The sequence below is a fragment of the Quercus robur genome, chromosome 11 (genome assembly GCF_932294415.1).
Source record: "Quercus robur chromosome 11, dhQueRobu3.1, whole genome shotgun sequence".
NCBI classification, from domain to species: domain Eukaryota; kingdom Viridiplantae; phylum Streptophyta; class Magnoliopsida; order Fagales; family Fagaceae; genus Quercus; species Quercus robur.
In genome coordinates, this window is record NC_065544.1 from 46,379,021 (window position 1) to 46,522,027 (window position 143,007).

At 34.6% G+C, this 143,007-nt stretch overlaps 12 protein-coding genes and 1 long non-coding RNA gene across 17 annotated transcripts in view; 3 read left to right on the forward strand and 10 right to left on the reverse strand.

The window, feature by feature from the left end:
* LOC126707477 (cysteine protease RD19A-like) overlaps window positions 1-1,382 on the forward strand; it is a 3,273-nt gene extending 1,891 nt beyond the window's left edge. The window contains exons 3-4 of the mRNA XM_050407133.1: window positions 552-798; window positions 909-1,382. Of these exons, the coding sequence (XP_050263090.1) occupies window positions 552-798; window positions 909-1,186 (525 nt within the window). The 3' untranslated portion in view covers window positions 1,187-1,382. The remainder of the gene's footprint in view (window positions 1-551; window positions 799-908) is intronic.
* A 9,119-nt stretch (window positions 1,383-10,501) lies between these two features.
* LOC126707475 (V-type proton ATPase subunit a3-like) lies at window positions 10,502-24,066 on the reverse strand. Its single transcript, XM_050407131.1, has 18 exons — window positions 23,766-24,066; window positions 22,761-22,805; window positions 22,093-22,212; window positions 21,907-22,014; window positions 20,116-20,226; window positions 19,851-20,024; window positions 17,941-18,078; window positions 16,405-16,512; window positions 16,172-16,279; window positions 15,915-16,063; window positions 14,693-14,846; window positions 13,602-13,762; window positions 13,296-13,502; window positions 12,892-13,075; window positions 12,715-12,798; window positions 12,412-12,605; window positions 11,305-11,364; window positions 10,502-11,047 (listed from the first exon to the last, which is right to left on the reverse strand). The coding sequence occupies exons 1-18, from the start codon at window positions 23,913-23,915 to the stop codon at window positions 10,834-10,836; spliced, it is 2,469 nt and encodes an 822-aa protein (XP_050263088.1). The 5' UTR covers window positions 23,916-24,066; the 3' UTR covers window positions 10,502-10,833.
* Window positions 24,067-25,654: 1,588 nt separating this feature from the next.
* LOC126705909 (DNA replication licensing factor MCM4) lies at window positions 25,655-31,767 on the reverse strand. Its single transcript, XM_050405130.1, has 18 exons — window positions 31,636-31,767; window positions 30,847-31,545; window positions 30,625-30,753; window positions 30,437-30,518; window positions 29,494-29,626; window positions 29,335-29,406; window positions 29,123-29,248; window positions 28,922-29,035; window positions 28,591-28,803; window positions 28,403-28,501; window positions 28,018-28,178; window positions 27,580-27,676; window positions 27,328-27,489; window positions 26,815-26,895; window positions 26,654-26,732; window positions 26,410-26,546; window positions 26,267-26,320; window positions 25,655-26,143 (listed from the first exon to the last, which is right to left on the reverse strand). The coding sequence occupies exons 1-18, from the start codon at window positions 31,667-31,669 to the stop codon at window positions 26,069-26,071; spliced, it is 2,547 nt and encodes an 848-aa protein (XP_050261087.1). The 5' UTR covers window positions 31,670-31,767; the 3' UTR covers window positions 25,655-26,068.
* A 7,736-nt stretch (window positions 31,768-39,503) lies between these two features.
* On the reverse strand, window positions 39,504-41,692 carry LOC126707268 (protein SHI RELATED SEQUENCE 3). The gene is made up of 3 exons (XM_050406858.1): window positions 41,551-41,692; window positions 40,392-40,947; window positions 39,504-40,137 (listed from the first exon to the last, which is right to left on the reverse strand). Exons 2-3 carry the CDS (start codon window positions 40,663-40,665, stop codon window positions 39,776-39,778), a joined length of 636 nt encoding a protein of 211 aa, XP_050262815.1. The 5' UTR covers window positions 40,666-40,947; window positions 41,551-41,692; the 3' UTR covers window positions 39,504-39,775.
* A 13,034-nt stretch (window positions 41,693-54,726) lies between these two features.
* On the reverse strand, window positions 54,727-55,789 carry LOC126705406 (uncharacterized). Its single transcript, XM_050404402.1, has one exon. It carries the CDS (start codon window positions 55,667-55,669, stop codon window positions 55,043-55,045), a length of 627 nt encoding a protein of 208 aa, XP_050260359.1. The 5' UTR covers window positions 55,670-55,789; the 3' UTR covers window positions 54,727-55,042.
* Window positions 55,790-59,495: 3,706 nt separating this feature from the next.
* On the reverse strand, window positions 59,496-68,034 carry LOC126705407 (coatomer subunit alpha-1). Of its 2 annotated transcripts, none has more exons than XM_050404404.1 (5): window positions 67,786-68,034; window positions 67,205-67,444; window positions 64,548-65,042; window positions 61,010-64,060; window positions 59,496-59,737 (listed from the first exon to the last, which is right to left on the reverse strand). In XM_050404404.1, exons 2-4 carry the CDS (start codon window positions 67,410-67,412, stop codon window positions 61,107-61,109), a joined length of 3,657 nt encoding a protein of 1,218 aa, XP_050260361.1. In that variant the 5' UTR covers window positions 67,413-67,444; window positions 67,786-68,034; the 3' UTR covers window positions 59,496-59,737; window positions 61,010-61,106. The 2 variants fall into 2 exon arrangements, with proteins under 2 accessions (XP_050260361.1, XP_050260360.1); XM_050404403.1 differs by having other exon boundaries at window positions 67,205-67,476.
* A 4,523-nt stretch (window positions 68,035-72,557) lies between these two features.
* LOC126706653 (putative FBD-associated F-box protein At5g56820) lies at window positions 72,558-73,864 on the reverse strand. The gene is made up of 2 exons (XM_050406188.1): window positions 73,357-73,864; window positions 72,558-73,249 (listed from the first exon to the last, which is right to left on the reverse strand). The coding sequence occupies exons 1-2, from the start codon at window positions 73,783-73,785 to the stop codon at window positions 72,812-72,814; spliced, it is 867 nt and encodes a 288-aa protein (XP_050262145.1). The 5' UTR covers window positions 73,786-73,864; the 3' UTR covers window positions 72,558-72,811.
* Window positions 73,865-75,466: 1,602 nt separating this feature from the next.
* On the reverse strand, window positions 75,467-97,919 carry LOC126706468 (uncharacterized). Of its 3 annotated transcripts, none has more exons than XM_050405952.1 (11): window positions 97,757-97,919; window positions 97,415-97,506; window positions 96,113-96,218; window positions 95,498-95,596; window positions 95,317-95,382; window positions 95,037-95,153; window positions 94,589-94,663; window positions 94,014-94,116; window positions 93,446-93,493; window positions 93,192-93,313; window positions 75,467-75,938 (listed from the first exon to the last, which is right to left on the reverse strand). In XM_050405952.1, exons 1-11 carry the CDS (start codon window positions 97,826-97,828, stop codon window positions 75,840-75,842), a joined length of 999 nt encoding a protein of 332 aa, XP_050261909.1. In that variant the 5' UTR covers window positions 97,829-97,919; the 3' UTR covers window positions 75,467-75,839. The 3 variants fall into 3 exon arrangements, with proteins under 3 accessions (XP_050261909.1, XP_050261908.1, XP_050261910.1); XM_050405951.1 differs by lacking the exon at window positions 75,467-75,938 and adding an exon at window positions 92,472-93,070; XM_050405953.1 differs by lacking the exons at window positions 75,467-75,938; window positions 95,498-95,596 and adding an exon at window positions 92,472-93,070.
* On the reverse strand, window positions 77,409-86,623 carry LOC126706469 (uncharacterized). Of its 2 annotated transcripts, none has more exons than XM_050405955.1 (11): window positions 86,457-86,623; window positions 86,243-86,365; window positions 85,402-85,581; window positions 84,962-85,047; window positions 84,351-84,444; window positions 84,166-84,231; window positions 83,882-83,998; window positions 83,276-83,350; window positions 82,679-82,781; window positions 80,927-81,051; window positions 77,409-77,938 (listed from the first exon to the last, which is right to left on the reverse strand). In XM_050405955.1, exons 4-10 carry the CDS (start codon window positions 84,976-84,978, stop codon window positions 80,930-80,932), a joined length of 594 nt encoding a protein of 197 aa, XP_050261912.1. In that variant the 5' UTR covers window positions 84,979-85,047; window positions 85,402-85,581; window positions 86,243-86,365; window positions 86,457-86,623; the 3' UTR covers window positions 77,409-77,938; window positions 80,927-80,929. The 2 variants fall into 2 exon arrangements, with proteins under 2 accessions (XP_050261912.1, XP_050261911.1); XM_050405954.1 differs by having other exon boundaries at window positions 85,402-85,587.
* Window positions 81,672-82,672, reverse strand: LOC126706470 (uncharacterized). Its single transcript, XR_007648603.1, has 2 exons — window positions 82,031-82,672; window positions 81,672-81,832 (listed from the first exon to the last, which is right to left on the reverse strand). It is a non-coding gene; the product is annotated as an uncharacterized LOC126706470 (long non-coding RNA).
* On the forward strand, window positions 86,675-92,042 carry LOC126706467 (exportin-2-like). Its single transcript, XM_050405950.1, has 2 exons — window positions 86,675-89,720; window positions 91,669-92,042. Exon 1 carries the CDS (start codon window positions 86,802-86,804, stop codon window positions 89,718-89,720), a length of 2,919 nt encoding a protein of 972 aa, XP_050261907.1. The 5' UTR covers window positions 86,675-86,801; the 3' UTR covers window positions 91,669-92,042.
* Window positions 97,920-117,870: 19,951 nt separating the features above from the next.
* LOC126706404 (B-box zinc finger protein 20-like) lies at window positions 117,871-119,583 on the forward strand. The gene is made up of 3 exons (XM_050405825.1): window positions 117,871-118,304; window positions 118,570-119,001; window positions 119,123-119,583. The coding sequence occupies exons 1-3, from the start codon at window positions 118,119-118,121 to the stop codon at window positions 119,393-119,395; spliced, it is 891 nt and encodes a 296-aa protein (XP_050261782.1). The 5' UTR covers window positions 117,871-118,118; the 3' UTR covers window positions 119,396-119,583.
* Window positions 119,584-123,241: 3,658 nt separating this feature from the next.
* LOC126707697 (kinesin-like protein KIN-7D, mitochondrial) lies at window positions 123,242-134,887 on the reverse strand. The gene is made up of 25 exons (XM_050407554.1): window positions 134,222-134,887; window positions 133,989-134,086; window positions 133,725-133,814; window positions 133,503-133,555; window positions 132,726-132,791; window positions 132,169-132,222; window positions 131,791-131,850; window positions 131,617-131,695; window positions 131,416-131,483; window positions 130,648-130,704; window positions 130,450-130,554; window positions 129,910-130,014; window positions 129,553-129,660; window positions 129,319-129,450; window positions 129,026-129,208; window positions 128,519-128,722; window positions 127,460-127,600; window positions 126,883-127,002; window positions 126,699-126,749; window positions 126,459-126,506; window positions 126,119-126,259; window positions 124,888-125,628; window positions 123,967-124,096; window positions 123,765-123,879; window positions 123,242-123,561 (listed from the first exon to the last, which is right to left on the reverse strand). The coding sequence occupies exons 1-24, from the start codon at window positions 134,575-134,577 to the stop codon at window positions 123,794-123,796; spliced, it is 3,276 nt and encodes a 1,091-aa protein (XP_050263511.1). The 5' UTR covers window positions 134,578-134,887; the 3' UTR covers window positions 123,242-123,561; window positions 123,765-123,793.
* Window positions 134,888-143,007: the final 8,120 nt, after the last annotated feature.

The window sequence follows — 143,007 nt, forward strand, 5'->3', positions numbered from 1 at the left end:
AGTTTTTTCTGTTTTGCCCAATATATGATTTCTGGTTCTACCTTTTGACTAATCTTGTCATTATTGATAATGGTTTTTACTAGTTTTGCCCAATATGTATCTCTAAAAAAGTGTGGGTATGATATTTATGCGTTTTACGCTAGAACTTAATGTTTGTTGTATTAAACTTATTATCCTTTTTATCTATCTGTATCTTTATCCTCTGGCATTACCTATTTCTGTGAGTGGTTCAATAGAATTTGGCACTGAGGATGGAATTTATTACTGACAGCAAGTTATTGCCTAAAGCTACTGGTTATTTTGCTATGGTTTCTTAATTCCTATGTGCAGTATCATTGGTTCACATGTTGTGTTTGATTTTTTAATTGGGAACACCTTATGGAAGATTATTACTTGAATTCTATTAGCTAAGCTTTCAGTTCCTATTCTATCTTATGGTTAAACCTGTGCCATGAATTATAGATGCTGATTCTTTTGCACCTGTGGTGAAAAGGGTGGTTCTTGTGCTCTTTCTTACTCAGTTACTAAATTAAGCTTGTATTATTCTGCAGTGTGATCCAGAAGAGGCAGGCGCATGTGACTCTGGTTGCAATGGCGGGTTAATGAACAGTGCCTTTGAGTACACACTCAAAGCCGGTGGACTCATGAAAGAGAAAGATTATCCATACACTGGTACTGACCGTGGAACCTGCAAATTTGACAAGAGCAAGATTGCAGCAGCAGTGTCTAACTTCAGTGTTGTCTCACTTGATGAAGATCAAATTGCTGCTAACCTTGTTAAAAATGGCCCCCTTGCAGGTGAGCAACTTTGTTGCAGCATTGACATTTTACCACAAGAACACATCCTACTAGTATCATTTGCTATATTTGACTACAATTAACAAACTCTTCTCTTTGCTTAAATGTAGTGGCTATCAACGCGGTGTTCATGCAGACATATGTGGGTGGAGTTTCTTGCCCATACATATGCTCAAAGAGGCTTGATCATGGTGTGTTACTGGTTGGCTATGGCTCATCTGGTTATGCTCCTGTCCGAATGAAGGAGAAGCCATACTGGATTATCAAGAACTCATGGGGTGAGAGCTGGGGAGAGAGTGGTTTCTATAAAATCTGCAGGGGCCGCAATATCTGTGGAGTCGACTCCATGGTCTCCACTGTTGCTGCAGTCCAAACCACCTCACAGTAGGGGGCATGAATTTTAGTGAATATTCATCACACTAAAATTTCTGTATATATAAGAAATGTGGCATGTAATTTATATTGCAACCTGATGTCACAGACATTATAGCCCGCAAATTATCCCAGAACATTGAAGATTGAAATATCTCACTGGGATTAATCTCTGTATTTACGTTTTTTAGTGCATGTTCTTCCTTTTTAAATCCCCGAGTGTCCTTTCCTGTACTATGTTTCTGCTGACTGCGAAGTTCTTTTTTTTACTTGCATTTAAACACATGTTTCAGTTTTTAAATAATATTATACGGTTTTTAAATAATATTATACGTATTTTTATATATTTTTTATTTACACATTTTTAAAATATATAAATAACATTATTAGAACAATATTACCAAATGGGTCCTAAAGCTCACAAGTCACATTGATTGGTTGTTTATATTCTCACTTTTGAAGAAATTGATTTTTGGACTCAAAACCGTGAGTCATCGCTAGGGTGGTATAGTGTAAGGTTGAATTTAATCAACAATTTTATTGACTTTATTCCGTGTCAAATTTGCTTGTATTTCAGCATTTAGTAACCCTGTATTTAGGTGGGTTTGATGTAAGGGTAGTGAGTGAGATAGAGTGTTGATTGCTCAAGAGTGTGCAAGAAAACAGAGACTCGTGACTTGCTCTCGCGGGTAGCTCGTGGCTTCAAGCCGCCAGACGCAGCACACGTGCCAAGCGTACCAGAAGGTGAACAGTCATGCTAGCTGGAGCACTACAGGACAAAACAGGACAACTGGCCATATGGTTATCTCGTGACTGGATCTCGCGACTCAGTCAAGTCGCGAGGTCAAGCCACGAGCCACCCCTGTTTTGTAAAACCTAACGTTTCACATTCCTCTCACTCCAGTATAAATACCCCTTATACCCACAAATGTATGAGAGCTTCCAGAGAGAATTTTGAGAGAGAAACCCTAAAGAAAAACAAGATTGATTCATCCACAATCTATACATTAGAGTCTCTTCAAATTCCTCAACTCTCTTCCTCTCCATTGTCAAATCCTTGAGATGCATTTTACCAAACCTTGTTCTCACCATATTCATCACTGTGAGAGGGTTGTTTGGATTTCCGGGAAGCAGTTAGGAAGGAACCAATCTACATTGGTTGATGCTACGGTCTAGTAGCGGAATCCGGGAAGCTAGAAAAGAAAAAGGTTCGACGCAACCTCGTTGGAGCAAGAAGCTTGGAGGGTTTAGGTGCACTGGGTAGAATAGGCTTGGAGGGTCTATTGCTGTTCTTGTATCCCAACTACATTTTCTAGTGGATTGTTTACTGCTTGGAGGGCGGAGGAAAGGTTTTACGCCGAGGGTTTCAGTTTCCTCTTCGATAACACATCGCGTGTTATCTTTGTGTTTGCATCTTCCTTCCCTTTTATCTTTGCCTTTTATTATCTGCTGTGGATTGTGATTTTAGTTTGGCTTAGATAGTTTATCCAATTCCATATTATAGCTTATATTCATTTTCCGCACGCTAGTTGTTTGACATAAAGATTGAATTGGTTAATTTGTAAATTGAGGGTCTAAACGTTCAAGGGTGTTTATACACATATTTGAACTTTCATATAGTATTTAACTAATTATAATGTTTATTTTTAACAGTGGACTGTGATCTTCGTCGGTAATATTCATGGCATGTCAGTTTAGTACTCGTATGTTTCTATCGTTCAACATATGAAAACTAATTTTTTATAGTTAAAAAGTATTTGAAATTGAATTTTGTAACTATATTCAAAGAATAAAAAATAAAAATAAAATTCGTGATATTTGTTGGGTGCAAAGTATGACCAGACCTGATACTACAAACCGGAAAGCATGACTTGTGTCGTGTACCATATTCATATGTAGACCATTACCAAGTAGAGTATCTATATAAATGAATCGAGCTCTTTATAAACAGTTTGGGTTGCACTCTGGAAAAAAGTCTCTTTATGTTCATTTATTGACTAAACAAATCTAGGTTTAAACTCAACTTAAATAAATCAAACTCAATAATCAATATATATATATATATATATATATAAAAGTTTGAGATTGAATGGTGTAAGTTTGTAAATAAGTTTATAAGATATCAAATCATTATTATTGTTAACATGTATTACGGTATGTGGACTTTAGGCTCACTTTGTTTACTTGTATAGTACACTTACTTGTACTGCACACTCTGCCTCCTATATAAAGGCATTTATGTATATTCTATTATTCATGAAATACAATACAATTATTCTGTATTTCTAACATGGTATCAGAGCCACTGCTCTAATCCTTTGGTGTGCCGCTCTTAAGCAGTCTTGTCTTCTTGGGTGTCCTCCGCAGCCGTTTTTGTGAGAAGCACCGCTGCCTTCACCGCGACTCCAGTACATCAAAGACCACTGCCTTGCCACCACCACCGCTTCCGCTTCTCCGATCAGACCACAGATAGCATCATTGGAAAGCAGTCTCTCCGATCTGCCGTTCTGTAAAATTTCGTCTTCATCGGACCTTCCACGCGCCTCCACGCACAACCAGAATTCTCGGCATCACCTGCACGCGCCGCCACACGCCACCAAAACGCGTCACGCGCCGTCACGCGCCTCCTGTATCAGTCACGCGCCTCCACGCGCCAGACTTTTTCGCTGACGTCATCATTTGCTTGCTTACGTCAGCCCTAGCTAATGTCATCTACTTACGTCAGCGCCACATCATCTGCTGACGTCATCCGTTGACTTTGACCAGGTTGACCGTTGACTTTTGACCAGAGTTGACTTTTTGCAGTCCGAGTCCTCCTTACCCAATTTTTCGCGTAGATTTCATTTTTGCACTCCATTTTTGCATATTTTGCTTCTAAATGAGAAATAAGGACAGGTCTTCTTCTTGCAATAATCGTCGCCAACAATCCAGCAAACGTCTTTGCAGTTTTTGCAAACGTTTTGGCCACAATATTGAGACTTGCTATCGTCGCAACAGACCAGTTGTGTCTGTATCCGCTGCTACTGTTGCTAACACTGAAAGTGTCCAACCAATGGCTCCCATCTCTGCACAGTCTAAGTCTTCAGGACGCACTTTCACCATGTCCACAGATGACCTTAAAAACATCATCGCCAATGTCATTCGTATTGTTGGTAATGCATCTTATTCCTCTTCTCTCTCAGCTTTATCTGGTATGTCTCCTTCCTCTTGGCTTATGGATTCTGCTTGTTGCAATCACATGACTCCTCACTCGTCCTTATTTTCTGAACTTAAACTTGCACCACACCCTCTTAATATTCACACAGCAAATGGTTCCACTTTGTCTGGTCATAATATAGGTTCTGTTTCAACCGCCAATCTCTCGGTTCCTAGTGTCTTTAATGTTCCTGACCTTTCTTACAATTTATTTTCTGTGGGCCAATTAGCTGAGTTAGGTTATCGCGTTATCTTTGATTATTCTGGGTGTATTGTGCAGGATCCAAGGACGGGACAGGAGCTTGGGACCGGTCCTAGAGTTGGGCGTATGTTTCCCGTGGACAACCTTCGTCTTCCACTTGTTGCTCCTGTTTCTGTTGTTGCAGCTGCTACAGTTTCTTCTACTCCTTCCCTTGCACTTTGGCATGCTCGACTTGGTCACGCATCTTCCTCTCGTGTACAACAATTGGCTTCTAGAGGTTTGTTAGGTTCAGTGTCTACAGAAAATTTTGATTGTGTTTCATGTCAGTTAGGAAAACAACCAACTTTGCCTTTCAATACTAGTGAATCAATATCTACTGATATCTTTGACCTTATTCATTCTGATGTTTGGGGGCCTTCCTCTGTCTCTAGTATTGGTGGGTCTCGATATTTTGTTGTCTTTGTTGATGATTACTCTCGTTATAGCTGGATTTTTAATATGAAACATCATTCTGAGTTATTGCAAGTATATTCTAATTTTGCAAAAATGATTGAAACTTAATTTTCAAAACATATCAAAATTTTTCGATCTGATAATGCTCTTGAGTACACTCAATATGCCTTCCAAGCTGTTTTGCATTCCTATGGCACTGTTCATCAGCTAACTTGTCCAGGTACCTCTCAGCAAAATGGTAGAGCTGAACGAAAACTTCGTCATATTCTTAACACTGTTCGTGCTCTTCTTCTCTCTGCCAAAGTTCCTGCTCCTTTTTGGGGTGAAGCTGCCCTTCATGCTGTTCATGCTATTAATTGCATTCCAAGTCCTGTTATTCAAAATCAAACTCCATATGAGCGCCTTTTTGGGTCACCTCCAGACTATCACCACCTTCGCTCCTTCGGTTCTGCTTGTTTTGTTCTTCTTCAGCCACATGAGCATAACAAACTTGAGCCTCGATCAAGGCTTTGTTGTTTTCTTGGCTATGGCGAAACTCAAAAGGGGTATCGGTGTTATGATCCTGTCTCTCATCGTCTTCGTATCTCTCGCAATGTTGTCTTTTGGGAACATCGCTCCTTTGTCGAGCTCTCTCACTTTCGTGCCTCCCTATCTTCCTCCTCTGTTTTAGATCTTTTTCCAGATGAGGCACATATTCCTTCTGTAACTGTTCCTGATCCGCCTATAGACTTCTCTGTCCAACCACCAGATACCTTTGATCCCTTTCCTAGTTCACCCTTTAATGAACAGGTGGAAGATGCACAGGTTGAAGACGAGCTACCCAACCCTGAGCTTGGGTCCCCTGCTCCAGCTCCGCCTGAAGATCTTGCACAAGACATTCCACCTCGTCACTCAACTCGGGTAAGATCCATTCCTACACATTTACTTGATTATCATTGTTACACTGCCCTTGCTACACTGCATGAGCCTCACACCTATCGTGAGGCTTCCACTGACCCTTTATGGCAGATTGCAATGAAAGAGGAACTTGATGCATTATCTAAAAACCATACTTGGGATTTGGTGAATCTCCCCCCTGGGAAATCTGTGGTTGGTTATAAGTGGATCTACAAGATTAAGACTCGCTCTGATGGGTCCATTGAGCGCTACAAAGCTCGTCTTGTTGCAAAAGGTTTTACACAGGAGTATGGGATTGATTATGAGGAGACCTTTGCTCCAGTTGCTCGTATCTCATCTGTTCGAGTTCTCTTAACTGTTGCTGCTGCCAGAAAATGGGACCTTTTTCAGATGGATGTCAAAAATGCATTCCTTAATGGAGATTTAAGTGAAGAAGTTTATATGTAACCTCCTCCTGGTCTCTCTGTTGAATCAAATAAGGTTTGTTACTTTTGGCGTGCTCTTTATGGCCTTAAACAAGCTCCACGAGCTTGGTTTGCCAAATTCAGTTCTACCATCTCTCGCTTAGGTTACATGGCCAGTCATTATGATTCTGCCTTATTTCTTCGTCGCACTGATAAAGGCACTATTTTACTTCTCCTGTATGTGGATGATATGATCATAACTGGTGATGACCTCAGTGACATTCAAGAACTTAAGGATTTTCTCAGTCAGCAGTTTGAGATGAAAGATCTTGGCCATCTCAGCTACTTCTTGGGTCTTGAAATCACTCATTCTACAGATGGACTTTATGTTACTCAAGCCAAGTATGCCTCTGAACTCTTGTCTCGAGCTGGACTCACTGATAGCAAGACTGTTGACACTCCAATTGAGCTTAATGCGCATCTGACTCCGTCAGGGGGGAAACCGTTGTCTAATCCCTCTCTTTACAGACGCTTGGTTGGCAGCCTAGTTTATCTCACTGTCACTCGTCCAGACATTTCCTATGCTGTTCATCAAGTGAGTCAGTATCTATCTGCTCCACGATCGACTCACTATGCTGCTGTTCTGCGTATTCTTCGATACCTAAAGGGCACTCTCTTCCATGGTCTTTTCTACTCTGCTCAGTCTCCTCTTGTTCTCTGTGCATTTTCTGATGCTGATTGGGCAGGAGATCCCACTGATCGCAGGTCCACCACTGGTTATTGCTTTCTTCTTGGTTCTTCTCTGATTTCTTGGTGAAGCAAGAAACAAACTCATGTGGCCCGCTCCAATACTGAAGCAGAATATCGTGCCCTTACTGATACCACATCTGAGCTCCTTTGGCTACGGTGGCTTCTCAAAGACTTAGGTGTATCCACATCCTCTGCTACTCCTCTTTATTATGACAACCAGAGTGCCATTCATATTGCTCACAATGATGTTTTCCATGAATGGACTAAACACATCGATATCGATTGTCATTTTATCCGTTATCATCTTGTCCATGGTGCTCTCAAGCTGATCTCAATTTCTTCTAAAGATCAACTTGCAGATATTTTCACCAAGTCACATCCTAAGGGACGTCTTCGCACTTTGGTTGACAACCTCAAGTTGGTCTCACATCCACCTTGAGTTTGAGGGGGGCTGTTAACATGCATTAGGGTATGTGGGCTTTAGGCCCACCTTGTTTACTTGTATAGCACATTTACTTGTACTGCACACTCTGCCTCCTATATAAAGGCACTTATGTATATTCTATTATTCATGAAATACAATACAATTATTCTGTATTTCTAACAATTATAAATGATTAATAATATAAATTTTCTATTATACAAGATTAACTGATATTATTCTTATAAATTTATAAACGAAAATTATTCTATCTAATTAACTCAAATAATATAATTTTAATAATTAATTATTAGTATAAATTTGTAGTGGGTAAAAAAAACACCCATGTTTATTATTCACAAGAAAAGAAAAGTTAATCAAGTAACTTATGAACAAATTTGAGTTTTATGAAAAGAAAATAAACCAAACTTAAATATGCAGTTTAGCTTGGTAAAGCTTGATTTTGACTTGTGTTAGAAATACTTTTAAACGAACCAATTTTAAACTTTTAATACCTAATGACTAATTTATAATCCTATCCTAGAGATCCATTTTCATAAATGTAAACAGTTGTGTTGGCATTGATATTAACTTTTATGTTATATTGTAATCCTATGATGCCGTGACAATCATCCCAAATGTTTGTTTATTTGTTTTGTTTTCTTAAATCTTAATCTCTATATTTGGCCATTTTCTCCTTGTATATGTGATATTTAGAGTAAAGTATACTTTTGGTCCTTAAAGTTTGAGGTTATTTTTATTTTGAGCATTTACATTTGAAAATTTTCATTTGAACCTTTCATGTTTGATCTTATTTACATATTGGCAATTTCGTTCGTTTAAGTTAGGAATATGTTTTTTTGTTTACAACAATGAGATTCCGACATTGTATAACATTTTGATTCATGAAATAATTAAATATGAAGGACACTTAACAGTTAGATTACTAATAGAAAAAAAAAATGACTAATATAAAAAAACCAAACTAATCGTGAATGACTAAAATATTTGCCCCAAACATCAAGGAGGTAAAAGTGTACTATCATCGCTTACAAGAATTTGGTGGGAGACATTATTAGGCAGTAGGGAGTAGGGACAATTTCATATATCGGCATGAAGGACAATTTCATTTATTTGACTTACAGAATGGGAAGACTCCGTCCTCTGATATAGCAGCTAGAATAGAAATTTGACTCTTGTTCGTCTTGCTATCGTTTGAGTATCTTATACCTGCACTCTTTCTTGTTTGCTTAGAGATTCTTTTTTGTTATATAATGAATGGTCCCCAATTTAATGGACTAGGCTACATTACAACTACAAGGGTCTCCACTCTCCAAGACCACAAATGTTTTATTAGGCTCTTTACGTAGTTTGATGATCCTCGCATAAAACAAGTAGTATATTCAAGTGGTCCAAGGGCATTACAGTTAAAACTCAAGTAAGAGTGGGTAACGTTTGACATGCAGTGAGAGCGTGGGACGATCCATTTGGACCTGTGAGGCTGTGACTGTGAACCTCATATCCCTTCACTTTCTCACTATCCGATCTCTAAATCCATCACCAATACAATGATTTCTTAATCCTTCCAACAATGGGACGAAAAAGGGATCAGTCATGAACCAATTACCAAATGCTGCCATGCAAGAACATTGCTAATAAATCTAGCTAAACCAAAACTTCACACTTATCAAAGTAGTAACAACAGAAGTTCAATAATTACATCATTTTTCATTTCTATAATGGTCAGAGTAATGACTCTGATACCATGTTAGAAAATACTGAATGAATTGTATTGTATTTCTCACTTAATAAAATATACAAGAGTGCCTTATATAAGAGGCATAGAAACATAGTACAAGAGTACCATATGTATAGTACAAGTATATATGTTAAGCAAGACAAGTAAAATGGATCTAAAGCCGTTTATACACTTTAACCGAAAAAACTAATGACGTACTTCCAGTAAAAGACAAGTAACATACTTCTAGTAAACAAGACAAGTAAAGTGGATCTAAAACCCAAATTTGTATGCTTAAAAAAAAAAAAAAAAAACTAATAACATACTTCTAGTAAAAGAAATGATAGATCAACCTAACTTGTATTGGTATACACCACCAATTCCCTCCCCTTCTGTAACTCACTTTCCTCCATTCTTTAATTAAACTCATTAACTTTCCTTTAACATCAATCTAAGTATTCAAGTTTATATAGTTTCACTAAAAATGTTTACATTAGTTTGCTTAACTCTTTCACTTGATCATATTGGACACTTCTTATTTGATATCATTATTGACCGAATTAGTTAAACTTGCTATACTCTTACTTTTGCTTTACAAAGCTTATCCTACGGCTTACCTAGATAGATACTTCTACTTTTGATAATAACCTAGACGGATACTTCTAAGTTCAACTATCCCTACAAATCCGGTTCCATCCATCAATTTCATGTACCAAAGCACGTCACACGTTTCAAGTTTCAACAACCAAAATCAGTGCTTTTTTCTTTGTTGCCAATGAGTCCAAGCAAATTGTTCCAAGCTTCAACAACCGATATCAGTGCGTTTTTCTTTGTTGCCAATGAGTCTATAGTTTCAACAACCAAAATCAGTATTTTTCTTTGTTGCCAGTGAGAAAGTCTAAACAAATTGTTCGGCAGATGGGAGTATGTGTTAAAAAGATAGTTGTAAAACTAAAACAGTCCAACTTGTCATGAGGGCATGTAATTGGTCTTCTAACACGATTCACAAAAAAATCACATTAACTAATTAGCGCATCATGTTTGTCATGTGTAAATCAAAATCACCTAAACTAATGACCACTTATTTTGACATATGATTCAATATCCTTGAAACTGTCTACTCATCATCACTATCACGTTCACTTAAATCACGTGTATCAATTGGTTCCATTATCAATGAACCATGCTAAAGAAAGATATTATGTCAACAGATTTAGTATTAATTTCTCATTCAAATTCAAACGCACACAAGCTTAACATAGAAACCACCCTGACCAGCAACATCACGCACTACGTTTTTTTTTTTTTCTTTTTATAAATAATAATAGCTATAAATAAAAAGATGTTTAAATATTCTTATTATTACACATGCCCGCAACAGCTATTACATACCAAGCCTCTGGCCTAACAATGAACTGCTTATTCCTTCCAGTAACAAATAAACAACAACCAGATTGGGTGCTGCTCACCACAAAAAAAACTTCTACGAAACCCCGTTCAAGGTGCAGCTCACCTTGTCATGTCCAAATGAAAGAATCAACATAACCCATAATTATGCACACTCGACTACATTGTTTTTGGCCTGCAGTGCCTAAGATTCGATTCAAAGACTCAATTCATCTTCATCACCAGTCCATGCAAATGAGAATGGATAGAACTTGTAACCATCTCCTTCATAAAACTTGTTTTGGAACTCCACCCAGTGAAGTCGCAAAGCATGTAGAAAAGCACTGAGAGTTTCCATCACTAGCAACACCCCAACAGTGGCGCAAACGAAGACGATGATGCCCACTATAAGGATAATTACATTGTTGTACCTGTGACATATATGGAAGCATTATTATTTTGTTCACTTCCTCAATTACTTATGCAGTAAGAATGCTAACTCAGGCCTGATTCCTTGGCAGTCCTAATGCTGAATGTAGGGAATAATCCACTGGGTGATCAAAATGAAGGAAATGAAAAATGAACCCTGATAGGGTGTGTTTAACATTAGTACCCAGTGGTCAATTCTCTACATTCCAAAAATAAACTGTTTCTAAGGGCCTTTTAATTATGAAAGTAATTGACATACCCCCAAGCAAGCATTAGAAGTTTATCATAGAACACGCTCGACAACTCCGAGTGCGCAAGACTGTACAAATTGAAGAAACAAGACCAAATGCATGATTAGATCCCCTTACAAATATGAAGCATGTCACATGCATAATTAGTCTCTACTTATAAATATGAAACAAACATGCAAATATAATTTATTGGCTACTGACAGTTATACCTTTTGTGTGAATAACATACCACGGGAAAGGTTCAATTGGTTCCCATGATTTCAAATTTGAACAAGACATATGCAACAAGGGTTTGGTGTTTTTTTTTTTTTAAGTAGATGGTGCGGGATGGGGAGGTGGAGTTTGAAACATAGACATGAGAATGAGATATCGCAAAGGATACCATTACCACGATGCTATCACTTGAACCCCGTGCACAACAGGGTTTAAGAACCAAACAATTGTGCAATTATCACTTTTGTTTTAATTATTTTTATGTATACAGCCAGTATTGAACCCATGATTTCACCCCAACCCATTCACACGGAGAGAGGAAGTGCAATTTGTGATAGAGCCCATTGGCAGTAAACACTGGAAAAAGCTACCACAGCACCTCTTGGTAGATGTCATGTGCTCTTCTAAATATAAGGAGATACAGCACACACCAAGAGTTGTGCATTGTGCCCCACCATTCGATAGAGTAAGGCCCCTTGTACAAAAAAGGGAAGGAGCCCATCCTTGACTTAAATGGATGAATCAGGAAGTTTCACAGCTTGAGTGGGTCAAGAAGCTGGATCTTCTACAAGGATCACATGCTAGCCATTTTTTAATTAGATTTTGCCAGGAGGATCACCATGGTGTAGAAGACAAGGTTTTATTTGCATGTTATAAACAAGAGTCTTGAATTGGGCCAAAAAGGAGGAACTCATGATAGGGACAATCAGGTCGCTGCCATAATAACCTGACTTTGTATAGAAATACACAAAAAGTCTTAAACTGATCAAAAAGAAGAAAGCTCATGATAAGGACAATAAGGTTTGTTTTCACAACCTAACAATATATAGTAATGCAAAATCACAGATGCATTTGAACGAGAGCTGAGATTGGAATATAAATTCAAGTTTGTAGCAGCATACCTTAGTGCCCATAGACGAAGATAAGAAGCTGTATTTGAGACTGATCCAAGCACAAATTCTATGGTATGTATGAGTTGGTGTACAAAAACTTCACTGAACTCAAACTCCTCGTGATCATGGGAATCATGATTTGCCCCCAATTGAAAGTTGTCCTCTGAGCTCTCAAGCGGTGTGTAGGAGTGGCCTTGATGCCTCTGAAGCAACTCAAAAATCAGAACCATAGGAAATATAGACAAAAATAATACTATGATCATATTGGGCAAGAGAAACGGTAACAGGAATATAAGAAAACTAAAAGCATACGTCTTGGTGTTGCTTCTTCAAAATAAAAGGCTTTGGAATTAGCATCCAGGGTACAGCAACAAAGGCCAGTAATAGTAGCACAAGCTGGTAATGGAAAAAATCAAAGTACAATAAGGAACAACCACATGTGGTTTTCAAAGAAAATGAATTTAAACATAGAATAAAATGAGAGGCAACCTGCAGTGTCTTCTGGCCAGCAAAAAGCTGGTTTTCGCCCAGATCATCAGTGGGACTTAGGAACATGTATATCATTACATGGTATAGGTCAGCTTTAGAACCAGTGGACCACTTCACAAGGATAAGAAGGGACAGGTAGCCAAACAAACTGTTTAAGAAAATCAGCTGGGGAATAAATTGGAACCTGGAATAATGCAGCTGTGTAAGTTAAAATTAACAGCAAGCTGAAAGAATTGAAAATAATATGTTATGTACAATTAAGTTATAATTCAATAATCAGATATTGCATATGTTAGTTAAGAATTGAAAATAATATGTGATGTACACACATTAATGAATCTGATAGCTCTTGAAAAGCTTGAAAATGCTCAAGCATGCAAAAAACCAGAATGGCAGAATATTACCAGACATTCACGCCATTCCGAAAGAATTTGGCATTGCAATAGCTTAGTATGATTCCAAGGTTCATCTGGGCTACCCCAAGAAGGATTGACATTTTCATCTTCAATGAGTTCAGGAATGGCAGCTCACTGCGGGACCCATGCCATACAGGATCTACACCAAATGGGTAAGTGGGACGCACCTTAATCAAGCCCATGGTAGTAGAATCTCTGCCAAAAAGAAAGGGGCAAAGCCGATTAGACTATCAAATATAATTTAAAAGATACAAAATCACACAGTACAATGTGCCCAAGAGTTTAGCCACTTGCCTACAAGAAAGATCACGACATGCATACGCGGAGGGAGCAAACAGCTCAAATGGGACCGAGAAGAATTCATTATAGATCAAACCTGTGTAGATTGAGAAGAGTGCCATCATCAAAATACAATAACGACCACCAAACATCATTTCCATGATGTCTCCAAGCTTCTGCAAATGAGCAGAACAATGATTTAATTAGATTATACCACAAAGAAATTTTAACATATAATAAAAGAACTGCATACTCAACTTTTAGTTTGCAGAAGTTTGTACACCAGAAAAATATCCAAATAAAAATCTTGCAGGATGAATGCTTTTTAACAAGCGCAAAATAAATCCTTCACCATCTACAGATATTTTTATTTTCATTCACTGCATATACATACTTGACTTCACAGGTTTTCATTAACAAGACATTGCCATTACAATTTTTCTTAGTTGTTACCTTGCTGGAGGTATAAAACTCATTTTAGCATAGTTCTATTAATTAATACTCGCTTAATCCCACTAAACCATGCTAAAACGTTCATTAGCAATAGCGTATGTTTATTCAGCAAGTTCCAGATATAATCAAGGAAACTTGATACAAGTATAAATATGAATAGAAACAAAAGTCTAGCAAGCATGAAATGAGAAGGATTTTTTTTCCAGAAACCAGGGCATTCCTGTGTAAATCAATATGTACAGGTAAGGGGAGAGGATGTGGTTGTTGATAAAAGCAATATCAGCAAAGTCCATAATATAATTAAGACATTAAAATTCCGCTTATTGCCAAAATTTCTGTCCAAGTGTGATGACCCTATACGTAAAGAGTGTAACTGCAATTAACAGACCCAGGGCAAAAAAATGATTATCAAATTGGTTTGTGCAGGTTCCTGGGTGTAAGCATATTATCTACAAAATAACAGAAGGATGGGCATAATACTGAGCCATTATTACAGAAAGAAGAATATATATTTACTTGATATAGAAAAGGCATAGAGTAATGCAACTATGAAGGTAGGGGAAATAAAATGCTGGAATGGTACAATCTTATAATACTGTTTTGCATTTTAATATATAAATATTAAAGTATCACAACACAATTCTAAAGATTACCTGACTGGAAAATTTCTTCTCCCTGATTATTAGAAATAAGGTTGCAAGTAATAAGCATATTCCGTGCCCCCAATCACCAAACATGACAGCAAAAAGAAACGGGAATGTAACAATAGTGTATACAGTAGGATTTGCTTCTTGATATTTAGCCACCCTGCATTTACATCAAATAACATATTTTATCATTATATGTAAATCTAGAACTCCTACGTTAATTGTTCCATTTATGTGTATATTAGATTTATTAAGTCTACAAATGTGTCCCTCATAAATAGTTACCATGTGAATAAGTGCAATACTATATACCACGCCAAAAAAAAGGACAAATTACAGATATATGTTTTTTCCTATTATTAGAGCTATCATCTCATTTAAATTACTTTAGTAGAGAGAAGTGGCTATGGTGGATAAAAAATGAAATCAAAACATGTAAAAGTTTCCCAAAATTTGACCCGAATGATAATTGCTTCTGCCAGGGATTTTTTTTTTTTGGGGGCTGGTGTGGCAATTTACATACACCCAGGTCTTGAACACACAACTTCACCCTCCACCATGCTCTTACAAGAGGAAGAGGTGCCATTTGAGCTAGAGTTCATAGGCACTTCTGCTAGCAGAATAAAGAAAAATTGTTGAGGAAGCAATTAATAGTTTTTAATATACTCTGCCCCCTTCAAGTTTGACCAAAATTTCAATTTGATCCCTTCAACTCTAATTTCATTTATTCTCCCAATTTACAAATTCATCTCCCAAAGAACCAATTTGTGGCTGAAGTTTCAACCAAAATATATGGAATACAAATATCAGAAGTAAATTTGATGATAAGCTTGTGAAAATATGCATAAGATCATCAGATGATAGTCAAAGCACAAAATTTGTCCAGTTTAACTTGTGGATGCTACATTGAAGCACTTACAAATTTATAAGGGCCTAATTGTTTTATTGGAACTAGAATGGCTTAATTGAAATACTTTGGTCTAACTACTTGGAGGAAAGCTGTGTCTACACTAACTAATCTATTACATGTTAAATTTTGTCCACCACATATGGACGTTCTAAAAAGGTGTAGTCAAAGTTCAGATTATGTTTAACTTCATAGTAGCATGTGGCTAGAGGCATTTATGCAAGCAGGCACTTAGCATTCACTCCACATCTTTCAATCATCAACAACAATTTTCAACCATTGATATAGTAGAAGTGAACACAATGTTAGAGAGATACCCACCCATATGCATCAACAATTTCTTGGAAAGGAGAAGTGAATTTGTTTGTCCGAAAATAGGTAGGTGGTAATTCCTTTGTTTGCAAAACCTGGAAAATTGCTCCAACTTGGGAGTTAGAGTCAAATGATGCCCTCTGCAATGCATCCTGGATCTGCAAAAGTCAAGCCAGCCATGTTTGAGTATCTAGATAAAAGATGTAACCTGTATATCATAGCTGAAAAGTTTGTTTGATGCTGATGTAACAGAAGGAGAAGAATACCAGTTTTGTTCCAAAAACAGGACTCCAACCCTCAGCAACAAGACACTTTCTTGTCACATCAAGGCTAAGCATGTTCAGGGTGTGATATATAGATTTCTCCTTTCTCACCTTCACGAATTTTAAGAAACATTGTTAAATAACCAAAAGTATTGCAATGTAGCAAACACCAAATTATTTAATTATCTACACAGTGCATAAACTTCACTGAGTATAACAATATGATTCAGATATACCAAAAACTCCCACTGCTCAAATTGATCTCCAATAGTCTGTAACAAATTGTCCCGTTGCAGCAGTCCAACATCTATAGTAGTCTTCAGCTCTGAGAGTCTCCCTGAAACCTGAACTTAAAATGGTTACAAAGTTGAGCCCATATCAATGTATGAAATATGACAGATCAAGCCTTGAAGACCCAATGTGTTATATGCACATACAAATTTTCATTTCCATTAATTAAAAAAGCATATCAAAAGCCAGGACTAGTTCAGAGATTGAGTAACAAGAAACAGGAAACCTCTAATGGCAGGTACAATACACAGACAAAGAAAAAGGTTTCCAGATTTATAGGCAAGCATGCCAATACAATGATACATGACACCTGGGGAAACATGTCATGTTCTTAGAAATCAAGCAAGCTGGTAAGCGTAGAAAATTATACAACCTGCTCATGTCCAATCATTATAGTGCTCGAGAACCCACTACAGCGTTTACTACTCGTCCACTATACTGTTCTAGGCATAAAAAAACCTGGACCAAGCCAACTGCCAAGACAAGGATGGTCCACAATCTTGGATAGGTGATTACTAAACGGGGGACCAACAGCTATGACAAGGACCATCTAAAATTTTTGGGTGTGTGATGATCAAAGGATGAGCACATTGATCCAAATGGCAAGGACAAAGTCATGTCATGACTCCATCAAGAGAACCACACAAACAAGCCTAGTCAGATGTTAGACCTATTTATCAGCTCCAATTTTCTAAACAAACAATTGAACACTACTAAATTCAGTCACTACTTTTTGTTTACCAATTTTATCTTTTCTTATTTCTCATTCCCAAGTACTTGTGACTAAAGTAGAAAGGCTTTATCAGTGAAGGTGAACACAAGCCTACAGCAAAAATGGTGGAAATTCAGGTATACCAGATTATCTATCCAACCTCCACAACTTTCATATACGCCAAAAACTTTTCCAACTAAGATCTAAGAACTTGGGTCTGCTACTCAGAAAGTCAAGAAAAAACCACAATTTCAAGATTCATGCCTTAATCCATGCTACCATACAGTTGATCAGCACTAGGGTAACTTACATGTTACAACACAGATTCCCATATAAGTCTAACCAAATTACCAAACCCACTAAATCTATCACATGTTTAGCCCTTACTATTTACACATCAAAAGAAGTCTATCACATGTCAGAAAAGACTTTTGTTAATTAGATTCATTTGGCAAGATAATTGGTGCAGCTGGGATACAGAGTTCATCATGCAGTGTCTGATTGATTAACAAATTATATCAGAGAATCAAATTATCATTCATCTGATAATGAAGGACTATCACATTTCACCCACTGATATTAATCTGTCTCAAATTCCAAGTTGATTCTCATTCCATGCATGAAGACAAGACAAACCAGGAAACAAATCATACAAAAAATAAATCAATAGAAACCATGAATTAATTGGCTGGAGAGAAATTTTCGACGTGAAAGGACAGCAATCTACCACATTATGATATCAACTAACCCAATAAAAATAAAGACATACCTCAGTGACCAAGTGATCTTGTTTGTTCAAGTCCTCACTGAAAGGATAGCGATTTGCTCCAAAAGCTTCACATATTTTTAGAATTTTGTTCTTTGCTCTTTCTCCAGAGTAGAAAACTACAAATACATTTTTCTCAACCTGAATAAAGACATATACAAGTTAGAGAGGGAAATCTAAGTGTATAGAAAACTAAATTAATAGGCAAAATTAACAGCAAGGTTAAATAATGATTTCAGGTAAAATGCTCATAGATTGCATGACAACTTATGAAAAAGCTAATAGACTATATGACATGTATACACAAGCTGAAATTCCAAAAAAAAAAGAGAGGGAGAGAGAATAAACAAGCTGAAACAGTAACCATCACATTTGTAAAGTTTGTGTTTACACATGCTTGTGAACGAGTGAGATAGGCTATTGCATCAGTGAGCATCTGAATTTTCCTTAGGCCTTAGAAACACATATTCATGTACAAATAACTAGTGTAAACATTGCATTCAAACAAAAAAGGAAAGGGCATTGCATTCATCCTGAGCACCATTAGTCTCTCACTATCTTTTCCCTTTCCTTTCATCTCTCTTCTAGAGCAAGATAGAAGGAAATTTGCTACACAATCAGATTGTGATAAACAACAGAGTATGAAACTAAAGGAATCACTTTTGCTTTGATATTCCAAAGCTCTCATTGACATTCATTCTAGGATCATGTTCATAAACACCGATTATAGCCCTCACCAATACTAGCCTTTCCCTCTTGTAATGAGCATAGCTCAGAACGGCCAGCCTGAAGTTCAAGATTGAGAAAATCATCCACCCAACATACACCACGGGTGACCATGGTTATGTCCTTATATATCTGCATGCATTCATGATGATACAAAGAATATACAAAGTTGAAAACTGAAACAAATGGACCCATAGATGAGACCAATACATCTGGTCTGGAAGTATGTTTTTATATAAATGGGATAAAAGATCATTTATCTAAAACTGCAATATGTAGCTGGAACTAGCATCTGCCTCTACAACTTACTACTTAACCAATATCATACAAACGAGCATTGTCTAGAAATGCCCTATGTAGCTGGAACTAGCAACTGCCCCTACAACTTACAACTTAACCAGTATGACTAGTCAAAACTACCAACCAATACTCCAACAGTTGCACAAGAATGCAGCTGGTACAAAGAAATCATATCATATATTATATAATAAAAGTTAGGTCCTATGGCCAAGGTTGTGCCAAGTGACTATTTTATCTTTGTGCCAAGTTGCTAACCTTTATTAAAGACTTTGGTAAATTGCATTTTTCCTTATAGTTTGGGGTATTTCAAATTAAACCCTAAATTTATTAAGTCTTAATTAAAACCAGAAACATTTTAAATCATCCTCAATTCACGCCCTTAATGAGTCACTATTAACTAAAACCATGCTGTTGGAGGAAATTAGTTTTATTACGCTCACTTAGCCACAAAGCTTTCAACTTCAGTCTCCAACTATTTTCATCCAACAACATGGTTTTTATAAGATCCCCCCTCAATAAATTTAAAAGGAGTTTCATAATTATACTAAATTATTTAATAAACAATTATAAAATAATTTTTAGGCACAATACCAATATATAAGAAAAACTTGATCTTACATGCATTAAACTGATCATGCAATGCAAGGGCATAATATTATAGCAACAACCAAGCCTTAGTCCCAAAATTTTGGAATCGACTATGGATCCTCAACAGACTTGTCAGGGTTAGGCACAATACCAATATATAAGAAAAGCTTAGATAATAATTTTTAGGTGCATCCAAGATAACAAGCTTCAAGAGATTGTTATCCTTACAAACAATAATAATTACTTGCCTCCCATCTTTACTAGAATTGGACATTTCGAGGGAAATTTTTTTTACTCACCTTCTCACCAGAAATAGGATCAGTCACAGGGTCCTCAACTACAGCCTGCCTAAGAAAAACATTACCCCTAGTAGCACGGAAAAGAATCCTCTCAAATGCCATATACTTTTGCCTAGGAACAAGGCCTGTGATGAACCCCAACTTAACTTGCTTTGATGAATCAGTTGACATTTCCTTCACAATAGCCAATCAAAAATTAATTACACTGAGGTAAAACAAGCTGCAGCTAGTGCTAAGAAGATAAACCAGCAATTTAAGCTTGTACCTGCTCCAATAATAAAGGTGTATCCAAGGATTCTTCACCAATTTGACGTGATGCATACTCACTCTGTTGTTCCGCGGCGCTGCTACGAGCTGAGTGAAAAAACTCACTAGCCTGAAACAAAATAATATTTCATTTATTTGATTGTCATGTTATAGCTTTACATCACAAGGATAAACATCCTATGAAAGAAACAAAATAAAGTGAGAAATAACTGAATTCTGAATTCTGCCTAATCACTAATTGCTAATCGGCATATTTAATGAAAGTTGTTAATTGACTAAAACATGGAGCGTTTAATACTTAGGACATCTAAAAATTTAAGACTCAAGAGCTTCATGCACCTCAGTCAGTGTATGCATGCCAAAGTGGGCAGTCACAAGACCTACATGATTACAATAATTTATGGTACAAGGAATATCTGTGTGCGTCTTTGTTTGTACTTTTATGAATTGCAGCCCATGAAGTCAGGGAATGTACACAATGCATGTCTTATGCCATTGGAAAATCAATAACAATTACAAGCCTCAACCGTGTTGCTTGAATAGATTTACTTTTTTTCTTTTTGAGGCAAGGTATACATAACTCTCATAAACCAGCAATGTGACCCTAAGGTCAGCAGCTAATGCTACTTCAATAAGTGACTCAACAATTATCTAACGAAACTTTTCACAGATCAGCAGGCACATCAACTCATTTCAATTATTGATTCAGAAGCCCTTTACCGATTTTTATCTTTTTTTTTTCCTTGCTTTAGTGACTAACTTCATCATACCAGGTTGCATCCATCCTTATAACTAACCTTTTTGTTCTATGATAGACCAACAGTTTTTGAAAGCGTTTTCTGTGTTGAAAAAAAAACAATTTAAAACAGTTTGCAACTTTGTTGGGTGTTTTCTATTTTCAGTTTTTAAAAACTGGCAATTAAAAATCACTGTGCAGAATAGTTTCACCTGTTGTCAAGAACAAAATGAAAACAAGGTGGCAAACTTGTAAATAAGACAAACCAACATTGGAATCCGGATTAACCCCTTCATCAATTTTTTGGGTTTCTTTAGATTGTAGTTGTTGGCTGTTTTGACTAAGGGATTGGTCTGGCTGGTGTGGCCACAACAGGAGGCGGCATGTGGTTGAAGTCTACCTAAGGTGGGGAGGATGTCAGGAGAGGTTGGATTGTGGAATTGGTAGAGGTTTTGCTAGGTTCCATAGGACGCCGTGATTCCCAAAGTTCCAACCCCCTCCTGACATACTTTAACCAATGCTGGTTCTCTCTCACTCACTCCCACCCTCACCTGATCCTATATGGTGATTTTTGGCCACCACTTGAAAATTGTTTGATGGTGGTTGATTGGTCACCCAAAACCCATAAACCCATGATGGCAAAACCACCTACAATGCTCATGGTTGCCACCAAATCTGCCACCGTCCAACCTAATCAAAGAAACACACAACTCCAAACACCCATATCGCCTCCAATAGCTGCCCACACTGAAATTGATCAAATCCATGCCACTACAAACCCATGCCCCGCCACCAAGCATCCCCCCACAGGTCAAATCACTGCCACTTTGCAGTGGCATCAAAGGAAGGAAACCAACAAGGTCAAAGTGAGAACTTAATTTTTTTTTCCAAACAGATTTTTTATTTTAAGAATAACAAATAACAACCTTTTGTTTTCAATCTCACAAACAAAAACACAGCCAATCAAGCCTTAATTCTTGGATAAAACATTAGGAAATCGAATTTCCATCTTAAGCCTTAACAAACCGATTTATACAGAAAAATAAACTGTACCTTCTGAAGAACAAGCTTATATTCTACTAGTTCATTATAAGCACGTTGCAACTTCTCACCATTTGCATTTATTTCGACCAGCTCTGCCTCAATTTCAGCAAGTTTTACCTGGCACATGGCCAAATAAAAAAATTAAAGTACAATACCAAAACCATTTTAAGCCAAGTAGTGGAAATATCAATATACCTCTAAATCATCAATATTGATATCAGCTTGTGTTGCAGACTTTTTTGGAGAAAAACCTGTCTTCAGCATTTGGTCCTTGAAAAAACGTAATCTGCGCGCCATCTCCCCAGATTTTTTTATCTTCATATGCAAAAAGAATTAGCAAACATAATGACCGTACGTTCACATTTGAAAAAAAAGGGAGGCTAACATCTTTAAAATACAGGAGTTTTATTTATTTGATAATCATAAAGATTTTGTATTAGCTCAAGAATGGGATGTTAGTGCTTCTTAAAGACATCAATTTCACAATTTGACAAAAGAGGAGACTTTTAGAAGTATCTTATTAAACTTCCATTATAACCTATCAAGCCACAGATTTTTACAAACAAAGAACTGATAATCATGACCAATCCCAACAGCGAAGATGAGCTGAAGCTTTCCACTCTCTATTAGTTTCAGCTAGAGGAATCACTGAAAACACCCACATGTATGGGGTTCACTAGGAAGCAAATAGTATCATACTCCATAATAATTTTAAATATATAAGAATCCACAGCATAAACATATTCAATTTTTGCTATGCATTATAACTTCAATTCCAGTGTATATAGAAATTTACAGGGGCAAGCAATACAATGAGTGCAAGTAGATAATGTGATTGCCTACATGGAACAAAAATCCATTACCTGAGCAGCATAAGTCCGCTGAAATGGGCTCTTATCGGCATTGAGCTGAAAGAATCAAAGCATCAGAATTATTAAGTGTGGGGAATATAACATAAAGAAAAGTTTCTCAAAGCAATATATCATAATTTTAAGTATCTATAGTACATAAATATACAAAGGATATCATGTTTATACTTCAACAGAACTTCCTTATGTCATCCTTCATAAGCTTAACAGTATCGAGCCTCTATTTCTACTCGGATCCTATATCTCAAGCCTCAAAAGGCTCCCAACTCAAAATGTGTAACATAGTGATTACCAAGGACCTGATATAATGGATATTCCTGAAGCTAATTACACCAATAACCACTTTCTTGCGCTGCTAAATGTATTATAAAACCTAGAAATAGCATCATTGTCATTTTTGAAGTTAAAGCATTAATTAGATTGTCCTCAGCAATTAAAACAAACAACGATTTCCGATTCATTCGCACAGAATTAAAATCAAACTATTAAGCTGAATTTCACTTCATACTAGACTCCGATAACTATTTTCACAACCAAACACTCGCTCCTCAATCAATCAAAAATTTTAAAAAGTTCAGCAAAAAATCTATCATAACGGCAAAGCATCATCACTAATCGGAATTCAATTGTAGATATTTTCATATGCATAACCAAAAAATTAAATAAATAAATAAATAAATCAGCAACTAAAACAAACAATGATTTCCAACACATTCGCACAAAATTAAAATCAAACTATTTTTTGAACCGAATGCCACTTCAAACTGCGCTAAATTAACTCGTACCAAAATTCCGATAACATTAACGCAAACCAAACTCACTCCTCGATCAATCGATCACAATCACGTCGATTCAAAAATCTAACAGCAAAATATCACCGCTAATCGGAGCTCAATTATAGCTATTCACATATGCAAAAATCAAGCTAGGGTTCATCCAAACCGAAAATCACCACGCAAAATTGAAAAATAAGCCATTAGAGAGAGAGAGAGTACGCACATCTTTGAATTGAAGGAGGCCAAGGTCGCCGAGATAGGAGACGGTGACGTGAGCGGACTCCATGGGAATGATGAGCTGAACCAATTGCATCGGCTCCGACCTGAACAGATTCATCGGCGGGCAACATCCTCCTCCTCGAACCTCGCCCATTTTTCTCTCTCTCGCTCTCGCTCGCAGTGAGAGTCACAGAGAAACACACACACTGATTTCCGTAGTCTGATTGAAATGATAAATTAATATTTAGATCGATCTCCGTCACGAGAGAAATGAGATTGTTTTTTGGCTTTCTTGATCTTTAGCGCCACAAGCATCCACATCCCTTTCTAATATTTTATATATATTTTTTTTGGGCCTTTTTCTTTTCTGGATTTTATTTTTCCTTATATTATTATATTTGATTATATTTATTAAGCATCTCTATTTTTTTTTTCCTTAAAATTCTATTTATACTAATTTAAGTGTTTTTTTTTTTTTTTTGAAGTGTTTCTAGTTTGTATTTTTTCTTTCGGCAAAAGGCAGTAAGGAAAGTATTCTTTCCCTAAAGTAGTTGAACTGTTATTTCCTTTTAAATCCATTTGTTTTTTTTTAATATAATATGATTACCGATCACCATAGAAAGACATAATTAAAAGTTTAGTTAAATTAGTGAAGTCTATTGTCATCGAATAAAAGATTTGACGTTTGGAGTTTAATTTCTACCTAAACCAAAAACCAATTGATATCTTGGTAGAATTAACCTCGCATAGATTGAAACTACCTCCACACACACACAAAAAAAGGGAAAAGAAGTGAGCCCAAAGCCAAAAATGGGCATGTATCTCACTGTAGTTTTTCTTTTAATGGAAGGAAAGTGTTTAAAATAGGGTGTTAGTTGTAATTCAAAATTTATTTAATTAATTTTCATTAGTTTCAAAATTTTCTAATTAATTTGACAAATACAAGTATATGCAGAGGAGCAAAAATTTGATCCCTAAACAATTCAGTTGAAAGCAGAAGGAGGTGTCTATACACTTATGTCTTTTCCATCCCAAAAATAAAAATAAAAAAGGCTTTGTCGGGAGCCCGTGACAAAGTCACTGCATCTGTTATAGGAACGTGTTGGCTCGAAATTGGACATAGTTGCACCCAGATGTGTAGCCTCGAAAATGACTGAATGAGATTCTCGTAGTAATTTTTGGTTCAACAGTTTGGTGCTCCTTATTAAGGCAAATATCGAACTTGGTTAATTATAACATCCACATATAAACAATTTGGCTGTCTTTTTTGTATTGGCTGTGTGAAAGCATGAAAGTTCGCCGAAGTTGAGCCTTACCACAAAGAGTCCAAAACAAGAAGTTAGATGCCGACATATTGTTAACCGAAACTTCGTTATTCTAGGCATTTTAACTTTGTTCAGTTCTCAATTCAATTTTTACAAAAAGCAAATTCTCTTTTCCTTAACTTTTTCAATGACACTTTAGTCAAGGGGATTTATTATATGCCGTGTGCTGCATCTTACATATTGGTCTCTTGACAAGAAAAGGAATATTGTGCCCAATTGCACAGGTTGAGACATTATTCAATATAGCCAGTATATACTACACTTTTCTATCGCATTAAGGTGAGCCCCAGTGTAAATCCTGTGCCCTCATATAAAACCACATTCCCACTTGTGTTGAAAGTGAAATATGATTTGGGTTCAGCAAGGACCTGCTGGGATTGTAAAATACCATCCATAATCCCTATCAAAGTAATTCACAACTTTGCCACAAATTATCCATGTGGTGATTTGTGAGGGGTGGAATTATGGCCCCACCATTTTTTTCCACCACTTACAACTCGCCACGTAGACAGATTGTGGTTAAAGTTGTGGAAATTATTGCGGTAATAGACTTGGTGTATGCAATGGATGCACAGAATTTTGTTCGAGAGTTCATTACAGATCTCATTCCCCGTTCTCATCTACAAAGACATTAGGTTGCACACCATACATTCCTCCATGCAAGTGTCACAATAGCACAGAATTTACCTATTTCTAGTGAAATTAAAACACCAAAGTTTAAATGCTTGGTGGAGACATATAGAGTAATACTTATGGTAAGTTAATATCAATGGAAAGATTAGTACACTCAACTAAAAGGTAGGAACTACAAAAAGCATATACAAGCATCACACCAGACCTTGAAACTTCATTTTAGCATACTCCTCGTGTAGCCAAATTGGGGTCTACGGATTTGAATGTAGTTACAGAAAGCGGGTCAGCCTGGACATTGTAGCTCTGGCATATCAATCTCAACAACCAACACCAGTTCTTCCCCTCCCCCTCATACTCTTTTCACAGTGTCACCATGGAGAGATACAAATCCCTCACTTGCGAGAGTTGAAACTGCATTCCTAAGCTGAAGATTTACACGGAAAAAAATGTAACCATCAGCATGATCATTCGCTGAAACTGTTTTGAGTGTGTGTATGCCTGCACGCAAATGCACGTGACAGAGAGAGATAGAGAGCTATAAACTTACATCATGGAGGTGAACTTCAGGGCCAGGGCTCTGCTTCTTCAACTCTTCCAGCAACTACAGGTCAAATTAAGCACATTTAGGCATTGGTTGTGATATAGCATATAAAAATAAATTAATTAATTAAATATGATGATTTTGCACACCTCCAACAAGCGCATTGAGGGCCCCCCAAGCTGCATCTTCTCCATAATAATGCTGCGAATTGCTGATAATACATTCTCTCGTCTCATCCTTTCACTCGCCGAAACTCCCGTAGTGATAAGATCCATGTCAATGGTTCCTTGAAAGAAAAAATTTGGAGAAACACATCATTAAGATTTATTTGACTGAGTGTAACATAATCAGGTAGGGGGATTTTTGTATTCTTAAGTGCTACTGAATAGCTACCAGTAGAGTGATCTGTTGCTGACTGTTGCATTGCAACTTCCAGAAGCCGAAATGCCTCCATTACATCACTCTTTTCAACCTGCATGCATCATGATATATATGAATTTTAATCTCAATGAACATACTGTACACAGCCAATACACAAAGCAAGCACTACTAACCCATTCTGAGAATCGAATTCGAGCAAGGGCTTCACTAAGGCGTATCAAACTCTCAATCTGCCTAGGTGTTGCTGTTATCACCTGTTGAATTTGTCCAATCCAGGAACATATGACAAATATAAAACAAGTTTTAAAATAAGTACATTTCTGATGTCAGACGCAAGAGTTTATGTGGAAATGCATGATAGAAAGACATACAAAGCTAAAATCATTATAAATTTTGTAGTAAGTAAATTAGGGGAAAAAATCAGTAAGGAAATTCATATTTAGAGAAAAGGCATCATATGATGGGAAAAAGAATGCATATAAATGTCCATCAATACTTTGCTTTATCATATGTTAATTATTCATACTACCGGCTATGTGCTGTTAAATATAGAATCTTGTACAGGTTTAAGAAATTGTCTGGATAGGGAGAACATGGTCATATTATACAAGAAAGCTTAATTTATCAATTTTATTTGAGCAAGTAAACATGAGATTCCCATTAGGAACCATGTCAGAACTGTTTACCTTTTTGCTACTTCCTGGGAAATTTCCTCTCCTCCTCAGCTCAACATACCCTTGAGTCAACTCTTCGGCGGCTTCATCAGATAACTGCGGGTGAATATGTTTCCGGGCATAGCTCACATATGTAGTTAACGTAGAAAGGTCCAAGACATCCTGTTCTAAACTCTGCAAATAGAGAAAGGAAATTTTACAGATGAACAAGAAACAATTGAAAATTGATTCCTAAACAAGGAAGATGGCATGGGTTCTTCAAACCTCAGGATTCTCAAAGTGCAATGCAACAATATGCTTGGCAAGGCGCCTATCTGTCTGCTCATCAGCCTTATCAAGAAGTAAGTAAATCAAATCGAACCTGAGAAAGCATTACAAATAGTGTAGTTCTAGTCAACAATAGCCACACCAATTGATCACACCAAATGTAAAGCTATCTTGATGGCATTATAATGCGATTCTTTTCCTTTCAAACTGGAGATTTGGGGTCCAACCCATCATGGGTGTGGTATTTATGGGATTACAGTTTATTCCGCGTAAAAACACAACCAATTCAACAATTTTAGTTACAGCAACGACAAATTTACTCAGACTAGACACACAAAGACAATCCCATAGCAACAAAATATTTAGGGCCACTTAGTATGCCTCATACCTATGATGTTATTCTAGTTTCTTAGCATGACGACGGTATCTTCTCACCTGGATAATAAGGTAGGAGGAAGGTGTATATTGTCAATCACAGACAAGCGAGGATTATAGCGGGAACCACTTGGATTTGCACAAGCCAATACTGAAGTCCTAGCATTAAGGGATGCAATAATTCCTGCCTTAGCTATTGACACGGTTTGTTGTTCCATAACCTGGGAGAATTGAAGTAGAATTAAAGACAGAATGTAAAAAGTACAGTGCATGGATGACAAACAGAAGAGTCATGGAGTGCATTAATCAGGTCAAAATATAAAGTAATAACTACCAATGCTGCTTAGCATCCCATTCTTGTGGAATGCCATATTCTGCCAAAAGTAAAATACAATCCTATAACCAACCTCATGCAATTGAGTGGAAAAAGGCTAATATAACCAACCTCGTGTAACATGCTCCTTGCATTGTCAGACATTTTGTCAAATTCATCAATGCAGCAAATGCCCCTGTCACTTAAAACTAAGGCTCCACTCTCCAGAACCTAAAGAGTGATTAAAAAAAAAATCAAAATCCTATGGTTTCACATATTTCTACAAAATAGCTTAAGAATCGCATAACATAGGATCATACAGTTTCCCCTGTTTCAGGATCTTTGGCAACATAAGCAGTCAACCCAACAGCAGAGCTTCCCCTCCCACTGGTGTAAATGCCACGGGGTGATAGCTTGTGTATGTACTGCAGCAGCTGGGACTTGCTGGTTCCAGGATCACCAACAAGAAGGATATTGATGTCTCCACGGAAGCTAGCACCAGATGCCAACTTCAAAGCATTTCCACCAAAAAGCTGCACAAAAATAGCTCATATAGGATCACAAACATTACCAAGAAAAAGGAAAAAATTACAAAATTAGCTTATCTATCAACAAGAAATTGTGAATCAGTGAGTCAATCTATGTAATTACCTGACAGAGAAGGCCTTTCTTCACGTCATCTAGCTCCCAGATGTTTGGTGCCAACGACCTGGTTAGTCTATCATATATATCAGGCAGTTTTGACAGTTCTTTCAATTGCTCCACCTTCAACATGAACAAGGATGTCAGTGAAAAAGGCAATAGATACTAAACCTATGCCAGAGGAGAATAAAAAAGCACAAAATGATATACCTTCTCTTCGTCAAAAGAGATATCTTCCACATTTCTGCCTGTTGGATTGTCAACATCCATGGTGGGATCCTCTGCCAGCATTCTTGACTTGTCAGTTTTCTTTATATGAAGACAATCAATATAAGTCTGTAATCAAAAGAAAAATATTGTTACATTCAAACAAAATAATTCACAACCATTATATTTAACGGAGGGCAAAGTGGTACGCATGCCTTAAATAATGACTTTACAGTCCTCTGTGCTGGTCCAACTCTAACAGTCATAGCCCTGTAAATCCCAGTAACCTAATGCAAAGAGAGGAACTCATTAATCGGATATACAAAAAAAGTGAGGATTCTTCTTGAGATCAACATGTTACGATGTAGTATTACCTCAACTCTGTCACCTGGCTTTCCAGTGTCTACCAACTTGTCATGCATCAACAAGCTCACTGTATGTGGTGTTCCTCCTTCAGGGATCTCATCAGGGGTTTCCTGAAGCCTCACAATCTGCTTATCTGTAAACCTGAAATTGGAAGCAGAACCAGTTGATCATGATTTCATATGTTTGAAACAATACAGAATTCAATAACCAAGTCCATGAAAGCCATTTGTGGAAGAACTTGAATCAATTTATCCTAATAAAGTTTATCTAACTCTCCATACGGATAGTTGGGCGCTTTGACTTGATTGATAAGACTAGAATATGGCTTAAGTTGTTTCCCAACTACTGACCTGACATGAGCTTCCTGAAACTAGAATGAGGGAATTCAAATGTGGACTCTATTCAGCCGCTATTAAAACTTATACAAGGATTTGAACTTCATCTTCAGTTGGGCTACACGCACTTCCAATTGATTAATTGTAAGTGATTCAATGCCAGCTTAAAACCACGCACACAAAAGTCTATAAAACTCAATGGTTTATATAAGAAACCACAACCATATAGAGCATTCTAGCAAAAAGCTAATTTATAAAAGGGGTTTGGAGAAATTGATATCAGAATTCAGAGCCAAAGAAGGAGACCTATACTGTTTGGAAAGTTGAGTTCCCAAGAGATGGACAGACTAATTAAACACCTCAAATAATATCAGATTCTGTACAGTATCCTTTCATATATGTTAGCTATATTAACAGCAAGCAACAATAAAAATGGAGACTTCAATGAACATCAAATATCCCTTCCCAGCAGAAATTAAAATGCATAAAAATAATAACTTTGTTGATAAAGAATCTTCTATGAACTACAGACATCAGCAAAAGATAAAATAAGTGAAAATTTGTTACAAGCAGGAGTTGATTACAATATTCATACAGTGTACAAGCTATGATTTACCTGCATCGGTTGTGAACCAGTGTCATGGAGTCCCTAGCTTGACACTCCTCCTTCAAGCATATCTTGGGTTCAGTTATTTGTCCTGATAAAACTCACTAGTCAACAACTACTAAATACATTCATTTCAATAAAAACAATTAGTATGACACAAATTTAACCAACAATCACAGCATCCCAATTGAAATTACCTCTATTTATAACAACGGGGTCTGAGTAGTAACCACACACAAGGCACCTAAATATAGCTTCCCGAATCTCGGGAATTATCGAGCTACTTCGAATAATCATACCCTTTAGAGATACCATCCTCTCAACATCTAATCAAAACACAACCCGAATCAGTACAAATATCCTAAAAGTCAAATATGGATTTTTAAAAAATGTATAAGAAGCAAAAAGAGAGAACTAACCAGATGGGTTAAGATTTCTCATTGAAGTGGAGCTCTTGAGATTGAAAATCCTAGTTTGAATGTGCTTTTCAAACAAGGGGTTAATTCGCCCCACCATGTTCATCAAAACAATGTCGAAAATCGCGAGCACTTCGAGTGGGTACCTAACCATCTTGGTGTACAAGTCAGGATCATAATCAAACACGTCGCGTGCATTGACATCGAGCGATTCTCCCTCAATTTCAATGACCCTTTTGATCGCAATCTCATACTTCCCTTCCCTGAGCAACCCATCTTCCGACTGAGACGCCGTGGAACTGTCCCGGAAATGCTTCAGAAACCGATAAATCGCCTCGTTCACATCCTCCACGCTTATATTCGTGCCCCAAACAAACGTCGGCCGAGCATCGTCGGCGTCGTAGCCCTCACCGCCCTCGGAGGAGGCCGGCGCGTCGTCGGTGGAAGTGGGAGTGGCGGCGGCATTAACAGGAGTGGTTGAAGTAGCTCTTCTCCCTCCACGCCGGCCACCGCGGCGAGAAGAAGGGGTTGGAGTTAGGGCTGGGTTTGCATCCGAGGTGGCGAATCGGGATTGGTTCGGCGGCGGCGTTGCAAATGCCGAAGGAGTGGTAGATCGGCGACGGCTCCGCCGCCTGGCGTCGCCGGGGGATGAGAAGGTGTTGCCGATTGGGCTAGAGTAGGAGTCATCGGGAGAGGTCGGTCCTGTGAAAATTGGGGCAAAATTGACATCAAATGAGATTCAATGAAATATATGTACAAACTACAAAACACAAATTTTGAGAGAGAGCTTACCGTTGAAATTGGCGGGAGAGGAATCAGAAGCCATTGCTAGAGAGAGAGACAGAGAAATGAGAGAGTGAGTGAAAGATTGGAAGGTGAGAACGGAAAGTGATTTTGGTTAGGAAGAAGAAATGGCGGGAAGAGGGAGTGAGTTTCCCGCCAGAAATTTTTTGTGGGCTTTGTTGAATGGGCTTTAACATATTTGGGCCTCTTCCTAAATCTTGGGCTGTAAAAAACGATTCTAGGCCTGGATGCTTTGACATTTATTCGGCCGATTGGACGATATATGCAGACGCTGGGAGTCCAATCAATGGAGCCTTAATCGACAAGTTAACCTTAAAGGAGGCCCAGGCCCATTGGTTTCCCATGTATTTCTTTTTTTAGCAAAAATGTTCTTTATTTGGTTTGAGGGCAGAATTACATATCGATACATACATACATTTAGAAAACTACATATTAATGTGTATATATATAAAATAGAATAGAATAGAATAGAAATGAAATTATCATCTTTATAAACTTTAATGAGTATACACAAATTATCTATTTTGCAATCAATATATACAAGAATGTACCACTATTTAATCGTAATTTTATAAATCTCTCATTTTTGGAGTTTATCAGCCCTTAACATTAAATATCTTCTTCTTCTTTTTTTATTCAACATTATTAGTCTAAATCAAGCATTGACAAACAATTGGAAACTTAATAACAACAACAATAACAACAAAAAAACTTTGTCCCAAATTAAAAATATATATTTATATATATATATATATATATATGTATTGTGGGGTTTTTGGCTTCAAATATATATATATATATATATGTATCGTGGGGTCTATGGCCCAAAATAACGAGTTGGGCCTTGGGCCGTTCAAGGACACTAGTGAGTCCGAGGAGATAACGTGACTTAGATGATCTACGTTATAAGCCTTATCACGGGAGACAAAGAAAGAGGGTTCGAGGAGGAACTCCTCCTCGGACAATGAAAATCCGAAGCAGAGGTATGTTCAAACCACTGAAGCACACCCCCTGAACACATGAAAATGAAGAAAACCCAAAATATCTAAGCAAAAGCTGTCACCACCACATTAAATGCACTGCAGCTATTTTCCTGGCCGCATTAATGTGGAGAAGACCCTTGAACAGTGTTACCTTGGTTACCATAACTCACAAAGAACTGAAAGGGGTGTCTGATGGAATAGGTGCTCAAGTGGGGGCTTGGATAATCAACAAGTGTAAAGTTCAGATGATCAGGAAAAGCCTATATAATGTATAGAAGCCCCCATAAGGAGGGGACGAAAAAAAGAGGGGAGAATACTGTAGCATGCAAAAGAACCCTAATGTAGTGATCTGTATTTATAAATAAAATTTTAAGTCTCCTTGGACCAGAGGTCATTTCATCATAATAGCTTTTGTTCCTGTTTGGATGTTCCTTAATCCCATGCAAACCACTGTTTGACTCATCTAAACCTAGTTCTTTGACCCATACTCTACAAAATTCATTGTATTGGGCTTTTTTTACTAGGATTCCATATCGTGTGGGCTTGGGCACCAAACTTTGTCCCTACATGTATATATATCCAAGAGAAAATTGTTTTTGAAATACTATCACCCCCTAACATAAAATATCCTCAGTGTAGATTTTTTTTTTTTTTTTTTTGTTCATTTAACGTTTGTGTCTAAATCAAGTATTGACAGATAATTTGAAACTTAACAACAACAACAACAATAAAAGGCTTAGTCCCAAATAAAATCAAATAACTCCAAGAGGAAATTTCTTTTATTAAAAACTTACTATTTGAACTCAATAATCAGAACTTGTCAATTAAGAGAAAAAAAAAAAACTAAAAAAATGTAGTACTATTTTTTGTTACAAGGTGGATAGTTTGTTGTAATTAACAACTATGTTTTGAAACACAACAATTAGTTGTTCAATTATTTTTTTCTATTTTTTTTTATTTACAGGGGCTCTTATTTGTTTGGAGGGGCCAACTATTAATTTTAAGGTTTAATCTTGTAAAAATTTGTAAAATATATATACATTGGGAAGGCCCCCCATTGATAAGTGGGGTTCCGCCCCTATCCTTAAGGTTTGCATGAAGTTCCATACACAAATTATTAGAAGTTCTCTTCCCATTTCTAAACCATTAGGGATAGCGAAGAAGAGAATAACAAAATATAAGGTTTTGAGGTGTATAGTCACTGTATCTAGATGCAAAACTTGAGTATCTAGATATAAGAATTCTAAAAATACTCAAGAGCTTCTTTTTATAATTTGTTCTGCAAAAATAATATTTATCTTGCGGAAAATAATTGAACTTGTCCTCTATTTAAAGATATAGTAAGATTTCAAATTAGTAGGCACCATGAAAAGACACTAGTCAAATGTTATACCCTTTCAAAAAAATAGTTGGAAACAATTCTAACCATCAGGCACATGAAATCATGTTAAATTAGTCAATAAAACACGTGTCAATCTTGCTTGAACCTTGCTTGAGCCAGCTCATCAAAATTTCTAAATAGAGAAGTTCAGCTAAAACTCACTCAAGCCAACTCATTAGAATTTCAGACAAAGAGCATCGCTTAACAGTTAACACTCACTCAAGCGAACTAATGCAAAATTGTCTCTCCTCACTTTCACAATTAAAATCTTGTACAATCCAATTTATAAAATTACAACTTACAATATATTTAACAAATATGCAACATAAACTATTAATAATGTTACATTTCTCTATTCTTCCATTCACTCCCATTGATTTTTTTTCCTACTTGTTTAATGAAATTCCTAAGTGCCATCATATAAAGTGATTATGACCATATATACCTTTCAACTCTTTGAGAAACCTATACCTAAAAGAAGCCTAGACAAGGATGGGAAAGCATTCGTGCTCCCTCAAGTAGGTGTAGGTTGAACCAGTACCCCTACGCTACCCACACATACTCAATTTAGAAAGCATAAAACTTTTCTAGTACCATAGTTTATTAGCCAATTCCATGCAGTAAAACAATTTTAGCTAGTAGGCACATGAAATCATGTTAAATTGGTTAGTAAAACATATGTCAATCTTGCTTGAAACTCCCTTGAGACAATTCATATATTAGAATTTCAAACAAAGAGCTTCGCTTAACACTTGCTCAAGTAACTAATGCAGAATTGCCTTTCCTCACTGTCACAATTGGACTCATTAGAATTTCAAACAAAGAGCTTCACTTTAACACTTGCTCAAGTGAACTAATGCATAATTTCCTTTCCTCACTTTCACAATTGGACTCTTGTTTGATCCACTTTCTAAATATTCCAACTTACAATATATTTAACAAATATGCAACATAAACTATTAATTAATAATGTTACATTTCTCTATTATTCTTCCATTCACTGCCATTCATTTTTGTCCTTGTTAAATAAAATTCCTAAGTACCATCATATAAAGTGATTATGACCATAGATATACCTTTCTACTCTTTGAGAAACCAATACTTAAAGGAGCCTAGACAAGGATGGGAAAGTCTAGGTGCTCCCTCAAGTAGGTTGAACCATAGCATATTCAATTTAGAAAGCATAAAACCATTCGAGTGTGCCATAGTTTATTAGCCAATTCCATGTAGTATTATATAGTTGTTACCCCCCTCCCAACTCTTTTAAATGAGGATTAATTAGAATTATATATGTATCTCAAAAAATAACAGAACTTCCTTAAAATTAAATAAATAAAAAATAAAAAATTTAAAAGCAAGCAATTGGATATAGACGACGCACAGTTGAGTGAACTGTGCATCACCAAAACCGTCGCAGTAAACTCACTGTGAGCCAAATAGTGGGTTTGGTTTCACCAACTTATTCTCTGATCTGAATCAATGATCATGGTATAGAACAAAGTGCTCAACAGTTTCTATTAGTATATGATCTTCACCCTTTACTTAACCAAGCATCATCACAAGTCAGAAATCCGTATGGTCATTTTGCATTCGTCAAAGAAAAATGTAAAAAGTAAAATCATTTGTTTGAAATATTGCTCTCAAGTAAGCAATCTGTGCGACAATGGGCATTACATGACAATACGTTTTATGTCTTCCACAATTTCTGTTTGCATTAAATTACAAGATTCAAACCCTATTCACCAAGGCCACTTGTAGATATTACAAAGAGCTATAAGGTTGGCCCCTACATCTTTCCCATTCGCAACACATCCCTTTCATCACTTTTCAAGCACTTAATCATTGTAGGGACATAAATTTTCACTAGCTTCCAAATTACTTTGGCTCCATTATACACTATTTTTGAGTGTTTCCAAATACATTTCAGCAACATATACATATATAGGGAGACTTGGATTTAAAAGTCGCCCATATTCATGATTCAATTTGTATGGAAGAATAGAATAGTTCTGACTTCTTTAGGTAGTGCAAGTATATCAAATGAAGAAACTAGGCATGGCTTTTCAAAGAGCCTTTTGTTTGCCATGACCACTTCTCTTTTACTGTAATGACTTCCTCATAATTTATTAATAATACCATAATAAATTTTATGTCTGGTCGTCAATTTAACACTTAATTTTTTTTATTTTTTGGTCCTAACTTGGAACTGATTATAAGAAAAAGGTATACCAGGAAGCACATATATTAATTCCTGGTAAACATAAATACTCTCCCCATAAAGGATGCAAGTGGCACAATCATAGATTTAAGAGACAAAATAATTGCTTCCCATAAAATGAGAAGCATGATCATTGATCAATTGGACTAGGGCATTAATAAGAATTTGCATTTATATACTTTTATTCCCTCTGATTTTTGGGCAGGTAACACAGTTTTAGTTTTAAGAGACAAAACAATTTCCCATAAAAGGAGAAGCATGATCATTGATCAATTGGACTAGGGCATTAACAAGAATTTGCATTTATATACTTTTATTCCCTCTGATTGATCATTGATCAATTGGACTAGGGCATTAATAAGAATTTGCATTTATATACTTTTATTCCCTCTGATTTTTGGGCAAGTAGCACAATCTTAGTTTTAAGAGACAAAACAATTTCTTCTTATATAATGAGAAGCATGATCATTGACCAATTGGACTTGGGCGTTAATAAGAATTTGCAATATTTATAGACTTTTATTCCCTCTGATTTTTGGTTTATATTCTATGCGACCTTAACATGAAAAACTATGCAAACATAAGTTGATACTAGTTTGTAGCCAAACCTCTAGTGAGCTGGAAAACCAGCAATTTTCAAATTACTAAGAAATGGACATACACTAAAATGAATTAATCGGCAATACAACTCTCTTTATTCCTTTTTGGCTAGGGTTTGAAACCTTTGTAACGTACTTTTTGGGAGCACCACATTCGACGCAAATCTGCAAACTTCATCTATTGGAAGAGTAAGCATGAAATTAAAATAACATTGCAAACCAAATTAGTCATGAAACCAATCAATCATAATCATTCGCTTCAGAAGTTGGTGAAAGATTTGGTGAAAAATGAAAGGTTCACGCTTCTTTGGGTTTTACCAAAAACCTTTTACCACATCCCATCAATTCAAAAATTATTATTGGATGTCGATGCTATGTCATAAATGATGAATTGTGGTTATCTCAAAATTAAATTTTGATAATAATAATAAATAAATAAAAAACAATAGAATACATAAATGTCAATTCATGGATATATGCAACAAGAAGGAAAAAAATCATAATTTTGTACAAGCAATCACAAAGTGAAATCTCATATCAAAGGTATACCCCTTTCTTGCTATGGTTAAACATTCTTTAGTTATGCATATTTTCTCTTATAATTGATTTCATTAAAGTACCAATACACTGCAGCCCATTGCGATCTATCAAATCCTTAAAAGTTACAATCTCAATAGCTAGCCAGTGGTTATGTAAAAGTTTGTCAATTTCAGAAGAAGTAATCATTCATTTATTTATATGTCTTTTCTTAAATATTTAATCACTATTTTAGTTGAAGTGCCAAGTGCCAAAGAATCCTTTTCAATGATATATTTACTATATAATTTAAAGAACTACATACAGGAAATAAAAATAAAAATTAAACAAGTCTTTCTATGTTTATTCTAATTATGAAATTCAAGGTCAAACCCTTGCCTTAGTTGAAGTGCCAAAACATCCTCTTTGGAACATAGATTTTCACAGTTGGTGCTCAATATCCAACATAGAACTATATGCAGAAATTAAATTAACTCTTCTATGTTTATCCTAATGAAATTCATGGATGACTTGGTAGTAAGTTTAAAGCATTGATGGAAAACTAATTAATGAAAGAGACAACAATCGCATTTTTTTTTAATACTAACCTCAAGATTTCAATGCCAATATAATAAACATAGAAATCAAATCAAAACCCTACTAAAAAGTGTAAATCTTTCTTTTCTTTCTTGCTTTTTATTGGTATTCATAAAGAAGCCCCATCTTTCTCTTCCCTTTGGTCATTGTACAATGTATGCAGCATTTCAGTGCAAGCTATGCTTTCTGGACAAGGTTTGTTAATATATTTTAACCAAAAACATCACTACCCACATGTTAAAAAGACAAATTGATTGCCCCACCTCATATTTCCTTTTTCTCCATCTATATTGTTAACTATAATATTATTCCTATGGAAATCTTTTCTCCAACTTTCAAATCAATGATTTTACCCGACCATAATTGGCAGGCAAGTGATCACTTGGAAGCTCACAGTGAGTAAGATTCCATTGTATATGAATTTCTTAGGGAGGTCGACTTAGATGCATCAATGCTGGATATAAGTATAGAACCACTGCACAATGGCTTTTGTACCTGCCTCTATCTTTCAAGTACAAAGGATATATTCAGTGGTAGTGTCATTGTGGGTATCAATCTTTTCCCAACCTAGCGTCTATGTATCTTTAGCATAAAAGATTAAGCAAGGGGTTTCTATATTGCTTTCTTATAAAAAGCTATCATCATCGAAATCCATAAGATGCGCACCTAGTCCTGTTTGTAATACTTAAAATATTCACCTAGAGGGGCTAGCTTCTGCTTTATAAATATATAGAGTTATTCCCCACAACTTCTTAAACTTAGAATAAAATAAAAACTATAATGTTCGATCAAGTACCATGTATTACAAGAAAATGAAATGGGAGAAGATAGTCTATCTACGTGTTCTTACGCATTCATGGAAAACAAACTCATCTCAAGCCAGAAGCAAGAAAACATAATAATGCATCATGAAAAAAATTTCCATCTTCATCTTAAAAAAATATATATATTTCCTATAAAAATTGATTGGAAAAGGTTCCTATTCATTTGAAATTGGTTTATTTCGTGGTTTAAATTAAATATTACAAATCTTAAAATGCACCTAACACAAAATATCATTCTGTATATTAGTAAATTTAAAAAATATTTTAAATAAAATCATGAAATGAATTATTTCCATTTCAAGTGAAATGGTTCAAATTAGGTAAAACCCTCTCAATTTTTTCTGCATTTTATCTTGACGACTGAAATAAACAAAAGTAGATGCTAAGCTACACCTGCTCACCTCCATGCATCATGTTCCCTCTGAGTGTTTTTGTGTGTGTGTTTTATGGAACATTTTGGGCTTGATGCATATGCATGGGTGGAATATTATAAATAAATAACCTTCAAATCTTTGTAGTTTTGTCTTAGCATTGATTCAAGCCGGCAAAGAAACGGGTAAATGGGAAAAGGTAGCTTCAAAATTCATAAACAACAACTAGAATTTACCTAAACTCAGAAGGCAATGCAATAAAGAAATGAACAATAAGACAAACTGCATAACCTATCTGGATCAGGCTAGAATTAAAATATCAAATGAGAAGCAAAAAAAATAAATCAGGCATTGGAATTCGAATATATAAAACAAGAATAAGGTCCTTTACTTTCCTTTCTAATTATTTTTAGTTCCATATATATTTAAGCACTGGCTATATACTAGAACAAGAACAAATATGCAAACTTGTTGAGATAAATAGATATATATAGGAAGGCAAAGAGGTTGAATGAGTATTTCAAAGCTCATACCCCTCTATTAATTCATTTCCTTCTCAAATTTCTAATCATTAAATTGTTAGAAACAAAATATTAACCGTGAAATGAACTCTCTGCATTTCAACCTTTGAGTTCCTCTTTAAGTTCTCGGGCGTGGAAGAAATTGCATACCAGGCATGAAAGCATTAAGTGAAAAAGGATATGAAGGAGGAAGAAATTGTTCTGTGGAAGCTGAATTGGGAGTGATAGTTGCAAGTGTAGCAGCATTGAGAAGATTGTTAGGTTGCTGATGTGCACGGCTGGAGGAGCTTTCACCTACAGTACTAGTGTGACGACTTTCAAGGCCTTGATCATAGAGAACACCCCTAAATACATGGCCTCCAATGGTCACAGCAGTTTGAAATGCATATTCATCATCTTCATCATCCATTGAGCTCACACGAATGCAACGAAATGTTGCCATTGACTGCACTTCAGCTGGAAATTTTGCCTCTCCTGAACCTAAATAAATAAATAAATACCCACCAATAATATTAAGTGTATATATAAGAGCAAAATTACAAAAACCAGATTGTGTTTCTTAAGGATCAGATTCTAACAGTAGAGTAGAGAAAAAGAGAGTCTCTTTAGGGTTACCTAAAAGATCACATTCATTACTAGAAAAAGATTTTTTTTTCTTTTTTTTTGGGTGGTTGCTTTCTCTTTCTCACACATATAAATCTTTGTGGATCTTATTAATGTGTGAGAAACAGTACCTGAAGAGTGGATTTGTCTGTGCCTCTTAGGGCTATGTCCCTGAAGTTCCTGTGGAAGAACAGCTGCAAGCTGTTGCTGTTGATGTTGCTGTTGATGTTGCTGCCTCTGGCGCCTCCTATACAAAGGGATCCAAGTGCTCTTGACGTGAGTTTCACACTGAAAACCTTTGTTCTTACAGCAAGTCCTGCACCTCATGTACACACACTCTTTCTTAGCTTGGTTCCCACAGTCTTGGCATCTTGAAGCCCCCATTAGTCCCCCTTGCTGCCTCATCCTCCTTGTTCCCACTACTGAGATCACCCTTCACATTCTCTTTCAATCTTTTTTTGGTACTCTCTTTCTGATTCTTGCTTTTGTAAAAGTGAGGCAGCTCTAAAACTAAAGGGTCTTCTTTAGTTGGGTGCTCTTGTTAATGGATGGGGTTGTTCTTGGTGGTGGTGGTGCTGGTGTGTTATTCTTGAGTTTTGGATTTGTGGGTCATTTTACCTCCTAGTAGTGAGCTAATTGTGCGCCAGCTTTTGAAGACACTTGTAAGTGGTAAACAAGTAGGAATTCCTTGTTCAAAAGCATTCAAGAGTTAAAAGTAGAACTACACCATTGCAACGCCGCCAAAAAACCAACATAATCATCATCATCATCATCAACATCAAATTTTGGTAATGTGTAAGTAAAATAAACCTCCCACAGTCCATGGTCTTACAAAGCATCAAAAACCATATAAAAAAGAAGAAGAACAGTATCATCAACAACAACAACAAATAAAAAACTAACAAAAAGAAAAGGTTATTAATATCACATTGATAATTATATCAGTCCAATTGATTGTGGGGCGTGTCTGTGTGTTCGTTGGGGTGTAGGGAAATTGTACCTATGCCTATGTATCAGAGTTTCCCACCAACTTTCTATTTGGGGTCATAGACTCATAGTCACAGTCACTTATTCACTTCTATATTTACCTCTACACAAATAAAAATAAAAATATTTAATAAAAAATAAATTTAAAAAAAAAAAAAAAAAAAAAGGAACCAACTGGTTCTTGGGTGTTGTGGATGTCAATCATCTTAAAGTCTAAAACAGTAAGATAAGTAAAAATTAACTGCTATTGCCACAGTGGTATCCACCAATTAATGGACATCCCCTGATATAGACATCACTAACCTGTGACAGTGAGAGTCTCAGACTGCTGACAGCTTTCACAGATTCGTCCTTCCCACCGGAAGACCCGCATTGGGGCACTTCTTCCCCATGATCACTAGTTTACTACCGCTGTTTCTCTCCCAAGTATTTTCTATACCCATTATTCTAACTTTACCCGCAGCTATTGTGGTACCTGGCTCATTAAAAAAATACATACCAATAACTAAAAAACCTATGCTGTTTTTAGTTGTCTGTTGTCCTTGTCAAAACATTAATTTATTCACCAAGTGTATGAAACATCATATTTCATGCTCTTAAATAAGATCCCCAAGATTCTTGTAAATAATAAATGAAATTTAATAATGTGTGCCTTTAGAGTATACATTAGTAAACCATTTTAGAAAATTTTTTATGAAAAAACAAAAAAATAATTATTTATTTTGACAGTTTTTTCAATTTTCCATAAAAATTTTCCCAAAATAGATAGTTAATGTGTATAAAATAAGATATCTTTAATGCTCTATTTGTTTCAGCATTAACATTTTTGGAAAATTGTTCATTTTCCAAAGAGCATTTGCTAGAAAACTATCTCATTTTTCGGTGTTTGGTAACGACCTTGAAAATGAGCTAGAGAATGTTTTCTAGTGTTTGGTATACAATTTTTTTTTAATTGTATCATTTAAAACATGTGTATTATGTAAACCAACTAATGTAATCAATATAAAATAAAATAAAAAACCAAAAATGAATTTGGTTTTCATACTAAAATTTTGACAATAGATAAAATCAAAATTAGTTGTCAAATTTTCATGATCTTTATTACTCATCTTACTCATATATGGACAATAACTTACATACGTACATACATACATACGTACATATATATATATATATATATATAATAGATAGGGAAATACATCTTCAATAAATACAAATAACAATAATTTTAAATTGTCTACTCTTTTTGCTGGTACACTAATTGTCTATTATGATCAACCACAAGTCTTCAATATTACTCTAAATTATGTATTTACATAATGTATCTGCCAACAAATACAATTTTCCTAAACGATTATCATTCATTTATAAAAATATTATTAATTTACCGTAAAAATAGTCCTATGTAAAAGCAAATTAGAGACATATAGGCACCATGTTTAAAATTTTCATATTTTACTTTATTCATTCTTTCTTCTTCTTATTTTTTTAATTAGTATTTTTCTTTTGCACTTTTATGTGCGAAAAAGAAGTAACTTCTGCTTGGAATCCATCAAACCGAAAATTTCTTAAAGAAAAAATAAAATCAAGCTTGAAATTCAAAGCAAAGAATTGGGATTTTGGTAGAGAGGAATGAAATAATTACCACTACAAATATGTTCTCCTTTGCAAGTCGGAGCTCTTGACAAATCAGTGAGGGGAAAAAATATAATCAAAGAACTGTGTTATAAAGGAAAGAGAGTGAGAGAGAGAGTGAGAGAGAGAGAGAGAGAGATCTATGGAAGAGGAGAGACCAGAACTAATGACAGTGAAGGTGTGAGGAGAGAAAAAGTGAGAGAGCTTACCGTGAAAGAGAGATTGTTTTTCAGAAAAATATTTGAAAAACAACCTATAGAAAATAAGCCTTATTTTTATTAGGATTTTCCGTTGACTAAAAATAGTTTTTCGTTTATTATTATTATTTTTTTTTTTTGTGCTACTAAACACTGAAAAATGTGGAAAACTATCTTCAGAAAAAGTTTTTCAGCCAAACAAACAAAGCGTAAAGTAAAGGTGTGTTTGTTACTCACAAAAGCATGATAGTAATGGATAAAAAAAATTTCCATCCTTACCACAATAAGATTGCATATATGCAAATTTACTATTCATGGGATTGTAAACAAAAATATAATATTTTAATCTCTCACACACTCTCTCTCTCTTCTTGCATATATAATATTTTTTATTATTTTATTATGTAATTTATATTATTTTATTGAGTTGTATGTAAAAAAAAAAACTAGAATATAAGGTGAGTTGTAAAATGAGTTGGTAAAATAGATAAAATAGTGTTTGAAACTGTAAAATGAGTTTTTTTTTTTTTTTTTGCATCCCCAGCCACTAATGCTCTAGGGGCCGTTTGGTAACATTGTTCTAGTAACGTTGTTTGTATTTTTTTTAAATACGTATGGATGAAAAAGTGTATGGAATATATGTAATGTTGTTTAAAAACTGAAAACATGTTTTTAAACTACTCTACCAAACAGGGCCCTAACATGTTCAACTAATGACTAATTTAATCATCACTTATATAATAATGTTTAACAAAACTAACTAAATATAAATCAAATTAAAATATATGTATAACATCTATATTCAGAGTAATCAAACTTAAAAGTGATAATACATAATGTAGGTACTCAAGAATTCTTGGCTTTGGCTTTTTGGCTTGATTGCCTTGCCTTGAATTCTTTTTTGTCCCACATTGGAAAGATGACTTCTCTCCTTCTACCTTATAAGGCATGAACCAATGAGAAAGAGTACCACTAGTTTGGTTGGTACTCTTTTTCATTGGTTCATGCCTTATAAGGTAGAAGGAGGGAAGTCATCTTTCCAATGTGGGACAAAAAAGAATTCAAGGCAAAGCAATTAAGCCAAAAAGCCAAAACCAAAGTCAAGAATTCTTGAGTACCTACACATAATATTTATGCCAAAATAATAATTTATTTCTCATTAGAATTATCATCTTGCCTAATTAACATAATCTAAGTCAATGTTATCATTGTTTTCATCATCTTGCAAAAATTATTTCTTCATTAACATTTTATTTATCATTGTCAACATTTACTATCTCTTCTTATTTTTTTATTTCAATAACTTTTTTCTTTATATTTCTTATATGTATTCTAAATTTTTTGACTTATAACAATAATAACAAATCAAAAAATAGTTTTGTTGTCATTTAATATCTTATTCATATTATAAATAAAAAGTTGTAAATGTGAAAGTAAAGTGTCAAGTGTGTCGTCCAAATTTTGTACGTAGGAGAGAAAAAAGAAAAAAAAGAACTCATGAAACATATTAATTTATTGGAATCAATCTAGTAACTTAATAATTTTTATGTTAAAAACAAGTCTAATAACTCATTGTATTCAAGCCAAAACACAAATTTTAACCAAGTCTAATGTTAGTTTATTGGGCTCAATCATGTATATGTATTGTGTAATATGTATGTACGATCTATATACTATCCACATCTCTATATATTGTATGATTCATGAACATAATATGATTTTTTTTTTTTTTTCATTCCATTCGATGTGTATCTTACGATAATAATAACAATGCATGAGACTTAATAGCCATGTGTGTAAAACAAAAGCTAAAACTCCAACAATGACTAATTAGCTATGTGCGTAAAACAAAAGCTAAAACTCCAACAATTCCAGGTGTGAAACGCAGAGAAGAAGGTCCACAATTTGATGATAAATATGCAAGAGGGAGAAAGTAAAGAATTACTAATATGACAATTAAGTTCATTGCTTCTCTCCCCACCCGCCCCCCGCCCCCACTAGCTACATAGAATTAATTTTAGCATAAAAAAATCTTTAAAATAAAATTGATATCCATAATGGTCACAATTAAAATTACATTTAAAATATGTTTAAAACCTTAAATATTATACAAATTCTAATTCTAAATATATTGGCAGCTAAAGCTTATGAAATTTAAATTCTACTAACAAATTATTTCAAAATATTAAATCCACCAAATGGTAGAATTGTTAACACCACCACCGGCCAACACCATTATGAAGCCATCACCACCACCTTCGGCACTAATGTCAGCAGCACCATCCCTCACAACCACCACAATCGTTAGTTACTGCCACCACTTCAACCTATTGTTGCGACCATTATCCCCCATAGTCACTACCCCGCACGTTTACCACCATCACTACCACTACTACACTTATTTACCACCATCTTTATCATCATTGTAATAATAATAACATTGTAATTCTTAATTTTTATAGGTACTTATTTAAACAATGAAAACTTAAATTTATAAGACTGATATTGTTGAATTTGCATCAATTAAATCCTTTTTTTTTTAATGTTTTAAGAAATTTTAAAATTCTTCTCCTAAACACAAGTTAGTGTTCTTAATGTTAATGTTGTAAATCTGAAGGAGATAGATATAAATCTTTAATTAAGAAAATAAAGATTATATTGACAATTTAATTGTTAGAAGGAAATTAAGGGATAATTTTGAGGAATATAGCTTCATATAACTTTGCTCAATTTCATTCATTTGAATGAGCTAATTTTCATCTAAAAATAGAATGTACAACACGACATTTTTAAACATCACCTTTTTTAATGTACTGTGTTGCACAATAAACCAAAAAAAATTATGAAAATAAGCTCATCCAAAATCCAAACACATTAGGATTCAAAAATAGCTCCACTACTTATATGCATTTATCTTAGTAATTAACCACTTGTCTCTTTACTCACCTTACATACGTTTAAAGGATTTTTAAATTACTACTTAGATTTTGAATTTGGCTAAAAAATGAAATCAAATTTGTTGCAACATACAGCCTCATATATATCAAATGCAGCCAAGTTACACATTACTATTTTATTTTTGCTTAAAGAATTTTTAAGCCATGCAATGGGGTTAATATTTTGGCAAAACACAAGCTAGACACTAAAGCATCTTATTCCAATTATACAAATAAATGATAAGGTCTAAACGCAGGGTTAATTAACACTAAATATATAGAAGATTCAAAGGTTAATATTGTGCCTTCTCAGTAGACACTAGACAGTACTCACCACTAAAAAAATTGATCATTTATCTAAACTAGGACATATATAATATATAAAACAAAAAACAAAAAGTTTAGTTTCATGATTATCAAAAAGATTATGTGAGAATTATTTGTAAAGATTTAGTGAATTATTCTCTTTGAGGAATGTGCTAAACTTTATTTATTCTCTCTAGAAAAAAGAAAAAGAAAAAAAAGTATGAAAGAATGTCTTAAACAGAGTTCATATTTGCTCTCAAAAACACAATTATAATATTTAAACTACATTTTTTCATTGAAACTGTCTGCTTACAAGCTAAATGCCTCGAGCCCTTCACATTTTTGCCTAGGCCGTACATTAATTGAGAGAGGTACAGCACTAAAAAGTAAAAAAAATTGCCTATTTTTCAGTCATTAGTGATATAACCCCTGCAAATTAGCACGATCCATAACCAAATTCACTTTCTTAACTTATCGAAATTCACCTTTTGCTGAATTCATGAAAAATCTTCTTTTAATATAATAAAGGTTTATTATACAAATATTAAAATCAAGTGCTAGCGTTGAAACAAATAAATTTAATAAAAATCAATTGCTGGGGTTGAACTTGAAGCAAAAAAACCAAAAAAAAGAAGAAGATAAAAACCAAAAACAAAAAAAGATAAAAGAAATCAAGAATTAGTGATTATCGGTAATTGATAGTACAAGTGTACATCTGATCAGCTAGCTAGTATGTTGACGGATCAACTGATCATCTATGGTTGAAATCTGAAGAGCCTAAAAAATCCATCTTTCCCACTGAAAGATGCGACATTTCTTACAAATGCATTTATTGACCAAAATTTTTGCACGCACTGCAGAAATATAAAAGGTTAAAAATCTTAACTTTTTCTTAATTTGGTTAGATAAGGTTTTTTTCTTGGTGGGCCAAAAATAGATTTTCCTTAACATGACTTGGTTAGATTTTCTTGTTATGGAAAAAAATGATTTTTTTTTTTTTTTTTTTGGTGTGCTAGAAAAGTCTTTTCCATAGAATGGACTATGGAATAAAAGTTTCTTATTGAGCAAGAAATTAAGTATTCTTAATTTATCCATAAAAAAGTTTGAGCAATACATACATAAACTATTTTACAATATTTTTACAAACTGCTGATGTGACTTTAGTAATTTTCAAATAATTATTGGTAAACATAAATATGATGTTAGTAATGAACCCATATTAGAATTAATAAAAATTTACCATATCAATAGTTTATAAAAATATTATAAAATAGTTTGTGATTGTAACATTACTCAAAAAGTTTTATTTAGAAGTCTTATTAACAGTTATTGTTGAAAAAATTTTGGTGATTTTTTCCCAAATGTCCTCCCACATAAAAAGAGGTGAAGAGCTTTAGAAAAACATGAAGTTTCTTCAAAGCATAATTTGAGTATTTATCTATTTTTGTGTGAGAGAGTTAATTGGGTATCCTGAGTTTGTATATGTGTGGTTTGTGAGTTAGTTTATGTTTGTGAAAGTTTAGTTTATTTTTGTTAAATTTGATTGAAAATGGTTGTAATATAGTGAATTTGGTTGGCTTTCCTTGTGGGTCTATGTTTTGAGCTTGATTTTAAAGCTTTGTTTTATAAACAAGCTGAGTTAAAGAATGTTATTTTGTTTATGAACAAACTTGCAATCATAGCCCTTTAGAATAAACAAATTTGCCTTGCTTGTTACTTGTTATGGGTTTGATAAAAACTACAAAATCTAAGCATGTGGCTCGACTCAAGGCTCTAGAATAAACAATTTGAGCTTTGCACTTGTTACTTGTAATGGGTTTCGATCATAAAATTACAAAATCTAAACATGTGGCTTGACTCAGCTTATATATAGCATTATATTTATGTGAAAATTATTTTTTTTAAATGCTCGTTTAGATAAAATCTATATCAACTTTTTTCCTTTTTACATGAAAAATTAAAGATTTGAACTTGATTCGAGTTTGTAATCGACTTGAAGACCTGACTAATAAAGTAAGAAAGTTTTATTTATCAAAGTTGATTAGGATAAATAAAACAGCTACTAAAGCAGCATTAAAAGTTGAAGGTGTTTCCTCCAAGTCCAACCAAAGCAATACATCAGTGGATGAGTTATAGCGTGAAAGCAAACTTGCAGAAACCCTGTTGGAAGATTTAGAAACAAAAGTAAATTTTACAAAAACGATACAGCAGTAAAAAATTTCTGAACATCATCCAATAAGTGAGCTTTAAAGTTGCAGATAAATTGCTCCCTGCGTACAAAACCTATTGATAGAATCAGGATCCACGTAACCTACTTTTTTGTAGACACATCACATGGCCTTGTTAGGTCAAAATTCAAACTAGTAACCATCTTTCTGTAACCTATTGATACTAATAACCATCCTGATTCAAACTAGAATCAGGATCCGCGTAACCTATTGATACTAATAACCATCTTTCTGTAACTTCCCATTTCCTGATTCCCTAATAGCTTGACTTTAAATACAACTAGCTACTTAACTACCGACAGAGATAAACTCTCCTCTTAATTAAAATGAAAAAAATTAATGAAACTTAAAATATTGAGTTGAGAACACGTTAAAGTTAGGAGTTGTAATTTATAATCTCTCTCTCTCATTGTGTTTGTTTAAAAAAAAGAAATGAAAACAAGTTGACACCAATCGACTTCCACTCTTTTTTTGAGATAACCGATTGACTTCACTTGATCTTCAGCTTAATCTTATATAAATAAGTAAACTTAGTTTTCATTTTATATAGAAATTATAGAAAGTATGACTTTAGGTAAAATAAAATGAAAGAAAATAATACATGTAACCCACCATGACTAATTTGCTGAGAATTTATGACTGATCCAAATTTTTTTTTTTTTAATTAAAGCTTTATTGTTGTTATTGTATATATTTTCAAAACTAAAGATGCATTACTAATAGATTTTTTTTTTTTTTTAATCTTTTTTGAAAATTTCTTTTTTCTTTGAAGTATGAATATAAACATAGATATACACGAAATGTCTTGGTCATATTTTACCGAATTTTTTTTCCATTTAACATTAGATTGCTAAGAATTTCGTTAGTTGCCCAGTTTCAAAACAAAGTGAAAAAATAGCATCTCGAGTTTCTAAAACTCAAGTTTTGGGCGGAAATCGAGTTTCTAATACTTGAGATTTTGAGCTATAAGCATCTGACATTGGTTATTTTCCACGAGGAGCCACATTGAAATCGAGTTTCTAAAACTCGATTTGTGATCATATTTCACCACAGCGTCCAGACCGAAACACTCTCGCACCCAAACATACAAATCCCAACCTGAGACAAGCGCAGACATCACCATCAGCAGAGACTCCAGAACACTCTCACACCAAACATACAAACCCATCACCGGAGACAAGCGTAGACATCAGAAAACCCATCGGCAAACCCATCAGCGGAGACAAGCGCATCTTATCAGCAGCAAAAAACTCTCGTCTCCTCTCATCGGCAACCTCACTCGAGTTTCACTTCTTCTTCCTTACGATCTTCTGAGTTCTTCGTGCAGATCAAACCCAGATCATCCAATCACCCATTTAGATCTGTTCTTCATCGCTGTTCTTCGTCGTCAGATCGTTCTTCTTCGTTGTCAGATCATTGGTTCTTTCTTCAATTCTGTTGTTGTTGAAGTACCAAAATCGAGTCTCAGATATTCAGTTTTGCTTTTTAGAACTCGAGTCTTTAAAACTCGAGATCTATGTGGCATTTTCTGTCTAACTTATCTAGCACAAGACTCGCAAAGCGAGTATCTGAAACCCAAGTTTTAATATGGATCTCGAGTTTCTAAAACTCGAGATGCTAGTTTCCTTATTCCTTTCAAACGCATGTTAACTTACTATATTGTAGACCCTTACACAGCTAATCTGCAAATATCCCCTATTTTACCACTGTGTCGTTAAACAAATTCCTTTCAAACGCATGTTAACTTACTATATTGTAGACCCTTACACAACTAATCTGCAAATATCCCCTATTTTACCACTGTGTTGTTAAACAAATTGTCAACACGTGCGCTCTGAGCACATAGATGGAGGCTAGTGAGTCTAAAATCTAAAGATATGGTGAAAAGGTCATTTGGGCCTCGCTCCCAAACAAAGAAAAGAAAGAAAAAAGAAAAAAGAAAAGGCTATTTGGGCTTTGGTAGTGTTTTGAAACACGTTGAGACTCACTTACGGCTCGTGTGGCTGTAAATGAACCAAGCCGATCGTGAATAACTCGGGCTTGGCTCAATAAAAAACTTGTTCATATTTGTTTGTTTATAAATAAGTCAAACTTGAGCCTTAATTTTAGGCTCGGTTAATAAACGAGTCGAGCCCAAGCAAAAAAATTTGTTCACGAACAAACTTCTGTGCTATTAGGCTTGATACACAACAATTTAAGCATAGACTTATTTATAAGTTTCTATGTGTTAGCTAAATATACTTATTACACATATCTTAATAATGACATAGCCAACATGAGACCATTACTTATATTTCCTTAATTTTTTCATTCCCTTTAAACTGATAAAGAACCACTTTAGACTATAGTTACATTTAAAAATAAATAAATAAATAAGTAGGCCACATATGATCCTTCCCTATTAATCATCTAAAGTAAAGTTATGAAATATATAAGTATTTTCTCATTCATAATAATTACAAACGGGTATTTTTCTAGTCCTTCACCATCTAACGTGAATGTAAAAATTGTATTTTGAACAATTGTTGAAACTATAGACAAGGAATGATGAATGAATGAATTTAATTATGTAAATTATTAATTTGAATAATGGCTAATCATAAGTAAGACTAGATACATGATAAAATGAGTATACTATTTTCTTTTTCTTTTTTCTTAATTTTAGAGATTTAAGCATTTAATAATATAAGTTTTTTAGATCTCAAGCTCAAAAACTTGACCTGAGCTCGAGTTTGAGCTTGATATTAAACTTGAGTTTGGCTTGACTAATTAATCAAGTCAAGCCAAGCCAAACTCAAGCTTTTTGGCTTTCCCACGAGCTCAAACTCAAACACTATTTTTAGGCTTGTCACAAGCTCAAGTCAAACTTGAGCTTTTGATTTTTTCTAACGAGCCAAGCTTAAACATGCACTACTCGATAAAGTTCGACTTATTTATAGCCCTACTTACGGGGTACGCCTGTCGGTGCAAAAGTGGTATGTATCAAATAATACCATATACCATGGCAAAATCTAATAATCGAAATAATCACATCAACATTTCACCACTACTCTCACATTGTTAATGGGATGATTAGTTGGTGCACATTTCAGTCATTTATTGAATTAAAATATTGACATGGTATTATTTTATACCAAATACCTTCTCGAGTCGGTATATCAAATACGTCATCTGGTCTGTGGCACTGTCAATACAGCCTAAAGATGTCTTCATTTTGAGGACAATAAACCAGTAATTAAGTTTGAGTTTGGCTTGACTAATTAATCAAGCTCAGCCAAGCCAAGCCAACCTCAAGTTTTTTGGCTTTCCCATGAGCTCAAACACTATTTTTAGGCTTGTCACAAGCTCAAGCTTTTGATTTTTCCTGACGAGCCAAGCTTGAGCATGCACTACTCTACAAAGCTTGGCTTATTTACAGTCCTACTTACTGGTACGCCTATTAGTGCAAAAGTGGTATGTATCAAATAATACCATATACCATAGCAAAATCTAATAATCGAAATAATCACATCAACATTGCACCACTACTCTCACATTGTTAATGGGATAATTAGTTGGTGCACATGTCACTCATTTATTGAATTCATATATTGACATGGTATTATTTTATACCAAATACATTCTCGAGTCGGTATATCAAATACGTCATCTGGTCCGTGGCACTGTCAATACAACCTAAAGATGTCTTCATTTTGAGGACAGTAAACTAGTAATTAGGCTTAAGTTTGGCTTGACTAATTAATCAAGCTAAGTCAAGCCAAGCTCAAACTTTTTGACTTTCCCACAAGCTCAAGTTCAAACACTATTTTTAGGCTTGTCATAAGCTCAAGCCAAGCTCGAGTTTTTTATTTTTCCTAACGAGACAAGCTTGAACATGCACTACTCGATAAAGCTTGTCTTGTTTACAACTCTACTTACGAGTACGCCTGTCGGTGCAAAAGTGGTATGTATCAAATAATACCATATACCATAGCAAAATCTAATAATTGAAATAATCACATCAACATTTCACCACTACTCTCACATTGTTAATGGGATAATTAGTTGGTGCACATGTCACTCTTTTATTGAATTCAAATATTAACATAGTATTATTTTATACCAAATACCTTCTTGAATCGGTATATCAAATACGTCATCTGGTCCGTGGCACTGTCAATACAGCCTAGAGATGTCTTCATTTTGATGACATTAACCCAGTAATACGACAGTCCTGGGCCTCATGGCATCGACCATCCATGAAAAACAAAACACCCTAAAAGTACTCTTAATTGCTGTGGCCAATAATTATCTTCAGCATTGGATGTATCCCTGTAGGACATGTACGAGTGAATGACAAATAATGGCCAAATTTTGACAGTGTACTGCTTATACTGTTTCAGTTAGAGCTTAAGTAGAACCACAAAGTCCATCTTGGCCTGCATCCCCGAACTCAATTGATGCTATTTTTTTATACGTGGCCCAGAAGTGATGGTGGGCCGTGGGGGGGATTGGGAGATGAACCCAAATGAAGCACATAGATAACGCACAATTTTGACTACTTCACTAGCTGAACAATCTTCACAGACGCATTCACAAATATTATCTTTCTTTCAGTAGTGGCATTAACAATGTGGATCAGGAAGTATTAGTGTGGCATAAAAGTGTTAAACGTGATGCCAACGGTGTAAGATGCATTAGGTGTATAAGGTAGTGAAATTGAAGGGGTAAGGTTGATGTTGCCTGCAAATAGATCCTAAGAGGCAGTGGAATCCACAACTTGATTATTTACAAAAATGTCACACTCGAAAATTTAAATCTTTTTTTCGGGTGGGGGGAATAATTTGATAATTATAATGAGGCGAGATTTGTACAATAAACGTCTCAATTGAAAACAATCTTGGCAAAAATTAAATTTGAAGCCAATGTATCAGGAAATTAAAGAGCTTTCGAGAATCAGAAAAATTAACATGTCAATTCCACAATGTTGCCTCTGAATCACTGAAAGAATGAAGTTTAAATTACTTCAGCAGGGAACCTAATTAGCATTTAAGCAATACAGCAATTCCCTTATCTTTTTCCTTGCACTTTCTGAAATAAAATGGGCCATAATAACCCCAGGTTCACTGAATTCTTTATAAACATTCATGAACAAACAAACCTGCAGACATAGAACAGGGTTTAAAGAAATATATAGCCACAACAACCGAACCTTAGCACCAAAATTTTAAGGTCAGCTATGGAATCCTAAACAGAATTATCATGTCAGCCACATATATTCCTTTCACCATTCTATTTGTTGAAACTTGAAAGTAAACAATATGTTACCTTCTTAATTGAAAGACACCAGAGTACCCATACATAAACCAAATGATTATCATCAAGGAGCACTTGAATATGGTACGAAACCACTTATACGCACCAGTGTAAACTGTGTAATATATCTTGATAAACAGCATACCTTACCATCTTAATCCCCTATCATTTCTCCTAACATTTCTTTTTGAAACAACACAAAGATCAAGTGTGACACAAGTATACACTAAAGCGGTTAAAATTAGCCAAAACCCTTTCAACCCACATACCATTGGCCACTTCTTAGACCAAAAAACAATCATCCAATCAATTGTCTGTCTTTCCTTCCCAGCACAGCTTCAACTTCAACTCAACAAGAATACAGAAAAACTGTTACAATAACAGCCTTCTAAGCCCTGTATATCCTCTTCTAAGAACTTCTATAAATAGAACAATATAATAACAACCATAGAACATGAAAAAGTCAAAATACCAAGCTATCCAATATAAATGAGTGTCTTTCTTTCCCCCTTTTTCCCCTTCAAACACTAGAAATAATCAACAACAACAGCCAAGCCTAGACTAGTTAGGGTCGGCCATTCTATTCATTTGAAGTCATACTCTTGGTTACTTTTACCAATTGAAGTGTTTAGACAAAAAAAAAAATCCACAACTTTATTTCACAAACATCTGAATCCCCATTTCTTCAACCATATCTATCGACAAGAAAGCAAACAGCAAAGACGCAATTGCCAAATACCACAGAAGATCAAAAATGGGTTTCCCTTCACCGTTCCAAATCTTCAATTTTCCATCCCCATTTCCCCCAAAATTTGTCACAAATGTTCCAAACCAACCCAAACCCCCCAAAACAACAACAACAATTACCAATAAATAAAAACAAACAACCAAAAATAAAGCATCTTTATAGACTGAAATGAAAGATAACAGGTTAGTTAACATAACAACCACCATATATCTATACCAAGCCCCCAATTAAAGCACCAAATTTCCACTAAAAGAGTAGATGATACTTTTTATAGACAATTGAAAGATAACAAAGCAGTTAACATAACAACCCCACATATACTAAGCTCCCCAAGAACCAATTTTAACCCCCAAACCCCATAGAAAGTAATTACAAACCTAAAATCCAATCTAACAGATAATAATACCCATCTCCGAATCGCTACTAATTTTTCATTATCTTCAACCTGACCTAGCAATTGTGCTTCATTCCCATACCATGCTTGCCACGCACGCAACCTGGCCTCACAAACAGGTACGGTGACTTCTTCGAATTATACATCTTCGGAAACGCCCTTTTCCCTAACTTCCTCATCCTCTGTCTCCCAAACTTGCCACTCACATCCCATGGCACTAACTCATCATCAAAGTCATCCTCACCATCGTCCTCATCATCATCGTTCTCCTCCACATCATCATAACCATACCCATACCCATATCTCCGATTCCCGCCTTGGAATTTCAAACCCGCATCATGATCATGACCATGATGATGATCATCATCATCATTATCAAGATCTACATGATGCGTCGTGGTGGTGGTGGTGGTGGTGGTCACCATTGTTTCGTCCTTTTCAAACCCTAACGAACCAAACCCATCTCCAATTCTCTCATCTTTATCTTCCTCCGATTCTACTTTCTCTGAATTCTCTTTCTCCGAGTCGTCAGCATCAGAAACGTTCACGAATTCCCAGTGCGACAAACCTTGTTCCTCCACTTGTACAAAATCCAGATCCTCGGCCACGAGAAACTCCATTTCCATCGACAGTGTTGATGTTGATGTTGATGATGATGATGATGCCCTAGAAAATTTCGCCATTCTCTTCTGACTAAAATCTTTGACTCACGCACAAGTTTTTTTTTTTTTTCTTTCTCTTTGCTTGGAAGAAACGTTTTTTGTTGTTGGGTTTGGTGAGTTTCTCCTTTGGGGTGCTGTGGCATTTGTGTACTTTTTATATGGAAAATGCTTTGGCATGGGCCTTGCTGAGCACGTAGTGAATGAGGTGTCGCTTAATTAGAAAGGGACAGTACGTGTATTCGACCAATGGTGGCTCGCCACGTGTTATTTTGAAGTGTAGCTTTACAGGTTGGCTCACTCACTTAAACCGTGTATGAATTAATGGATGTTATTAGCTATCATGAATTAAAGTGTAAAATAGTAGATTAAGATGCTTTTTCACTTCTTAAGGTTTAAGGTTTTGTTTTTGATCCTTTTTCAAAATTTTCACTTTATTCTTCAAGTTTTGCACATGGAGTTGCTTTAATTCTAACCTTTCTTTTTAAAATTAATGGTTTAAATTAAACCATGTCATTAATCCACTAAAAAAAAGCCTTAAAAGAAATGCCACATCAGCTGTTGAAGACCTTTATGGCACTTTTTTTTTTTGGTCTTCAACACCTTTCTTTGATAAAAAAGAAAAAAGAAAAAAAAAGAGGGTCTTCAACACTTGTGGGCGAAGTTTTTAACTTTTCTTTAGATGTATTTTGTGGAACGAGTAACATGCCATAAATATCACATTGAAATTAGGGTTATGATCTTTTTTTCTTTTTTTAAATAAAATATATTTAAATTTTGACATATCAGTTTTAATAGATGTAGAGTTTATTTTAAGGTTTTTGTTAACAGATTAATGACGTGGTATAATTCAAACCATTTCTTTTAAAACGAAAAGTTAGGGTTAAAGAATTCTAAAGAATTTTTTTTTTTTTTTTTTGAGTAAAAACTCTAGAAGATCTAAATTATTTTTATTAATATGCATTTAGTATATTGAACTTTTAGGAGGATTTTTACAGCGAGTCTCTCCGGTGGATTACTTGATAAGATATTTTTTTAGTTAACTTGATAAGATTAATTGATAATTATTAGCTAATTAGTAATTACAGATTAGCTGAAATTTTGAATTTGACCCTTCTATTTTGTGGCTTGGAGATGGATTTTATATGATTGGATAATATAGTATACCGTATACTGCCACAAAAAACTATCATCGTCAAGTAAATATTGTGTAGAATTTCTTTTATCATTTATTTTTTCAATGGACATTAAAATTCATATGGCTGGAGGTCATTGATAAATGATAAGAATCCGAATTGCCAAGAAGGAAGTTGATTATGACTCTTCCCTTCGGCTTTGAAAGGTTTGGCAAAAATGAAAAATTATTTGGGAATGAATTAAGATACCCATTCATTTTGCAAATGGGTAAGTCTAATGGGCCTCGCCCACAACCAGCCCAAGAGGGAAAGGCCTCTACAAAGGCATTTCTTCAAATAAATGCTCTGTTTTTTCCTTTTTCCGGATAGTAAATATTTCTCAAACATGGAGTGCAAATCAAGCCCATGTTTGAATTAAAATTGCACCTACCTCCTCTCCAATCTGTGTGTCAATGGGTTTGATCAGTCTTCCCCATACCTCCCTAAAATTGAAAAATAAAATAAAATAAAAAATAGAAAGGAGAGATAATGGTTGTTCACACTCCAAACACCGCACAATCATTTACAAACAAAGTATCACTATTACGTATCAACATTTTTTTTAAACTAATGTCCCATGTATAAAGTGTGGACATTGAGAATATGTGACAATAACTATTGTAAGGACGAGATTTTGACAATCCAAGCCCACTAAGAACAGTGAAGGTCAATCCAAAAAGCTCAAAACAATAAATTTGTAAAAGAGTGGATCTTATAAGCAAACTACAAAACCATGTAAATTCAAGTTGATAGAAATAGACACACAAATTCAATAAAACGTCTTCTTTGGGTCAATCCGAGGACAATGTGTTCTTATATTAATCAAGCATTTTCCGTTTACAAAGTGTTTTTCTCTCTCCTTCCTTTTTCCTCAATCTTGCATGCCCCTTTTTCATGAAGGCAACTTCCTTATATAGTCCCCCAATACATCACAGCCTTTCACTTGTTCAATTTCTAGGAAATCATTTGGATGGTTGTCCCATCAATGCCTCTCTGGAGATAATAAAAAGGGTTGTGAGCTAGGAAAACATTATTCAAGTGTCATTTCAACATAAATGCGACCAGTTCAGTTGGCACAGTGCATTTAATGTGGTGGTGGCAGTCACTTTCCCAGATATTTCTTCTTTCCGTTACTGATACGACTCTACTACTTTCCCTGGAGCTCATCCTTCTAGAGTGGTTGACTTCCTAAAGTGCTCCTGAGGTGCCTTTGTTCCTTGTGAACTTCAGTTACCACGTCAGACTCTTCTTTCCTCTTCAGCCTTCCGGACCGTGTACATATGTATCTTTTAGCAATTCTCGGGTATTTGATCGTTCTCAAATAGGGCCCGTAGCCCAAAAATGTGCTCAGATCACCTACCCCCACTATTAAGAAATTTATTACCTATTTTTCTTATATTGCAACCATATTAGCATGCAGATAAGTTTGATAACCTCTTTGTCTCATGTTGCAATTGTGAAATGATTTTGTTCAATCACAAAGCATTGTGAAATCTTACTTTTAGAACACACCAAAAAAAAAAAAAAAAAAAAAAAACTACACCTTTCTTTGTTAGGGTTTCTCTCAAATATGTTTTTTTTTTTTTTTTTTTTTTTAATAATATTTTGGCACGCGTCATTCACACTGGATAGATAATTTGACCTACATATTTTAAGATGTTGTTGCCATATGTTTCAATGGATATAAATTCTTTTATTCCTTATTTTTTCAAATTAATAATTCGTATAGGATATACAAATAAACCAAACTTAAATATTTCATATTGCCTAATTTTATTAGATTCTTTATCAAACCAAAACTTAGACATAATTATATTTACCGGTATTCAGATTCCAAATGGCATTGAATTCCGAATGATCTAGATGATGTGGAGTATATAAGATTCATCGAATTAAGTGCTAGGTGCCTAGGTCAATAAATTCTATGAAGATAACTAAGAAATTTATTTTGTAATGTTGTTTTGTAGTTACATTCGTAAACATTATTCAAAACTTTTAATCTTAGAACTCTATTGTTTGAATGGAATTTCGAAGATTGAATATGTTGGATTGAAATAGCTGCCACTTATTTCTTGGATCTGTTTCGTCCGGCGAAAATAACCAAATATCACTTTGAATTATTATACTAATCAAATTTTTTTTTATTAATATATTTCTAGTGTCTATTACTTCTACGTCTATTTCAATATTTTATCCTTGATATAGATTGATTGCAACCTTTGATTAGTTAATTGGTCATCAATTGGAGCAAAATGTGAAAAGTTATCATGATTTGCACTCTGTTAACCTCTGAGTAAGGCTAGAATTTGATTCAAGGATGATGCATTGGATTTCTACAGCAAATAGCGAACTTGCTACGGTATCGCTTATTAACCATGTACATAAAACCAAGATAGTTGTAATTCATTGCAGCCACCCATTCCACTTTCAATTAGTAATTTAGTACACAATGCTATCAAGCAAAACATAATGACTTCGATTACAACACCCAAAAAAACCAAAAACCCATTTCTCATTTGTGATCACATATTCATAAATTGTCAATAATTTGTCGGCAAGCAATGAATATAGATTGCAGCCATACACCAACATCCATTGATGGCCATCAAGATCAAGTTGAGACTACACCGTGTGGCAAACAAGAAGCAGAGGCAAAAGGAGCAGCAATTGAGATCTGAGAGAAAAGACATGCCATTCTTCTTATAAAAATCATCTGTTGCTTACAAATAATATTACAATCGTTCCACTATCTCTAAAATTAAAGAAAACAAAACCAGAAATAGAAGACCTAGGATATAACTCTCAAAGATAACATAAGGATGAATTTATTTCATTCTCCAAACTTTACTTTTACTTTTAGGCAGCAGAAGCATGATCCCATGCCTTGGTGGAAAACTAATTCAGCTTTAGACATGAACTGCACCATAGACAAACAAAACAAGGTCAACAAGAAAAAAATAATAAGAAAGTTTAATCAGGTACACCTAAATCATTGATCCAAGAAAAAGAAACAATCTTTCTAGATAAGTGAAAAAGGTAAGAAACAAAACAAGTTCAAGACTTTGATATTTGGATTTCACAAAAGGAGAGCTTAAAATATTAATCTAGATTCCATTTGTAAGTAAAAACCTATTAACATCAGTATATATAGGTTCAACAGCAATCTTTTATTCTTTTAAAAAAAAAAAAAAAAAAAAAAATTCAAGTTACACACCATATCTAGGTTCAACAGCAATTTTTTGTTCTTTTTTTCCATTGGTAAGTTATACATGCACTACAATAGGTCTTTGCACCCACGACCTCACTCTTCCCTTTAAACTTAAAAGGGAGGAGATTCCAATTGAGCTAAAGCTCATTGGCTGCAATTTTTTCTTTGACTCTTACCACTCTTGATCAATCAAGAGCAAGATCTATGAAAAAATGATCTTATTAATTTCTCAACAGATTACCTTTTTTCTTTCATTTGGGATTGTTACAACATTCCTCACAGCTTTTAAGTATCAGCATAACACAAATTCCTATTTCAATAAAATAATGAAACCTTTTTTTACGTCATCACTGATACCAATGCAGTGAGGGGACTATCAAATTCTTACAATAAATTTTCCAATTCAAAGTGTCATATTTAAAAGCTATGATTGAGCTCATCCAGGATCAAATAAGAAGCATAAACTAAAGTACACAACAATTCCCCCACCACCCAACTAAACACACAACCTATTTTATCCCCACCCTCCTTTCTTCTGTCCCTTATCCCCCATACAGCCAAAAGACTTCACAAAATCTTCACAATCACTTATGAAAGGCAAAGGGGAGAAAAACGTCAAATTATAGGTTCTCCCAAAAGAACATTACACTACTTGCAGCCCTTGTAATTCAAAAAAAAAAAGAATTAATTATTTGAACTGGCACAATAATACTTTACTAATAACCAATTAAACCCCCAATTCATACACACAGAAGAAATTTGCCAAATGGCATCATTATACATTGACATGTAAATGGTCCTGCCCATGAACAGCATCTAATTCTATGAACAACCAACAAGAATAGCCCAAGTCAAAATTTCTGAAATTTTTTTATTACATTTAAAAATCACAATAAACTAAACAACGGGGAAGAAACGTAAGAAAGGCTTGATAAGGAAAGAACAAAAACAATTCATTACTCTTTCTTTAGTATTTCTTACCTTTACCTACAGATGTGAATCAAACAACATGGTTGCTTCTGCTGCCAAAAGGATGCGGAAAAAAGATCAAAAAAATGCTCCTGGTCTAGCTGCTTGATCATCGTATCTGGGAAGGAGAACAGAGCAACCCCGAAGCATCTGCACCAACCACTGCAAGATCACAAACAGTACAGAGCTGCCCTTCCTGACTTGGCACAAACCGGGAACTACAGTATGGGCAAGAGACATCCTTCTGTCCTCGGTAAATTGGCACATATGTTGCGCCACAAGTCACAAATGGGTTTCTGAAATCATAGTTCAACTGGGCAGAATCTGTCATATTCCTCTCCGCAGCCTGCAGCACTTGCCTGGCTGTCCTTGCTTGGCTCTCTAGGGTGGGGTTGGTCTCTAGAAGCCGCCTGGCAAAGTTAGCTGCAGTGGCAAGGTTCTTTGCCTTGAAGCAAACGGTCATTGCATTTTGCAAAGCAAGCCTTAAGTGAGGCATTTGAAGGTTGCAGTGAGTGAAATAGGCTGCAAGCTCTTGTTGACGTACTGGATCATCCTTGACTTCCCTCCTCTTAAGCTCAATTTGCAAACCCAAAACATACTCTTTCACTATAATGATCAACTCCTTGACTTCATCAACTTCCCTCCTTGACTCAACAACTATAAGAGGAATGGTATGGAGAATGCTAATAAAAAGTCGAAGCGCCTCTGTGAATTTTCCAGTCGTTGTGGCCTTGTAACCTGCCTTAAGCTTCTCCTCCAACTGAGAAAAATTGAACACTAGTGCTGGTGGACCCCTAACATTTGGGCTAGCAGACTCATTCCATCCTCGTTCAACCGCCAATGATATCACTGGAGCAGATGAAAATGCACGTAAATAGCTATGACTGCCAGTGTGAAGATCAAGAAACATGGGTCTCAATGGAGCAAAGTTTTTAATTCCAAGTTGCCTGCTCAGTAATCGCATTGCAGTATCAAAATTTCCAGCAGCTGCATGTTCAGCAGCAAGTGATGACCTCTGGACCCAAATTTGGCTTACAGGCATGCCAGGAGTTGGGGCCACAAAAACTGAAGAGCGAGCATTGACAGATGCCCTTGGAGTGTCTGCTTCAGGGGGGAGCTCCAAATCTTCAAGTTCCCATCCCGCTTCTTCCTCATTCTCTGCAGCCTCTTCGCCATCTTCCAGAATTGTTGTAACATCCCCATTCTGCAAGCCATCAACATCAACCATGTCCAGCTCCTCACCCCAATCACCATCAGCAGCCTCATCCTCTTCATCTGCAGCTCCCCTGCCAATATTATCCAGCCCTCCTTCAAATATTCCTTTCATAACTCTCAGAAGGGGCCAATCACCACTACACATAACCGGAGCTCGGGGCATCAGAAGGGAGGCTGTTTTCCCCTCTGGCAAAGAGGGAACATTATCTCCCAACTCAGCTGCTAGACGTTCAGCAACGTCCTGTAGCCCATGGGTTGAAGCTGTAATGTAAGCAAGTGGCAAGTGGCCAACATTTTCCAAGATCTTAACACGTTCTCTGACATCACCCAGATATAGAGCATTATGAAACTGACCCATGACATCATTCTTGACTTCAGCAATTTTCATCATCTTGGACAGCTTTTCAATATTACCAGTTATTAGATAAAGAAAAGACAGCCTCTCAAAATTTTTGGTCCTCTGGTAGGCATATTCCACAATACCTGCATTACCCTGGCGAAGAGCCTCCACCCCCAGTCTATACCAGTAGTCTTTCTCATCGATTGCTGTAGCTGATGCAACTGCAATTTGGATATTCCCACTTTCTATAGCCAAATTGAATCTAGTTCTCTCATCTTTCACAAAATGGAGAGCAACATCTGGGAAGCCCTTCTGTTGAAGATAAGCAATCACAGCCTCCCCACAAAGCTGTGAGTTCCTTATCATGCTCATAACATGGTCATATCTCTTCTTCAAAAGGGACAGCTTGAAAATATATTCTGTCGCATCAATAACTATAGACCTGTTTTTTCCATCACGATCCAAGCAAAAGATAGTATTGCCAGATACCTTTGTAATGTATATTGGGACATCAAGAGTTCTGATTATCCCACTATCTCCATTTGGGAGGCAGTACTTAATGTGATTTAGAGTCGTATAAATAAAAACACCATTATCATCCCAGGCACCACTCTTTACACGGATTGTCTCATGAAGAGTGCACTGGTGAACAAGCTTCTTGCTAGCAATGATAATGGCATGCTTGCTGAGTAAAGCAACATTCTCCATGTCATGAGACCAAACAACATATTTGACAAAAGGGGTTTGAAGTTCACCAAGAACAAGCCTCTGCTGGAGATCAAAAATAACCACCCTATCCTCGGCCCTACAAAGCAAGTTACCTGTTCCAGCATAAAAGATTGCATCTGCAGCTATAGGAAGGGCACTCTTTTTAACAATCTCATTTTTCAGATTCTTCACCAAGACTTGATTGTTGCTCTTCTCAAGCACAGCGAACCTATTCCGGGCCACAAAGACAGCTGATCCCCCAGGACCTCTCTTTGCTTCTTGCAGACTATCACCCCTACCAATGCTATCTTTGGGTATGAAATACAACTCATAAGATCCCCCATCAACATCCGAGCAGATTAGAACAGCATTTTCAGTGGGACTATAGGAAAGAGTCCTTGGACTCTGATTCAAGCTAGTGGAACCAGGCCGTCGAATTGGCATTACTTGTGTATCCTTTTGAGCTGAAAACTCATAGAATCGCAAAAAGCGATCTTTGGTATAGAATAGAGAATCACCACTTACTGCAAAGGCAGGCCGTTCTCTCTCCAACTTGAAGACAATCATACCGCTGTCATGACCAGCTGCCAATAGATTCATCTCAGGGTGAGATGCAAGAATCCAGAATCGATCATGCTCACGACGGAAAGTTTGAACTCCAGTTCTCTTTGTTACATCCCACACACGTATACTTCTATCCTCTGAGTTGGATACAATTATGTCCTGTTTGGCATGGAACATGACACATGAAACATTATTCATGTGCCCTCTCAATGTGTCCACTTCCCAAGCCTTTGTATCTGAAAACAAAATGAACAATTACCTTACCAACAGGGTGCATACAAACTCTCTCTTTTTTATAAGTGAACAAAATTCATTAAAAGCACAAAGGGGCACAATCCATGTACAAGGGAAGTATTCAAGAGATACACCAAAAATAAAAAGGTGTATATACTTATAATAGTATGATAGCAAGGATAAAGGATAATTTATGAGTTTCCCATTTCTTTGCCCCTTAGGCACAAGAAGCTTCAAATTTTAAGCCTACCAAACTAGACTGGAAACAAGGTTGTTCCAATTGCAGACCACCTCGCAACAATTCATAATCAACAGAAGGGAATTTTTAAAGAAAAAAAATTTAAGGATTTTTCTAAAACCCATAATACTACTACAGTGTTTACTCTGAACAGCAACCAATAATTACAACAAAACTTCGTCAATTCCCAAAAAGGAACTAAAAAAAAAAACTGTATGCATAGTATAAAGGAAATGGAAAGAAAGGGTTACCATTCATTCGCCATAATTTGACTTGGCGATCATCAGCTCCTGAGACAATCAGAGGCAGACTGGGATGAAATGCAGCCCAGTTCACCCCACGGTCATGACCTTCCAAGACATACTTAACAACAGCATCAACACCACCAAAAAGATCACTGTTCATCTGACTCAGCCGCAAGATGTCATCTGCAGGGGAAACTGTCTTCTTTCTGAGAGCACCAATATCCCAAACACGAACAGTCTGATCTAGGGAGGCTGACACCACTAGGTCTTCTTTGGGGTGGAATGATGCACACATAACATAGTGATTGTGTCCCGTCAACACAGATATACAAGTGCGTGACTGCCAATTCCATATGCGAATGGTCTGATCATCACTAGCACTCACAATCCATGGGTACTCATGGTGAAACTGCACCGTACGGATATAATCCAGGTGTCCAAGAAGAGTGAAAAGGCATCTGTGCAACTTGTAGTTCCAAACTTTAATCTTGTAATCATCCCCTGAAAAAAGCCAACAACTTCATTGGTGCATACACAGTGCATCAGAACCCCTTCACCTTGGAAATAACTTTACTACTACATGTACTGCACTCCTCTCTCTCCCAGAACTAGCTACATTTACTGCATGAGGAGCCCCTGTCCCCCGTAGTTACAAAAAGGAATCATACTCTAACAGGTTTATTCAATAAGATTCCATTGTTTGTCAATTCTATTGGGAGCCACCAAAAATTTCCCGAATTTGCTAAAAATTCAACTAAAAAAATCAAATCAGCATTAATTCAGAAATTTTATTTAAAACCAAAGAGTCTTGAACCAAAGGTAATAATCTAGGTGTAAAACTAGTAAAGTTAGTTCAAACTGTTCAGGAAATTGTGTATCTACCCTGTTTGATTGCTCATAAAAGAGAAGAAGCATTGTTTTAAACAAGTCAACTATATTATAAGATTCTTCATCAGTTTGGACTTGGAGAATTAATTTGCTGTAATCAACTAATTCCAATACCCCAAAGCAACCATTTGGATCACTTAAAGTAAACGTTTTTTGATATAGTGAAACTCAAAAGGCATATGAAATAAAGTAAAACTGGACATAAGAATTAAAGAGAAATCTCAATTATTATCTCGAATAAGCTATGGGTATACAAACTTTTAAGTTAGTAAAATCTTATGAAGAATAAGTATTCCTAGCATTAATTATTTATTAACTCGAATAAGGTATGGATATACAAACTTTTGATAAGTATTTATTATCTATAACTAATAGAAGGGGATTCCCAGAGTTTGGTGTAATCTTTCTATTTCTTGAGATGCCCCGATTAAACAGTTCAAAAAAGTGCTAAATAGTGAGGTTAAAATAGAAAAATCAAACTTATTCTTATCAGTTGCTTGAAAGGACTATGATCATAGATTGTTGAGATTATCCAATATTAGATAACCCAGGTTACATATTTTAAGATGACAGAGACTTTTAAAAGAAGTATTAGAGCAAGTGGAAAATCATACACTCCTCTAATTATACAGTTTAGGGGAGCAATTTAAATCAAAAAAGAAAAAGAAAAAGAGCTAATCAGCTCTAGGTCAAATGAAATCCCTCCCTTTATAATAGGAAGGTGGAGGGTGAGGTTGTGGGTTCAAGATCCAGCAAGTGAATGTGTAGTTACCAGTCACAAAAGAAAAGGAAAAATAAATGTGGTAATTACTGACCATGTAGCAATAGTGTATAATTTATTTGTTAATTTTATATTTACAAAAAAGTGTTTTACGATTCTTGGGTAGAGGAAATCTTGGACACAACTTCCCATAGCTAGAAAACCGTTTTTCTACATAATAGTTTCCATGTCTTTCATAATTCATGGTACAAGATTTATATTGAATATGTTTGCTAGATTGAGAGACACAATCTTTAAACTCTTTTTTTTTTTTTTTCATCTAAAACTATCTCTATAGTGTACCGAAGCCAATTTGTCTATAAGTGAAAATTTTGTTCTTAAAAAAATAATGTTAACATACTGAAATTTACAAAATTAGTTGAACATATTAACAAAGAGGAAAAAAAACTCCTAAGCAGGCATGAAACATGTTCAAAAAGGCTACTGAATAATTAAGCAGGTCTTATTTCAGAATTATTATTTGATTTATTTTATTGAAGCAGAGTGATTAATAAATTATCTTTCCTTCACCACTTTTTTCCCCCACAACTTCAAACCTTAATAAATATATGGTGCTAAACTTTATACAATCAAATCAGAGATTTATGCCAATAAGCCATGGCTCAAATGGCACTTCCTCTCTCATAAGTGTAGGTGGAGGGTGAGGCTATGTGTTCAAAACCCATTGGGTTTATGTGAAACTTCTCAATAAAAAAACTAAGAGACTTATGATCCAAATCCCGTCATTCCAAATCCTCCAAATTCAGATTTTCATTTCCTTTCTCATTTATGCAATTCTCTTGGTGCCCTATTGGCACATACTAGACTAGATCTACACAAATTCAATGATTACAAACCAAAGGCATTCCAATTTCATATTTTAAATTGATGACATACAACCTACACTTACTAATCACAATCATAAGTCCACAAATCAATCAACGATGACATAAATGGCAATAAGATTCGCAATTCCATATCAAAACTAAGCCAAAAGCAGGTGCAATTTTGATACCTCCAGATACGAATAGTGGCTGAGATTTGTGGAAATGAACACCACGAACCGGTCCATCATGCTCGTCAAACCTATCAATCAGAGTCCCCATCCGGTAGTCCCATAGCTGGATCACACCACTGTGAAGACTGGCAAGGATCCACGGCCTCTTACTGTGGAAACTCAGTCCCTTCACTCTATTACTCTTCGTCTCGAACTTGGTCAACATCTTCTCCAATCACCGTGACTCAATTTCAATCACTGTCCACAACCAAATCGCATCAAAAAAAACCCTACACACACAAATTGCCACAATCCACTACCAGATCAAAATCCAAATCCGAATTCACAAATTACATAACACACAGCCAATAAAATTGAAATCTAATAATCGAATTTCAAAAAACGCGAGATTCAAAAATTTCGCGGCGTTTTTTGTTTTTTCTTTCCGACAATTTCTTAACATCCAAACAGAAAGCTAATTGTTCAGCAAAACGAAAAACAAAAACAAAAAAACCTAATGATGCGAATTGAAAACAGATCTACGAATACCTTAGATTTCGATTCAAAAATTGAAAATAAAAAGCGCATAAGATTTTTACCACAGATCTGATCAGTATAGAAAATGATCAAACGGAGCTACTATCGCATCCACAATCACCGACACTACCGGATTCGCTTATACACATATATGTATAGGTTCATATATAGAGAGAGAGAGAAAGAGAGAAATTTTTCACAGAGAAAGTTTTAGAGAGAGAGAGAGAGAGAGGTAGATCGGGAAGTAAAAGAGAGAGAGAGGGGTTTTTTCAGTTCTCTCTTAAATCTGAGCCTCGTTGAGTGGTTTTTTTTTATTATTATTTATAATTATAATTATTTTTATTTTGCTTGATAAGTGAGTGTGTGTGTGAGAGAGAGAAATGAAGAGAGGGAGAGAGAGGGAATATGAGAAATTTATTGAGGGTACGGAAGGGAATCAGAAATATTCCTGGTGATTTTGGGTACGGTGGGTTGTTTGGTGTGGGTTATTATGTTGATGGTAAATGATGGCCGTTGGATTTAGATTTTTGATGGTTGTGATGTTATGGGGTGTGTTGGCATAGTAGTTAGTAAGCTAGACTTGAACCTTAAGCAATATTATAAGAAGTCAATTAACGGTCTAGATTTGTAAAAATTACGTCAATGATATTTTATTTTGGGAAAATTTAAAGGAGGTTCAAGCCTTAAAGGGAATTAGTTTTAGAAATATTTTTAATAATTTTTTATGGAAAAAAACTTTTATAATTTTTTTATGTTTCTCATACATACCGTATTAAAGTAGGTTTCAGTTAATTTAATTAGTAAATTTTCTAAGTTTGAAACACTCTCAAAGAAATATGGAATTATAAGAAGTCAATTAACAGTCTAAATTTGTAAAAATTACGTCAATGATATTTTATTTTGGGAAAATTTAAAGGATGGTTCAAGCCTTAAAGGGAATTAGTTTTAGAAATATTTTTAATAATTATTATTGAAAAAAAAAAACATTTTATAATTTTTTTATGTTTCTCATACAAACGGTATTAAAGTAGGTTTCAATTAATTTAATTAGTAAATTTTCTTTTAAACTCTCTCAAAAAAAATATGGTATTAACTTTCCTAAAATTATCACCGTACATTTTTAGTATAATGATCACTCTATAAGAGCATCCACACTAGATGTGGGATATGTGCCAAATGCTAAATATTTGGCACATATCCCACACCAAACCCAATTTTAGCCCATTTAGTAGATGTGGGATATTGTTTTTTTTTTGCAACATTGACTAGTACCGTGGCAAATTTGCCACGGTACGGAAGATATGTGGTATATTATTTGTTGTTTGTTTATTGTGTTGATGAGTAGTAAATATTATTTTAATGTGTAGTAAATATTATTTTAATGTATAGAATTGAATTATAAAACATCTGATAAATAGGATGTTGTAAAATGATGTGGTAAAATAATAAAATAGGCATTTGATGTGGTAAAATGGTATAATTTTTGAAACATCTGCTACGGATGCTCTAAGTGCAAAATTCTTGTGAGTAAGGGGTAACCGAGTAAGTGCCAAAATTTATAAGGCATATATGATCGCCAAATTCACACACACACTTTCTAAGATGAGCTGGGTTAAGCATGATAATGAATCTTTTTTGAAAAAAAAAAAAAATGACCAAAATGTGCAAGGCATTTAAATTCAGAGAGAGTGTGTCGCATTCCAATCCTATTGATGAGTCTTGTGTTAAAAGGTTGTGAATTGAATATGCTTTGGCTAAGTTCAACAGAGGCATCTACCTCCTCTTTAATCTTTTCTATGTTCATACGTTTGAGAAACAACGAGTGCTACATATCTATAGAGAAATCAACTTCTATACATTTTATATACACTTCGTAAGATGAGTTGTGTGGGGAGTCCTACTAAATAATAAGACACTTTCACACTTTCACCAACAAATTCAATATTGACTTAAGCCAATTATATATGTTATATATATATATATATATATATATAACTTTTAATTAGCACCAGTCACTATTCAAAACAGTCTCAGCCACAGCTTTTTCAGCATTCCTATTTGCTTTCGGTAAAAGAAAAGTATTCACCTTTAGTAAAAGCATTTTACTTTCCGAAATTCTCAGCGATCTTCAGAGGGTCCAAAGCTCCCTCTAGCCTTTATAAGGAAGCTCAGGTTTCGGTCTAAGGCAGGCCCCCTTTCATAGGTTGAATTTCATACTTTCTCCTTACAGAATCCCTTAGTAATCCTGTAATAGGAACATACCCTTTCATATATATATATATATATATATATATATCAAGTTCTAAGGCTCTTTATATTTTACTATTTTTCATACTCTCTCTTTTTATTGTTAAGTATGGAATTAACTTAAACATCAGAGTGCTTTCTTCTATTTATGCAAGACCTAGATTACATCAACTTTTAGCAGTGCTAGACCTAACATGTGCAGTCATGATATTATCCTGCCACATCCTCCCTAAAGGTTTCCACCACCTACTAGTTGCACATAACACATGGATTGTATAATTTGTGATTTTCTCCCTAATCATGTTATCCTAATGTATTCAAATGGTGTTAGAAGAGTTTGTAGTAAATATATTTAGTGTCAATGTCCCCCCCCCCCCCCCCTTTTCTACCAAAAAATTATTATAATTGATGATAGGGTTGATTCATGGTCTAACCTTGATCTCATACATTTGTAAAAAGTAAAACAAAATATCATAAATCCATGGATTTATGTCGACAAAGGACTCTCTAATTCTTAAATCAATAGAGTTTTTTGAGAGTGGAAAAGGATAATTGAGTAGGGCTATTTGTTCTACCTTTTCCTAAAGGTCTTCCTCCCTTTTTTATGCTACTAGGGGAGTAGAATTTTTTCATAACAATGTCAATAGGATAGGATTTGAATTTGAACTACACCAAGTTTTAGGGATTATGCAGTAATAAAGTGGTATTGGATCTAGGAATTTTGGTGGGGATTTAGGTTGACTTGGACATATTTTCATTTGGAAAACCAATTGACTTTTGTAATTTCCCATTCAACAGAGCTCGCCCCGCCAACGACTACTCACGTAAAGGCCGAGCAAGAAGTTTCATTTAGAGAAACTTTGTTCTTTTTGTAAAGGCCAAGCAAGAAGTTTCCAATAGGCCATGTCAGCATGATTGGGCCCACCTTTAGTAACTTAAGCATTGGAACATCCTCCGTCGGTGCAACCCCAATGGATCTCTATAAATTTGTTTTTCTTTTTTTAGGTGTCTATCAACGAGGTTGGACTATCAATCAACTATATAATCAATGATAAAAAAATGGGTAAACAATTTATTTACAAGTTTTGGTTTTAAATTTTCAAAATGTCAATTGTTACATATAATCCTTAAGATTTGGGTTGAAATGAAAATTGTTGTGTTCCATCCAAAATGAATTTTTTTGTCATGTGTTGTGCATATGGCTCAATAAAGTTTTTAGGGTCTCAAATTGTAGCAATTAGAAAATTTGGGGGACTAATTTATAATAGAATCAAAACCATAAATGGGCAAATTATAGCCTACCTTAATAAGTATTAAAGAATGAATTTGTTCATAAAATGATAACTATGTTAATTTAGACGAAATCCTAACAATTTCATGCATCAAATGATCAGCTTGGTTCTTATCTTTTAGTAACCCTATAGTGGTTTTCAGAGGAAATTGGTTCTCCTTGCCCTTGGTAAGAGAATTAGAGGAGGAATTAGAAGACTAGAGGTTAAGAAGCAAATGACTTGTTATTTCTCAAGATGATTATGACAAGAATGAGTTAAATAATATAATAGGTTACTTGGGTACATGCTTCTATTACAATTGCTTACTCACTAATTCTGTTACTAACAACTAACTCCTAACAGATTAACCACCCTATAACTGATTCTCACATGCTCAATTAGAATTTAGGCACATGGTAAACATGTGGGAGCAGTAATTAACTTCACAGTTGGTAGCAGCAGTAGTAGCCACTTATAACAGCCAAGTGATTCTTCTGTTATTCCTAGGATCGAACCTAGTAATCTACAGCACTTGCACTCATACAAGCATTCTAGACCCTCATCATGACACACAAGCCTTCATAACAGCACTAACCCAGTAGCAACATGCTTCCTTGCAGCAGTAATGCAGCAAATTCACTAATTACAGTAGCCACTGCACTACTCAAGCACTACACAAAGATCCTAACACTCTGATACAATATGGTCTAACTGTATATGCGTCTCTAACCCCCATTTTGTCTTAAAATCAGCAAGTATATGCCATATTGGGTGTGGTGGGGGATCCCAAATTGAAAACATGCTTAATAAAAATAGCATAACTAAAGGAGATGGAAAATACAAATTAAACCTTCAAGCATTTTTTCTCTATAGCATGGGAATAAATGCCAACATAGAAAAGATGGAAAATGAATTACAGAGACATGGACCTAACAATATAGGCATATAACCATGCCCCAAGATATTAAATCAAAGCAGGAATGAACCAAATGCCACATTATTTGAATCATATAATTGAGAATCATGAAATGATTCATGAAAAGTCCCCATATCATTCGAAGAAACATATTTGCAACAAAGACTGTAGTGATTAAACTTATAGAGAAGCTAGAGCATGAAGTCTCCAGACACAAGTGAACTACGACAAGAATAGAGTAAAAACTGTAAAACAAAGTAACAATAAAAGCCATCAGTAGAGACATCCGCAAAGGCCACAAAAGTTGTTCCACCTTTGAGACCATTAGGAACAAAACTATAAAATAAAAGAGAAGCACATGCCACAGGCTTGGGAAACTAAATTTTTCCCACCAAATCGCTCAAACTAAAAAACAACTAGATAAATATAGATTGAAATCTTAACAAAAGAGAATCCTGCTCTACCACTGTCAATAACCCTCAAAGCCAAATTGAGTTCCCACCATTACAGTTGGACTCACTCCAACATCAACAAAGTTCAGAATTATAAGCTAAATGAGATATCCACATTATATATTCTATGCATTTTTTTTTTCAAAAGAAAACACAAGTTGAGAGAGAGAGAGAGAGAGAGAGACTGCAAATAGAAATATCCTTAGTCAAATGCAATTTGACAAGACTGAGAGCTCCTTTGGTACTCGCTTAATTTCTCGTGAACTTGAAGCTTCAACTCTGAATCTAGAGTACTTTTAAAAGTGATTCTCATAGTCTCTAACACTCCTACCGCCATTAGGAGCTGTCTAACAAATTCCATCTCATACTCATTTCCTGAAAATTGGTTATAATGAAAGGTTGTAAGGTGTGACGACAGGCATTCAGGAACAGTGAGTGGCTCCTTCAAGTAATCATCAGTTCTGATACCATATTGCACATAATTTTGAAGCGGTTTGACGACAAGTATTTGTAGCTTTGGAGCCCGATGAAGCAAGAGTTGTATTGCATGCCACTCGAAAAAAACAAAAACAGAAAAACTCAAGGAAGACAAATTATGAAACATGGGAATATTATCACGATTAGAAGCATGGGAAAGGATCTGCACGAAAACGACAATGACAATTGGGCAAAGTTACAATTCACTCTTGGCAATATTATTAAGTAGTATTTTGCATGAAAAAAAAAAAAAAAGTGGCTTGCAATTACCTCTGCGGTTTTTGTGGTCAATTCCATGGATATAACATTACAGAATTGTCCCATGAAGTCCCATACTTTGTTTCCATAATGTACATCCCGTCGCCATTGCACGACCTCAACGACAGATTCAACCACATTGGGGAGTTTTTCCAACACAAGGTCCTCGCTCAAAACACCGGCGAAATGGAAGTACTCGAGAGCTGGGGTGTTTATGTGGACTCTGGAGCGCCAACATATAATAGGGCAATGAAAATGTAATCTTTTGAGCGTAGGTATAAGTATAATGGCATCGACACTGTACGTGCCGGGATTCCTGTCCGTTAAGTTTCGTACACGAGCAGTAGACAGATTGATGGTCAAATCTCGAAGGAACGGGCAGGCAGCGAGGAGTGTGGAGAGAGAGTCGCGGTTTGCATAGCTAACAGATACAAGTTTCATAATCTTGAGACTCGGTAATAATGCAGAACTAGGAGGAGTATTCAGAAGAATGTTACCACTCAATTTCAGAACCGCTAATGTTGTAGAAAAGAAGATACTACGGGGCAGCTCCGAAACGTCAGAGAGCGTTGTAGGTATAGTTCAAGCTCTTGCAAACAAAGCCGAATGGAGGCGGCGACCCATGTTTCGAGATGGGTTGAAACACAACTTTGGAACAAAAAGATGCTCAACTTGTGTATGGGCGCGGGATCGGGACCGGTATTGCGAAGAGTCAGGACACTGGACACTATATCCTCTAAAGGGTGAGTGATTTGGGGGATATCTCGATGGTTAAAATATAGAGTTGGGAGGAGAGTCCAGAGGGGCCTCCACCTGCTCGACAATATGCTTGTGCGAATGGCGTCTGGGGTTGGGAGAAAGGAGAGGATGTGGCAAAGTAGAGAGTCCGGTAGAGTGCTGATAACGTCTCTGGCATTTCGTCGAGCAGAAGATATGCAATTCTCTGCTCTTTCACTTTCACTTTCGGTTCTGTCTCTCTCATCGAACTCTGTTTCTCTCCTCTGGCCTTTCATGTTAATGTATGCTACCCAAAGCTCCAAATCTCCAATCTGCTTCCGGTTTCGGTGTGTGGAATTTTGATTTTTGAGTGAAGTTTCAACTTTCAACTTTGGAATTGGAAACTGGCTACAGGGAGTATGGGTGTATCAGTAAAACTACAAGTACAACGATCAAAATGAGGAAATACCTAGCATTTCGCATACTGGAACGATGCCGTTTAGAGTAAGATCCGATCCTGAATTCCAATGTTGCTCTCGCTTTTTTCTTTTTCTTTTTTTTTTAAGGCAACCGTTTATCAAACTTTTGGCTGAAACATTTTTAATTTAATAAAAGTTTGCTAAAATATATTTTAACCTTGAAATTTTTTGAAGATGTGAGAAAATACAAGGAAAAGTGAAATTTTAAAAAACTGTATATAAAAATTAAAAACTAATAAAAATTAAAGCTTAACATTGATGTCAAAGTCAAACTCACTCTAAAAAGGGGTTTGCTTCCCCTTTATAGGTTTCGTTTTAAGAAAAAAATTGATTACTTTTGTTACAAAGTTATAGAAAAAGAAACGGAAATAAGGGATAAACACAATTTTTCGTCCTCAAAATTTCTCCCATTTTTTTATTTGATTCTTGAAATTTCAAAAGTAGCAATAAAATGAATGAAGTTTGTAACATAATTCAATTTTGTTCACATACTATTTTCTTTATAAGGTACAAAAGAATTTTAACCTCATACCATCTCAACTAAACTAATGGGAGCCTACGTGCATATTAATATAAACATTAATGTATGAGATACATTTTTTATAATAAAAAGTGTTTATATAACTTATATAGCTAGAAATTTAAGTTAATTAAGAGTGTCACGTTATCATCATTATGAGTCAATATATACTAAAATAATGTCAGAACTCCTAACTTTACAAATGTATAAACGTTGAATAGAAGATTTGCATTCAATTAGATATGGTTATACTTGGTTTTTTAATTAGAAGAAGAAGAAGAAGAAGAAGATATGTCTATACTCAGGCAGAACTTCCATTTAATGCTCCAGTGCACTAGATAGGACGCAATCTAGACACGTGGTCAATTTTGGACATGTGAGGTCCAGTGCACTGAATCTCTAAACCCAAGCCAAACCCACTATACTCCACTATGTTAAGGGGGGAAATCTTACAGAAGCATGTTTTTGTGGTGATGCAATTAGTATACATCTACGGGCCTAATTGTACATATTGTATACACATACTGATCAAGAAAAGAATGATCAGTGCTACATGAATAATGTTGCAACAAAGGGATATACTCAGGTGCTAAAAGCAAAGTTCATTGTCTCGTATAGGAGTTGTCGACTGGAAAATTGTATCCACAACAAAACTCCTTGACTACTCTTGAGGTATTCTTTTCTTCACTCCCTGATTTATAGTATACACTACAAATCACATTTTGTGCAATGCTGATACTTTATGGTACCAAATCATCTTCAATTCTAGGCAGCTTCCACTATGGCTTGCCCTGAAGTACTTGGACAATCTCCTCTGCTCTTGATTGGATGCCTTTCAAATACTCCGTAAGAACATGCTGCTGGTAAGATCCTCCCTCCTGCAACAGTTTGAAGTGGAAAGAGAAAAGAAGGAACAAAATCAGCTAAATCAGAAGTGAAGCAACTAGCATAAAGTTGTCTGACATGATTCAAGGACAAAGGTGTCTTACTATTCAGATCAAAGTCCGCTGAATTCGTTTTTTAATGACAGCGTAAAACTCATCTGGTGAAATGTCCCCTTTGCCAACAGTCATTCCATTGATCAAAAGCTAGTTCCATTCTTCCTCTAGAGCTGCCACCCATATAAGGTCTATTAGTAATGCAGATCAGCAAGCTTCTCTCTTTATCAAAACTAGTGTTTAACCCGCGCAATGCGCAGGGTCATTTTATGATTTAGGGTCAGCTTTACAACACTCACCATAAAAATCCTCTTTCATATAAGACATGCAATATAATACCCTATATTTATGTTGTTGTCATTAAAAATCTTGATTTCGCATGTCATTAGTATGTGTTGCAATATAAAAGAAATTTTTTAAAGAAACATAAGGGTTATTATAATTTTTTTAATATATAATTGATACCTTTGTCTCTAAGTTCTATTCCAAGTCTTCTATTTAAGTGAAATGTTACCTTTGTAAACTTTCACAATAGCTTAAGTGTCTATTACAATGAATGACCCTTTATATGTTTTGTAGGAATCATAATCTGTCTTATCTGCCTTTATGCTTTTACAAAAACATGTGCAAAGAAAAAGGTATTTAGAATGAATGAGGCTCTAGAAACTGAATTTCATTTATTGTATGTATATCAGCTTAACAATTATAATTATCTAAAATCCAGAAAAGCTTGTTGTGTTTAAACAAATGAACCGTAAAAACACTTTTGAACTTTTTTTTTTTTTTTTTTAGAATGGACACTTTTGAACTTTGTTTAACACCAAACACAATTTTAACTATTTAATTTAATATTCCCATTCATATTAGAGTGGAATAATGAAGTCACAAAATAGAGTATATATGCTTGGACAATGAAAATAAAACTGAACATTATCTTGATGAAGGAATTAAAGAGAAAAACACAACCATAAAATTCCATATCCAATCATTTTGACAGGAAGCCAACTTATTTAGAACTACCACCTAAAAATTTAAAAATTAAGATACCTACTTTGGCATTATAGGATATCTTAAGAATTTCAATATCATTAAGTCTTAAATTTTCTCACAATTGTAAAATGATGTAAAAAATATTTTACATGGTACTGACATGCATTGTGGAAGAACGAAACCTATCGTAAACAAAGATGACCCACAATTGAAACATGTGTGATCATAGCTAGAAAAAATAAGCACCAAAATAGTTCTCATCATAGTCAAACTTTCTTTAAAATGTTGATTTTCAATTGGAAATCTTATAAATTATATGTTAGCAATACTATTAACCACTCTTCAATTAGCATATCTGATCCACATATAAGGAAAAATGTACCATAGAGAAAACATTGAAATTAGAGACTATGTATAAAATTGGACAAACAATAGTTAACATTGCTATAACAATTCAGTAGGGTTCAGTCAATGTTCACGCTCTGCTTCATTTAAACATCTACAATAATAATAATCTCTAAGAAAATGCATCAATTAACCTTTTTTTAACCACAGTAAAACAAATATGTACAATATGCAAATCTCAACAATAATAGAGGATTTAAAAGTTCTCTTTGACCAAATAGAATAACATCCCAAAACAATAACTAAATATATCCTTCTACATCACTCTTGTAGATGACATCCATCCCATATAGCATCTTCCCAAACAGCTCTCTTATAGGAGTCTATTTTCTCTGATTTGACTCAGCTTGACTTACTTGACTTAGCGGTTCGCTTTCATACAGTGAGAGTCATTGGTTCAAATCTAATAACATGTAAAACCGACTGAAACCCCTGTTTTTGCTAGCATGACAGCAAGTACAGACTGGCAGCAAGGAGTCAATTGAATGACCAAAGCATTGGTAAGTCCTTTGTTGTACTATGGATCCCTAAGCAAAGAATACCCACTGCACCACAACCATACACGCCCCATAAAATTTAGTTAAGAACTCAGAAAGTTACATGTCAGAGATTATACTATAGTTCTGAAAAGCGATAAAAACAGAGTTCTCTGTTATCTTAGAGTAGCATTTTTGGCTTCTAAACTTCATTTATATTAATATATTAAGTTATATGTTTTACCCACGTATTTTATTTTTTGGCATAAACCAAGTGGGGCCTCAGTTTCTGAACTGAACCCAAATCAGAAACTACACTACAAATCATATCAAAAACAAAATAAAAACTCTCCCCTTTTACAATCAAACATCCCTCTTCACCCATGTATCAATAGATCAAGGAAATCTCAATCCTGGCATAGAGGCATCAATGTACTTATTATACTGATAAAATAAATTTATGTACACAAAATTCCAAAAGTTTACAGACACAATAAAATCAGAATGGCCTATTCACTATTAGATGAATGGTAAGTGAGAGTTAAGAACTCTTGCACTTATATACACAATATTCTGTAAATAACTTCTTTAAAATACTAATGGATAAAATCATGAAACTCCATTAACTCATTCTATAACCCACTGGTAGATACTTTTTAAGTAGAAAATTAATAAGACATATAGATAATGATAGCATATTTCAATATCATAATTACAAAATCAAACGGTACCAAAATATTTTGACCAACGAATCCAAAGAAATAAAAAAAGCAATACAAATTCTGTTAGGTTCAAACAGTAATATAATAATTGGTAAGAAGTAAATCACAGCCACAACAGCTGAGCCAAACACTTCATCATTTTTCTCTTTTACGCTAAGATTTTCTCAAAATTAGTACTCTTCTTCTTACTACTAAGTCTGAGATCTCTTACTAAATCTGAGATCTTTTATATAATCCATTCAAGCATTGTATTACTTCTATGCTCATCTGGTCCTTTAAAACTGGGTGAAATGCAAAGTATGTAAGGATTTTCATAAATAAAAAATAAAAAATAAAAAACAGAAAAAAAGGAGCCTTACATAACCGGTCTTGCATTCCTGGTGCAAATTTTAAACATTCTTATAGTATCATGTATTTTTAGATGATACTGTATAGCCTATGCATTCTTTCTTTTCCTTTTTTTATTCTCTCTCTTACTTAATCTCTCATCTCAAACACACATAATCCTTTTTTATTCTTTTTCTGTCACTCAAACACGCATGATTTGTGTTAGGGTAAAAAAAAAATTATTTTAAAATGGTGTATTGTAAAATAAAGAATGTGATGTAAGGACTCTTGTAAGAGTAGTAATGTAAAATAAATCAAATGGCCTTTTGGTGAGACAATGCTTTTGTTTTTCAATAAGCAGTTGGGTATGCTCTTAACAGAGTATGAACTAAGACAATATATAGCAATTATCAATATCATTAAGACTTGACATGTGCACTGAATTGTAAAAGGTAAAAAAGAAACAAAGAAAGTACCTTGTATATGATAATTTCTATCACATATTTGAAATATTTGTACCAGATTTAGCAAGCATGGTCACTACAGCTGAATATAATAGCTTCTATAAAAGTATAATAAAAGCCAAAAAGTAATAGCAAGGAGAATCCTCTTTAAAATTTAAACTAATAAAAGCAACTATAACAATCAAATCATGTTCTTGTGTTTTTATTTTCAGAGCATATGAGGTGGTCTATTTCATCAGCAAAGCATAGTGTCCTTAACTTTAGTATGCAATAGGCAATGCAAATAATACATAATATTGTTAAAAGAGCTAAGTTGAAATAATGCCTTTGAGTGGAATCTTGTAAAATGTGCGGATTCCTCTAAGAAACTCATCAAGCCCATGCTACTTAAGACAACAGAAACTAAATTAATGAAATTAAAGATTAATTTTCCTCAAGTCTAAAAAGTAAATTATAGTCTATTAACATAAAAGGGCACAAACTTCTAGGAAAGTTGACACTCCTAAAATTTAATTTATATGAGCTGGTCATTTTTTAAATTCATACCAAAACTTGTAGTTGGTCACATGCAAACCAATTTGTGTGGTTTGCAACAATATTTTGACAATATTTGTATAATCTATGAAGAGCAATAATTTCATACAATCTCTTGTGCAAAGAGGACGATCCATATAATTGCAGCCATTATTTCTGATTGCTCAAAAAAAAAAAAGGCATAGCAATTTTAAATTGCAGCAGAGAAAGATGAAAGAAATACCGCAAATGAAGCCTAAGAAAACATTGAAAATATGGGTTGAATTGCAAAAAGTAATGCAGCAGTTCAGTGAAAATTTAAATCTGAAAAATGAAGGTTTGGACCACAACGAATCAAACCTTGATTCTGCATTTGTTAGTGGTTCATGTACAGCCCAGAATTCAGATAGCTAAAAAATCTATCCTTGTAACAATAACAATAAATAAATAAATAAAAAGCTATTCCGTAATTGAGTTGGACTAAATAAACTAACTTAAAATTTAAGGAAACATATATTTTAAAGAACATTGTGAAGAACAAATAAAAAATAAAAAATCAAGAGCATATCTGAAACCTTAAACATGATTTATTTTAAAGAATTTAACATTCAAAAAATTACATCCCCAAACCTAAGCCTAAATCAAAATCAATTCAATCGAAATCCCCAAGCCTAAATCATATTTAAACGATAAAATTTTAAAACAAATCAAAAAACCTTACCGGTAAAGGTTTCGACGTGGTGACAGAATGGTAGGAAAAATAGTGAACCGGTTTGCTTAATCAACTCTATGATAAAGCCGCATTATTTCTTTTGCTTGTTTGTGTTGAAAGAATGGGTTTAAGGTTTGGTTAAGGGGAAAAACCATTATTGAAACCATAAATAACCGAAATGCCTAAATCAAAACAAAGCAAATACCAAAACTGCCAAACATAAATCATTTTTATCACAAGATTTTGGTTTTTTCTTTTAAAAATTTATAATCAAAAAAATAAAAATAAAAACAAATAAAGCAAAAAAAAGAAAACTCACCCTCTAACAATGTACCACCAATTGAGGGATGCAAATTTTTTGGTGGTTAGAGTCCGACAGTGGTGCTGGCCTAAGATGTCTCTCCATCTCCCCTATGCCTATGCTTTTTTGTAGTCCACGCCAAACTGTAGAAAAAACAATGATAGAGCCGACTGTTTTGTTTTTGTAAGAACCAGAGATGATAATTTGAGACGAAAGCATCAAAGAAAGAGAATAAAGCCTTCTATTTTTCAAAAGGGGTCAAAGAAGAATCCTAGACGACTCAACGGTGAGAAGTTTCAGAAAACAAAAAACAGTAGAGTTTTTGCATGTTTATAAATTTGACAAAAAAAACATTTTGACAGAGAATCCAAAAACCCAAAACAAAAACGAATCAAATCTAAACCTATCCAACAAAAAAACTCAATCAAAAGTAACATTTCATACTCAAATCTAAAAAATGGGGGAAAAAAAAAAAAAAAAAAACAATGTACGGTGCCCAATCGGTGCAATGTTTACCATTCTGCCTCTTTCTCTGTTTCTTTCTCCGTGTCCCAGGCCTCATCCTCTCTCTATTTCATTGCCTCTCTCTTTCTCGGCCTCTCTCTGTTTCATCGCCTCTCTCTATTTCTGACCCAAAATACCAATCTATTAATCAAAACCAAATCTGACCCAAAATACCAATCTAAATCATAATTTACACCCAATTGATTCTCCAAATAAAAACCAAAAACCCTAAATTTTTAAATTTAAAACAGAACTTTACCTAGTGATTCCGATAGTTGGGTAGTGAGTGGAGGCTTATGGCGATGGCAGAAGATCTGGGTGGCACCCTCACGGTGATGGCAGAGGCGCCCTTCTCTCTATCTCTGCCTCTCTGTCTCTCTTTTCTCTTGATCTGTCTCTCCTTTCTCCATAGCAATCATTCTGTTTTTTATTTTTTATTTTTTTAAGCGGTTAGTTTCCTTTTATACTAAGGGCTCCCAAACAGTGTTTTAACATAGTCAAACATTATAATTCATCACTTTTAAACGGTGTTATAGCTTTACCAAACAATGTAATGTATCATATTTTAATTTAAATGTGTCTGAATTTTAGACAGGCAGTTATCCTATTTGTCAGCACCTCCTTTTATTATGGCTTGGAGAAACTGCTCAGCCTTCAAAACTTCTTTCTCCTGCACCAGACATATCACTGGGGTCTGGGTCTCCATATCATCAACTTTATAAGCAAAAGCAAGCCAAAAGAAAATGACTATAAAATTTATTCATAAAGAATTTTTAAAAGGGTATCGTGCTAGGGAATTTTAACCCAGGAAGCTATATTCATAAATAATAACGAATTTAAATTAAATGCACCAGTATAAATATTTAATATGTATGAAACACAGTCAAATGTTTTTTCATAATAGAGATTAAATTTTTTGTTGGCTGTCAACCTACAGAAACCCTCCTTTTTTCAGGTTTAGGACTGGTTGTGAACACAATATATGACAATAAGTACAGACACAATATAGGGCAAGGTCAAATGTATTCATCTTAAATTCTTAATGCTGTGAAAGATCAACAGAGCATCATTCGACCTACGTAAGGCTTTGTGTAACCTAGTCTTTTTAAATTTTTTTTAAAGAACCATAAAACTTAAAAGTTTCCATTTTCCACTTATAATCCCAGATATTGTCTAATATTTAGGTGATTTAGCTTTTAGTATTTCCATCACCACAAAATCAGATTGTTTGCATGACATTACATCTAAACTCAGAAAGGGTAATACCTTTCTTTGCATAACTACGTTTGGAGAGAACTCTGGAAGCATAAAGTTGCAAAACCTTTTGCAACATAGCCTCCAGCCCTGGCTTATCCACATCTTCTTTTGCCTACAGATGATCCACGATATATTTTAGTTAACTTAATTGTTTACTATCTCAAATAAGGACTATCATCTGAACAATGTTGCAAGAAAGATTCATGAAAATCCAAGCATTACCATATGTAATATGAAATTTATGAATATTGATGACAGTCGGTCACATTATTTTTTTTTTTTCATAAGTAACAGTCAGTCACATTATAAAAATTAAATTTAACATACATGCACCAGTATGCCTTTGTACATGTATAGAAAGATTGTATAGCTAGTTTGATGCTTGAAGCTCAAAACAGTTAGACCTAGAATTATGCAAGAAGACAGGGTATAACTTTTTACCACAAAAATATGGCAATGTTGTTTGATGGAAAGCATGCTCACATTTAAGTTATGGTGTCTGACTACCATTCAGATTGAATAAAATATAATTTAATGGCAGTAGTTGTAGCTCAATGGTCTTTTGCTACCAATGCAGGCAAAGATAAAAGAAAAAGACAGACTCACTTGCCGTAGCTGTGCATTGACCTCTGAAAGAAAGCCTTCATCTAGTTGCCCTTCTTGTTCCCTTGGGTTTATCTCCTAAAAATCACAAGATGTGTGAGTTACATAAATACAAATCAAAGAGATTTACAACAGTCTAAATTTGCACTAGCAAAAATGAAAACACAAGTTAACAAATCTACATGTACTTCAGCACAGCTGTCCAACAAAATAGGTAACTCATCTAAACAACAAAGCAGCTGAAGCTACCATCTCCAAGTTCTTATTTGCTTCTTTTCTTTCTATCACTCTATTCATGGCTATATGGCATTATTTCCATTCTTCTAAATAGCCATCAGTGTCAACGAAAACTATAATGGTTGAAATGAAGTTTTCATGTAGATGAAGATCTATAGGTGAAGGGCAGTGATTCACAAGCTTGGTTAATAAGAACTTCATTGTCACATGAAAAGGTTTACTTTTCATGTGACAATGAAGGGTACTGAGAAAAACTTCTCAATACAAGGAGCACATGAAAAGGGTACTGAGAAAAACTTCTCCATGAATGATACAGAGTACCCAACAGAACAATGGAAATCAATTTAAAACCAAATTTAAGAAAAGGTTTACTTTCTCCATCAATTTGAGGGCCTTGGGATCTCTAGGAGGCCAGCGAACCTCTTCCACTTCATCAACCACTGGTTTTAGTATCTCCTTGAGAACATCAGTGGATGACTCTATTTTTTCCTGCAGGAAAAAGATAACGGGGAATATAATTATGAGAGAACTACTAAGAAGAGGAAAAAAGAAGGGGAGTGGGGAGGAGAGAATAAAGTGATATAACTGAAGCATACAGGGAAATCAAATAGAATTTCATTGATGAGAGAGAGGGACAGAGACAAAGAGAACAGTACCTTAGTCTTATGGACAAGGCAATACACTATGCTCATTACAGATATTGCCAATTCTTCATAATCCTTCTGCGAAATGAAAAAAATTATGTGTCAGTGTGTTTTTGTGCAAAGCAGGGATCTGAAATAAGTCAAACATCAGAATTTCATTAAAAATTAGAATTAACTAAGAAAAAAGCATGCTTTACCATCCTCTGATTTGCAGGTATCAGTTCTTGCTGCAAGGCGTATCCAAAAACCTTCATTGAAAGCAAGGACATTTTCAACAACAAGCTTCTGAAGCTGTTCACAGAACAAAAAAAATAGCCGAAAATAAGTTTATTAAAATAGATTAATAGTGGAACCAAATAAAAGATATTTGCAGTTTCAAGTAAATGGAGAGCCACATTTAATCAATATAGAAATTTAATGAGCACCCCACACTTCAGAAGAAAAATTGAAAATATTCATGTGGAAACATTGTGGAAAGAGTTTCTTGCTTGATTTATAACATTAGAAACTCCATGAGTGAAATGTCCAAGATACTTTGTCATCTATATGAGTAAAAGCATTGCCTTGTATGGTAAAAATCATTGATCCTTTAATATGAAATAAAGCAGTTCTCATCCAACAACTCGCAAGACAAGAATAATTTGTTATCTTATCACAATAATAGGAGAACAGAAAACCAAAGCCAAATTTACTGAAATTAAATTTAAAATAGATATTTTACCGAAAAGGAAGAGAAACAACCAAAAAAATAAAACGATCAGCACCAGCACCATCTTTTATTTTCCCCTGGAAAACACCAAGTACTTACTTCATTTGGATTTGCATCCCTCAGTGTATCTATCAGCCTATCCACTTCAACAGTCTTTTTGACAGCTTCCTCAGCGCCTTCACTGGCTGCATAGATCAAAACCCCATATGGAAATTCCATACCCCAACAATATAAATAATATCAAAAATTCACGTTTTAATTCAAAACCCATTACAAGATTCACAGTAAACTCATACTCATCAAGAATTACCCAAAAATGCACGCACCCCAAACTTCAAATTCAAGAACCCAACAAACTCTCTAACCCCAAAATTCAAAATCAGCAAAACCCCACATTCAAATTCAAAAAATCACATCCACATTTCCAAACACCAAATCAAAGAAAAAAAAAAAAAAAAAAAACCTGAAAACCCATTACACAGATTCAAAATTGAAAAATTAAAGAAAACCTGTTACAGAAAAGCTCGAAATGAACATACTTTGAGTCCGCAAGAGGCGTCTCTGCTGTACAAGTGGTGCATATGGACAACAAGCTAGCCCTTCTGATCCGTACGGGCTGGGGTTTCCTAAGGCCATTGAGAGCGAAATTGACCTCGTCGACGTGCTCCTTCATCATCTCTCCAAACTCCTGAGCCTCCATCAACCGGATGTGAGCCGATCTGTTCCTGACAGAAATCAAGCCAATCTTGAACATGGGATTTATGCCCTTTTTCTTATATATATTTAATTTACTAATATTGGTTGAATAAATCCAAACAAAAATCGAAATTGTATCTTACACTTAGTAATTACTCTTTTATTCTTCTAAGGAAGTTTCGGTACTTAATGCAACAAGAACAACCAGACCAATCAGGAAATTACTGCTAGCCCAAAATACTATGATGATCTCACTATTCCTCTTTAATGTTTCTTCATTAAAGAGATGTCTATTTCAAAACTTTCATACCATCAGTACACACCAACAAGAATTTTACGTTTAACTATCACCTAAACAATTTTAATGATCCAGAAAGATCCTAAAAACCAGACAGTTTCCACGAAACACGCAACTAAGTTGATCCTTCAGCTAGGGTTACTAATTAACAAATATTACATCTCCAGACAATTATCATTTTTTTTTTGCTTTCATCATATTACTTTCAGTGAATTTCTGTTACAACTAAAATCAAGGAAATCAGGAATCATAAAATTCTGCCCCCAAACATCAGCATTTTCATTTCTACATTCACTGTAAACTACAAAGTATCGCTAAACAACATCAAAGTCAGAGTAGTTTGTCAGTAAACTATTACTTGAACAATACATATAAAAAAAAATCACCTTAGGAACCGTGGTGGATCCGACATTTTCAAGCGATTCGGTTTTAGGGGATGTGGATGTGGATCCATGAATGTCAGTGATGGCTACATCAAGCGATGTTATAATGTTTGAAGGTATATTAATCTGCGAAAAATTCAAAATTCAAAATGAATATATAAAATATATATATTAATGCAATTCAATAATAAGAAAGGAAAGAAACTGATTCACATACCTTGTTCAATGAAGCAGAAGGAATCGATATGCCTATAAAAAAACCAATGACGATTCCAATAATCGTCGTGACTATTTGCCTCCGTTTCAGGTGAGAAAAGAGAGAGAAGAGATACGGACTCTTCCTCCATAGACGACTCCTTAAAAAACCCTTCCTTAAAAAAACTCCTGGGCCTCCTTAAAAAAACTCCTGGGCCTCCGTTTCATTTAAAAAAAAAAAAAAAACTCCTTCATACTTTCCTGCTTCCCAAAATTCTCAACTCTTCCCTCTTTTCAATTCAAAATTCTTCTTCTCTACAAACCACCAAAAACCCTAACAGAAATCTGGAAATCAATTTCTACTATTATGGAGTGGAACCCCGAAACCCTACAGTTCCTCTCCCAATGCTTCCTCCACACACTCTCTCCAGCACCCGAGCCCCGCCGCCTCGCCGAGTCCTCACTCTCCAAAGCCGCCGACACTCCCAACTACGGCCTCGCCGTCCTCCGCCTCGTCTCCGAACCCTCCGTCGACGAGCAGATCCGCCAAGCCGCCTCCGTCAACTTCAAAAACCACCTTCGAGCCCGGTGGGCGCCGGCCTCTCCCGGCGAATCAAACCCTCTCATCCCCGACCCCGAAAAGGCCGAAATCAAAGCCCTAATCGTCCGCCTCATGCTCTCCTCCACTCCCAAAATCCAATCCCAGCTCAGCGAAGCCCTAGCTCTCATCGGCATGCACGATTTCCCCAAATCGTGGGCCACATTGCTCCCGGAGCTCATCGCCGAGCTCCAGAACGCCTCCGATTACGCCTCCATTAACGGTATTCTCGGCACTGCTAACTCTATCTTTAAGAAATTTCGTTATCAGTATAAAACCAATGATCTCTTGCTTGATTTGAAATACTGTTTGGATAATTTCGCCGCGCCTTTGTTAGAAATCTTTCTCAAAACCGCGGCTTTAATTGATTCCGCCGCCATGGTCAGTCCCGCCGCGGTGATTAAGCCGCTTTTCGAGTCTCAGAGGTTGTGTTGTAGGATATTCTATTCTCTGAATTTTCAAGAATTGCCGGAGTTTTTCGAGGACCATATGAAAGAGTGGATGACTGAGTTTAGGAAATATCTGATTACGAATTATCCTGTGCTTGAAAATAGTGGGGCTGACGGGCTAGCCATTGTCGATGAGCTGAGGGCTGTGGTGTGTGAGAATATCAATCTTTACATGGAAAAGAATGAGGAGGAGTTTCAGGTGTACTTGAATGATTTTGCGCTTGCGGTTTGGAGTTTATTGGGTACTGTGACTCAATCTTCAAGTCGTGATCAATTGGCCGTGACTGCAATTAAGTTTTTGACCACAGTGAGCACGAGCGTGCACCATGCTTTGTTTGCAGGTGAGGGAGTGATGCTGCAGATTTGTCAGAGTATTGTGGTACCGAATGTGAGGTTGAGGGAGGAGGATGAGGAACTCTTTGAAATGAATTATGTTGAGTTCATTCGGAGGGATATTGAGGGTAGTGATCTTGATACTAGGAGGAGAATTGCGTGTGAGCTTCTTAAAGGGATTGCGACCAATTATAAGCAACAGGTCACCGAGATAGTTTCTGCACATATTCAGCATTTGTTAACTTCATTTGCTGCAAACCCAGTTACAAATTGGAAGGATAAGGACTGTGCCATATACTTAGTTGTCTCCCTTGCTACTAAGAAGGCTGGGGGTAGTTTGGTCTCGACAGATCTTGTTGATGTTCAGAGTTTTTTTGCTTCAGTTATTGTGCCGGAGTTGAAGGGTCAGGATGTGAATGGGTTTCCGATGCTTAAGGCAGGTGCACTGAAATTCTTTACAATGTTCAGGAATCAAATATCAAAGGATGTTACAGTTCAGATTTTCCGAGATTTGGTTCGGTTCCTTGTTGCGGAATCAAATGTAGTTCATTCTTATGCTGCAAGTTGTATTGAGAAACTGTTGCTGGTCAAGGATGAGGGGGGAAGATCTAGGTATACTGCAAACGACATTGCTCCATTTTTTGTTGAGCTGATGACCAACCTATTTAATGCCTTCAAATTTCCAGAGTCCGAGGAGAATCAATATATAATGAAGTGTATCATGCGGGTTCTTGGGGTGGCAGAAATATCTTCTGAGGTTGCTGGAACTTGCATTTCTGGACTGACCTCTATTCTCATGGAAGTTTGCAAAAACCCAAAGAATCCAATTTTTAATCACTATTTGTTTGAGTCTGTGGCCATTCTTGTCAGGCGGACGTGTGAGAGGGACCCCTCTCTTATATCAGCTTTTGAAGCAGGCCTCTTCCCTTCCCTCCAGCTGATATTGGCCAATGACGTAACTGAATTCTTTCCTTATGCATTTCAGCTGCTGGCTCAGCTTGTTGAATTGAATAGACCACCCATTCCTCCAAGCTACATGCAGATTTTTGAGATTCTCCTATCACCTGAGTCATGGAAAAAAGCTTCAAATGTCCCAGCACTTGTCCGTCTGCTTCAGGCCTTCCTTCAGAAGGCACCCCATGAGCTTTTGCAAGAGGGGAGGCTTATCAAGGTGCTTGAAATATTCAACACACTTATCTCATCGCCTAGTACAGCTGAGCAGGGCTTCTATGTTCTCAACACTGTTATTGAGAGCCTTGAATACGATGTAATTGAACCCAACATTCGTCATATTTGGGCTATCCTTTTTGGACAGCTCCAAAAATGGCGTGCAGTAAAGTTTTTGAAGTCTTTTTTGATACTTATGTCACTCTTTGTAGTCAAACATGGTTCTATGAAGCTTGTAGGTTCAATGAAATCTGTTCAGGCCAACATATTTTCCGTGATTGTGAAGCAGTTTTGGATACCTAATCTTAAGCTGATTACTGGAGCCATTGAGCTTAAGTTGACTGCAGTTGCTTCAACCAGGCTTATATGCTTTATAGGTGAATCTCCAGCTCTTTTGGATGCTGCAAATGTTGAACTGTGGGGAAAAATGCTGGATAGCATTGTTACTCTCCTTTCACGGCCAGAGCAGGATAGGGTTGAGGAGGAACAAGAAATGCCAGATATTGTAGAAAATGTGGGTTATACTGCTACCTTTGTCCGTCTTTACAATGCTGGGAAGAAAGAGGAGGATCCTTTGAAGGATATAAAGGATCCAAAGGAGGTTTTGGTAGCATCATTGGCTGGGCTTTCCTCCCGATCTCCTGGGAGATACCCCCAGATCATCAATCAATATCTTGATCCAGCAAATCAAGCAGCATTACTTCAGCTTTGCAACACTTATAATTGCCAAATAGTTTGAGTAAGTACTTATTTGAAACAATTTTCCTCACTTTTATTATTTTACTATTGTGTTGCAACCATCATTAGTACATGAAAATGTTTGTTTTGATTTCTATTAGGAATACTTGATATTTAAAAAAAAAAAAAAAAAAAAACATATGTAAAACACAATGGCAGTTGTAGACTGTGAGATCTGTTCAGATACAGGAAAGCTTTAGTTCTTGTTTCATGTTGCCTGATAGTTACATGCAACCATTATGTATATTGTTATTACACAAACTTTTTATAGTGTTATGATGTAATCAGCATGATCCTCTTATTTAGTGCATTGGTTTTCTTCTCCATCCCTCTAAAAGTTTGAGTTTTGTGAAAAAATATTTTGAGATCCTCTCTTTTCCATTGTGTACTCCCTGCCCTCCTGTTTCTTTCCCAGCAAATGACTAAAAATACTTTATTAGAAAAGATAGATATTAAGAGAGAAATCAAATAGTACAAATGAAAATTTCTCTAGAGAACATGAGTCTTCATCAGATATTTAACATCAAATTTGAGAGATTGACAAGTAGAAAATGAACTAATTTTCTAGAGACACAATAACATTGTATTGAATCCATGAATCAAGTGTGAACTGAATCCCTGTATTATGATTCTAGTGATGTCCCAAAGGCCAGCTTTCATCTCTTTGGCTGTCGTTTGTATTGTAAGCATAAATTAAGAAAATGAAGTAAATTGGACTTTTAAACTGTATGGTAGAATGAATAAGTTGTCTAATCAACATAATGCTTATAAAAAGTGAAACTCTTTGCTTTCTTTTTTTTTTTAGAGTTACAAATTTCAGCTTCATTTTTTTGGTTTAACTTAAAACATGGAGCAAGGGAATTGTTGTAATTTAGCCACCCTGTTTAAGTGTTTATATACTTACTAACTGCATTATTCTGTTTACCCATTCTTTTTTTCTTTCTTTTTTGATAAGTATGTCTACCCATTCTTCATTCTATTGATAATTGTAGAGAATAGAAAATAATAATCGAGAAGTTGTCTCATTTCCTTAATGATATGAGATATAGATGTTTTAGGTTTACTCCCTTACATGTTCATACCTTAGATAAAGATCTTATGACTTGAGAATCGTGGCAACTTTGGCCTTTGACTTTACCTGTCACTCAAATTAAATACTAAGATATGCTCCCTTGGGATTGTGGATCAGTTACATATGGTGGTAATTGCATGATGAACATAAGTCTTGCTTTTTCTGAAGAGATGGAGAGTTTATGGTAACATACTGTTTTGTTTTGAATTCCTACTGGGATTTGAAGTAAAGTGCAAAATTTTCAAAAATAATCCCAGTTAGTATATTTTCTAGTGAAATTTATTCTTTACTGATATTCTTAATTTTTTTTTTTTTGGATAGGTTTTACTGATATTCTTAATGAAGCTTCCCTAACATTTTTAGGACAGATGCATGCATACAAATGTGTGTACATGTTAATGTATAAATGTGTGCGTGTTCAATATGTTTCCATATATTGTCCAGCCTCCCCCAAATAAAAATTCTTGACTTCATCCCTAGATTGTAAATAAATTAGTTTTGCCTATTTAAGGTATAGATTGTAAATATGGAAATGAGGATAGTACACTGTTTTGTTTGTAGGAGCTATATCTTCTTTGTTGTTATTGAGCTGGCAACGTTGTTGGCACCCATAACATGAGAATCCTCTTTTGTACACTGAATTGTTACTTGTATCTGTATTTATTTGTTAGGTTTGTTGCTTCTGTTATTTATTTACTCGTGCACTGAACTCTCAGGCTGGTCTTATGCTGGCTTGGTAGAGAATTAGGTTGAAATGTCCTTCAATCTTTATTTACTAGTGTCACCCGTTCTATGGTTGTCCTCTCTACTATATATTTCGTGCTTTATCTTTTCGGCCAAGAGGATCATCTTATTATCCGATTTTGCTACCTTACAGGATCTTATCAGCAATGGAGTGGGGTTATTTTTGGTCAATGTTTCAATCAGTCATCTTTAGCATGCTTGGTGAGCAAATGGTACATTACCGTTGCAGTCAATTGGTCTACATGGTAGCAGCATCATTTGATTGTACAATCTCACAAGATCTTATGCCATAGTGAGATGTGGAATTTCTGTGTGAACTGTTTTCTTCGTCAGATTACCATGCACAGCAAGGGATAAACACAATTTTTTGTCCTCAAAATTTCTCCCATTTTTTTATTTGATTCTTGAAGTTTCAAAAGTAGCAATAAAATGAATAAAGTTTGTAACATAATTCAATTTTGTTCACGTACTATTTTCTTTAAAAGGTACAATAGAATTTTAACCTCATAGCATCTCAACTAAACTAATGGGAACCTACGTGCATATTAATATAAACATTAATGTGTGTGAGATACATTTATAATAAAAAGTGTTTATATAACTTTTTCTTTGCTGCTAGACTCGAACTAGGAAGCACACTCAGTCGAACCCGGTACAAGTACCTTGAGACTGAGTGCCCAACTAACTTGGCTAACCCCCTAGATTGTTTATATAATTTATATAGCTAGCAATTTTTTTTTTTTTTTTTTTTTGAGAAACTATATAGCTAGCAATTTAAGTTAATTAAATGTGTCACGTTATCATCATTATGAGTCAATATATACCAAAATAATGTCTAAACTCCTAACTTTACAATAGTATAAACGTTGAATAGAAGATTTGCATTCAATTAGAAATGGTTATACTTGGTTTCTTAATTAAAAAAAGAAGCAGAAGAAGAAGAAGAAGAAGATATGGCTATACTCATGCAGAACTTCCGTTCAATGCTCTAGTGCACTAGATAGGATACAATCTGGACACGTGGTCAATTTTGGACATGTGAGGTACGGTGCACCGAAACTCTAAACCCAAGTCAAACCCACTATACTCCACTATGTTAAGGGGGGAAATCTTACAGAAGCTTGTTTTTGTGGTGATGCAATTAGTATACATCTACGGGCCTAATTGTACATATTGTATACACATACTGATCAAGAAAAGAATGATCAGTGATACATGAATAATGTTGCAACAAAGGGATATACTCAGGTGCTAAAAGCAAAGTTCACTGTCTCGTATAGGAGTTGTCTGGAAAATTGTATCCACAACAGAACTCCTAACTTCTCTGAGGTGTTCTTTTCTTCACTCCCTGATTTACAGTATACACTACAGATCACATTTTGTGCAGTACTGATACTTTATGGTACCAAATCATCTTCAATTCTAGGCAGCTTCCACTATGGCTTGCCCTGAAGTACTTGGACAATCTCCTCCGCTCTTGATTGGATGCCTTTCAAATACTCCGTAAGAACACGCTGCTGGTAAGATCCTCCCTCCTGCAACAGTTTGAAGTGGATACCATCAAAAAGAGAAAAGAAGAAACAAAATCAGCTAAATCAGAAGTGAAGTGACTAGCATAAAATTGTCTGACATGACTCAAGGACAAAGGTGTCTTACTGTTCGGATCAAAGTCCGCTCAATTCGTTTTTTAATGACAGCGTAAAACTCATCTGGTGAAATGTCCCCTTTGCCAACAGTCATTCCATTGATCAAAAGCTTGTTCCATTCTTCCTCTGGAGCTGCCACCCATATAAGGTCTATTAGTAATGCAGATCAGCAAGCTTCTCTCTTTATCAGAACAAGCAACAGTGATTTATTAACACGACAAATTCTACTTAGTAAAGTGTAATGTATCAGTAGGTAATAGGAACCTTTTATTATGGCTTCGAGAAACTGCTCAGCCTTCAAAACTTCTTCTCCTGCACCAGAAATGTCACTAGGGGCTGGGTCTCTATATCATCAACTTTATAAGCAAAAGCAAGCCAAAAGAAAATGACTATAAAATTTATTCATAAAGAATTTTTAAAAGGGTATCATGATAGGGAATTTTAACCCAGGAAGCTATATTCATAAATAATAATGAATTTAAATTAAATCCACCAGTATAAATATATATTATGTATGAAACATAGTCAAATGTTTTTTCATAATAGAGTGATTAAATTTTTTGTTGGCTGTCAACCTACAGAAACCCTCCTTTTTCCGGGCTTATGGCTGGTTGTGAACACAATATATGACAATAAGTGCAGACACAATACAGGACAAGATCAAATGTATTCATCTTAAATTCTTAATGCTGTGAAAGGCCAACATAGCATCATTTGACCTACGTAAGGTTTTGTGTAACTAATATTTAGGTGATTTAGCTTTTCGAGTTTCTATCATCACAAAATCAGATTGTTCGCATGACATTACATCTAAACTCAGAAAGGGTAATACCTTTCTTCGCATAACTACGTTTGGAGAGAACTCTAGAAGCATAAAGTTGCAAAACCTTTTGCAACATAGCCTCCAGCCCTGGCTTATCCCCATCTTCTTTTGCCTACAGATGATCCACGGTATATTTTAGTAACTTAATCGTTTATTATCTCAAATAAGGACTAGCATCTGAACAATGTTGCAAGAAAGATTTATGAAAATCCAAGCACTACCATATGTAATATGAAATTTATGAATATTGATGACAGTCAGTCACATTATAAAAATAAACTTCTTAAATTATCATTATAACATACATGCTCCAGTATGCCTTTGTACATGTATAGAAAGATTGCATAGCTAGTTTGATGCTTGATGCTCAAAAAAATTAGACCTGGAATTATGCAAGAAGACAGGGTATAACTTTTTACTACGGAAATATGGCAATGTTTTTTGATGGAAAACATGCTTACATTTAAGTTATGGCGTCTGACTACCATTCAGATTGAGTAAAATATAATTTACTGGCAGTAGTTGTATATCAATGGTCTTTTGCTACCAATGCAGGCAAAGATAAAAGAAAAAGACAGACTCACTTGCCGTAGCTGTGCATTGACCTCTGAAAGAAAGCCTTCATCTAGTTGCCCTTCTTGTTCCCTTTGGCTTATCTCCTAAAAATCACAAGATGTAATGATAAGTTACATAAATACAAATCAAAGAGATTTACAACGCTCTAAATTTGCTTCTTTTCTTTCTATCACTCCATCCATGGCTATATGGCATTATTTCCATTCTTCTAAATAGCCATCAGTGTCAACGAAAACTATAATGGTTGAAATGAAGTTTTCATGTAGACGAAGATCTATAGGTGAAGGGCAGTGATTCACAAGCTTGGTTAATAAGAACTTCATTGTCAGCTCACATGATAAGATAATACAAGGAGCACATGAAAAGGGTACTGAGAAAAACTTCTCCATGAATAATACAGAGTACCCAACAGAACAATGGAAATCAATTTAAAACCAAATTTAAGAAAAGGTATACTTTCTCCATCAATACTAGGGCCTCGGGATCTCTAGGAGGCCAGCGAACCTCTTCCACTTCATCAACCACTGGTTTTAGTATCTCCTTGAGAACATCAGTGGATGACTCTATTTTTTCCTGCAGGAGAAAGATACAGGGAAATAAATTATGAGAGAACTACTAAGAAGAGGAAAAAAAGGAGGGGAGGGGGGGAGGAGAGAATAAAGTGATATAACTGAAGCATACAGGGAAATCAAATAGAATTTCATTGATGAGAGAGAGGGAAAGAGACGGAGAGTACCTTAGTCTTATGGACAAGGCAATCCACTATGCTCATTACAGATATAGCCAATTCTTCATAATCTTTCTGCGAAATGACAAAAATTATGTGTCAGTGTGTTTTTGTGCAAAGCAGGGATCTGAAATAAGTCAAACATCAGAATTTCATTAAAAATTAGAATTAACTAAGTAAAAAAGCATGCTTTATCATCCTCTGATTTGCAGGTATCAGTTCTTGCTGCAAGGCGTATCCAAAAACCTTCATTGAAAGCAAGGACATTTTCAACAACAAGCTTCTGAAGCTGTTCACAGAGCAAAAAAAAATAGCCAAAAAAAAAAGTTTATTAAAATAGATTAATAGTGGAACCAAATAAAAGATATTTGCCATTTCAAGTAAATGGAGAGCCACATTTACTCAATATAGAAATTTAATGAGCATCCCACACTTTAGAAAAAAAATTGAAAATATTCATGTGGAAAGAGTTTCTTGCTTCATTTATAACATTAGAAACTCCATGAGTGAAATGTCCAAGATACTTTGTCATCTATATGAGTAAAAGCATTGCCTTGTATGGTCTAATAATCATTGATCCTTTAATATGAAATAAAGCAGTTCTCATCCAACAACTCACAAGACAAGAATAATTTGTTATCTTATCACAATCATAGGAGAATAGCAAACCAAAGCCAAATTTACTGAAATTAAATTTAAAATATATATTTTACCAAAAAGTAAGAGGAACAGCCAAAAAAAAAAAAAAAAACGATTAGCACCAGCACCATCTTTTATTTTCCCCTGGAAAACACCATGTACTTACTTCATTTGGATTTGCATCCCTCAGTGTATCTATCAGCCTATCCACTTCAACGGTCTTTTTGAAAGCTTCTTCAGCACCTTGACTGGCTGCATAGATCAAATTTCTCCTGTTTTATTAGATGGAAACACGCAATTTTACTAACGATAACTCCACCAATCAGATAAAAAGAATACTAGAGCTGCGTGACTGTAAAACTTGAACTAATCATTTCAGCATAGGCAAACACAGTTAAATCACACCTATTGGTCTTGGATGATTGATGTAGAGACAGCTGCAGTAATTCAAAAGACTAAAGGGTAGCATTCCACTTAATTCTCTAAAATTAAAATACCCATCTAGGGAACACTCTTTTTCCCAATTGAACTCAATAAACAAGTTATATCTATAACATAACTTAATCTACTCTACTTAAGCTATTAATCGTTCTAAAAATTCTTATATTACCAAGCACGCTTATCATAAATCCAAAATAGGAAAATGCCCACGGCTTTTCTTCCACTATTTTCTTTCTTATATGCCTTGAGACCATTGCATAGCATAAATCACCAAGTCTGTTAGAGATAATCCAAGTCCAAGCCCATTGTAAAATCCTAGTCCAATTATACTAGGAATCCTAGTCCTAATTGTAAATGCTGTCCTAACTATACTATTGTAACCCTAAGGTTAGTCAGTGTTAGCATAGGGTCAGACTATTATGTGTCCCTTTGGTAGTGTTGTAGGAAGTAAAGCTTTAATTGTCTAGCTCTTATGATATAAAGTTTTAACTGAAAAACTCTTTAGAATTTTGAGCATTTGGCAAATTATAATGTAGATTCGTTTTTCTAAAAACTCCAAATTTCAACTTTTCTCGTAGAGCTTTACGAAGATCATAGTGCTCTTATTGGTGGGTCACCAAATGTTACATTTTTTTTTTTTTTTTTGGTTTTAAAAGCTTGATACATTTTAATACGGAGAGAACTCAATAGTAAATATGTAGCAATCACTAGGATAAACAAGTTTCATCAACAACATAACTTAATCCACTCTGCTTAAGCTATTAATAGTTCCAAAATGTTCTTGCATTACCAATCATACTTACTACAACCAAAAATATGAAAATTCCCACATTTTTTTTCTTCCATTATTTTCTTTCATATATGCCTCAAGACCATTGACACAACAAAATTCACCAACTCAAAGACACTCCCAATGGGTCATACACTCATACTATGCTAATCAAGTACCAATGCACAGAAAAATCACTAGATACCACAAAAACATTATCAGATAATATTTATTTATTTTTTTTATAAAATAAAGTACCTCCTCTTCCAATGCATTAAAGTGTTAGAAGAAAACGGTGTAAGCCACCGCAATCTAAAAGCCCCAACTTTCCAACTTTGCAACAATAAACTCTGCACCACAAAGCAATCAAACATCATATATATAATTGAAGATTATCCATAATACAGAGCAGTTTATCTTTAAGAAATTACAAGTTTTATAAATAAATAAAGTAAAATTATTGACTCCAAGTCTCCAACAAGTCCATTTAGTTTTAGAACTCATAAATTTTCTCTCTACATTTTCTCAGCGACCAAACGGAAAATAATACGATTATTCAATTAGGGTTTGGAATGACAAAAAAGAAGAAGAAGGGAGTACCTGGTTATGGTGGTGGGAATGAGAGAAGCTAAGAAGAGATGGGGGTGATGACGTGGCAAAGAATGCAGCCATTTTTGTGTAGCCAGTAGCTGTACGGACTAAGATGGCGGGAGAGAGAGACAGAGACACCGATAATGAGTAGTGACCGTTCAAGTTTTTTCAACCAAATAAAATTTTATTGGGCCAAACCTGGGCCTTGTTTCCACCAAGACTGTGATGTAGGAGAAGAATCTATGCCAAGCGGGAATATGTGTATGAACTAACTGGCCGGAAAAAATATATATATAGGCCCATTATATAGCAAGAGGCTAAATGGTTACTAATACCCATTGCTTATATTCGATTGTGGGCTTAACAGGGAGAAGATATATCATGCAGTAGTTATAGTTGAGCAAGATTTAGGTACAGTACTTAAGTACTGTTTTTTAGGTTTTCTTGTTAAGATTTTGCTATGCGGATTTTTTTTCACAGAATGGAAGTATAGTTTTCAGTTAAGTAGCCATATGGTTGAATTTTAAGAGAGGAACCTAAAGAACAGTACATAAGATACTGTACTTAAGTTTTGTCCATTATAGTTTTATAGATAGTTTATGTGTTTTGATGAGAAGCATCTACAAAACACCATTGTTTCTTACTATATTAGAATATTTTGCATTCATTTGCACAACTACAGTAATCATGTAAATTTGTCCAATCAACCCCAAAATACATCAAAATCAATTTATATATCATTGTACGAAAATACATTAATATTATAATAATTGTGTAAATTTGCAAAAATACATTTGTGCTATAGTAATTGTGTAATTACACAATTGTTGTAGTACAAATGTAATTTTGCACAATGATACATAGATTGATGGGGTGTATTTTAGGGTTGATTGAACAAATTTGGAACCTTATGCTATTTTACAACTAATACAAATGCTATTACAGTCAAATTAATGTAAAATTGTAGAGGAGGGAGCCCAAATTTTTTGAAAGAGGAGCCCAAACGTAAAATTGTAATATATAAATATATAAATATATATATATATATGTATATATAATATTTTCTTAAGACTAAGGGGGCATGGGCCCCCTTCGGCCCCCACCTAGTTCTATCCCTAAATTGGCATGGGCTATGTTCAAGAAGATGCCACGGCGTAAATTCAAGGTTGGTTTTGATCTTAAAGATTGCTAATTTTTCTGCTCCTTCATTATTCAAGAGGCAAATGGATCAGATATTTAGTTTAATATTGTAATATTTATAAACTCTTTTACACAAAATTTCTATTACATTTATAATAAATGATTCATAATTCTGTTATTGGTTTCTAAGTTCTCTAATCATCCTAAGTCATATATACAAAATGACATCTTGTATCACTTCTTGTGTCCTGACTATTAATAACTTGGAAAATGACACTTGGATACTCAAGATAGGTTTAACTTTAAAGTTTCTCCAAGTTTTTCTATTGAAGAGATGTCCAAAACTATTGTGTTGGTTTTGTAAAATAGTATGTAATCTAACTTAATATCATAAATTTCATTCTTAAAAGTTTTTCTTTTTACTTCACAAATAAATTTTCTAATAAAAAAAATACTTTGTATCGCAAATTAAAATTTCATAATTACAAATCATTTTTGTACTTAAAATGAGTTTTATATTCAAATTTTATTTATTATTTCCTTTTATTAGTAGTTTGATGAACTACTACTTAATATTTATTATTATATATAATATAAAAGAGACTCAATATGAAAAACTAAAAGTAAAACGGGTATATAAAATTTTGAATTATTATTTGAACATATTATTTAAATAAAATTAACACAAACATAAACATAAACACAAGAAAATTTTTTTTTTATAACTTTTTTTACCACTATACGTATAAATTCAAATTTAAACATAAAAATATATAAATTATTTGTCAATATTTGAGCTAATTAGGTTATTTATAAACTAAACCATTAAGTAAAGCTTGCTATAGGTGCCTTACCCTCTCTTTCCTTTCCATGACACTTGAATCTTCATTTACTTATTTTAATCAATTAATTAATTAGTAACCATTGATAATTTATTATAGAATATTATCGGAATATTATAATTACTTTATTGTTACCAAATCAGGGTTAATTTTAGAAAATGTCCTCTCTTTGACATAAAGCAAAAAATAAAATATCACAATTTGATTTTAGTTGCACTATCTTTCTTAGAGACCTTCCGATTTGGGTTCAATGACAATATTGTGCTTTTCTACCATGTTCTCTGTAATTGTAATCGGGAAAAGTGACTTTTGTCATGCCTAATGTATTAAATAAAGTTTCATGTGTAGTCCCACATTAATCCCCGAGAGATTCTCAAGATCAGAAAATGGAATTCTAAAAGTTTTTGAAACTGTCTCTCTCTCTCTCTCCTAAAATGACTAAAAAAGGGTTTTACAACTCATTTAGGAAAACATATTTCTTACACAAAACCAATCTAACTGTATGCTAAAGAAGGCATCCAGGAAACAAACATAAGAGATCATTTAACATTTCATCTTCGAGAGGAAACAATGACGAATTGATCTATACAATTAGGAATTTCTTTAATTCAGGATATTAGAAAATATAAGGTGTATGATTATTGTAGGGACACGATTATTTAACGGCCCAAGAATGACGTTGGGCTGGTACAAAAAAGATCCCTCACAATATGATTTGTAGAGAGTGGGCTTAAAAGGCTGGCCTTTGATCACTGGGCGATAATCCGGACCTGATTTTAGGGGAACTCATGTAAAAAAGGGTTTCAGCCTGGACATTCAAGCCCTGAGGGATTGGACTCCTCGGACTTCGTCCGAGGAGCATTAAGGTCTTCCCCTGGTTACCCGGCGGTGGGATTTTTGTGGTGTGCAGACATCGTTAAGGTATTTTCACCCCTGGAGTCTTTCTCCTAGAGGTGGGATGGGAGGCTCTGCTTGTTGGCCATTTTTCCCAGCCTCCCCTTCTTCTGGCTTTCGTTTCCTTTTATACTCGTATTCCTCCCTCCCTTTAGGGTCCACGTGTGAGCTTTTTCTTCGGGCAGAAGACTTGTCCTATCCGCCCATACCTCCAGTGGTTGGGAGTAGACGTAAAGGTTGAATAGCTTGGTCAAGAATAGGGGCTTGTCAGGCACAGAGTTCTCTATTACAGTATGAGTAGTCTTTTCACTTATTCTATCCGTGCATTAAACTCTTCCTTGACAATAGGTCTCCTCAGATCAGGCCTTGGGCCTTGATATAGGGCGGGCCTGGGCCATGAATTTTTTGGCCCACAATTATGTATTTAAATGTAACCACATTCTTCATCTCCTAAAAATTGCTTTCTTGATTTGATCCCAATGAATAATATGTGAAGCATAAAATTTGCAATGGAGAATTCAACCTAAGGCATAAAATTTGCATATTCTTCTAAAATAATTAAACATAAAGCAACACCTAAATTGATGAGTTTAGGATTCAATGGAGAGCTAATCTTTTTTTTTTTTTTTTTATGTGAATACCAAGACTTTTATTCAAACTAAGACAAAAATAATACATCCTGGGACACCACGTTCTCAATACAACCCGGTGTTTCTTCAACCCAAGCATTCAGACCTGACAAGCCTCTAGCGACCTGTGCTAATATGTGGGCAGCTTTATTCCTAGACCGAGGCACATGACTGAAGCTGACAACACGGAACTTGAAGAGATGGGACAAAGACCCAGCAATATTATTAGCTATGGTCGAGGGTGGGTCTGTGAGGCGAAGCATAGCATTCACCACTTTTAGAGAATCACTCTCGAAGATGCATTCTCGGATCCCCATATCCCATGCGAAATTAACGGCTTCCTCCATTGCTTTAGCTTCCACCTCAAGAGCGCCCAGAGGAGCTTTCAGCTTCTTGCTTACTGCTGCCACCACCGCACCGAAGTGGTCCCGTATCACAACCCCCACACCGACCTCCTTTTGCTGGGCAAATACCGCACCATCCATGTTAGCTACATTGAAACTAACTAAAAAACTATTCTTCAAGACTTTAAAGCTTGCATGTATGACTATGAGGCCGATAACATTTAGAATTATCATATAAAGATAACATTAAATAGAAATACCATTAACTTAAACAAGAACATGCATGTTTTTGTCTTATTTTGTACAAAAAAACATTCATTATTTTTTATTCAAATATTGGCATTAGAATATATGAAAAATCATTCCATCAATCTTTTTATTAACTAGGCTATTTACAAATCAATTTTAACCATAAGTGCAAGAAACACCTAAGTTTTTGTCTTTAAACTCTAAAAAATTCCACTGTCTCTCCAAATCATAGTGAACTATCATTTATGAAAAAAAAGGGGCGGGGGGAGGGGGGAAATTCATTGTTATACTTAATGATCACAAGAATGGTAAAAATCTTATAGGTTTAGCTCCTCAATACTTTTGTAATGTCATGTTGTTGGAGCATGCCAATATTTTAAAATTGATTGGTTTCTTTCTCATTAAAATTCCTTTGTAGTTGATCAAAAAAAAAAAAAAATATATATATATATATATATATATATTATCCAGTTCATACAGAGATTAAGATTCTACTGTAGATCAAGCGAAATTAATGAAATAATTAATAATTCAATAATATTTACTTTCCCTTTTTATTTACCCTCTCACTTGTGCCAATGATAGTGCTTGTATATTTAGCAGAAAAATGAAGGTCAAACACAAGGGAGAAGGAAAATAGTTTTAATACAAAGATACGCCACAAACTCCACTCAAAAGCCATGATAAATTTTAAAGGAGGGTGGGGCAACTTGTACTATACACAATACACTCTCTTAAGCAATGTGGGAATCATATTTGTAAAACCCACATAATGTAAGAGACAAGATATGTATAATGTATAATTAAATATTCTCAAAAATTCAATCCAAAAAAAAAAAAAAAAACCCCAGATTGGCACTCTCGTATGTGTTAACTGTTAAGTATATGCATGATATCCACACACATGTAAATCTTGTATACATATGAGAATGATTTTGTATATACAAGTAACGTAAAATGCATTAGACCGATCAAAACCAGTAAAACCTTGCGGGTTCTGAGTAAACCGTATGACCTAGTTGGTTTTTAATGACCCAGTTGAGTTTGTGAATTATGCAAAATTACATTAACAGGTCAATCTTATTGATTTCTTTACTGATTAATATGTGATAATATGGTAATTTAAATAATAAAAAACCTAAATAAATAAATACATTTTTCAGTTTCACAAAGCCAGTTAGCACGTAGGTATGAGTATATCAGTATATGTTATATAATTTATTGCTTAAAACTTTTTTTCTCTTCTTTTGTTTACATTTTTTGGGCTTTATTTGTTTATTGCTTCAAGTTGAAGTCTTTAACATTTTTTTTCTCTTCTTTTGTTTTATATATATATATATATTTAAAGGTTCAAGTTAAACATGGTGTAACTCTTTAAAGTTACACATTTTCTAAACCATTAGATTTAAGTAGATCTAACGGTAAAAAAAAATAACTCATTAATACTGATATTGTGATTAGCATCTCATTTATTAAATTTATGACATTCTATACCAGTCTCTCCTTTCCAAAAACGTGTCATACACTCTCTCTACTCTCTCTCTCTCTCCTCCTAGAGTATAGATGATTCTAGGGAGCCACCAGGTATTATGTTGAGCACCACCAAGTCAGATTGGTTACCTATCTTGCTGCAAAGACTCTTTGTGGCCGATTTATTTTTCATCATTAGCCTCTTTCATAAATAGCTTCATTGAATTGAAGAGTTTTCCCCGTAGATCTGGCTTCTCATATTACAAAACCAATCTTGGCCAAGTCCATTCCTACAGCTTTTTTGACATTGTAATCCTTGCTTTTTGAAATGAAAATTTCAAAATAATAATTATGATAAGGCAAGTGAAAGACTCAGCCATGAGTTTTCAAAATAATAATAATTATGAAAATTTCAAAACACATTATCACGTTTTGAAATTATGATAAGGCAAGTGAAAGACTCAGCTATGAGTTTTCAAAATAATAATAATTATGAAAATTTCAAAATACATTATCACGTAGGGTGTTTTAGAAAGACTCAGCCATGAGTTTTTTTTTCTAACCATTTTCACCCTTAGACCTATTATTTTGGCAGACCTCAAACGAAATTGGTCGTGAGGGTTTTAGAAAAACTCAGCCACAACAATTGTTCTCAAATAATTTTGACTTTGGCCATGAGTGATTCTTAAGAAAATGTTGTTATAGCACTAATTAATTCCAGTACCTTGAAACAATGGATTTAGAAATCAATGGTTGAGGCTTAGAAGCAAATAGACGTGTGATAGAGAAAGGAGAAAACGATGACTATGGAGATGGGAGAGTTCAGTGTTTTTTTTTTTTTTTTTCTCTAGTACTTTTTTTTTTTTTTGAAATGTCCTTTAGTACTTTTTTAACTGGACATATCATTTTGTTTTAAATATATAATGGTAAATGGTAGTGGATTTTAATCTCCACATTTTATTTAGTTAATAGGTGATGTGACAGTCTCTCGTTAAAACAAAAAAAGATTCTTTTTAAAAAAAGTAATGAATGTGACTGTTATTTATTTAGGAGTATTTTTTTTCCTACTCTTTAATAGGAAGAGTTTTTTTTTTTTTTTTGATGAATAATAGGAAGAGTTAATGTCAACCACTGATTTCTAGGGAATAATTATGACATTGCTAGAGTGTTTTCTAACCGTTAGATTAAAAAGAAATTTATGATCTTAAAAAAGATATAACTCTTATAAAATTACACTAGGTGAAACTTGAACTCCTCTCCCTCTCCCTCCCTCTATATATAAAAGTTTATACCTTAAGGGCATAATTGAATTTTACTGTTGTTTAGTTTCAAAAAAAAAAAAAAAATTATTGTTGTTTTAATATAAGTGGAACCACTCCCCTCATTTCTATTAAAATTCCCTCGAACCCTTCTCCATCCCCTTAAAAAAAAAAAAAAAATATATATATATATATATATTAATAACAATAATCCAGCTCATTCCCCTATATACAAACAAACCAGCCGGAACAGTTTTTGGTGGCTGGTCCATGTTGATGTACGGTGCAAAAAGAATATAAGTTTTACAACTAGTTTGGATGGAAAAGGCTAGGGATTGATGGAGACTTGAAGCACATGTTACATAAATAATACCAAGATTTGTTTCTAAGCTTTTAGGCTGACATTATTATGATTAAACAAGAAGTAGCTAAAAAGGTGATTTTGGATGTACCACCAATTCGATCACCAACCCATGGGGCCTTCCCATTGACTAGTTTGCTGAAGAAATTTGATTCTATTGGTATGTCAATCTTGAACATTCATGAACCAGCTTCATGATTGATTTTTGGAACCCCAAAAACTATAGGGTACCCCTTTTATTTATTGTTATTCTTTGAGTTAGAGCTAAGAGAGCAGAGCTAACCACATTGTTTAGAGTGTTATTGTCGCATGATCGCATTGAGTACATACGTACACATCTTTTATTGCCCCAACGCAACATTGCTCAACGGTCAACTATGCGCCGAATTATCTATCAATTTTCATCGAAGACATTTATAAATATGGTTGGGTGTTTAAAGGGTTATTTGACTCATAAGCCACTAAATTCAAACCAGCTCAACCCCAAAATTTGATGCCGCAGCTTTTCAGTTTCATGGATTAAAAGTACACTAGTGCCAAAGTGCCAACATTTTAGTGTTTGATTTTCAAGGGCCTTCTCATGAAAGACCTTATTTAGGCCTAACCATATTAATCAATTTTCATCGAAGACATTTATAAATATGGTTGAGTGTTTAAAGGGTTATTTGACTCTTAACCCACTAAATTCAAACCAGCTCAACCCCAAAATTTGATGCCGCAGCTTTTCAGTTTCATGGATTAAAAGTACACTAGTGCCAAGTGCCAACATTTTAGTGTTTGATTTTCAAGGGCCTTCTCATGAAAGACCTTATTTAGGCCTAACCATATTAACACATACACACTAACACATACACCCTTAAGAAAGTGTTTATGATCTCTGATAAATAAATAAATAAATTTATAATTCAATAGTTAAGAAGAGAAATTTGAACATTGAACGTATTCATTAGAAACATCAATATATATTAGTTGAATTACAAGACTTTTAGTAGAACATAAAGAATATCAATATATACAATATTACAATCTTCAAATTGGTAACTATTGCAATTGCTCAACCAATATGGTTTGCTTGTTTGCTTGCTCCACCCTCAATCCTATCACTCCTAGAATCAGAGACACACATACTAATCACCAACCAACTTTGTCCAAATATAATTCAATAATTAAGAAGGAAAATTTGAACATTAAATGTCTTCATTAGAAATATCAATAGATATTAGTTGAGTTATTAAACTTTTGGAATAATAGAAAGAAGGGTATGGTTAACAAGTGTCCTTAGAGCATTTGTTAATATATCATTTTAGGAAAGTTTTGATACCACTTTTGTGGAAAATATAAAAAGTTATAAGAAAAATTTATTGTTTTTTTCTTTTTACATAAAAAGTTTTTAAAAATATTTTCTAAACCAATACTGTAGGGCCGACTCCACATTGAATGTATGGTGGGCATAGGACCACCCTGACCTAAAAAGAATAATTACTATATATAAAGTTTAAAAATTTTATAATTTGTCTACCCTTAAAAAAAATTGTGACCACCCTAAATTTTTCAAGGCCTAACAAAAATTAAACTTTGATCACCTTAACAATATGTTAGGTCATTTCAAACAAAAAGAAAAAAAAAATTATTGAACTAAAATTTAAAAGAGATGTAACTTGCAGTATTGATAATGAAACTTGTTATAAAACTTTATGTATTTGCATGTTTTTTTTTTTTTTTTACTTTTTTTTTTTTTTGTGGAGAAGTTGTTGTTTTCAATCTATGAAATTCTTTTTTTATTAAATTTTGTATAATTCATGACCCGTTTGGTAATGTTGTTCTAATAACGTTGTTTAAGTATTGTGGAAATATATGTGTGTGAAAATACGTGTTGTGTTGTTTAAACAACACAACCAAACAGATCCTCAAATTTCTTAACAATTACCTTAGAAAAAAAATTCTAACAAAATCCATCTATACAATATTACAATCCATAAATCTTCAAATTGATAACTATTGCAATTGCTTAAGCAACCTGGTTTGCTTGCTTGCTCCACAACCCCCCCCTATATCTCTCACCCCTAGAATCAGACACAAACTTACTAATCATCATCCAACTTTTGTCCAAATATGAAATTATGTGTTCCTCACACATGGTCTTTTCTCAAACACACCTATCCCCCACCCACTAGCGTTGGGAAGAAATGGTCTTTACTTATCACATGATTTGTCTAAACAATTTGTGAGGCTTTCATAATTACTTCATATGCTTCAACAACCCATCCATGTGAGAAGTATCGAAACTATACAGCATACACAAAAATAAAATAATTTAAAATGGTTGAATGTTCCTTTCTTATCTGCTTATTACCTTTTTTGTGCTGTGCTGACAACTTGCATGTCTTTTATAATTTTTTTTTATTCCATAAAAGATCAATCATATTGAGGTCTGAAAAAGTATTATTTGTCGTTTAGTTTGGCGGCAATTCCTTGATTCTTTAATCAAAGTCTCTTTCCTCAAATTTCTTGCTTTCACATTTTTCATTTGAACGTGTATTAGTCAACGAATAATGAATGATATAAGGAATAGCCACCAAGCTTTTGCTTGATAAAATGAATTATTTGATGGCATGCAATTCACCATCATGTTCCTTTCAATCTTTCGTTCACAATCCTTTTTTTTTTACCCCAAGATCCTATGATCTTTACATTCATTCCAAATCAACTTGTACAATTGAATAAGAACCAATGTCACAATAATTCATTCATAAAAAAAACAAAAACCAAAAACAAGTAAGGGGCATTTGGTTTGCTACGATGTGTTCTTGATGTGATGCACATTACGATAATGTGATATTAAAGTTTTTTGTTTATTTTATTTTTTCTAATATTACCATAATCTAAAATTATAAAATATATCATATCACCTTAATGTAACATCACGGCGAACCAAACGCCCCCGTAGTATGTTCATAGTACATAAAAGTTGCAATTTACAAGTGAACTCGACTAAAAAAGCTACCATTTATAAGTGAACTCGACTTTAAATTCATGATTGAGAATCAAGAGTTCTCTTGTAAATTATAATTGGGTGTATTATCTGTCCTTGATGTAATGTACATTACGATGATGTGACATTAAAATTTTTGATTTATTATATTTTTTCTAACATTATCATAATCTAAAATTATAAAATATATCACATTATCTTAATGTCACATTATGATGAATCAAATACCCCCATACTGTATTCATAGTACATAGAAGTTGTAATTTACAGGTGAACTCGACTATAAAAGCTACCATGTGAACTTGACTTTAAATTCTTGACGAAGAATCAGGAGTTCTATTGTAAATTACAACTGTGTGTACTATTTGTACACTTAACTATATACACTAGTAATTTCCCCAAAAAAACCAAAAGAAAAAACCTTTCGGCAATACATCATTTTTACTTAGCTCGATGCAACATTTGATGTACTACTTATGACTCACTCCTCTTAAAATGAAAATCACGTTATTCACATCCAAAAACTATCTGCCGAAATCATAACAACTGAAATTTCCATCAAATGAATTAAATATTATTACATTCTCAAAAAAAAAAAACTAACACTACAACAAATCTAACTTTTTTCAAGGGTCAAAACCCTTAAAAAAGTATTAAAAACCCTTGAAAAAAATTATTTTAAGAGTCCAGTTGACCCTTGATAACCTTCGAAACATATACCATTGAAAAAGAAATTTTAACGACCTTCGTGGCCCTTAAAACAAGTGCTCTAATCTTATTTTGAGGGTCAAGAGACCCTTAAATAACCTTTTACCAAGGTTTAAAAAATTTATATTTACAACCCTTGATAAATAAGGTTATTTAAGGGGTCTCTTGACCCTCAAAATAAGATTTTATTTTATTTAAAAAAAAAAAAAAAAAACCACAATCATGCACAAATATATATATACATACACAAAAATTCACAATTGTTGAAATGATATGCTATGAACATACAATTATTTCATAGCATATTCAAAATTCGGTAGAAATCATTCTCATAAGAGCATAAAAGAAAGAAGAAGAAAAAAAATGCCCATCAATGTTTTAGCAAGGGAATGAGCAAGCTGGTTGCCCTCTCTTTTTACATGTTTGAAGCTATATTTATGAAAAATCTCTTACAACATCCAAATCTCTTCAATAACATGACCAAACCATGGTTTTTGATGGCGCCTGGTTGTTGATAGCTGTGACAACTCTCTGACTATCTCCTTCAAACTCTACCTTAGAAATGCAAAGTTCTCTAGCAAAACTTATTGCCCTACTAACTGTTGTGAGAGTGCTTTTTTCTTTAGCACACAGGCCCAAGGATCCTGGGCCAAGTAGTTGTGTTTTGGTGGATTGGGCTTGGTTCACCGCAGCTAAATGGGGGCTGATTACGAACCAAGTTGTGCGCAAGTCACATAAATTTCCTCAAGGCAAAAATGCGATTCTTCCCCGGGCGTACTGTCGTGGGATCCCGGGGCGTATTAGGCCTGTAAGAACCCAGAATCTCTGGTTCTGTGCACTATACAATCTTTCTCCATGCTTGTTATGCAATGAAGTTTTGTCCTTTCCTTTTACCTCTATAGGTCCTACACAAGAACAACTATACAATGCACATATCTTCAAATAATTGTTAGTTTCTTAGATTATGATATATATATATATATATATATATATATATATATATATATATTTATTAATACATATACATATATGTAAATGAATTTCATAAGAATGATTCAGTCACGAGGATCCTGGCCCCAATTCTCACAGACTTATGCTTTTGCACAAGACTTGTGGGATTTGGAACTCAAGTCTGAGTGGCTTTGCTTGGGCAGGGACTCAACTTTACAAGCAAGAATATATATGTATTGAGCAGCAAGAAGCAGTAAAGAAATATGCAAAGTAATTGTTAGAAATTCTCAAATCAATATGAGATATTTCATTATTTTTCTTGATTGTGGATTACAAATGTGCTCACTAAGACGTGATACAAGGTTCAAATAAGCTCAAAAATTACAGACTTTGATGGCTATTCAAGCCTCTAAAACTTGCAAAGTTTGAATCCTTTTGAATCCAAGTATGTGCTATAGTGGCTGTTTCTGGGATACCGGGAGACATTCCTCTGTTTTTCTTAAATTTTACAGAGTTCTAATGACTCTGTTATGATATTCTTCCTACTGAAAATCCTCCCCCTTTCAACATGGGTTTTCTCTTCCTTTTATAGTGTGTTTTCTAGGGCTCCATGGTACTAGTGATTTCTCTCTTTTGCCCCTCAGAGCTCGTGCTGTGACAGTTGCTCAAGGGCTAGTCTCTTCCCTTTTTTCTCATAGTTTTCATCTTTTATTACTGTTTCTCTAAAAGTCATTTGCTGACTTTCCATTCCGGGGCGTCCTCAGCAATTAGCCTTCAATCTCTCTTCTTTCAAGGTTTCTCATTTTTCAGACTTAGCTGTCGGTGTTATTTCCTTGTTGTCATTATTCCCAAATAGTTTGAATCTTTTACTGCTGGGTTGAAAGTTCTCTTCGAGTTGCTTCTACGTATGATTTTCTCATTCTTGGTTCCTTGTGGTACAGCTCCTTTGTTCATGAATGTTTACTTTATACTTTCTGATTCTTTGCTGCACTAGTGGGTACTTGAGAAGGACATCTCTGTTCTTCATTTCTTGTATTTCGTGGTACCTTTCTTGAGTTGTCTCAATCCTATAGTAGCTGTCCTGCATTACCTGAGGATCCCGGGCGTCTGGCAGCCTCTAGGTATCCCGGCCCAGTTCTTTCACTGAATTTTGCTGGACTTTTTAATGACCTTTTTGCTGGAAATCTGAACATAAATAGGGCCTTAATGTTGATTCTTCTTGCTGCTTGAATTGGGTCTTCTTTACTTTTCATGGAATGGGCATTCTTGTGAAATTTTGGCCTTCAACAACTGTCAAGGCTACTTCATTTTCATCCAATTAACATTAAAAAAGCAATTATGTATTTACACCAAAAGCTTCAATTCTACAAAAGCACGTTACCATGCTAGTCTTTATCAGAACTCTTTTGCTTCTTCCACTTATGTGCAGCTTCCAATATTCTAAGATTAGTCGTCTGAGTTTCCTCTGGGAACATGTAGTCAATGTATTCCTCATATCTGCCAATTTAAACTTGTTAGCAAAGGCAAACAAGGAAAGCTTACAAAATGTAATGGAACACAATTATATCTCAGACAGCATCTGCCTCCTCTTTTTCAGCTTTTTTGGCAGCTTAGCTTGGACTAAACTAATATCATCAAGCTCACCAAAACTGCTTTCTATGTTCATCCACTCTTCCAATGGCTTTGCTCTTTTCTCTTTCAACTCAGGTGCAGATGTTCTGTAGTAGTTGCTGGTTTTCTCAAAAACCCCTGATTCATAGAAAACAAAAGAAAAGTGCTAGAACTTGTTTCATTGGTGATAAAATTTAAAAATAATCAGAATATCCACAGTCTTTTACTCTAGTTTGCAACCAAATTAAGCTGCAAACAAGACATAGGCACTTATGCTTAGCTGAATTGCTTTGAGCACAATGCAAGAAGAACCGCTTCCAGATTTACTTCACACATCCAACTTATCCTAACCACCCTGCATGACAAAGTCATAGTCCTTGATGATTTAGAAGGAAATGTAATATAAGGCTACCATAAAAAGTAAAAACTCTAGATAGCGATTCATATAATCACTTTTGTTCAGCATAGGCTTCTGCTTGAGATTCATCTTCCAAAGCAACGGACAAAAAACACACTTCAAAACCAAGGCCCAAATTAGCAATTAGTGTCAAAGCTTAAAGTACTCGAAATTTGACAATACCAGCAAATATTCTTTGATTTCAATGCCTAAAGCATATCATTCACAATTGTTGAAATGATATGCTATGAATTTCACAAGTCGGGACATCTTCACGAATAACTCCCTTCACTTGGTTTCCATCTTGAGAGGCCACAAACTTGACACTCACTTTTGTTGGAATTTTCCTTCCAATACAACATACAATTATTTCTACAAACATCTATCTTCACATAATCAAGACCCAAATCCCGAATCATCTTCTTTGCCTCATATAATGAATCTGGCAACTCTACAATAACTTTAGAAAGCGCATCATTCAACAATTGAAGCAATAGAGTAAACGATTTGTTTGTCCAACCACTAAGACATTCATAATAGTATAAGTAAATATCAAATAATGGGAGATCAAGGGGATTCTAACAACAAACATCCAAAGTGCATTCATTTACTTATGTAGAAGCCCACAGTCATGTCCTAAAACAAGTATTTATGGATGTAGTGTAAGACATACACACATAGACAAAAACATTGTATATCACAAGAATAGGGATAACTCACCTGCCCAGAATGAAAGAAATAATTCTCCCCGGCCAATTTTGTTGGTGTTGACTGATAGAAGTTGTAGCAGGTCCAAGTAAGCTGCAAAAGAAGAAATGATAGAATCTAGTCAACTGCCAAAAGAGTGAACAAAACTAAAAAACAATAAAAGAAAGAAGGGTAGGATACTAGGATGCCCCATGAAGATTAAAAAAAATCCATTTTGTTCGAGAAATTATTATAAGTGAGTTGCATTTCGGGCAGCAGTTAACAGTATTTATACAATCTTTCCACATCACTTTAGAAGACAGCATCACTCTAATTGCAACATCAGCTCAGAAAACAGGGTTCTCACTTTAAAAAGAACTAAACCCACCATCAAATTTCCATTACAGTCAAATCACACTCAAAATTTTATAAAACCAAACCAATAATTCACTTTGAAAGACAAATAAACCCAATTCATGCTGTGGATGTACCCAACCAAGACAAATAAACCCCCCTAGGTTCATCCCCTTACCACTAACCTCCACTATCAGTAATCTCCCTCTCAATTTCCACAACCCAAAGCTGAGACCCATGAACCTAACATTCCCATAATCCCATGGCAACACCCAACCAACCTCACCCTCAGTCAACTGACTGCAACAATCACACACACCACACATTAAACACAAAAACTGCACACACATACACATGACAACTGAAAAATACAAGAAGCTTACTAAATTTCTCTGATATACAGGCCTTTGATGTAACTAATATTGAATATAGCAATTTGGAGCAGATTCCTCGTCTGTTTCAAATTTCAATTAGCATAACACAACCATTAAATTTCTCGATCTTAAATCTCTAAGATCTAGCAAAAAATTAAATGAGAAATAATTTCCATTTGTTTTAACCAAATTTTACATGGAGTACTCGAAACAGAGTATGAAGTAACAAAAAATAATTCTATGGATTTTCTAAAAGAAAATTGAATCTGATCACATAAACAAGGAAATTATGCTCAGATGTAAATTTCTGCTAAAGAAATTCAAATGCGATTGTCCGTAATTGAAGTTGAAAGACAGAAAATCGGAATTCTGATGATGATTACCAGAAGAAGCGAATCCTGCTCAGTGATTTCAGCTTCCTTCTATGCTACAACCTGAGGAAAACGATTACGTTACAGTGAGATTCTAAAGCGAATGATCAATTAGAAATAGAAATAGGGAAATCGATGATGAGCTTAATTTTCTGAGAAATGTGAAACGAAAATCATGGGGAAATCGATGAAAAAGTGTGGGTAAACCAAAAAAACAAAAAAATCAAAGACGAAATTAGGGTTTGTGATTCGTACCTAACCGGAGCTGAGAAACACAACGCCAAGAGAGAGGAAGAGTCACAAAACTGAGATCGTACCTAATCAGAGCTGTGCGATTACGTACCTAATCGATGATCGTCGAGCTCTATGAGATTTCCATAAGCTCTGTGAGATTTCTATGCTCTCTCAGTTTCAGGCTTCAACGAAAGAGTGATAATAGCTCTGTGTTTGTTGTTTACGTTTGGGCTATATTTTTAAATTTTGTTGAGCTTTTTCCAGGGATGAAAATTTTGTTGTGGGCTTTTTTTAAGGGCTGAAAAAATTGAAATTTTTTATCAAAGGGTGTGGGCTGAAAAAACTGACGCGTTTTTTTTTTCACATTTATTTCAAGGGTATTATAACTTATTTTGAGGGATTAAATAACTTTTGAAATAAAGTGAAGTAATATAGCCTCCCGCATTTGTATTTATAGATTATATTGACAGATTTTAGTAAACCCTCGATAAAAGAGGGTTGAAATAACTAAAGTTTGTTGTAGTGTAAATATTATTATTTTTTAATTTACAGCTGAATTTTATACAGCATAATTTATTTCTTAAACAAAAGAAAACTATCACGAAGTAATAATTGTGACAAGATGTTCCTTTGTCTAAACTAAAGAAAACACCAACGTGGCACAGACATTTATAGTACAATTCACTCATATAAATTTTAAGAGAGTCGGAACCGTAAATTTTGACTAAAAAGTAGCTTTCATCAACTTCAATGCTCCCTTATTTATTAGGTACGATTCTTCAAAAACTCTGTGCACCAATTTAAATATTAGAAAGGATGCTCTTATCACTGAAAAGAGAAACCAAATTCCTCTATTTAATGTCGATTTTAAATATTTTTCTAAGATATTATTTAGATACTATTTATTTGTTAAAAATTAAAAATTTATTACTAAAAATATTATTACAAAATAATTTTTAAAAGATAAAATATTATTCATTTATTACTGTTCACGCGTTTTTGTGCTGGTTCATAAATAGTGTCATGGAACCAGTCAAAAAAGCAGATGTAACAGCAACGCAGACGTGTTGCTAAACAAACGCACACTACAGTCTAGTTTGGATAGCGGCAGGTTACACGTTTTGCGCATCTGCGTTTTTTTTAGGTCCTGTGCACTGTTTACGGGACCCGCAAGTACGAAATCTGGCAAAATCAATTTTAAAACTGGGTCCCACGGCTCTATTCACACATTTAAAATTATTTTGCTACAGTATTTTCAATTTTCAGTAATAAGTGGTATCAAAACAAACCCATGTATACGTTTCTGCTTTGTTTAAGTAGAAATTCTTAATTCAGCAAAAAAAAAAGTAGAAATTTTCTTAAAACACAATTCTTTTATACTTCGCTATCCATGTTACCTTTAATATAAAATATAATATAATTTTTTTTATTACTTTTCTTTCTTTATAATCTTGTTATTGCAAATGAAGATATTTAAGTTGAAGGGTGGGAATAATTCTTCTAAGCAATTGCTTCTAATAATTGAGGATTTAATTAGGATGTACAAAACTACAAATATGATAAGGAAAACATGATTTCTACATTAAGACATTACCACACTAAGAATCCATGAGCCTTGTTAGAAAATAAAGAATAACTACAAGAACATATAATTTATATACGTTTTAAGCAGCACAAATTTGATCATATTTTGAATTAAGTCTCTTGAACTCAGTCTATTAGAACATCAACATATGTCCTATAATCTCCTCTATTTTATAACGAGATTTCTTTATTGTCATCACCCATAGATATGAATCCTAAGATGTTTGTCTTAGCAAAGAAGAAAAAAGAATTATGTGTGTTTAGATTAACTTATTTTTATCAATTTAATTTATTTTGTTTATTGTGTTACTAGGAAAAAATAATCAGTTGTACCTTGATATCCTTTAAATAATTGTACATTATCTTTTAGGGGATGACTCAACAAAATAAACCAATAGTTTATTGCTACATAACAATGTTATTGAACCTTTGATAATTCCAATCACCTATGTATCCAACACCTCAAAATCCAATTATTTTGTAGTTGTTTTCCAGCTTGCTTACTCAAATGATTCTCAAGCACGCCAAAGATAATTTATATTATTTCAAATTGATTGATTTGATATCATGACCTAGGACCGACCTATAAAACAAAAGCACACTTATTCAAATTTCTTGAATTTTAAGGTAGATTCTGGTAACCAAGAGTAGAATAATAAGGTCAACCTCTTTTATTGAGAAGAAGGAAAAGTATTCCTAGCATTTTGGAATTATTTTATTAAACTCACAAATAGAAATTAAATTGATTTTTTTTTTTTTTTTTAAAGATAGTTACAATATGCTACTAATTATGCAGTTTGAACTCTTACCTCCTTAGACCCTCAAACACTTTGTGTATAGGGAGGTATAAAGTAAGTTACAAGGCTCTTGGTTAAATTGATTATTTTTAATCTATGCTTAAAAGTAATTATTCCAGCATGTGTTTCAAGGAAAATACTTACGTACTAACATAGCAAAATGGTACTTCCTTCTTTCATATTTATGGTGGACCTCACAATGAATTCAATGAGTAGACTTCATCATAAATATGAGAGGAGGGAGCATCATTCACTATATCTTGAGAATACTTAAGAATTACTCGTGTTTCAAACGGTTGAAATGCAAGCATAGTAATGAAAAAAAAAACTATGTGATTTATACCAACATAAGGTCATTACTCATCACCAACAAATACTGAAAGTAGTAATAAAGAGTTTGTGTTTAAATATGTCAAATTGAACTTTTCCTAGCAAAGCCTTCAATCTGGCTTTACTGAAAAACAACACAGTTGGGAGTTGGGACTGTTAATTATGAATTAACTATCAATCCCCTTTATTCAGCAAAAAAAAAAAAAAAATGCTGTCAATCTCCTTTGAGTTGGGTAATAATTGATTGCATGTAGATAAAATAAAATACAATATGCTTGCACCTAAAAAAAAATGTAAAAATAAATCGTTATAACAACCTAGTTTCTAATAAGAAAAAGGTACGCTAAATTTAGGAAAATGCTAAACTATTATAAAAATTTTACTATAAATAATTTATAAATTGATGCGAAAAAATTATGATTGGTATTAATGTAAAAACTATAGTATGTAGTCAAATTTCTAATGCTCCTAGTAATTCTCTAAAATTTAATTATATGGTTGGAAACTGTAACTTTACACAAGAAAAGGTATTTGACCAATAAGCCGTCACATAGTTTCTATGTATACTTGTATATTTGTATAACATTATTTACATTGACTAATAAATCAAATTGTTGAATTAATTAAAGAACATAACATATAACAAACAAATAACTGTGACTAAATTTTACTTATAATTAAGGAAATTGTTACATATAAATCGATTTTGGAAAAGTATATTTATAATGAACAAGACAATCATCATGTTGCCCAAAGAAAAAAGAAAAGAAATGCTATAAATGGATCGAATGGGCTAGATTCCAGATCAGTGGGGAATATTATATTGAGTTTAATTTAGCCCATCCCAGAAAAAGGTAATGGAAATAAAAATCAACTACCTGTGGTCTCCCCATAAGCTGACACTGCTCCATCAACCTCTCTCTCTCTCATTATGATCATATTATTCAGTTTTGAAAGAAGAGCAGGGATCAATAAATAGACAGATAAATGCTTCCCATGCTTTCAATTTCAGACAGAGTCAGAAGTAGAGTGACAGTTTTAACCTTAAAATTACAAGTAATTTTATAGACATATAGTAAAATTTCACGGTCATACTCGTTTGGGTGTTGCGTATAGCCGTACATATATCTTGTACTGAAATGGTAACTTCAGTAGAAATTATGTGCGTACATTTGTCTGCTACTGTTAGTGTGGGCTAAACATTACTCTTTTTACCATAAAAAAAATGATAAGATTATAATTTTTACTGTAATTTATTTACGTGACAAGTAGTGAATAATTGAGTAAAAATGATGGGTTCACAAATCTACTACTTATAACTTGTCATGTGAGCAAGTTATGATCCTAACATTATTTTTTACAATATTCTTATTTTTAATTATAATTCAACAAGTTTAATATTTTATTATTTTATTTAGATATATAATAACTACCGCTTTAACTATTGTAAAAATGTGGTGACAATTATTGGTTATGTCACTGTCACAACTCTAAAATTAAAGCCAAGAAAGCCAAGTTGGTACCTCTTACTCTAAGTATATACATACTAGAGAGAGAGAAGGCAGGGGGGCTTTGAAATACTGGCCAATGGCATATATGAATAGCTTTCTTGTAGCCAGACAATTCAAAGAGTCGAGATCTCTGAGAGCTAATTGACTGCTATCTCTGGCCCCAAATTCCCAGTAGCCCATAACCCTTTGTCTCTTTCCCTCACGTTATTTTTCCCTCATCAGTCAGAGTTTTTGTGTAGATTAGAGAGAGAAATCAAGAAGGAGAGTTGCTGAAAAGAGATCATGAAGATCCAGTGTGACGTGTGTGACAAAGAAGGAGCCACTGTATTTTGCCCTGCAGATGAAGCTGCTCTTTGTGATAGCTGTGATAAAAGCATCCACCATGCAAACAAGCTCGCCAGCAAACACACACGCTTCTCTTTGGTCCACCCCTCCTCCAAAGAATTCCCTCTTTGTGATATCTGTCAGGTACTCATTCCTCATCTCCTTCCTCCTAGTCGATAATAAGAGAGAGGCAAGTCATATATAATGAATAAAGTCTCTTTATAATTCCTTGACCCTGATTAGTCTGTTCAGAATTCATAGCCGACCCAAGAATTCTGGGACTTAGACTTTGCCATTGTTATTGTTGTGTAATTTTGGTTGAAGAAAAAAAAAAGTGGTTCAAAACAACCATTAGAAGAAGAAATTGATGATATTGGACTATTGGTTAATTATCTTCTCTAAATTGCAGGAAAGGCGTGCCATTCTTTTTTGCAAAGAAGATAGAGCAATTCTTTGTAGAGAATGTGACCTTCCAATTCACAAAGCCAATGAACATACCCAGATACACAATAGGTTTCTTCTCACAGGTGTAAAGCTCTCTGCCTCTTCTTCTTTATATCCAACCTCATCATCTTCCACTGCCTCTGATGCAAACATTGGTACTGAGAATAGAAGCACAAAGTCATCCATAAAGAGACCAAAACCAATTCATAATGAAGCTTTGACCTCTCCTTCAAGTGCAAAAACAACACCACCAACTATCAAGATCAATGAAAATGAGAATAGCACGGTTTCTATTTCAACCAGCAGCATATCAGAGTATTTGATGGAAACCTTGCCGGGTTGGCGTGTTGAAGACTTTCTTGACCCTTCATCAGCTAATTACAGTGGTTTCTGTAAGGTTTGCAGTGCAGCCTAAAATAAAATAAGCCTTTGTTTTGTTTGATTTATGATAGCTTTTATTTTCAAGAGCATCAAGTTTATTAATTTGCTAATATTAGCTTACCTAATTATTGGTGCAGTCCTATGGTGATTTTCTTCCATTTGTGGATCAAGATCTTGGAAGAAATATTAGTTCATTTCCATCAGCAGAAGGTTTGGCCAACTGGGTTCCTCAAGTTTCACCTCAATCCCCTCAATTTCCTTGTCTTCCCCACACTGAGTTTCTGAACCCATTTAAGGAATCAGAAAAGACAACTAACGTGAAAAGAACTAGCCGGAAATGGAGCAATGATGCTTTTACAGTACCTCAAATCAGTTCTCCATGTCTCAAGAAACCCAGACACTTTAGATAGGATTTTACATGTTAGATGTTTCTTTTTGCCAATTACGGTTCGATCTGTCTGTGATCTCTAGATCATCTCTTCTGTTTGTTTTAAAATGGGGTCAGTTTTTCTTCATTGTTTTTTGCTGGTCTTCAGTTCGATTGTTTTGCAATCATGTAAACACTTTAAATGTGAAATAGTTCCATTTTCCTCTGCAATTATCCTATTCCGCTGTTTTTCATTTAGCTTTTTGATTCTCCTCCATCCATTATTTCACATTTCTTTTTTCATATTGCTTTCATTGAAAAATTATTATGTATTTCCGAAATATCATAAATGTCGGTACTCCGTATTCCTTTCTCTCACATGAATGGTAGGTCTCACTAATTAAATTCATGGTAGAACCTACCATTCATGTAAGAAGAAAGAGTATGCATTTATGATACTCTAGGAGTAGCTAACAATTTTCCGCTTTCATGCTTTTAAAATATGTACATCCTTACATTAATTATGGATATTTCACCTTTCTTTTTTCACATTGCTTTCGTGCATTAAAACATGTACGTTATTACATTAATTATGGATGGTGTGTGTGAAAAACTTCTAATACTATATGTTAAAGCGTAGACATTCCCACAACCATTTTGGATATATGCGTGAAAAATAGAGCAGGTAAACGAAAGAAAGAATATTTGACTATTCAGGAGCATCATTTAACAGATTCTTGTTTAGAGCATCATCTAACATATTCTTCTTGTTCATCAAAATATATATATATATATATATATATATATATATATTCTTGTTTAATCAACACTCACTAGGCTTACAAGTTTTTTCTTTTTCTTTTTTATAACTAAGGCTTATGTGTTAAAAGTTTTTTTTTTCTTTGAATTTTACTAACGTATACTATTAGGGTATACAATAGTAAACCATTTTAGATTTTTTTTTTTTATGAAAAAATTACTAATTTTTTTTTACAATTTTTTAATTTTCTATAAAATATTTTCAAAAATAAATGATTAATGTGTGCCTTAAGACACATTAACCAAACTCTTTTTCTTTTACAACAAAAGCACAAAGTTCGGAAAATAAAATATTTAGAGATAAACTTAATGGCCCACCATGAGAGGGTAATATAATATGGTCTATACAAAAACTCTTGATTGATCATATTGTATTGCATAAATGGTACGGTCATATAACTATGGCTTTTAAAAGTTAATAGTATTTTTTTTTTCTTTTTTTACAGCAAAAGCACAAAGTTCGAAAAAATATTTAGAGATAAATTTAATGGCCCACCTGAGAGGGTAATATAATATAATCGAGAAAACTTTTGATTGAGCATATTTGAATTGCATAAATGGAACTGTCATATAAGGCCTTATTCTCAATATGTGGGTCTCATAAATATGTGGGTCCCATAGGTTATGAGAGAATGGTTTCATGAGATGCCATCTTCTCGTATTAAAAGCTTAATTAATTTTCTCTACCTCCGTGAAGGGTGGACAATCTCAATTATTATCGATTAATTTTCTCTATCCGTACGAAGGATGGACCATCCCAATTATTATCGATTAATTTTCTCTATCCGTGTGAAGGGTGGACCATCCCCAATTATTATTTTCTTTTTTTTTTGGGATAAAACCATCCTAATGAAATGCTCCTAAAAGTTAAAACAACTAATTCATTTTTTTTTTTTTTTTATCCTTTATGTTTAGGGTGTTTTCATTTGATCGCTTATATTTGAAAATTATCATTTTTCTCCTCATATTTGAAATTGCTTTCAAATTAGTCATTCCGTTCATCTTCATTTGTGACATTGCTAAGTACCAACTAAGCTCATAGCACAATTCTTCTATTTGAAAGTACGTACGTCGCCGTCAGTTTATCAAAAAAATAGAAATTGTGCCATCTGGAATATTAGTTCAAAGTCCAATTAACGAGAAATTATTATTAACACCAGGAGGACTGCTGATGTGGTCCTTCCTGACCAATGAGATGATGTCATCTATACAAATGTATATGTGAGCTTCCTAATCAGTATAAAGAATAAAAAATAAAACTTACCAGATGATGTCATATTTGCATAAATAACAGTATTTTATTAGTTGAGAGGTCAGAAGTGACCACATCAACAATCCTCCTAGTGGACCTAATGATTTCCCCTAATTAACGAATGCCTTTAAAGTATTTGTTAATAAAATATATTAAGAAATTTTTAATATCACTTTTATAATAATAAAAAATTGTAAAAAACTGTTTTAAAAAATCAATTACTATACTTTTTTTTTCTTTTTCCTTAAAAATTTTCTAAAAATACTTCATAAATCAATACACTTTCCCTTATAAACTCTCAAACAAAGCCCCATAAAAAATTTCTAAAAATAATTCATAAACCAATATACTTTCCCTTATAAACTCTCAAGCAAAGTCTTAATAGACTTTTTATTCCCTTCATTAAAAATCTCAAACAAAAAAATGAAAGAATATTTTAAAATTATTCTTTTCATTTATTTCCATTCCATTCTCTCCTCCTAAACTAAGGCTTAGGCTATCCATTAAATTTTTTCCATTAATTAATCAATTTAAGTATTTTTAATGAATTAAGTCAGTTCTTTTTCTTTTTCGTTTCATTTGTTCTTCAAAACTCTCTCTCTCTCTCCCTCTCTCGTCACACTGCACTAAAGTTATCAAGTCACCTTTGAGGAAGTAGGGAGAATGGCAGAGGTGGACGTACGATGGCTCGGCAATGGAATTGGAACCACACAGAGCAAACCTCAATGATCTCTTTTGGAGCACCAAATGCCAATCCTCTCTCTCATATTAGTCTCTAATAAAGTAAATATTTTATAAAAAAAAAAAAAAACTTAATTTTTAATTAATGAGTATTTAGTCATTTTTCCTTTAGATTTTTATTTTTGAGAAACCATTTTTCCTTTAGATTGGTTGATGAGAAGACATTAGAATCTAACGCAACTGGAAATGTTGAATATAAAGATATTTTATTAGTTGGCGTCCAAAAGACCCAACCTAATCACTCTAATTCAAGGCCGGTCACCTCCCCACCCTTACATTGAGGTAAGGTGAGAAAAGACTAGAGAATCAACCGCTGCAGTGCGATGCAAAAATCTACTCTACACTGGTTCCGATGAATCAACCTCTATTCATAATTATTGACTTATGTGACATCTAACAATCAAATCACTCAAAAATGAACAAAAAGACCATTCTAAAAACGATCTCAAATATCAAGGAAAGAAACAAAAATTTCGAAAATGATAAACCAAAAATGAAAACATTCTAGTACATAGAAACTATAAAGTTCAACAACGTAGTTTAATCAATCGATAATGTATATAAGAATAGATGGAAAGATGAAGATATGGGATGAGACATATACTTGAGAAAGTGAAAGTGACAGCCTGCCTGGCGCGTGGACTTTGTTGGAAGTATTAAATTTATCAAGTACTGGGTTGAGCATAAAGGTGTCGTAGGAACGTGGGAACGTGTATATGTAATGTCAATTGAAAAAATCATATCAATTTATTTTTTGATGAAAAAAAATCACATCAAACTAAAAATTAAATAGAAATGGATAACTTCAACCTACGGCAATGGTGACACAACGTTGTGAGAACAACAATTTTTGGTCTATAATACTAATACTTGTGGCTTTGGCAGTTGATACTTAGAATTTACATCATTCTTTAAAAGACTGCAGTACAGTACGTGGTATAATTAGATGCAGTCTAAACTCTAGGACTGTGATGGCATGTAACAAAAGTCTATTTAATGCATTGCTTTGCATAATGTAGCCTTTTTTTTTTTTTGGGGTAATAAATTGTGAGAAGCAAATATGAACTAATTCAGCAGTTGACAAGAAAAGAAAAAAATATATATGCTTCTTGTGGAAGCTTACATTGTTTATATATACAAGTCAATGAGTTTTGACAGATACCAACATTCTGCTACTTGCTAAAAAAAACAAAGCAAAATCCTGCATCTGAAACTTCAAATTTACCATTCTTATCTCTTTTGTCTTTCTTTTCAATTGTGTTATTTTACAGCCACTAGAGGATGGATACAGAAACAAAGTATGCATATACCTTTGGATAGTTACAAACAGGCAAACTAATAAAAGAATCGCACCCGCTATTGCACGGAAAATAGCAAACATATAAATGATGACAAACCTGCAAATAAAAATGGGATACAGACAAATAAAAGATAGGTTAAAACCCAACTGTATGCTATCAAAGAAACTGAAGTGAAAATTTCATATCATGTCTGGCATGGGGAAGGCAAATCTATGTCATTTAAAAGGTTCCATGATCATATTTAGCTCAATTGATCCACTTATCGGGATTTAGGTTATAAACAGAACAAACTTGCTTACCTTCATTTGGAGGTTTAAAAAGCATTGTGTCAAGAAGTAAATGCAAAAAGTCTATCTGCAATATCTGTGCGACAGATTGGACACTCAGAACAAGCAAGCGAACAAGATTTACACACTGCAAAGAAAAGTACAATAGAGGTTATTTTGGGAGAGGGCAATGGAGAAAGGAAGGAGGGAACTTGTGGAGGTTTGAATCACTTACAACAAAAATGCCGACAAGGGAGAAGAATTGCTGCAGTTGGTGATTCAAAACATACTTTACAAATGTGGGAATTTACATCACCATTTCCTAGGTACTTGAGCTCCTTTTCCTTCATCTCTTGCATTCGCGCCTGATAGCATAAAGAAGAGACTAGCACATAAGCATCTCCCAATGTAACAAAATCACTCATGTAGACTACACTTAAGACAGACTCTTCTAGAAATGTAATAAGCTATTTCATTGCTACTCTTACATAGCTAACTTGGAAATGTTAGACAGCTTAGCATATTGACACAGGACCAACCAAAATGAATGCAACACAATTGAAGAACAGACAAAAATAAAAATAACCTAGGAATCACACCTAGACTTGCTTGGAATTGAAACCAAGAACAGAAAGCAAAACTTATTGACCTAGACTTAGCAAAATTTCAATGGAAGTTTTATAAAACAAGTAAACTAACTTGTCTCCATAGGAGAACAATAGTGTGTTTATATAGACTGCTAGGACTAAACCCCAATTCTAATTGACTTAGGAACCTATTATTAAGTGACAAAAATATCCTAGACTCTAGGAAATTAAATAAAGTAATAATAACCTAAATAACTAATAAAACATAAAATAAAATCCAACAGACCTATAGTGAAAAAAAAAATTACAATTGAATTCCAAAATCAAATTAAGTTAAAATTAAATTGTCCTCACACTTCCTACATCACATAAGATGGGAATGAAATGAGCTTGCACGAGAGAAGGATTTCAAGCAGCACAATATTTTGTTGAATAAAAAAACGCTGCCCTACTCTTGGTCTAGACAAACTAATTATACTATCAAACATAGGCTTTTCAAGTTCAAAATTTAAGGAGATTAAGAAGTTTGGCACAATCATGTTAGCAGCTACATGTAGAATACAGTTTACCTTCAGGCGAACAACCAGGGGTTCTTCCTTAGGTATTTCATCAGCTGGTTTTGAAATATCCAAAACTGTTCTATCTTGAAGGACAGTATTACTTTCAATTTCATTGGTTTTGGGATCACTAATATAGTCAGTTCCATCACCATGCCTCTCATCAGTGTTCAACTCAGGGATGGTTCCCCCCTCTTTCTTCAACTTGGCAACAAGCACCCACATGTTTGCTAAATCATTTTCCAGAGCCTCCTCCCTTTTCTTTGCCTCGTCAGCCTTTTTCCGATATTCATCTTCAACAAATTCCTTTTCAGCTAAGGCAGCTTCAAGTGCTGCCTCCCTTTGCTTCCTTGCCTGCAATTCCATCTTTAAATCATCTGGATCAAGATTCCATGACTCAAAGTCATCACAGACCAAACCAGAAATCTCACTAGCGCGGCCGGATAGCCTTCCTTTCCTACCAAGTTTTGTTCCATCATTGTACTTGCGGTTGACACCATTCACAGTTTGCATAGCAGTGCTTCTAGAATGAGCCAACTCTCGAGCAGACAATAATTCTTTTTCTAGTTTTGCATTCTGTAAAGAGAGCTTTGTCACTTCACCAGCCAAATTCTTCAGCTCCACAGCAGCAGCAGAAGCCAGTTCTTTTGCATAAGAAGCTTCTTCAGCCAATTTCTGATTCTGCACACGTAACCCACTATTCTCTTCTGAAAGCTGAACATGTTCCAGCTTAAGTTTCTCATTCTCAATCTCCTGTCCAAACAAACAAACACAACAATGAGTTCCAAAAGTGCAGGCACTTGTCAAAATGTAGAATGACACATAAACAATGTGCTTTAATACCAGAAAGCTGTATAGTATATTTTGCAGAAACCAATCACATAGATTTTTTTTTTCACCTAGTAAGTTAAAATAAAACCATTCATCCACTAAAACTTGGCATAAGAAAATCTCTAATTACCTGTAATTTCAATATAGTGACTAAGTCCACTAAGCGATCATATCATTGATAAATTAGTAACGAAAGAAAGAATTTACCTTGTACCAGTCAAGTCATATAGTGACAAAAAATCAGGGACTGTAAGACAACATGAAACTATATGTAAACTAAGGAAACAAACTGATGCATATGAGTTTACTTCAATTATGACAGAACACTTATAGATGCCAACCTATCAACCACCAGCACCTTTGAATCCATTAAGCCATTCTGATACAAAAGCAAGAAATACAAAGTAATCACCTGAGACTGAATTTTCCTTTTTAACTCATCAATATAATCATCAGATATGCACTGCTCTGAAGACATTGATGATTTATCAACTGAGGACAAACGCTGCTCAAGGATATTCACTTTTTCATGCAATTCCTTGTTTTCTGAACACTGCCAATAACCAAATAATTAAGTTTTGCTAGAACTTCATACAAAAAGGAAAAAGAGTCAGCATGATCAACACATCTATTGACTTAAGGGGCTAGCAGCATCTCCAAGCAAAGGAAGATAAAGCCGCAATAGATTAGGACGAAATGAAAACAAATTGACTTTTTGAAAGAATAAAGAAAACAGGAAGTGGAATTCTGACCTTATTCTGCAGCTGTTCCTGGAGTATTCGATTGTCTGCTGATTTGATCTGCAGTATCAATCGGAAATTATTTTAATCAAATAATAAGAGAGAAATATCTTGCTTCATGATATTCCACTCATACCATCAGAAGGTTTCATATGAATGGAAAATTGAAACACTTGAGTAATAACCAGTTTAGGGATTGAAACAACACTATCTGACTCCCCAAACATCCTATATGGTGGCATAAATACTAACCTCCAGCTCAAAACCCTTCTCATTACACTGGGTCATCAATCTCATAAGCGTCTGTCACAACACAAAGAATTACATACAATTAACTATCTCTTAGCAATGATAAAGTAACTGAGATACCACATACAATAAAAGAGCATTTGAGGGGAAAGTAATGACCAGAAGGATGAATAGACTTGAGATTTACCTGCTGCATTTCAACCAATGACGAATTAGAAATTGAAGCCTCACCACTCTCAATAATACGCTGCTCTAAGGCCCTCATTTGCCTCCTCTTTTCTTGGATCTCACGTTCCAGGTTTTGAATCTGTATGAAAGAAAGCACAACAGCTTGATCAGGGTCTTTGGGAAAGATGCTAAAATACAAAGAATTTGGATAGTTTACATATTGTTTTCATTAATTAACTTTCCGACTGTAAGAATTTGTATAATGGGCAATAATAAAAAGCAAAGCAAATAAGGCAGCTTTCTGGCCTTAAATAGCATGACACAGAACTACAGGGGAACCACAGACAGACACAGTTATATACAACTATATTAGAGGTGATATATCAAGCCAAATCAAATATAAGTTAAACCAAGAATCACCGGACAACTAAAATATCAAGGTAGCACGAATTGGAGAAAATAATGTCATCGCTAAGTGCAATAATTTTTCTGTATCATACAGATAAAGAAGCTCTTATCCCAGAATGCCAAGGGAGAGAGGCAACAAACAGACTACTTACATTTGTTTGGTGATACAGAAGAGAAGAAAGGTATACCTGAGTTTTTGAGCTATCTGGCTCATTCACGGACTGCTCCACCATGCGCTTCAAGGTGCTGGTACTAAATGCAATTTCCCCAGCAAGCATCTTAACTTGCTCAACAAGAAGGTCCATCTGATCTGACATTGTTATCCCTCCCTAGAAATCAATATAGAAAGCAGCCATATTCATACATTAACTTCAAATAAGATAAATCAATGCAAATATAAAATACCTATCAAGCAAATATCACATAAACCCAAGAAATTCTATATTACCACACCAACATCATTTAAAGAAATTACTTTTCATCATGAGGTAGAATCCATGGAAAATTGACAAGGGACCTAAGATTTCCTGGTTTGATAAATGATAATCGAAAGTTACTGAAGGAAAACCTGCCCTATTCTAAAAAGTAAGTGAATGAGAGAGAGTTAAGATTTGTTATAGGTCTTCACCAAAGGGGAAAACTTCAACAAAGTTTCCTCAACAGGAGTGAATAGAAATAATTTGAGAATAAATGGGCAAAGAAATGGGAAAGGTGTAGAACCCTTACTATCTTACTCCAGCAATAGAATAATCTCACCATCATAGTAGAAAAGGATTTTAGTGGAGTCTTAATCCAAGATGTCCAGGAATATTAACTCTCCAGGAGTTCTGGAGAAATCAGTTATGCCTACACAACAAAATCCATTCCTGTTGGGCTCAACTTTTATTCTAGAAAACCTATCTACAGTAGGGTTCACATAAAAGAAGGCAAAACAAAAATGAAATGTGATTCTAAGCTAAAGGCACGTAAAGGAATATTTTAAGCTAGCTAAACAGGAACCTAAAGGAACAAACAGGCCTTTCATATTTCAGCCTAAAACCTGCCAAGATGAAACAAGTAGTAACACAAATTTTGCCCAGACAAAAGCATATGGCATGGATCCATGGCCCTTCATACATGTGAAACAGTGCCAGAAGGGAAAACAAATGGACAAATAGTGAAAACTAATTTTTCAATTGAAAACTATGCTTCATGTGCTACATACATAACAAAACAATGAAATAAAAACAAGACAGTGCACAACATACAGTTGGCAGTTTCGATCCACTGATAAGTTCACCAGCTTGAGTTGATTCAGTTATTGTACTGCCAGATGGTGAGAGTTCTTCATTCCACTTGCTGGACTTGCTGGAAGATCTTCTGTGTTTAAAATCATAAGGAACATCTGCTGAAGCAACTAAGGCAGATGATGCAGAATCCTTCTGATTCTCACCTTCTAGAAGCAAAGAACCCTAATTTGAGCAAACAAGCACTTATTAACATAAACTTGAATTGTTACAGAAAAACCTGTTCCAAACCTTAAGAAAACTTGGTAAATTTCCAAGAAAAAAAAAATAGGGTCATATTCGGTTGCTTTTTACATAGAAACAAACATTATTCACATTGGATAGCAGAAAATATTTGACAAGTTTCAAATGGAAAGACAAGAAGAATGAACACGCAAGCAAAAATGTGTGCATTTACACAACTATATATATATATATATATATATATATATAGAGAGAGAGAGAGAAAGAGAGAGAGGAGGAACTCACGTCATCCTCACCAACAGAGTGACTTCGTTGATGATTGGGAACGTCACTCAAATATCCAGGAATTGTATTCTTTGAAGAGACAAGTATGAGTTTGGTTAGTCTCTGTATTCTACTCATTAGAGCCACCTTGGCATCCTCCTCTTCCTCTAATCTTGATTGCATTTTCACTTGACCTTCTTCCAACTATCCAATTGACAAGAGAAGATGACTAGTAAATAACAGTGACAAAATCATATTAACTAGCACTGCATCATATAACTTCATAAGACTACAGGAGACAGGTGAAAAGAAACCTTTTGCCTTAAGGTCAAAATCTCCTCATGATTAACACCAACAATCATCCCCTTCTTTAGCTGATCAAGTTCTTGTTTGAGGACTGAAATTTCTTTTTGATACTTCTTAATCAAAGATTTTTCATCGATAATCTGGAAAATTATTTTTCAAAAAACGCTAACAGTGAGATTGAATAGCCTATTACTGTACATTGCCATGAAAAATCTCTAAATCACAATCTAGTTGCAACACACCTTATTACGTGAGGCATAGATTTCCACTCGCTTTGCCCTGCTTGCAAACTTCAATGTATTATGAGTTTCCTCCATGTTGCTTGATGCAGGAGTAACTGTACATATAAGCTGGGAAAATATACGATAATATTTGTATAAATGGTTCTATTAGTATCACTAGATATTGATTCAGGAAAAGTAGTTGACAATGTGCGTTCCATGGTGAGACTATTTAGTACTCCGAAAATCATCTAAATAAGAAACAAAGAAATATGTGTAATGCAATTCCACTCATAATGGTGCAACACCATTTTTAAAGACTGATATATAAGTTTCCAGCAAAATGTAAAATATAAAAACTTTGCATCTCAAACTTACCGAAACATGTCCATGCCCACTCAGTGAAGACTGCAAAAGGCGGGTAAGCTTAGAATCTCGGTAGGGAACATGAGATGCCTTCCCCTCACTCAGCTTTCCAATTACCTTCACATTGCAACCATACAATCAAGTCAAGAACTTTAAACTTGAGATGCATATGCATAGAACCATTGACAATGGAAGAAATGCAATCTTTCTCTCAAACAAAAGTCAATTGCAAAGTACTTATTTTGCAGTCACACCTACAATATCTAACAGTTTCAGAAAGATTTTTTTTTTTTTTTTTTTTTTTTTTTTTTTTTTTTTTTTTTATATATATAAGGGAAAAAAATTGAACATTTTGAACTTTGAAAGCTTGAAGAACATAAACCCATTAGCAACATTATTCTTGAATGATTAAAGGGATGTGCATCAAGAATTGACATGGCTTTTACAAAGGGATAAAGAATGCAATTTATGCAGAAAATTGACCAACAGAAAGAAAAACTAAGAATAAGGTTAATTGATATTTTATAACATTCAGAACAATAGGGCACCAACCGTTCCAAGAGTTAGAAGACTTTTGTTTATGTAAGATCCTTCCTTTCTCCGTAGTCCAGTCGTTTCAGTTTTTGAGCTCTCAGATCCGGCAAGATCAATCAAATTCTGAGAGAGAGAGACCAATGAGTCAACCATGTACTTAAAAATAACATTCTATATTCTTGAAAAAACAAAAATAAATAAATGCTCTGATCATACGAGTTGAGAGAAGATCACTCCATCGTACTCATCACCGTGGGCACTACTTTCAATCATCTGCAAATGCATTGATGAGTTAGAGACAGAAGGCAAGAAAGAATTGAATCTCAAGATAGAGTATAGCACCAATGATGAAATAAATAATTTTTAAAAAGTACTTGAATGTGTACTTTCATAAAACAACACTAGGTATTTCCTCAAAATAATACCATATTCATTGAATCATGACCAAATTTCCATGAACAACACAGCTTATAGAAATTTTATTTCATATAAAATCACATTCATAAATCAGCCATTGACAACGCTAACTTTTACATATTAGGACCTATAGCCACCTCAAGATTCACAAAGTAGCACCCACTTTTCAGTTCCAATTTCCAAATAGGTACTCGGGATGCCTTCAGGAATATAAATAAATAAATAAATATATATATATATATATATATATATATCAGAAAATATGAATTGAATGTCTATGTGGCAGTGATCATGCCCACATAAGCAAGAGTGTGAAGTTAGTCCTTAACATTTCAAAATAATAACATGAAGTACTAACTTTGACAATGAACTTTAGCTCAATCAAGACCTTCCTTTAAAAGAATAAGGTGGAGGGTGTGACCATGGGTTCAAAACCCACTACATAAGTGTAACTTACCAATAAAAAAAGTACTACAGCTCAAATTCAAAGATATATAACAGTAGTAGCAACAGATATCAATACTGATAAAGCAACAGATATCATTCATCTACATATGGAATGTTTACCAGTGTAAATATGGTGTGACTTCGGCTACTCAACAGATTGAAATTATTTGATCCAACATGACGATGCTCTGCCATTACCAAACATCACTTGAGAGATCAGTGATGAATACCTTAAGTGGTCACCGATGTAATACAAAAGATTTTTTGAAAAAAAATAAAGCAAAAATCAATGAACATAGCAACAGGAAGAGGTATAAGTACCTTCCCCAGCAGCAATGAAGGAAAGTGCATGTCCAGGAGACAAAACCACTTCTTCTTTTATACCCTCGACATAGGTACCCTGAAAAGATAACACTCAAATGAGACCAGAAAATATGAAATCAGACAGTCATGAATAAGAAGTAAGAAATTTTTAAGAAAGGAAAAGAGAGAGACCTGTGCATCTTCTCTAACACGCAAATTCTGACCTGTTGGATCAAGCAAGTCATTTATCACCTGATATCAGAAGCACAAGTAGATCACAAATCAAATAACTTTCACATAAGAACAAACATTTTCTAATAGATTACTTCCAGTCAAATGATGATAATTGTTCACGGGTGAAAAACTCCATATTCAAAAAGATAAAATAAACATGCTCCAATAGTATTATAACAATAAAACTTTTAAAAGTGCTGGTTGAACAAAATAACATCAATCAAATGTAAGAGAAACACACTCAGACTCAAATCACTGTTGATGGAAATTTTAAGCTTCAACTGTGAAATGCAATCCCAAGTCTCAAACTGGAAAACTCATCTTGGTGCTACTGACCTCATTATAGATTTCAAGATAAGACACGCGGAGTAAGAACTCTCTTCCTGGAGTCTGAAAAGAGAATGCAGTGAATCACGCATGCAATGGTCAGTTACAAAGAATTTAAAAATAAAAAATTATGATGTAAAGGAAATGTCAACTAGAAATAGAGAATAGTACTTTAATGATCGTAAATGACACAGTTAGTGTCTACAGTGGTAAACCATGTCAAAAGAAAAATGAGGCAAACAGAACCTTTTTTTCTGAAGAACCAGTAGATACAACAAACAAATATCTTATTCTTAAAAAAGGCTATTTCACAGTGACAGAAGAAGAGTGCAACCATTCAATTAAATTAGTAAGAGAATACCATCTAGAAAACCATCCTTCAATTAAACTGTAATTCTAGTCTAGAATATAATGCACATCACTAAAATGAAACTCTATTTCAAGGAAGATACTAAAGAAACCAAAGAGTATGGGAGAAGTGCCCTTTTAAAAATAACGGCAACAAGAAAACTTGGATAAGAGGAGGAAAAATACAAAGAATAGTACTGATTGTTAAGAACACTTACATCTTGGATCATGCTAAAAACATCCTTTATAGCCAGTGGTATAACGCCAGGAGAACTTTGATCTCCCTGTGCAAATTATATACAAGAAATGTCAAAAACATTTAGTTGTAAATTAGCATATCTTGCTTGGTGCCATTCTGAAATAAGCATACTGAACATCCAGAAGAGTGAAAATATAAGATCATCAACATCTCATATGGCAATGAGCATACTGCTCTATTACAAGATCACCAACAATGAAATCTTAAGCATGACATTTAACCAATTACATTAATGCAGTTTAAGCACAGTTCAGACCTAAAACCTACCTCACATCCTCCCAAGTAGCATGTAAAATTCCAATAGAAACCCTAACTTAGACTTCTAATAATCCATCAAAGGGCCCAGGAGGAATTAATATTGACTTTCTTGATGGTAATATCAATGCCAAAAAAATAATTCTAATGTGTAACATTTCTTTCCAGCAAACTCAATAAAATTGAAACAACGACAGAAACAATAGTTCAGTTTTCATTTTCTTCATATATTCACTCCCGTAATGCAATTTCAACAAAAAATTATTGGGTAAAAACACAAATAATTATTCAACCCTGAAAAACCCATCCCCTGGTTACCCAGTCAATGAAGAATGATAAATTTAAACCTCGTAGAAATATGATTAACATTGTCAACATTACCCATTAGTTACAGTCACATTTTACTCAACAAGATTGGTCAACATATACAGTACACAGCTAGAAATTAATGCAGTTCATTATGTTAAACGATGATGCTTACATGCATAGTGTGTGTCTTCCCACTACTTGTAACACCATAGGCAAAAACAGTTCCTGCATTGTCCAAGAGCAACATTTAAGATAAACCATTTTCTGTATCCAATTACTAACCAAATTGATTCGATAAAGTTAATTTTATTCACTAAAACCATTCAAATTTGGACACATTGCTTATAAATAAAACAGTAAAGTAGCTTTTGATAGTCTAAAAAGTAATGCATACCATTAACGCCTTCCATTGCGGCCTTGACTACTGGCTTTGCCGCTACATCATACACTTCCTGTGAAGCCGTATGTGGTCCAAAAACCCTATCTGCCACAATTAACCATCCCCAAAATCCAAAATCAAAATCCAACAAATTCCTACATTAAATGCCAAAATTCAATTTATTAAGCATTAAGCACATTTAATTTTTTATTTTCAATTGTACTAATTTTAGCTGAGAAGTTCAAATTCAAATTTGCCAAAACACAAAAGATTCAATACCAAATGCATAAGCCGTAGCTGGATTATACTGGTTCCTCACAATCTTATCTCCATCTGCGTACCACGAGATCTCATCCCCTCTCTGATACTCTCTCTCACTGCAAACAAAATTGAACAAAATTCAAATCACATTACCGATAATCACACAACCCTAACACAAAACGAGTTCGTTTCGCTCAAATTGAAAACTCCATGGATCTGATCTGATTCAATAAAATCAGATCTACCAATACCTCAACGGTCTGAACCGAATCGTCACCGAAATGCTATCCCCTGACCCGGACCGAACCACCTCAAGCGGCTCGGCGATCAAGTCGTCGGAAGGAAAACCAACCGGCGAGCGACCGTTGTAGCCACGTGGACCGGAGTACATTGAATCTGAACGACTCCGACTCGGAGTCATGGATCGGGAGCCACTAGCTCCGAGTCCACCTCCCGAGTTGATATACGACGAAGCTGAAGAAGAGCAAGAGCGAGGAACTATACGGCTGCTCATGAAGGAAGAAGACGACGAAGTTGAAGAGTACGGTGTCGAGGGTTTGCGATACGAGAACGGCGAGCTGCTCCTTGCGCGGGAGGACGAGGCCATTCGAGTCTCGGAGTCGAATCACTGAGTTAGTGACTCGGACGAGTCAACACAAAGCGATTCGAACTTAGCACTAGTAGAAGAAAAAAAAAGAAAGAAGAAGAAGAAGAAGTAGAAAAAAAGAATAGAGAGAGCGAGAGAGGAAGAGAATGTGTCAGATATCTCACATGGTTTTCGAATCAAAAGCGAGGAACATTGTGCTTTTAGCTATTTCTCAGTGAGAAACACTGAGAGAGGAGAGAGAGAGTTTCGTCTTCTTTAAGACAAAGAGTTGCAGAGAGAGAGAGAGAGAGAGTTGGTTTATGAATTAGTAGTATTGATTAAGTTTAAGCTTGGTATTTAATTTTTTTGTTTTTCTATTGTGAGAAATTTGAAAATTTGGTTTCTTTTACTGTGTGGGAGTGACGTGGCAGAGTGGGGGTTGGAAGGTTTAAATTTTTTGGTGGAAGAGAGAGAGAGCGAGCTTTGAAAAATAATGAACGGGAAATTGAGCGGGAATAATAGTGGCCGCCGATACAAACAAATTGAAAATAGCAATAGAGGACAGAATAATTGAAGTAATAATAAGTGGGATATTAGTTTTACTCTATCGCTTGGTAAATTGATTTGTACGCGCTGTGCATTGAGTCGGTGAATTATGAGAATGTTGGGCTTTTTTTAAATAAAAAATTAGTGTAACTGTGTCCGTGTGTGGTTGCAAGGAGGAGCGTCATGTGGGAAAAAGTGGAGTTGTCTGGACTCGTTGAGACGAATGCACGTTGCAAAATAACTGGTAATCAACTTCCCTGTGGGTCACCAATTCTTGCTTCCTTCCAAAATTTCAGAGCTTTTTTGGTTTTTAGTTTAAAATTTCTTTTTCTTTTTTTGTTAAATTAAATCAGAAGGATTTTAGAAATTTGGATGTAAAAAAGTTGAGAAAATTCGAGTATGTTTGGTACTGTTATTTAAACAACAGTTTTTGTTATTTAAAAAATCACATATTTTCACAACATTGTTTCACCCACACATATTTCCACAATACTTAAACAACGTTATTAAAAATCTTTTACCAAACAGCCCTTCATAGTACATTGTTCATAATTCATAGCATCAAGTCTCAACAAATGTGAAATGACCAAAAAACCATTTCACCAAGTGATTCATAACTAGCCGCCTCCTTCTTTCTGGGCAAAAACATCCATTTACTTTAAAAATCAATGTTTTTTCTTTTGAATGAGTGAAATATGGAAGAGGCCAGTAAAGAGTGATGATGATGGCGTAATTTACACATTGAAGATTAGCTAGACAGGTAATTATCAAAAAAATAAATACTAACTAAAAGAAAAAGGAATATGAAGTTGGCCAATGATTTGGTTAAAATTTGCAAATTTTATAGATTGTTAAAAATAAAATTAAAAAGTTTTAAAATATTTGTGAAATGAGGCACCTTTTAAAATTGCAATTCAAAGTCATGATTTTTAGATTAAACTATGACATCAATTCATGATTTTAAGATTAATCTATGGCTTCAACCTAATGCCAACTTGAGTCTAATAAGGAAAAGTCTAACCTCATGGATTTAATATATGCTATATGCATATGTATGCATGAATAAATTGTAGAGGCAACAAAAGAGGAACAAGGAGGAACTTGTTCATCAGCATCAACAAGAGCCTAAATAAAGATAGAGTTGATAGATTGAAATCCCCAAATTTGACAGAAGGAAGCTCAATATCCAAAACAATATACTAAAATTCCCAATTAGAGCATGGAATTGGACTCAACTAAAGTACAACCTTGGTTGATAGCCTTTTAAATTGGACTCAACTGAAGTACAACCTTGATTGATAGAACATATGCAAGGGAGCATGGGGGAATCATGTTAGTAGTAACAAATATAATGCTACCATGAGAGTCCCTAAAATAGAGCCTAGGAAATATCCCACATTAGTATAGTAACCAAGGCATCCAAATTAACTAGGAGATTAGCCTGTGAAAGGAGGAGACTAGAGAGATAGATTGCTTTGGATAATAGAGACCCAAGAATCTGCTAGTGAGTCAAAGTATTTATTAATCTTAATGGCTAAGTTGACGGGAGTTGTTGACTCATTATCGTTAATAAGCTTCTTTAAGTGCCACCAAATTTGATTGCAAGCAATATAAACTAGAAAGGGTGAAGGGTTTTGCCTCTAAACTTACTATTTAATCCAATAAGTTTTGAAAGGTCTAGTATGCAATGGACCTAGTCAGGAGCTATCCTGCTAAGGAGGGAGGAGATGGTGATTGAGAACTTGGTTTGTCTCCAAACAATCATGATGAATGGACACTCAAAAAGAATATATACCAGGGATTCAGATTGATGGTGAAACCTTGGGCGATTTATGTCACCAAGTTGGAGTCAATGTGCAAGGAATTCCTTAGTAGAGAGAACTTCCCAAGCAATTCTAGCTCCTAAGAACGAATTTGAGCCTTTCATTGAGTTTTTAGCCTTCATAGCTTCTTACATTCAATAAGGTTGAGAGGGCCAAAGTTGGAAAATTCTGGTTCTTGGTTGTCTAATAAGCAAGTTTAGTAGAAAATATCTCACTTTTGTTTTATTTTTTGTTTTTTGTTTAAAAAATAAATAAAAAGAAGAAGAAGAATAACAAATTTTGGGACAAGTCGAGTGTTATATTCACGATTTCACAATGCATTCATGGCCTCCTCGTTCTGAGACTTCTAACCATTGTGGCAAACCAACTCAAATTTAAAATCATAACCTAACGTCAATAGTTTAAAAGGTACCATATTTTCAAAAATAGTTTCAACTCTATTGTTTTTTGTTTTTAGAACTAGTTTTTAAAATTTTAAAATACAACTTGAAATACTTTGAAGTTGACATATGAATTGATTATAATATGATTAGGTAATTGATAGATTTGAATACATCAAACAAACAGGAAACAAAAATACAAGAATCTGCAATATATTATCGAGGTTGGTATAGCTATGAGAAGACAGAATCAATTAATGTCTAGCTAGGACTCTAAGTCACCTATAAAAATCAAGTGACATTTCACATTCGTATCATGATGACAAACTAACATAGTCATTTCTTGTAATTAAACAACCAACAACAAAACCATGTTTCTTCTATCCAAATTATTGTTGATAATTTTACCGGGTCTATGAAATCTATTAACACATAAATCACAAAGCATGTAACATTCCATGCTAATATGTAGTATATTTTTCCGGACGTTCATATATATGCTACTATGAGCAATTCTGTATTAAAGGGAGCTTGTGTGCTAATATAAGAACAGTGACATAAAAAATTTAACAAATTTTTTCATTATTTGAAAGTGACATGTTGTGATTTTATTTGTTTAATAAACGTGTTAGATTTCAATTGATTAATGATGATGCCGACAAAATAAGCAGTGAGCCACACGGTCCTGACATGCTCCTGACAAAAACCTGCACAACACAAAAGCTGAAGACCTTAAGAGGAGTACCAGTGTGGTACCGGCCAAATACTCTCCGACGGTCAAGTTAGAGAAATCTCTTGTTCACAACTCTAGAGTACTAGAGAGTGGTGAATTATGTGTACCTTGGTTGATGAGGGTATTGGGGTTTTTAGAGTAGTAGAGGGTTGACCTCTCTTCTTTGGACTAGAAGTCTTTTTCTTATAGGAGTCTTCTTTGGACGTATTTGGCGGAATCCTTTCCTTATAGGAATCCTTTTAAGTAGCGCCAAACATGGAGAGTAAGACATTTCCTTATATATGCAATCATGGACAGCAAGTAAACCTATATCAGGGTCGTCAGCTTACCCTACATCCTTCAGCCTTACTGGCGTCTGCCCTCAGGTGCGTTTTGCGAACTCCCTACACTTCGTTTGTTGACACCTACTAATAGAAGCTAATGGTTTTACATGTAACCATCAGCTTATGCCTGATGCCTTTATCTAAAACCGTCTGCTTATGCCTTATATGAGTAAGCATTATTTTTATTCATATTCGCTTCATCTCTTTTCATTAGTGATTCTAATATTGTAAATTTATCCTTATCACTCATTAATACACATATCTCGTGGGATCCTTTCCTGCCTTAAGCTTTCTCCCCGTCTAGGCGTAGATGCCAACAGGTTAAAAGATGAAGTCGTCAACTTAACGGCTTCATCTTGTGTGAAGTCGTCAGTTTAGAGACTGACAGCTTCATCTTGTGTGAAGTCGTTGGCTTAGAGACTGACAGCTTCATCTTGCGTGAAGTCTTCAGCTTAGAGATTGATGGATTCATCTTGCATGAAGTCTTCAACTCAGAGACTGACAACTTTATCTTTTGTGAAGTTTTCAACTTAGAGACCGACAGCTTCATCTTGCATGAAGTCGTCAGTATGCATAATAGAACTGACAGGTCTTTGGAGATCAACAACAACTTTTATTTTGTCAAAAAATTCCCCTAATCAATTAAAATGTGGTGTATTTCATTGAATCATATCCAATATAAAAAGTCAATGGTGTCATCTATCCAAACTCTCTCCTATTTTACATTTAAAGTATATTTTGCTAATTCTGGTGCAACCCCATTGGTACATAGATGTGAAAGAGAAACTACCCAAGATATAATTGGATACAAATGCTGTCAAGAGTTTTATAAATCAACTTACACATTTTGGAGTTTTTAACGGAGATGTCCATGATTAAAATCCCCCTTCCTTTAACTATTAAATTATTTATAATAATAATTTTTAAAAAAAGATGTAAACGATTCTTTGCCCCATCAACCATATGCCTCGTTAGGACCTTACATTTCTTTGGTTATTACAGTGATCTCTTGAGTCTTGCATTTCTTTGGTTATTGTAGCGCTCTTATGAGTCACTCATCTTCGAAGTCCAACACAAATATATTTCTATCCCCTAAATTATATTTGTTTATGATTTGGTATACAATTAAAGTGATATTGTGAGGTTAAGGATCAAAAATCTTATAATTTAATTACCCAGCATTTTGTGGTATTTTTAAGGGAGGTTATGGAAAACTATATATTATCAAAATTAATGTTGCACAAATCATAATTTATCACTTTAATAAACTTAAAAAGATTTGTGAACAAATTTATATCTGTAACACATGGCTTCATGAATGAGCTAATGTGTGAAACACGCGCAGCGTTGAGATTCATGTTTGTTTTGTAAATGGACGGTGGGGATGCGGGGAGATACTCTTCCATGTGATGGGTGTCTTTGCGAATCGCGCTTTACACGTAGGACATAAACGATAGCCCGATTCATATGACCCAAAAACCTTCGTAAAGATTTCGATGTCCCCGTGGGGGCCATTTCCGTCTTTTCGCATCCTCCGTGGGTGCCTTGCCCACCAGCACACCACGCTGTTGGACACGCGACCTAAAGAGATGGAGTCTATAGATTGACCAACTAACTGCCATATCTACCCCTCGTTAATTTAATATTGCCATGGATGTGATTGCTTAATTTTTTATTTATTTTTATAATGAATAATAAGGATGTGATTGCTTAAGATCACAACTAATCTGCACGTATTACCATTTGATCTTAAAATAATAAAGGAAAATTTTGGAGTTGGAGAACAGTGGTGGTATATTACTTAAAATATGGATATTTCCAATCATAATTACCAACCGAGTCAATAGTCAATATTCATTATTATTTACCAAGAAAAGTGGTAATAGGACCCCTCCTATCACACTTCACACTCAAAGTCATTCTTATATACTAGCTTGTTGGGTGTGAGTGTGATTCTTACTCTTAGCACAACATTAAGATTGAATGTGGCGATTGGAATCAATTAGTTTGTATTTTCTTTCATCTTTTTTATGCCAACAATATTTAAACTAATCAACCCTTGAATTACATAATATTTACATATTCATTAACTATCTACAAAGTTATCTAAAAGTACAATTTTCATATATTTTAAAATTTTAGTAAACATATTAGTTTTGGATTTTATGAGAATTTCATTCTTTTATTTTATTTTATTCAATTTAATAGTTAGAAAAGAGAAGATTTAAACTCTCCATATATTTATTGGAATATTAAGAGGTGTCAAATAATTGAACTACAAGATGAGCTTGGCATGGAAATGTTATATAATTGTACTCAGAAAAAAAAAAAAAGTGAAACTTTCAACAACATTACATAAATGACTAAGTTAAAACGTTATAAGAAAATGGTTAAACAAAACTCACTTATAAGAGAAACAATGGACATAAATTCGATCTGCTTGGGAGAGTAAGTTACTTAAAAGAAACCCTTGTAATTTACTAAATTGACCTCCAAAATCATTAATCATTCCTTCATTTGAGGGTTTAAAATCACTCGCAAAGGCCACATTGTTGAGCAAAGAGCACTACAAATGAATAGGTCATTTTCGTAATGGGCAATGTTCCAATTTTTGCTGTTTTTACAACTTCAACAAGTTTTAGATCCTTCGTACAAAATTGCCAGGCTAGCATAAATGGATATTAGTTATGGAATCCAATTATTGATATAAGTTCATTTGGTGTTATGCTTTGTGCTAAGCAGGCCCATTTGGCTCAGTTCTAAAAACCTAATCTACATTTCAGCATATATGAATAATTTGAAATTTGGTTGTCGAATATCCAGTATTATACCTACAATGATAGTGCCACTCTCATGTTTGGATTACAAATAGAGATTATTGCTAGCTTTGTGCATGGGTTAAATTGGAAGGTTTTTTAAACCCATGTCAAAATTGTTGGACTTAGAAATTCACAACCCATTACATGTTTAGACCCCTACAATCTTGTCAAAGTTATACATGACCATGAAACGTGACATAGACATGATTAACTTCCTTGATTTTACTTTTCTATGCTATAGTATTTGGCAAAAGAGAGCACGTAGAAGGGTATGAATAGTGATATATATCTAAGATAGAGGGGTATCTCTTGTGTTAGGTTTATGGAGTACAACTCACATGTCAGTAAGAGAGATGGTGCATAAACCCAATGAATATGAAAATTTCGCCCCTAAGATATAGTTTGCCCAAGACAGAAAAAAGTTAACCAGCAAATCAGATGGTATATACAACCTCCCTTTTTAAGTTTTAACCAGTCCATTTTCATTACTTTAAACTTTATAAAGTATGAACCACCGAAAATTGTGCAAACACCACCAAGATGATGCAGATTAAGGACCTTAAAATAGACATCGAAAAAGATGTAACATAACTGTGGGTCCTAAAGCAACATAATCCTAAAAATAAGTTATGGTTTAACTGATCAACTACCATAAGAATAAAATTTAATAAGAGGAAAAAAAAAGATATGCAAAGGCGGCCTTTGCAGCTTCTGTTCTTTTGGTTTAACTTTTTTCCTTGGCAAACCTCGTATTCTATGTGAGGGTTTGGATACTCGTTTGCGTTTTTTGGCTCTTTTTTTTTCCCAGTGCGTGAACAGTAACATTACATAAGTTTACTGTATAGGAGACAAAATCTACTATTCATGCACTGTTCATAGGTCCCATGATACTATTCATACATTAAAAAATTATTTTACTATAATGTTTTTAGTTTTTAATTTTTAATTTCAACAAAAATAAATTGTATTCAAACGTACTACAGGAGTACAAGTAAAGAATTCATATTCTCATTGCCTTCTTCTTGGGCTTGACTGGCACAAGTATCTTTATTTATGTGGTCCTAGAGTATTTCAGTGGCTAGTGATCGCTTGTGTGAGTTGTGACTGTGTGGAGAAGCCACTTAGCTGTCACCTCTGTTTTGTGCCGTTCCTGGCTCACGTGCAACTGGGACATGTATCATTTGCTTTGTGATTGTGGGTTCCATTCTAATTATATGCACACTACTTTTTCTGGTCATGTTCAATATGTGCAGGCTCGAGCTGGTCCAGAGGGACCAGCACTCACCGATGTTTTATGGGCTCGCACCTTGTGGGCCGAGTTAAAAGGTCTTTTACATTTTTTTTTTTTTTTTAATAATCAGCAATTTTATTAACACAAAAACTCAGCTAAGAAACCAAAATCCTAACTTGTTCAAGAGCTAATATATCACAAAAGACAAAAGGAACAGATCCAAGAATAAAACAACCTGAATACTTATTTTTGAAAGATCAGGCAACCAAAACATGGGCTGCTTGATTTGCCTCCCTAGGAGTTCATTTACATTCTATTAATCCAAGTTGATAGAGAGATTAGTATTAAATGAAAAAGGGTAATCCGGAAAATTCCAAACTATTCTCCCTTACCCATGGGGAGAGGAAGGCACAACACAGTCTAAGAAATATGTTTTCCTCAATTAGCTGTCCAACTGGTTTGTTTCTAAGATGATTCATGGGAATAAGAACCTTCCAAACACCACCAGCTTGGTTAGTGTCTAGACTCCACAATTGATTGGTGTAGTAGTCTGTGCCAACAATAGAATATAGATGGGAGCCAATGCGTGCATGGTG

Bases quoted from the DNA above. Each gene is read 5' to 3' on its own strand.
- LOC126706468 (XM_050405952.1), bottom strand. From the start codon at position 97,828: ATGGCTGCATTCTTTGCCACGTCATCACCCCCATCTCTTCTTAGCTTC. The intron at 95,383-95,497 runs GCATGCTTTTTT...GTCATTTCGCAG, and splicing joins GCAAATCAGAGGATGATAAA to AAAGATTATGAAGAATTGGC. The intron at 95,154-95,316 runs GTACTCTCCGTC...TTTCTCCTGCAG, and splicing joins GCCTTGTCCATAAGACTAAG to GAAAAAATAGAGTCATCCAC.
- LOC126705406 (XM_050404402.1), bottom strand. From the start codon at position 55,669: ATGGCGAAATTTTCTAGGGCATCATCATCATCATCAACATCAACATCA.
- LOC126707697 (XM_050407554.1), bottom strand. From the start codon at position 134,577: ATGGCCTCGTCCTCCCGCGCAAGGAGCAGCTCGCCGTTCTCGTATCGC. The intron at 130,705-131,415 runs GTAAACATTCCA...ATGCATTTGCAG, and splicing joins GTCACACCATATTTACACTG to ATGATTGAAAGTAGTGCCCA. The intron at 129,209-129,318 runs GTTTCTTTTCAC...TCAATTGGATAG, and splicing joins TTTTGACCTTAAGGCAAAAG to TTGGAAGAAGGTCAAGTGAA.
- LOC126705909 (XM_050405130.1), bottom strand. From the start codon at position 31,669: ATGGCTTCTGATTCCTCTCCCGCCAATTTCAACG. The intron at 29,407-29,493 runs GTAATACTACAT...TCTTTGCATTAG, and splicing joins AGCCAGGTGACAGAGTTGAG to GTTACTGGGATTTACAGGGC. The intron at 27,490-27,579 runs GTTTGAAGAACC...CTCTATTTGCAG, and splicing joins TGCACTTTGAGAATCCTGAG to AGTTTAGAACAGGATGTCTT.
- LOC126707268 (XM_050406858.1), bottom strand. From the start codon at position 40,665: ATGAGGCAGCAAGGGGGACTAATGGGGGCTTCAAGATGCCAAGACTGT. The intron at 40,138-40,391 runs GTACTGTTTCTC...TTATTTATTTAG, and splicing joins CAGACAAATCCACTCTTCAG to GTTCAGGAGAGGCAAAATTT.
- LOC126706653 (XM_050406188.1), bottom strand. From the start codon at position 73,785: ATGAAACTTGTATCTGTTAGCTATGCAAACCGCGACTCTCTCTCCACA. The intron at 73,250-73,356 runs GTAATTGCAAGC...GTTTTCGTGCAG, and splicing joins TGACCACAAAAACCGCAGAG to ATCCTTTCCCATGCTTCTAA.
- LOC126706467 (XM_050405950.1), top strand. From the start codon at position 86,802: ATGGAGTGGAACCCCGAAACCCTACAGTTCCTCTCCCAATGCTTCCTC.
- LOC126706404 (XM_050405825.1), top strand. From the start codon at position 118,119: ATGAAGATCCAGTGTGACGTGTGTGACAAAGAAGGAGCCACTGTATTT. The intron at 118,305-118,569 runs GTACTCATTCCT...TCTAAATTGCAG, and splicing joins CTCTTTGTGATATCTGTCAG to GAAAGGCGTGCCATTCTTTT. The intron at 119,002-119,122 runs GTTTGCAGTGCA...TTATTGGTGCAG, and splicing joins ATTACAGTGGTTTCTGTAAG to TCCTATGGTGATTTTCTTCC.
- LOC126706469 (XM_050405955.1), bottom strand. The intron at 83,351-83,881 runs GTAAACCTTTTC...TGTGATTTTTAG, and splicing joins CCCTCAAATTGATGGAGAAA to GAGATAAACCCAAGGGAACA. The intron at 82,782-83,275 runs GTGAGTCTGTCT...GATCATCTGTAG, and splicing joins TCAATGCACAGCTACGGCAA to GCAAAAGAAGATGTGGATAA.
- LOC126707475 (XM_050407131.1), bottom strand. From the start codon at position 23,915: ATGGGCGAGGTTCGAGGAGGAGGATGTTGCCCGCCGATGAATCTGTTC. The intron at 20,025-20,115 runs GTACAAGCTTAA...GCTATTGTGAAG, and splicing joins CACCTTTATTATTGGAGCAG to GAAATGTCAACTGATTCATC. The intron at 11,048-11,304 runs GTATGTCAATTA...TATATGTCACAG, and splicing joins CTTCTAATGCTTGCTTGGGG to GTACAACAATGTAATTATCC.
- LOC126705407 (XM_050404404.1), bottom strand. From the start codon at position 67,412: ATGTTGACCAAGTTCGAGACGAAGAGTAATAGAGTGAAGGGACTGAGT. The intron at 65,043-67,204 runs GTATCAAAATTG...GGCTTTTTTCAG, and splicing joins GCCACTATTCGTATCTGGAG to GGGATGATTACAAGATTAAA. The intron at 64,061-64,547 runs GTAACCCTTTCT...TTTTGTTTTCAG, and splicing joins CAAATTATGGCGAATGAATG to ATACAAAGGCTTGGGAAGTG.